This window comes from Microchirus variegatus, assembly GCF_963457635.1.
Source record: "Microchirus variegatus genome assembly, chromosome: 14".
Lineage (NCBI taxonomy): Eukaryota > Metazoa > Chordata > Actinopteri > Pleuronectiformes > Soleidae > Microchirus > Microchirus variegatus.
In genome coordinates this window covers 10538917-10648939 of record NC_139815.1, presented here as the reverse complement: position 1 = coordinate 10648939, position 110023 = coordinate 10538917, and the positions used below count along the sequence as shown (strand labels likewise).

Genomic DNA, 110023 nt, shown 5'->3' with positions numbered 1-110023 from the left:
GCACTCCATAATTGATTAATTAAATCAAACATTGTCAAGCAGTTCACTTCATAAACGATGCCAGTTTTTCACATTAACGTCTGTCCAACAAGCCTCCAAATCTAATTACACTTAGTAAATAATGAATCCCAGAGAGTGGCTGTTATTAGAATGGTTGTAATGACTCACATTTGTCACTTTGTCTCTTGCTTGGTGGACGAATTTAACGTCTTTCTATTTGACAACCACACTAATGTCTCCTTTAGGGAAATGACTTCAGGCCCAAAGGTCAGTAGTGACCGGCTTTAATCGTCAGTTGCTCACCGATAAACAATCATTCATGCCAGGCCGTTTTACTCCGGAAAAACACAAGAGCTTCATGAGAGAAAAATAAAAATCAAAGGAGCATTTTATTATTCAGACGGCAGGGAGTGCAGATCAATGCCACTGTAAGAAACACTTAACTTAAAATGTCAACGTAGTGAGAGTCAGTGGTGATCAAAAGCAGTCTTGTTGCTTAGCTGTCGTCATGCTTTACCACTTACCGGCACATCCTGTGACATTAACAAGAGGTCTCACTTTGGCTTTTATTTATCAAACAAAATTATACATTACAATGTGACAAGTTTATTTAGTTTCCTATTCAAAATGCCACTGTTGGTAATGTCCTTCTCTTGAAATGATTCAAAGTGACCTGAAACAGCAGCTGAAATGCGGCGGACAGAGTACACCGCTTCATTACTTGAGTAAAAGTACAGATACCCCTTGCTAAATTTTACTCAAGTACAAGTAATAGTACGACAGTCAGATCTCTACTTAAGTAAAAGTACTGAAGTACTTGTTTTTAAAGGTACTTGAGTTTGAAGAGTACAAGAGTACATTTTCTAAATATTGCATTACTACTGCCACAGTGCTTACATTTACGTATAGAAACGTCCTACATGGAGTTATGAAAAATGTTAATGTTAATACCTTGAAGAATGTAAAAGGAATTGAAAGTAAAATTTTCAAGTCATTTTCATCTTTTTACCGTGTTTATTTAACATGTCTCACCTGTACACGAATATAGCACAATGACAACGCTCTGACAAACCTCTGTTTTGGAGTTTTAATGTCTTTTTTCATCCACGTTTGAACCTGATGGTGTTAAACACACAGTATACTCAAGAACATAACAACACATGCTCAGCTTACATAAATGTGTAATATCACTGGCGGTGATAAAGTGGTGATTTTGTTTTGGTAAATACAACAAACACTTGAAGCAAACACTGTCATTAACTTGTTCAGAAAATTGAAATAGTCTAGCGAGGTGGGGCCACGGCTTGGTACATTCTCAGGATGGACTCAACTAAATCTTACCATGGACGGGTACTCATGGTTATGGATAGAAATGTAGTGGAGTAAAGAGTACAATATTTGCCTCTCAAATGTACTCCTCAAAATTGTACTTAAGTAAATGTACTCCGTTACTGTCCGGCTCTGCTGAAATTAACAGGTTCAGCCACTGTTCTGGAAATGTTAATCTTAACCCGAAATACAGGGGGGTCTGGGGGGGAGGGTGGCTGCAACATTTGAAGACATAATTAGCAATTACACAAGTTTCATGTTACAGTGTAATTGGAAAACATGTTTTTTTCCCTAAATATTTTTGTAATTTCAGTTTTACATTATGATCTACATACATAATACACTTTGCATGCTTTCTTATCCTTTATAACTAGAAAAAATGTTGTAATGTTTTAATGTATTGCTTTCCAAATGGCGCTGTGGAAAAGGCCCACACATGCCCACATCTGACAGGGAAGATAGCCAATACTGCAGGGTGGCACCTGGGGTGGGACCTCCGAATATTAATGGGTATTTTGCACACTGCCTAAATTAAACTAGTTCTGCAGAAATTAGGACCAGGTTTTGGTCTCCATGAAGACTACTGCTCCTGGCAGATAGAAAGCACACACACACATTGTGTTTATTAGTTGAGAGCTGGCGTAAGGCAGGAGATGGGTTACATCACAGAGCCACATAAAGACAAACAACCACTCACAGCTATGGTCAATTTAGAGCGTCTTATTAAGCTCTGCATGTTTTTGGACTGTGGGAAGAAACTGGAGAAAACCCTTCCCACACACACACACACGTAGGGAGAAAAAGCAACTCTGGAGTTTATCCACCAAATTAGTGCACTGGAGGCGAAATGTGCATCATCAAATTGAGATTATAGAGACAAGTCATAAGTGCAACCGGTGAAGCACAAAGTGATGAGAACACCACAGTGTTTGATTCCACGAGAGAGGAAGAACTAATCAGTGAAATCACCAACTGAGCTGAAGTGTGAGACTGAAGTGCTAAACCTTCTGCTACACGGTGGTTCCAGACACTTGTCACACCAGACTCCTGCTGCACTGTTTCAGCTTCATCTGTGCTGCAGGTGGTGGTCTCCCACTGATGGAGGTGATTAAAAGGCAACAAACACACTGCAAGATCCAGCATGGGTTGATATAGTGACTATTTGTGAAGAAATAGCGCCATCTTCTGGAGGAAGCCACCATGGCAAATGCAGGGTTATCCAAAAATCTGTCCTACACTACCGTTCAAAAGTTTGCCGTCACCTATACAATTTTTTTGTGTTTTCCATTAAAAGTCACACTTTTATTCATCAAAAGAGTTGCAAAATGAATAGAAAATATAGTCAAGACATTGACAAGATTAGAAATAGTGATTTTTATTCAAAAAAACAATATTGCCCTTTCGTCAAAGAACCAGCAAAACTGTTTTCAGCTGTGCTAACATCATTGCACAAGGGTTTTCAAGGATTTTCCAATCATTCAATAGCCTTTTAATGCAATTAGCAAACACAATGTACCATTAGAACACTGATAATGAGCCTGTACATATTCCATTAAAAACCAGACGTTTGCAGCTAGAACAGTCGTTTACCACATTAACAATGTATAGAGCGTATTTCTGATTCATTTAATGTTATATTCATTGAAAACAAAAGTGCTTTCCCTTCAAAAATAAGGACGTTTCTAAGTGAGACAAAACTTTTGACTGGTAGTGTATTTTCAAAATGAGGAGCTACAGAGCACATCATCATCATCACAGCTGTTTCACATTGACCAGCTACAGGAAGCCGTACTGTGACGACCTTCTTAACCTGCTTTGTTTACAGAAGATTCTACTGTTTCGATAAACCAAGTGTTATCGAAACTGCTCCTGATTAAGTGGGAAATACAGTATCTGTCTCTGTGAAGTGATCATTTAAAGATTATCTGTTCACCTCACCACCGTCTGTGTCTGTGTCCAGACGGCCATTTGTCTTCTGTCTGTAGAATCTCATTAACATCTGGCCTCTATCTTAATGCTGCTGGCACAAAGAGATACTGTTTCTCTCCGCCTGCTGGTTATTGGCATCTACATAAAAATATTTGCAATCCGAGCAGTGCACTTGGGGAGTAATTGCATCTCCGTTCTTGTTCGTAGCTCTGATGTGGTTGCGCATCCATCCAGAAACGGGCACAACCAAAATGTTCTCAGCAAGATCTGAAAATGAAAATGAGGTTCAGATGCCCCGAGTTACTTTTGAATTACCTCTCAGTCTAATGGATTTTCATTAATGCCACTGTGTGAGCTCAATACTTAGTCCATTCACACTGAAAATCCCAACCCAATTACATATTTTGCCCAGAGACACACATGACGGATCCTTTTCATAAACGCACAGAATTGAATATGGAATATGAATTACAGTAATACAGAATCGTTGTAAGCGTTTTCATTGTTTTATGGACCTTCATGTGAGTTTACCTGACTCTGAATCTCTAAAGTGACTGATATTTTATTAGAACATGTATAAGTAATAATAGAGACTCTCAGTGGAAACACATTAGAGCCTTATAGAGCATCATCCATCACTCAGCTTTTCAGTTCTTCATCTTTTACTCTATTGCACTTACTCCAGTGTCACTATAGTAGCCTAACCATCATAAACACCATATATTGTTATTTAAATGTTTTATTGTTGCTTTAATGCTACATCAACTCTCATTAATGTCATATAAATAATAATAATAATAATTCATTTATTGAAGTTAAAATATGCGGTTCTAAAAACCTGCAACAATAAAACTATGATTGAAATATCCAGTACTTTATTAAATGGCTGACACGTGTCACCTTAAAACCCTAAAGATGATTGAAAACAATCAATCAGCTAGTGTGTCAATAAAAGCTATAACAATAACGTGTTGTTCATGCATTAATCATTTATTATCTTCTACCCATATGACGCTTAACTTAACTGTATACCTCTGTACCATGAAAGAAGGACCATAGCTGTGTTTACAAGAGCTAAATCTTGTACACTCTTAGAAATAAGGGTTCCAAAAGGGTCCTTCTACAAGGGCTGAGGTTCTACCTGGAACCATTTGCTTCTGAAAAACCCGAAGGGGTTCTTGGTAACACTAATGGTTCCAGTAAGAACCATTTTGATCCAGAGAACCCTTTAAAACCCTTTCCTGAATAAAGGGTTTTTTATATGTATATGTATATGTATATGTATATGTATATGTATATGTATATGTATATGTATATGTATATGTATATGTATATGTATACGTATACATTATTTGTATTGTCTTTACTGTAATAAGAGCAGGGCAGCATCAGTCCTACAGGTCAATTTCATCATAGGTTAAAGGTTAACAGTTGACCATTCATCCAAACATTACCTCTGGGGAGGAGGTCACTGTGTCTCTGCTGTGTCTCTGCTGGCCTTCACATTAAAGAGGTTATAAATTCTGCAGCGTACCAGTAATTGCTCCATACATCTCTGTATCCCCTGGGAAACAGAAATGTGCTGTCTGTCTGGAAAATGTGGCAGCGGAAAAATCAATACCCACCTTAAACAGAATCGCCTTATCGCCAAAAACTCAATATTCTAACTTTCAGTCAATCAGACTTGTTTTAGGCCAAGCTAACAACATGAGATGACGCTTTTGTTCGATTTGACACGTTACAAAGAAAATACAAGCGGAAACACGACATAAACGATCAAGTGGCAAAACAAGAAAAAACTGAAAATAACAAATAGACACCTCGAGTCAGACCATGCTTGGTTAAGGCTGTAACTTTGACTGTTTTTCCATCTTGCATTGTGCAATTGCCTTTTCATTTGTATGTGGATTTTTTGACACATTTTTCTGATATTGCAGATGCAGTAGATGTTTTCACCACTGCTACTTACAGGCTGGATTTAAAAACCTGGTGTCTTTGAGTGAACCGTAACTCTCCTGCCGATGTTCTTGGACTTCCACACAGTACAGTACTTTGACAGTGAGCTGACTTTCTTCTCAAAAACAAAAAGTATCTCAGAATGACTTGAAATTTACCATCATAATAGTCGGCATCACCCTGAACAAGGATCCGTTGAAGATATTTGTACACCTTTTAAGGAATAACTTTAATTAATTTCTGAAATTCAGGAAATGATCCATTTGCCCTGATGCACTTTGACAGTGAGCTGACTTTCTTCACAAAAATTTACCATCATAATAGTAAAAATTCTAACAGTGTCGGTGACTGATTGGACTCGGCGAGGGGAATTTTCACTGTTCCATTTCGAGCCTCTGTATTCTGTATAATTACGTCATGAACACGGTGAGCGCAGTCTTATGTTTAAGGATTTCACACGTGTTCAGATTCATGGAGTCATGTTAGGCTGACTTTGTCACTTTGTGGGAAGTTAAGTTAAACACACTCATACTAAACAGTGAACAGTCACAAAATAAGAGTAAAATAAGAGTAAAATAAGTGTTAAACATTGTCGAAGAATTTAAAAAAACAACCCTCCGCATCATAATGCTCTGCAGGTTGTGTTTTTTACTTTACTGTTTTGTGCTGAGTCAGTGATGATCTTGGTGTGAGTGATATGGAGGACCAGACCTGACATATTAATAAATAAACAAATAAATACAGGAATAAATTAATGAATAGATAAATAAATGTAGGTGAACAGAAATGTAGAAATAAATTTAAAGCAATTACCTATTTATTTTTTTATTTTTTGATCGGTTGATATGTCAGGTCTGGTCCTCCATAGTGTGAGAGTGGGAGTGAAGTATTGTCTCTGTTTGTGTTTCCACACTTGCCAATATGACCAACAGAGGCCGCCAGTGGCTTTGTTGTGTGAATGGGGTTTACAATCTCTGATTTCCTTGTTTGAAAAAGTAAGCTGTTATTGTAACTTTGAATCTTAAGCTACTTCTGTTTATCTCAGACAAAGAGTTCCCATACTCTTTTAAAGTAAATCACAACAAGGACAATAACAGGAAAAAATGTTTTTTTTTTGTTTTTTTAGCACAACAACATCAAAACTGTTAAAATGCTGTATAGCTGGATATTTTGGGCTTTTGAGGACAGCAGCAGCTGAACTGACAATATAGTTAGAAATGTGCAGAGGTGGAGATTAAGGATTAGATGTCGCTATACTGACGTTTCCAACTGAGCACTGAAATACAGATGAGTCACTAAATAAAGGGGGAAAAAACACTGAAAAAGACACAAAGACTTGAGAGATGCTCCAGTTTTAGTTTAGTCTTATAAGTATTTTTACAGACTGAAAAATCCATAATGACCAAGTGAAAACATTTTGAAAATTATAACGTTATAATAATCAACAGCTTTTTAAATGTGAGTTTTAACACTTTTCTTCATTCCAGCGATATCAATATCACCCCTATGTGAACAGACCGCAAGGTTTTTACTTGGTGGAATGTTCTCTGTAATGTGTTCTTTATCTTATATATAAAATAAAGCTTTTTTGAAATCTTATCTTGTCAACACACTTCTGCTGATGCAGCCTTGCTCTGTGGTGACTAATGTTACTTCACACTGACATTGTGTAACTGTGCAACGGAAATTACAGGCTCAGACTTCCTGACTTCACCATTTCTTACCGCTTTCTCTTCGATTCAATCTTTAAGATTTGATATTTATTATAATGCGGATATTATCATTTTAGTGGAGCTAAATACTCTTTCATATGTTATAGACATCCTTGAATCTGCATGAAATATTACTTATCAATGGTTCTGCATTTCCCATATTTCTGGAGGAAGAGCTGACGGAAGTGTTGGGATGGGCAGTGAACGTTTATATTAAAAGTTTATGTGAACAATCATCCGTGTGGACATAACTCACAGACCTACCACACTATGTTAATTAACTCCTGATAAACACATTACATTACTTGTCATTTTCATTGCCCCAACACTATCAAACAAAATATGACACATCCATCAAGCTCATCAGTGCATGAGATCTAATCCTATACTGAATGTGTTACCACGCTGCCATCTTTTCTGCAACAGGCAAAAAAAAAAAGCTTTAGCCAAGCAGAAATAAACAGTGGAAGCACTTTTCATTTACTATTGACTTCCTTTTTTTTATTACAGCCTAAATTGCTTCAGGCATTGGACAAGGGAAACACCACCATGCTGTTTGTCTCCTATCTTTTCCCCCAAAGCCAAACGCAGCCAAGGGACCTTAAAATGAGCTCCTCAGTCTTTTATGGTCCTAGGGATTAAGACTCTCAGGGAAAAATGAAAGGCACATAATCTGTTGGCTGCAGGCCACACGTCTGAGTGAGCCTGATCTGCTCTGCAATTCAGCATTTTTTAATTTATTTTTTGTCCCTTTATTATGATTATTATTATTATTTTTGGTTTGGATTGAACATGACTTGTGTCACAGCCGGGTGCCTTCCTTTCATTTGTCACAGTGTGCGGTGAATGTCCCACATCCATCCCATGCTGTGAATAAAGACGTAAGAAAGAAACTTCAAGGGAGATTAGTTTCCAGAAATGTAACAAGCTCAATGTACGGAAGTGTGCACCCTGTTTGATTGTTTGTATGTAAATAGGCATTTTTCACTTGACTCAGATCTGTAAGATAAATTATGACATCAAACTAATTTGTGTGTAAAATGTAGATATCTTTATTTGCAGCCTTTTGCACCTTAATATTCTCTTTAAGCTAATTGTTTCAACACATTTCTTTGTTTCAGTGTCTCAGCCCAGTGTGCACTATACACTCTTAGAAATAAAAGTGCTAAGTACAACCATATAAGGTTTTTTGGCTTGTCCTCATAGGAACCCTTTTATTATTATTCAGGAAAGGGGTTTTAAAGGCTTCTTTAGATCAAAATGGTTTTTACTGGAACCATTAGTGTTACCAAGAACCCTTGAAAATACCTTTTTTAGGAAAGGGTTTTTCAGAAGCAAATGGTTCCAGGTAGAACCTCAGCCCTTGTAGAATAACCCTTTTGGAACCCTTATTTCTAAGAGTTTATCTGCACAGACACAGGTAGAGACCAAGGTTATTATAGTTTTGAAATATTCATTTGTTTTTATTTTTTATTTTTTCAGTTTGCTTTTTTTATTTCAGTTTAGTTTGAGTTCATTCAACAAATGATTTAGTAGTTTCAGTTTAATTTTTATTTAGTTTTGTCTTAGTTTTTTCCAGGTATTAAGAGAAAGCCTCAACTTGTAGACGCTGAAAAGGATGAAAGAATGTGTGACACCAAATGGATTTTCAAATCCTTTCATTTCATTCTTTAACCTTTAACACCTACAGGTAAATCAAAAGTAAAATTTCAAATTGTCAGTATTCCAGAATGAAGTCGTGGAGAAACAAAGACAAAGCTGAATTTATCGACAATTCAGTTTAGTTTTAGTTAGTTTTGCTTTGTAGTTTTTATTTTTATTCAGTTAACTAAATATATTTTTCACAGCTAGTTTGAGACTTAATTTCCTTAATTTTAACTATAATAACCCTGGTAGAGACCAAGTGGTAGATCATTTAGTATCAGGGGTTAGAGATATCATAAGGAGACATGCGTTAAATGCATTAAATACAGAGTGGTGTACACTGGTGTATGTGTGAGGTGCAGGTGAGGGCAGATTCAGAGTGAAGAAGAAATTAGATACAAGAGAGGAACAACAGAGTGGGGGATAGATCAATAGACCAAGCTACCACTACAGCCACAAATCCCAAGGAAATGTGGGCATATTTCCAAACCTTGCAGTTCACAAGGAGAACTACTCTTTTATTTGTGAACTCAATGTCCAGAGATTGTTCCCAGCAGCTCCAAAAAAGAGATTTATTAAAACTAAAAATGTCTCTTTCAAACTGCATTTAGAAGAATAAGAGCCTTCTGTTTTCACAGAGATGATGAGTACCTTAAGTGTCCATATTGCAGACTACATGTAGTATGGTTTGTGTGTTCTCTTTAAGCGCGCACAAACAGAACAGAGGACATTCACAGACCTGTAGAATGAAGTGACTGAGGCCTGAAAACCCCCGCTGCTGGTTTTGTTTGAAGAACAAAAACAATGAACGCTGTTTGACAGACGTGTGCCAAGAGGACTGTCAGACTCTGCCTGTCCGCGCCCACGCTGTGCTTCCAGCTGAGCACACTTCCTGTACAGTGTCGTGGGAGTTAGACAAACAAACACACAATAACTGGTGTGATAATACAGTCCAAAGCTCACAGCACTTGAATGTGAAAGAGGCTGTAAAATTGTAAAATGCAGCATTGTTTATTTAGCTTGAAAGTATTACTGATAGTAAAAAAAAAATTAGGATATGAAGAACACGCTGATCATGATTTTAAGTGTTTTAAGTAAATCCTTGATGTAATATCACCTTTACCTGATAGTGCTATATGGCCAAGATAGATAGAAGAGAGGATCTGCTCCCATAGTTCAGTGTGCAGTTGAATATTTGACAGTATTATTCCACTTTAATCCTGAGTAAATGCTCAGTAAATAAAAGAACAACAAAGATGTGTCAACAAATCTGTTTATTTAACACGAAACACATACATGCTACAGCAGAACACATAGGGAATCGTCAGCGATACAAAAAAAAAAGAATCCATGCATGTCCTACAGTTGTCTCAATCATCAGCAGTGCTTCAGAGAAATGATGAGATCAGACACAGACAGTGAGGAAGATGACAGTCAGGGTTTGTGTGCAGCCGGCTAAAGAATGGACTTTTGGGCTCCTGCAAAATCTAACGCTAAATGCTGGCATAAGAAATAAAAAATCAAAAATATGGATCCTCCGTGGTTTCAGATGCACTTGAGCAGGTACGAGTTGCAGTTCGCCGCTCTTCCACAGTCGCAGAGCTTCCCGATGCGAGGCCCATACTTCATGGCACAACGTTCACCCATTCCACACTGAGGAGAGGAGGAGGAGGAGGAGGACGGTGACAGAGAGAAAGAAGGATGTTATTCATTATAATGTTGAAATGCCTTTTACTGGGGAGGAACTTATTTCCCCCTGGATGGTGTAAACACAAGCTATGGCGTTGACTGATTTACACTTCTTATTATTGTGATTTGTTTTTACAGAAAAGAATAGATGAATAATCCAATCATGTTCATTCATATTTAGCCCAATGTTCTTCTTCTTTTCCTGTGTTTTATTTCCATTCAGCTAATTGTAGTTGGGCAGCAAGCAGTCTTGATTAGTCTGTAATTGCACAGAGAGAAAGACTGTGTGTGTGTTGTCTGCATTTTCTTCTTATCTTTTAATTAGCACCTGTTTTAATTAAACTGTAATGAAGAGGTGTGAGGAAATATAGGGGTTGGTGCCTGAGCTCTGTCACGACACAAATTACACTCTGCTATATAAGGTGTGTTTAGATGCATGTATACAGTCAATAAAGTGCAGTTACCAGCGGAATACTCCCTCTTTTCTCGGTGGAGGAAATCCGATTGTGCATCCTGCCCAGCAGAGCCTCCAGCGCTTCTAACTGTTCACCAAAGACGTTCATTCACAAAACAATTATAGGTCAGTAGATGAATTGTATTTATTCTCTATCTTTTTCATTTGAGATGCACAATACAAGAGTGATGGTTGAACCAAAAAAACTATTTTCAGTAACCAAACCCTCCAAAACTAAAAAGGCAAAACTGTTACATCTGTAAGTATTTTCATCTCTACTAAAGGTTAAAGTCCTGCACTTGAATATGGATTGTCACTGCATGAGTGGCAAGTTTGACACAAAGAAATTCAGATTTAAGGATCATTTAAAGACAGATAAAGCCCAAATTAGTTTGTTTCTCTTATCAAATGCAATACGTAAATTTCTGTATATGCAAAACAAACTTTGTAAAAAACATTTCCTGACCTCTAATACTTTAGATACTGGCTGTTATCTACATGCAGCAAAGCTGCACGCGTTATTTACTATGCAAAAGAGAACCTGTCAGGTGGTTGTTGTTGTTTTTTTGACCTGATCCACAAACTAACAAATATGAAGCTTATTTGTTTCCTCGGATACTGACCAGGTCTCTGTCTGCGGCTGGTTCGGGTTTCTCCACAGTAAAGTCCTCCGCGGACACTTCCTGAGACGCTTGGCCGTGACACAGCGCGGACAGCAGGCCGACGAACAGCAGCCCGCGGAGCATCCCGGAGCTGTCCATGGTGCTGGTCCCGGTGGAGGAGGAGGAGGAGGAGAAGGAGGAAGAGGATTCTGGGGGCAGCAGCTCAGGACTGGAGGAGCAGTCTGGGTCGCAGCAGGTCCACAGAAGATTCTCACTCCACCCAGTGGACTTTCTGCTCTCTTATATTGAGTCATAGCCCCGCCCGGGCGGCCACTGCAGGAGTGACATGCGGGAGAGTTTGTGGCACGGATGGATGGATGGATGATGGATTGATGATGGATGGATGCTAAACGCACAAGCCCAGAGCAAAACCATTTAAAGTCGCAACTAATCCTAATTTTGTTCAGAAATGTCAAATCTGACTCGGGAATCTTTACACATCTGAGATGACTGCGTGGTCACGTGATTCCAGCCAGGTAAATTGACAGATTTAATTCGTCAGGTAAAGTAAAAGTAAAATAAGATTTAGGAATGTCAGTTTTGGATGCATAAACAGTAGAACTCATTGGAACCAAAAGCGAGGGCCTGTGAAGTTTATATGTTCTCCCCATGTGCGCGTGAGTTCTCTCTCTCTCTCTCTCTCTCTCTCGCGCGCGCGCTTACTCCCACAGTATTATGTCCGCGAGATTGGCACCAGCGCCCCCGCAAGGATAATGGGGTAGGAAATTAATAAATTCATTAATTAATTAATGGGTTTTTTGGATTAGAGATTTCGTTTAGGCTTACCAAATATAATGGAAGCCATGCAAAGAGTCCTAACAAGATTAGGGTTAGGATTAGGGTTAAAGAGACATTGTGGAGAGGAGACGATATGATTTTCCAGTCATGACATGAATAGTCCAGTGTTCAGGCAGAGAAGTGAAGGACAAAGTCACTTGCATGTGTATTCTGAGAGAAATTAAGTTCAAAAAAGAAATCACAAACTCACTTTTAATTATGTCCAACATAATTAAACTGACTTTGTGATTTCTTCACACGTTGGGTGGTTGTTAATTTTCCCTGCTTTCATTTTGTAGCCGCCTTCATTTGACAGCTAATTGCTTTGTAAATTTTCTCTGTTCTTTTGAACTCATTTGAACCTTAATTGGGTTTTTTCCCCTCTGCTTTTATTTGTTCAGTATCATCCAGTGCCAGGTTCTAGGCTCTACCGGAGCCCAAAAGGGTTCTCCTATGAGGACAAGCTGAAGAGTGTAAGCTTATATCGTGGCCTAACAACATCTGCCATGGAAACTGGAAGAAAAAAAACAGAAAGAAAAAAAGAGAAAGTTATTTTTTAAAAAAACTTTTTGATTTGGATTACAACATTTTCTTTTCACTATTAGTGTTTTTCCTTTTCATTCATGACCATGCAGAACATTATTTGTAAGTGTTTGTTTATTTGCATTAAGGACCATTCAACATCAACATACATCACAGCCTGGTTTGGTTCTATAGATGGGAAAATACAACCCATCCATCTTCTACCACTTTATCCTCCACATGAGGGTTGTGTTGGGAGCTATCACCCTTATATCTCAGCTGATCTAGGGCGATAGGCAGGGCACACCCTGGACAGATTGTCAGTCCATCACAGGGCAACAACCATTCGCTCTCACACCTATGGTCAATTTAGAGTGTCAAATGTATCCCATATTGCATGTTTTTGGACTGTGGGAGGATACCAGAAAACATACAAACTCCATGCAGAAAGGCCCTTGTTCTGACTGGGTCTTCTTGCTGCAAAGGCAAGAGTGTTAACCACTACACCAACCGTGTGGCCCAGCTACATCACAACCCATTGAACCAAATCATAAAAACTGAGTGGCAAAGTAATTGGACTGGAGCTGGACCCATGAATCAGTATCAGTCACAGAAGAGCAACAACAAAAGGAATGCAATGATAGTCTCAGAAACCACACACACACACACACACACACACCCCCCCCCACACACACACACACAAATACACGCACACACACACACACACACACACACACACACACACACACACACACACACACACACACACACACACACACACACACACACACACACACACACACACACACACACACAGCCGATACACTCACTTACCCTCAGGTCTGAGCTACAGATAACTCACTTTCAGGCCTTTAAGCAACACAACCTTTGAGAGTCGTGTCAAGCTTTGTGCCAACACCATCAGACTCAGTCATTCATTTGGAACAGTATATCCTTACTTCTTTTTATTCCTTCTTCTTTTTGTTCTTACTTATCTTACTTCAGTACTTTAAGGGAATATTTATTGTTGTTCACGTGTGCGCTGACCATTTTGACCTAGATATCCATGAATTAATGCATTTTGTTTCATCAGAATGTCTTTCTTAAGGACTTTAGCCACTTATACTTTATACTATCAACTGGACCTTTAAGGGCGTCGATAGAGTTTACAGACTCTCTTAAAGGGCCAGTGTGTAAAAATTAGTGACATCTAATGGTGAGACAACAGATTTTTTTAAATGAAACTTTCACTCTTTTACCTCTCCCTTTCACCCATGCTCGTAGGGGAACAACAGCGGCCTTCACATACCAGAAAGGATGCTGTTTTAGTTCAAAATGCAAAATGCACTCTCTGGCAGTTCAGAATGCTGTACAAACACGGTGGTGTAAGATGGAGGGCTTTGTAAAGCAAGTACATATAACAAAGATTATTCTAAGAGTTTTAGAATAGTTTTTATTTTATTTTAAAGTGATTATGCACTGATACAAACGTACTTATGGATCGTATTTTCAATTTCTGCCTACCATAAACTGACCAAAATGCTTCAAACGGCACCTTTTTGCTTGAAAGGACAGGCATTAATGTGAAATTTGAATATACTATTATTGTTGTTTAATACATTTAACATTAGTTATTATTATTTACGTATAGTATGTGATACGTTGTTGTTATGAAAGGTTGTAGGTCATATTTTGACGTGACTGTATGAAATATCTTGATGTGTATAAAGCAAACTGATGCCTTTACACAAATGATGACGAATTAAGTTATTTGGATAGAACGGAAAACATAAAACAATCTTTAAAGGTACAGTGTGTAGAATTTAGCAACATTTATTGGTGATGTTGCATGTTGATGATGTAGCCTTTACTTAGCACCAAAACCAATTTATCTATTGTGGGTTTCGATAGATAGATAGATAGATAGATAGATAGATAGATAGATAGATAGATAGATAGATAGATAGATAGATAGATAGATAGATAGATAGATAGATAGATAGATGTACTTTATTGATCTTTATTGATTTTAAAAAAAATAAATAACCCATGACATCCTCATGATATGAATATAAAAAGCTCATTCTGGGGTGAAAAGTTTTGGCTCACATAAAATGTCCTTATTTTTTGAAGAAAAATCACTTTTTTTCAATGAATACAACATTAAATAAATTGGAAACACACTCTATACATTGTTAACCCTAGAACACTATTGCTCAAATTCACCATCACTAACGCCGGGTGATTTTTTTTTAACCTGAGATAATAAATACACCCAATAAAAAGTATTTGTCATCAAAATATATCAAAACATGACAATACATGACAAATTTGAGTAGTGTTCTTTTATTTTAAACTGTGTCATGTCTAACAAAATGAAAGAAAAGCATCACGAGGGGACCATATAAAAATGCTCCAAAAATACTGGAAAATTAGGAATTTGGGAACAAAAAAAATAAATAATAATAATAATAATGAAGATGAAAACTTGGTTTCATGAAAATCACATTTATTTGCTCGGGTGAAAACCACCCGGCAATGTTTTTTTAGGGTTAATGTGGTAAAACGAATATTCTAGCTGTAAAATGGCGTTAGAAGGCTATTGGGTGATTAGAAAACCCTTGTGCAATGATGTTAGCACAGCTGAAAACAGTTTTGCTGGTTCTTTGATGAAAGCAAAGTTATTATTTGGAATAAAAATCATTGTCCTGACTATATTTTCTGTTCACTTTGCAGCTCTTTTGGTCAATAAAAGTGTGACTTCTAATGGAAAACACAACAAAAAATTGTATAGGTGACCGCAAACTTTTGACCGGTAGTGTCGTCAATTTTAACCCAGTGAAAATAATTTTCACATGTTGGGTCTTCAGTCAGTGGCCAGCAGGGGGCGCAGCGCCTGCACTTTGAGCCCTCGGAGGCTGCTGCACAGCTCCGTTTCCTTAAATGCATACTTCAGGATTAGGAAGAACACACCCAGTGACATCAGTGAGGTTTGAAGAAGAAAAAAAAAAAGAAGTCTCAACTCAAACTGTGCAGAGGAGGAACAGGAGGCTGAGAGACAGACAGAGAGAGTCCTGCTCGGGTTTCTGTCGGTTTTCAGCGGGGCAGCTTCGGGGAAGTTTGGGGGCGCAGAACCGTGCGCTTCTGCTGCGTAAAGAAGTTTGTCAGTGAAGCGGAGCGAGGAGCGACAGGCGAGCATGTCAACTTCAGACGAGGCGGACGGACTGCGGCCGAGATATGGCTGTAAGTTCACACTTCTTTTTCTGCTCACTTTTCACTCACACACACCTCTCTCTAACACGCACACACACACATACATACACACACTCTTACCAGCTGCTCGACAGCTGAACTCAGCTTGTGATCATGCAAACTCCAACACCAGCTCAGAAACAACAGAGGTTTTTTTTATTTCTGACAGCATGGTTACAGCCTAATTATGACTTCCGCGTTTTATAGTAATGCTTAGCAGAGGAGAGGAGAGGGAGGAGGCCTTTGCTTTTACAGATCACACAACTTTTATTCACACACACACACACACACACACACTGTGAAAGATTCAGAATGCAAATAAATGACTGTTTTATTGGAGTTCTACAGAAACTCAGAGGTGTGTACTGTGTGTGCTAAACAGTACATGGGAAAAACAAACTGGAGGAGCAGGAGGAAGGAAAATAAAAATAATAAAATAATCATAAAAACAAACAAGCAAACATGAACATGTGACAGAAAACAAAATAACAAATGATTGTCCTAGAAATCTAACTTTTAAATACTTTTTAAAAAGTATTATGTGAAGAGTGGTTTCATTGACACTCAGATCCCAGTGTTTCACTGTAAGTGTGGGTGTGTTTATTCTCTCACAAACTCACCATCTCGAGTCCCCACTCTCAGTTTTTTTTGTTTAAAATCAGGATTTACCTGCTCGTCGTCATCGCCGTCTGCTCCCTGTGATCTCAGGTCTCCCACCAAAGTTGTGACAGAAGTCTAAATAGGGGCCTCATTGTTTTGCACGCCCTCATCCTGTCCCCCATCCCCCCTCTCCCCTCTGCCATGATTTTAAGGGGAAACTTCCAGTATTGCTCTGCTGCAGGCAGAATCATGGCTCCAATCTGGGAAATCTCATGCGAAATGACCCCCGCAGCCTCCGCTGCATTGTTTTTGTTTTTTGTTGTGTTCATATATGTGCCGTTCATGGGCCAGAAAAACATGCCACAATACACAGTGTGACTGTCCTGAGCTTTGTGCTAAGTGGCTGCACACATTATGAACAAATGAGGCTGTCATCTTCAGGAGTTAGACGTGGGCAAAGGGACTTTTCATGCAACACCTCAGTATTTGGAAAGTTGGAACTACTGGAAACTTCTCCTCCCTGCGTAATTAGAACGAATACACAGCTATTTGTGGAAAATAGGGAAGTCATGAAGCATCCATTAATGATCCTTTCCGTTCATCTTGATGTCATTTTTTCTGCCATTTTAACCCTGTAAAGCCCAAACCATTAAATAGTTCACAGAAAATTGAAATTCTTTGAAACTGGAGCCTTTATTGGTCCTTCTGACCACATTTTTTTCATATATCAATTTCCATATAGGAGTTTTAAAGGTGCATTATGTAATAAATCTAAAGCAACTGGCCATAAAATCCTCCTAATATGTCACAGAGATTCAGGAATAATGTTCATATAACAAACTGAACTCACCAACAACAACAGTACAGCCAAAATATTTGCATTAAAAAAAAATATTTTGCAGACTGCAAATCATGTCTATGTTTTGAAATCATGCTTTGGCATGTGGCGCCACCTACCGCCGTCTACCAATCATTGCAGTCAGTAGAGTCTCAGCTGCCGAGCAACCACGGGTTGCCAGTTACGTCAGAAAACGAAACCTAAAAGACCTTGGTAATTTGAATTTGAATGTAGTAACCATTTTTAACCACATTCTTACATATGGCACCTTTAATTTGTATCATATTTGATACAGCAGGTCACAGTGCTCAAAGATTCTTTTTTTTTCTTGAACAAAATATACACAAACAAATCCAACAAATCGAACTATTCCAACAAAAACAATGCAGCAATGGAACTGGCAGGGTGGAAGTCTGGAAGACATAACATTTCAGTTATTTTCTACTCATTTTGTGGTTCACAACCTTTTTATTTTGAGTGATGAACAGTTGTTCAGACAAAGATGCATTTCTCACAGTACACATGAGCAAAGTGGGCTACGCAGTGCTTGCATCTCTGTCGGGTTTCCCATAATTTTATACATCGGGTTTTTCAGGGAAAAAATCGTCACACTGCTCATGTGGAGGGCTCAGAAACTCATGCATCACATAATATGTGATACATATATGATATGTTTGGCTTTATAGGGTTAAGCTCACTGTCCATTTTTAAAACTCATCTTAAAACACATTTTTATTTTTCTGCGTTCAACTCAGCATGAGACTCTGCTCTTGTTTTAGTGTTTTATTGTTTAAACATTTTTATTGTTTTATAGTTTTATTGTTTTTTAGTATTTAAACATTGTTACTGTTTTATAGTTTTATTGTTTTTATTTTGTCTCCTATGTTTTATGTGCCATGTTTTATTTATTGTACTGTTAAGCACTTTGTACCAGCTATAGCTGCCTAAAGCGCTCTATAAATAAAGTTGAGTTGAGTTGAGTTGAGTAAGCTGCTCTGTAAACGTTTCTCTGGGCCGTGTGTTTTTTTGTTCCGCAGCGGTCCTGGATGGCGTGGAGCGGCTCACGGCCGAGGAGATGGACGAGCAGCGGCAGCAGAACATGGCCTACGAGTACCTGTGTCACCTTGAGGAGGCAAAAAGGTAAGATGCTGGAAGACTCCCAGTCTGTGATGATTCATTGTGGCTGTGATTCATGCTTCATGGTTGTCTGAGTCTATTGTGTGGTGTAAAAAGGCAATATGAAGTTACCATTAGAGCTTCAAAATACGCCAGCAAGATGCCAGAAATTAGTGCTGGAAGGTGGATCATTGGCAAGCCTTTTTGCCTCACAGCACAAAGGTGCCGAGGGCTTTTCTGTGGGGAGTTTGCGTGTTGTCACCAGTTCAAAAACATGTCGTTTAGGTTAATTTGCCACTCTAAATTGACTGTAGGTGTGAATGGTTGTTTGTCTTGACATTTTGGTTCTGTGATGGACTGCTGACCTGTCCACGGTGTACCCTGCCTTTCACCTCATGTCAGCTGCGCCTGTGATCCGCATGTGGTAACTAATGGAAAACAGAAACAGTTCAAAGACCAAGAGGTTTTATTATCACAGCAGATAAAAAAGAGAAGCATATTTCATGTTAGTCAGCTGTATTTGAAAATCTATCGATTCATCAACTGAAACTCAAATCTCCTACAGTTTACATCCAGGTTTGGAAATCCTTTTCTGACCTGTTTTTATGGTCCGGTTCACTTTGGAAACGCATTTGGTTTCAATTGTTCTCATTCACTCGCCCTGGTTGTTTCCATGTTTTAGCTCCTGCTGATGTTTTGAACATCACTGCTTTGTTTCTTTTCCAGTTGAAGAATGTAAAACAGAGCAGCAAATGAAATCTCTTCTCAGATCAGTGATGCCATTTTAGTTACTTTTATTATTCTTTGATTTCATTAATCCTAATTGAAATGTTGTCCATTGTCCAGTGTAGCACATATCAGGAGTCAGCCATGACACAACCAATCCCTTTTAAAGCTCTACTGTATTCAAATATGGACAAAGAGTTGGTCTGTGGCTGAAAACAGTAAGAACGTGCCCAAGAACGGTTTTAGAAGTGGATTCTACTACTAAAATTAAGCCTGGTCACTCAGTCGGGCTTCACAATTGTATTTTAATCACAATCACAACTGAACGTGAAGCAAATCGAGTGCTCTACTGCCTGCATATTCAATCAGAGTTGCTGCTGTTCCTCCCCCACGCAGCTCCAAGTTCTGTGGGTACAGTCTGGCTGAGTAACGACACGCTAAATGATAGCGATACATGTATAAGAAGAATAGTATGTGGGAAAATACTGTGATTTCATCAGGATTCATAGAGTTAAAATAATAAATTAGTTTTAGTCACTGTTAGAATATATATATAGAATATATACTATATTCTATATATATGGAATAGAAGATTTTTAACTGATCGTGGAGTTCAGATCAAAGAGCAAATCAAATTTCACAAAGTGATTTCAATAAGTTAATATTTAACTATGTAGATTAGTTTCTTGAGATTTTTCTTGGAGCTTGCACAGTCGTGTGTGTGTGTGTGTGTTTGCGTTTAGCACCTCTGGAGTCGACCCTGCCACGGGCCGACTGATTCAAAAGAGGAAGGATTGTGCGAAACAGGAAGTGACTCAGTCCCTGTTGATTTTAGTATCCCCTGCTGTTGCCACAGAAACCTGCGGTTGTCATAGCAACCGGTTTCAGTGTGCGTGGCGGTCTTGAGGTCTTGCATATAGAAAGATAGCGTGAGTGGTTGTGTGAGGCCGTGGCGTGTGTGTGTGAGTGTTGCCCCACATCCCCTCACCTGCTCTGTTATTATCACCCATCTGGGATGTTCAGGAAATTCCTGGAGTGATTTATGTTCCATCTGCACCCATACGTCCTCTGCCTGACGCTTCTACTTCAGTCTGTGCTGAGCAAAATGAATTCTTTCCAGCCAACAAAAAGCAAAATCACTTACTCTACATGTCTGGTTACTGCTGGTATTATCATATCAGAATACACCAAACTATTTTAATATATCCTCAGGTTTCATGTCACCAGGGTGAGGAAATATTTGTTCCTGTCAAGGGGAAGAGTTTACTCTGCAGTTTTTTATGTTGTTACTGAGCAAACAGTTTTTTTTTTTACGGCTCAGTGAGATAATGTCTTTCATGAAGGAAGTTAATAGAGTTAGGATTCTGGATAGAGTTGAGGTGCTGCTGCTCTTAAAGCTGCAATATGCTTGTTTTAGTGATTATTTAAAATGATTGATAGAAAACATGCTGCACATGGATGCACTCTATGAAAGTGAGTGAATGGGTGTGAATGGCAAAAACTGTGGTGTAGATCACCTATACAATTTTTTTTTCCATTAAAAGTCACACTTTCATTCATCAAGAGTTGCAAAATGAATTGAAAATATAGTCAAGACATTGACAAGATTAGAAATAATGATTTTTATTCAAAATAATAATTTTGCCCTTTCGTCAAAGAACCAGCAAAACTGTTTTCAGTTGTGCTAACATCATTGAGCAAGGTTTTTTTTTTTACTAGTGCTGGGCACTAGGTTAATGCACGATGCGTTTCCATGACGACTGACCGGAAAAAGACGCTTGTGACGTTATGTTTACGTGCCGCGACACGGGAGTCCAGGCACTGTTTACCAGTTAGCTCCGTTAGCTGCATTAGCTCCTTTTAGCGCCGGTTAGCTTACCTACAGTCAAACTGGAGCGGCCTATTTATTAAACGAAAAGAGCAGCGCTACAAATAACCAGCGTACTGCGTATGTGCACCTCTGTTTTTAAAGTTTAGCGTTACTTTAGAGACTAATTTTAACAATCCGGAGTCACGTAAACATGACATCATGCTTTTTCCGGTCTGTCGTCATGGAAACGAGTCACCCAGCACTAGCTTTTAAGAGTTTTCTAATCATCCAATAGCCTTCTAACGCTATTATCAAACACAATGTACCATTAGAACACTGGTAATGGGCCTCTATACACCTATGTACATATTCCATTAAGAACCATACGTTTGCAGCTAGAATAGTCGTTTACCACATTAACAATGTATAGAGTGTATTTCTGATTCATTTAATGTTATATTCGTTGAAAAAAATAGTTTTTCCCAAACCCCAAAACTATTGAACGGTAGTGTAAATACAGGCCATTTATCTGGAAACAGGCTCTGTCAAGCAATACTATCAGACCTGACTGAGGGAGTGTTTGTGTGTATACACCAGTATTGCATGGTCGGCGGTTCCAAGAAGCATTTATTCCTTCAAACTCCTGAACGACCAGGGCTTTTGAGCAGTGGGCACTTCTTTGTGTTTTCAGTCATGCTCCAAACCTGTTTGCAGCCCTCTCACTTTAATAGCTCAATGCTGCTGTTGCCTCCATCTATCTTGACATGAACTGAGTCACTTCCTGTGTGCAGCGCTATAGTGAAATATCAGAGAGTCGTGTGGAGCTGATAGGCTTGATCAGCATAGTGTGAACTCATTTGACAGTGGTTTGCATCTAGTGTACTTGTTTGTTTTTAAAAGTTATACATATAGCTCTAAGAAAAGCAAACTAGCATTTGTTGATTATTAAGTATTTGACTTTACCTTCTGACAATTGCTCTTTATCTTATGAAATTATATTTGACAAACAATGTCACCTGACTGGAGCCTTTCTGCTCAGTTTTGATGCCTTTCATCACATAAAATAAAACTAAATGCATCACTTGATGTTGTTCAAACAGCTTCACTGAAGTCATGTGATTAAAGAGCAATGGTTTAAAACCTCAAACTGGAGACTCTTTTATGAAGAGAAGACTACAGTTCAATGTTTGCACCGACACTGATGGGATTAATCTTGTTCTTTAGACCTACTGCAGTTTTCTATTGTTGATAGCCGGACTGGTCTTTCATACATGTCGGCGTTGGATTCACATTCAGCATTAATCCTTCCAGCTTTAACCCTTTCAATGTCGAATGAGAAAGAGAGAAAAAATGGCATCTGGAGAAAGGGGAGCCACTGTCATCATACTTAAATGATGTTATCATCATAAAATCAGCTTAAATCGCTCGAGTAGGACATTTTATCTTCCTAAAATGGTTTAATTCGAACTCACAGAACTGATTAACTCTTTACTTCATCGTGAATCTGTTATGGTTATGGGAAGACAATAAATAAAAAAATGAAAACAATGGTTTTACTGCAGATCTTAATCCCTTGAACGGCTGCATGTCCTCGCTGCAGCTTCCTGACGATCTGCTGCGTTCCCATGTTTCCTGTGGAGCTTTCAGGTCGGCTGAGCACCATGTGGGAGAGCTCTTGAGTGGAGGAATGCTGGGAGTCACTGTTGATGCAGAGTGGTATGATAGGAATGGCGCTGACAGGTGTGAAGCAGGGTGTGAGACTCTACCTATTGCGCCTTGTGGGGCTTCTTGCAAGAATGCATGTTTGGCTCGGTCACCGTTGACAACACTCTTGCTGTCAGATGAGATGCGTGTTTGAGCAGTGAAGACCATTGTAGACTCTGGTATGAGTTTGATTGTCAGTCGTTATTTCAGGCACAGAGATGCAACCCTTTGTTATCGTTCTTATTTTCATATTCCGAGGCTCAGGCACTGCATTATCACGACATATTTTAATGTGCACTGACACTTTTTATGTTGGCTTTTGAGACACGGAATCCTCGTTGGTCGTTGTTAAACGTTTTGTTGGTTAAGCGATTATGTGGTGGAAGATTCATTTCTTAATTTTGACGACTCAAATCTAAAAAGAAATGTGTGTCTTTGCTTGATTTTGCTTTAGCAAGTCTTCAAGTCAGTTTTATTGATGTAGCCCAACATCGCAGACACAGTTTGCCTCAAAGGGCTTTACAGTCTGTACAGCAGTGACACCCTTTTTTCCTTAGACCCTCAAATCGAAGTTCTGCAGATTACAAACAAAACAGCACATTTACAAAGAGTGAAAACATAGAACGACACAAACAAACCCACACTAAAAAAAGCATTAACACAACACAGTTTCCCAGTTTCAGTGCACGCCCTTATTTTCCTATGCATTGTTAACAATTATAGTGAAAACGATCCTGAACCTGGATCTGTATCCACTATATCCAAACTATATCCCCACACATCTGTTTCCAAATCTATCCGTCAAATAAATGAAAATGACATCTCAAAATCAACATCTCTCTCTCTGTATTTTTAACTTTCTTTCCTTCGTGCGTTCACTCTTCTGGTCGTTCCTTCAGTCTCCCAGGGAATGCTGTTGGACATGTTTTGTCTCTTTATTGATCACATTGCAAACTTCACTGTTGTGGAATCAAGCAAAGCAAAGTATTTTTTTTTTGATGGGGATTGAACTGGGGATGACGTAACTGCCTGTGTAGCTCCTAGACACATCGTTCACGTTCACCTTTGTCGCTTCCTGCTTGTAAATCACTCACTCTCACATTTTCAGCGAGTGACATAGTTATTTCTGGGCGTAGGTGAAAGGTTTCCATAACAGAGAGGAATCAGATTCCTCTCTCTTCTCATTTTTTTTAGTTACATTTTTCTTTTTTGGAAATGAAATAATCCAAAAAATTTGACTTCATCTGTTTGGTGCAAAAGTCCATTACCCTGTGCAGAGACATTTGAAAGCTTTCTCCTGTGTCACTCTGTGCTGTGGCTGATTGTATCTGACATTACAGATGCATTCACTTTCACGTTTTAGGTGCTATTATTATATTGACAGTCGGACATTTATTTCCACCTCATATCGGTGCCCTGCTGGACCTACTAATTTCAGGTGATCCCTCGATATTTCCAGAATCTCTGCAGATTACTTCGTAATAAACTTCAGAAAAACCCAGACCGATTTGGACATTTTCTTTCATATCAGGTGATCACTCTGCTTTAAAGAATGTAAAGAATGCATTGTGTGGTCACTTAATCCTCATAAAATGAAAGGACTCATATTCCACCCTATTTCTCCAAGTGAACCTAGTCCCCTGGTGTCCTGATGAACATGTCTGTGACATGCTTTGGTCAAAATACCTTAAGGATGAAGCACCACAGCAGTTCAATCACTCTGCCAAAACAGCCCTTTTCAGAACGCGCGCTTTTGAGTGCCTGTCTCTTTAAATGCAAATGAGACACAGGAAACTAGGTCAGCGTCACTGAGGCTCCGGCAGCTAACAGCAGTTAGCATCAAGCCATCATTTGCTGAATCTAGCTGGCACGTTGCCGTCATATATAAAATGTATCCACTGGACACGTAAATCCTGTGAGGCTGGAAGTTTGTGTAGAACTCTGTGCTGCACTGTGCAGACAAGAATAGAACACTTTGCGGACTTCCGCTCTTCTGGATACTATTGCCCTCGTCTGCACTCTCGCGTTTTTTAGGGACAAAGTGGAGCTCCATGAGACAATTCCAGGAATGTCTCATTGTGACGTAGCAATGAGTGCGGAAGTCGTGTGTTTTATCTCCTGTACTTAGACTGAGGAGGACCACAAAGACATGTGTGAGTCATCTTTTTTCACACTTTGCCTACTCATAGGACCTCCAGAGTCCCAAATATAAGTATTAAAATGATTGAAAAGTTTGCTCCCTATTTCACTCATATGTCCCCTTTAAATATGAGTGAAATAGGGAGCGTTGGTGCGGTGCGGAATTTGAAATGAAGGATTCTGAAAGAGGCTGAAACAACAGAACCAGAACAGACGACCTGCAGCTGGAGCTGTTCTAGGATAGAATGGATGAGAATAGAATAAATAATTAATATACAAAAAAAAAAACGAGTTAAGGTTGTGTGTTTAAATGTCTTCTCCTTGTCCTGTGTCCTCCAGCAGCAGTCACTCTGCAGGACTTGTTTTGATAGGGCTAAACAAAGTTAAGTCCTGTACTAACTGCTCTACAATGAGCTCTCAATGATAAACTAACAGGATTTGCCATCGCAGTGCGTCGGCCTGCTGCAGATGTGATTGCACGTGTTCGTGCTGCAGGATCCTCCGTCCTCCCCCCAACTCCTCTCCTGATGGTCTTCGTCAAGCGGCTCTCTGTAATATATATTCCTCACTCCTCCTTCACTGTGGTGAGAAGCAGCACAGGCAGAGCAGAGTCTTTTATTTGCTGACAGGGTGGTTTACGTTCAGGCTTATTTACTGCACCCAGAGATTAGTTGGAGACAGTAGAAGGTCTAATCAGTGTGTAAATTGCGCAAATGACAGGGTTCCCTGAAGGGTTTGAGAATTGTTTTTTTATTTCTCAAAACCTTGTAGGCTACCGATGACGTTCTTTTTTTAAAAATAGATCCTTTTTGATTTGAAAAGATTGTGACCAACAGATGTCCCGCAGGGAGACAGGATCCGGAACACAATGAAAACAGATTTTTCATCACAGAGGACTCATTCAAGTAAAAACAAACTAGGTTCCAGCTTTTTTTCTCATGGAAGCAATACCTCATTTTGGAAATGCGCTAATTTGTTTTCTTGCAACTACTGCAGTGCCCGTAGGAAGTATGTATTCCTACGAGTACTGCACAGCCCTGTTCAGAACGCTCTGTTAGTAGCATCTCTTTAGGTCCAACTTAAAAAAAAAAAAGTAAAACGAAAGTTAAGGGACAGGAAATGACATAGGCTAATGGCGGCTAACAGCAGTTAGCATTTGGAAAAGTGATAATTTGCAGGCTCTAGCATTGTCATATATAACATGTTTCCACTGGACAGATACATCCTCTGAGGCTGGAAGTTTGTGTAGAACTCTGTGCTGCACTGTGGAGCCAAGAATAGAACTTGATGATTCGCAGACTTCCGGTGTTCGGATTGATAGTGCTAGTGTGTTCTGACGGCGCCTCTGCCTGGTGTAGCGTGATAAATCAGCTTAATTAAAATTACTCCAAAAAACATCAAAATCGAGGATGCACACCATCGGGCCATGCTCAACCCATATCCAAAATCGTAGGGCGATCTGACTGACGGTCAGCGAGATATGCCTGTCACAGACACACACAGACACAACTTGATTTATAGATAGTCTGTTTGCTAAATACTTTATTAAGCCCTAGAATCCACCAACTCATCTTACCAAACGGGTTTGTAAGAAGGTAGCTGATTTTACTTTGAAGTGTCACTCCCCATATTTAGGGTAAGTAGGTATTTATTCAGGTATTTCTTATGCACTTTATGCCACATTAAGTCATTACCTTTTAATTAACATTTCTTCCCATACTAAAAAAAAAGGGTATTTTATCATTTTACACTAAATAATAAAGCTATAGTAAGAGTTTTTATTTGCATTCTCATTTGCATGTGAGAGAACTTCCTGGAAAAACTCCATTGATTTAATTAGATTTTTTTTATTGGTGGTATATTATGTGGGTTTATACACTTGTGCCAATTTCTTTGGGAAGGCTGTGCTGTGCTGTGCTGCGATATATTTACACCCGTCAATTAAGACAGGTTAAGCCTGCGTGTTTCTGCATGAGTTGAAAAATACTGCACATACCAGAGTTGTAGTGTAGATCACACCTCAACGAGATGTGCCATTTTACTCCTTTGTTCTTTTTATCATTTCAGATGGCATTCAAGTGTGTGTCCGTATAAAACGTAATAGTTTAATATCTAACCGTCGAAGTGGTAATTTTCATTTGGCACAGTCGAAACAACAGGCAAAGTTATTTTTGTGTTACTGTCTGAACAGTTATGGTGAAGTAACTGTGCTGCTGTTTATATATTACCAGGGTTTATCTGGTTGGTACAGTCCAGGTAAACACACAGATGGTTGCTGTGGTGACGGCAGAGTTTTCCTGTGATTGACCTGGTATCCTCCTCACTCACTACCTCTGACAACACACTGCTGTGTTACTCACTCTCTCTGCTTAAGGCTTCAACAGAAGGGTTTTCTTTCTTCTCCCTCTTGCATCGATGTATCAGCATGTCCAACCTCTTTGCGTCATCGCTCCACTGACTGCGTTTGAGTGCAGATCAGGCAGCAAACCTATGTTGCCGTAACACACACACACACACACACACACACACACACACACACACACACAGAAGTGAAGGACAAAGAGACAAAGTGTGTCTCTTACCTCTGTGTCAGAGAATGTGACTCTAAAGAATGATGAGAATTTACCTTGCGAAGAGGTTGTTGTTGTTGTTGTTGTTGTTGTTGTTGGAGCAAATGTTACACATAGCTACATAACTGGTGTAGTTATGAGGTTGTGTCATTGACAGGTGATGTTGAGGTGATTTATAAATGCTTCTACCTGAGCGTTTATTAAATACCAGTGAGTTGGACTGTATTTTTTTCCCTTGGAAAATGTCTGCAGAGACACATTGTTATATGTAAATGTATATGTTATCAAAAGTGTGTTTGTGTTTGTTAGATTATTGTACATCAACATTAACTAGTGCAGTGCCCGTAGGAAGTAAATATTCCTATAGTGGGAGCTGAAGAAGACTTTTCAGTCATGGTAATGCATGATAAGGAAGTAAAGGCTAACATAATACAAACACTGTGCAACATCATTAGCCAGAATGCAAATGTTTTTATTTTCCAATAGCATTAGCGTAAGGCTAACATAATACAAACACTGTGCAACATCATTAGCCAGAACGCAAATGTTTTCATTTTTCATTCGCGTAGCTAGCTGGCTCACATCATCTAGCTACACTAATGCTAATCGAAAATTAAAACATTTGCGTTGTGTCAAATGAGGTTGCATGGTGTTTGTATTATGTAAGCCCTATGCTAATGCGTAGAACTGTGTGAAAATGTCTCACCCACCGTGAGGACAGCCTCTTCACTCCCACCTCCATGCTCCAGGCAGCGCAGCTGATGCTCATGAGCCGCTGCCTGCCTGGTATAGCGTGATAAATCAGCGAAAATTAAAAAATTAAAATTCCTCCAAATAAAATTTGAAAATCAAATCACACCATCGGGCCATGCTCAACCCATATCCAAAGTCTTAGGGCGATCTGACGAACAGTCAGTGAGATATGCCCGTCACAGACAGACAGACACATACACATACGCAACTGCTGTTGTCATAGATTCTGTGGTACTGTGACTGACCTCTTTTATGGCGGTCGACACATTTGGCTTGTTGTCTTTCTTTTTTTGTTCCAGTTATTCTTTCTAAAGACAGGTGTGACATGTGTGAACCAAAGCGTCTTAAATATTCCATTTATTTGATCCTGATGACGTCACGATTGACAACTGAGTGTCATGATAGGTGCACCGGTGTATTGGGGATCTCAAATACAGCTCCCACTTCCTGTCTCTGACTCTGCCTCCAAATGACATCACAACACATAATGTGATGTCACATAATGCAGGGGCTGTGCAACATTTTCATAATTTTTTTATCTTTCCTCAGAAGATTAAAAGAGAATTTAGACAGGGGAGATAATCCATCACAATAAATAGACGGATGATCTTTGCTTTAACTTAAATCTGTCGTGCATGGACGACTCTTGTTATGTCTCTGCCACAGTAGATAACATTCTCTTGCTTCCTGTCTGTCATCTGACACCCATAAAAATGAAATAATGTTTCTAAGAAACATTGCCTGACTCTGAACAGACTTCACCTTCACGCCCCTTATGCTGCACTACAGTTACTTACTATCAGTTCAAAGCCCCATCTTTGTACTGCTCTCACCCTTCACCGAAAAAAACAAACCCCGCTTACCCCCCCAGAAACAGCTTTGGCCATTTGCCTGTAATTTCCTGTTTTTCAACTGTTTCTAAACGTTGTGTACAGCTGCTGCTGCTGCTGCTGCTGCAATGGGGATTACGTAATGTCAGCCCTGTGTTGCTACAAGGAGAAGAATGGCACAAGTGTGATGTGTTTCAAACTTGGTAGTGATTTGATCTGATGGCTGCACTGACCTACTGACTTCCTGTAAATAGATTTCTGCCAGTTTCACCCAAATTAAAAACACAACTTGTATTGTCCTTTGTGATCATAAACTCACTGTTTTTGTAGAAATGTTGTTTTAATGCTAGATGGCTGAAATGATCAATACTTGCAACCAATTTTCTAAACGAGCAGGAGAAGAAGAGAAACGGAGCTGTTTGGACATGTGGTGTTCACCATGACTCAACAGAAGAAGAAAAGCACCCACAAAAGCCGACAGCTGCATCTTTAGAAAATACTGAGAGAGAAACTAAAGTTTCCTGAAAACAGGGAAGTCCTGTATTATCTATCACAGAGAGCAGGTCACACTGACAGAGAACAACCCAGAGGTTAGTTCCAAGTCTACACTGTCCGTTGTATTTTCCTGCTTAGTCATTTGCGGGAAGCATCGACGGCTCTCTTGTGAACCAGCTGTGAGTCACAGGAAAAAAAGAGGGAAAGAAAGGGAGAGGGATCAGTGCTCACCATAAAAGCCCTGCAGGTCCCGCCCTGGCCTCACCCTTCCTCCACCTCCTCCTCTCACCTGGGCGTCTGTGAAACCTGAGAATCCAAGTTACTTTTCCAGTTTGGGTCTGTGTCACAGCTCAGGAGAAGTGGAGCAGGGAATGTCGAGAGCTGACGGATGAGTTGTTCTCGTGAAGGTGGCCTCCTTTAACGTGCTGGGACAAAGGTCACGGCCTTTATTTGTAGGAAGCTTGAACAAAACCTTCAGGAAAATTAAGTTAAAATAAGGAAACAATTTAAGCAGCAGTTGATGTTACAATTAGAGGAGCATTTTTTGAAATCAGTTCAAATCAATGAAGTCGAGATGAGCCAGATGAGGTTGTTCGGGTATCTGCTGAGGATGCCTCCGAGACGCCTCCCTGGGGAGGTGTTTCTGGCATGTCCTTTCGGGAGGAGCCCACGGGGGGAAGGAGGATATCTCTCAGCTGGCCTGGGAACGCCTTGGGATTCCCTGGAGGAGCTGGTGGAAGTGGCTGGGGAGAGAGTGGTCTGGACTTCCCTGCAGAAGACGATGATGATGATTATCCATTATTTTACGTACGTTAGATTAGTCTTTATTCTCACTGTACAAAGACAGTAAGGGGTGCTCCCACAGAGCCACCATGCACCATAAAAGACAAAAACAATGACAAAAACACACAAGGGACAACATTAATAATAACAGTACGGCAGATTTTAAAATGAGGTATTCTCTGTGGAAACTAGTGCAATTAAAAAATAATGTGTATATATATGTATATATAAATACAATATGAAAGGTACACACAGTAGCAGAAAGAAACAGATAAATAAATAAAAATCCAAGGTGGCCGTGGGTGTGTGCGTGTGTGTGTATGTTGAACTCGAAAAATTAGCCAGTGCCACAGTAATGTAACTTTAAAGCTGTCGTGTGTCACTTTCAAATACAAACAAATATTCCATTCCATATCTGTTCCATTCAAACCATTGTCAAATGATATGCCGATGAAGTCCGTCAGCACCACGCGACTCTCTGTGCTTCTCTGTGTAACAGTTGTGCACTGTAGCTTTCAATCATGAAATAATGAATACATTGAAATGAAAGGTACTGTAAACAGAGATAAACGTTAAGATGGAACAATGTTTATATGTGTTTTCCCTCTTTAACAAATCAAAATAGATAAATAATGTAATAATGCACGGAATTTAGCATTTCAAGTTGAAAATGGAGCCAATGTGATCACATTGTAGTTTTGAGCTTTATGTGTTGGCTTAAATGGGACACACACAAGTACAGGAGATGAAACACACAAGGTTGACTTCCGCGCTCACTTGGACGTCACAAGGCGCTAAATTCCTGGAATTGTTGTCTCGTGGAGCTCGGTTTTGTCCGTAAAACACGCAAGAGTGCATGCGAGGGCAGCGGTGTCCGAAGACCGGAAGTCCTCGCAAAGTTCTATTCTTGTCTGCACAGTGCAGCACAGAGTTCTACACAAACTTCCAGCCTCAGAGGATTTATCTGTCCAGTGGATACATGTTATATATGACGGCAATGTGCCTGCTAGAGCCTGCAAATGATCACTTTTCCAAATGCTAACTGCTGTTAGCTCCCAGTAGCCTCTGTGGCTCATTTCATGTCCCTTAAAGGTGAAGTAAGTAGTTTATAGTGACATCTAGAGGAGAGGCTGAAATTTACAACAAAGAACTGCTCCTCTGCTCACCCCCTCCCTTCCCTGAGCGCTACGATATCCTCAGCCGGTCAAATGTCGTCCTCATTGTCTTTCTCCGTGTCAGAAGCCGAGAGAGTGGAGGCGGGACTTCCGCTACAAGTAAAGCGACGCTTGATTTGTTATCTCGTGTTTGTCCTTACAGGCTCCGGTAGAAACATGGCGTCTCGCTGCTAACAGTGGCAATGCAACAGCGGCCCGCGACCATGTTATTTTATATGACTTTTTGAAACACTACGAAAATGAAACAAAAACTATTAAATATAAACCCATGAATGCTAGTGTCCCTTTAAGTTTCGTTTTACTTTTTTAAGGTGGACCTAAAGAGAGACTACTAAACCGAGCGTTGTGAACAGGGCTGTTTTGGCAGAGTAATAGGGTATAATATGTCCCCTTTAAGTAGCAGTGCATACCTCATGTTGTGAAGCTTGGTTTCTCAACTTGAATGCACCTGCGTCTAAGACATACATCTGTGGCAGAGATGTTGACGGGTGTCTGTGTTCTGAGGTCAGGCTCTTTCGACTGTGAGAAGTAGTGGCGGTGATGGTTCTTGGTCAGTTGGTGCACAGATTCCTGTGTTGCAGCAAAGCATGTAATGGGAAACTTGGCCCTCACTCATTTTTTTTTCCCTGTGTTCCCTGCTGTCACTTTTCTTTCCCTTTTTCCTTTCGTTCATCCCTTTTGTCCCTTTCCCTGTGTCCTTTTGAGACAACCACTGTGTTCATGAAATGTTTGCTTGCACTGAGATTGTAAGCCAATGCTGCATTGTTGATTTGTGAATCTGAGCCCTAATATCACCTGCATGATTTTCCTCTGTAAACACAAAGCACCGCCATCTCTTTCATACATGAATGCACGGCTACATTCATTAGCAGTGACAATACAGGACAGTACAGTATATCGGTCAAATAAAGTGATGCTTTGTGTGTTGGCACATGTAGCCGTCCATCAGTTTGACAACACTTCATGGTTCCCATTATACTCAAGTCCTTCTGTTTTCTAAAGTAACATTACATTAACCCTTCAGACTTGCTGTAGTGTGTATATATGTTGTTTTTTATTGGCTTGTGATCGAATTCAATGACCGGTTTGCTTTAGCTGTAAAACATGATGTCATTAGGGTTCGAGCACGACTGTGCAAGAACCCTATTGTTATTGAAGGAGTTATTATTAGGGTTCGAGCACGACTGTGCAAGAACCCTATTGTAATTGAAAGAGTTATTATTATTATTATTATTATTATTCTTCACACGAGGAATGTGCCTTTTTGAAGGCCTAAACGGATCCCAAACCTCGCGAATTTTTAGGACAACATCAGACCTAACTTAAATCGCCGAACCAAAGTGGTTCGGTGAATGTGCGTCAAAAAATGGAAGTGGGCGGGGCTTCAGAATGACGCAAAAATGTGCTACTAGGTCAACTCCTGTCGGGAATAACGTACATGAACGAAACTTGGTACACACGTTCATTAGGTTGTGCCATGGGCAAAAGTCAATCACAAGTTTTCTGTGAAACCTACAGGAAGGCCGCCATCTTGGATTGAAGGCGAAAACGGAGGCGTTTTTGGCGAATTTACAGCATAACTTGCCGTAGATACCAAAATCTACAGTTTTTGAGCAATCACCCTCAAACTTGGCGAGGTTGATGTGGACCAGTTGAGGTACGATCTAATCTGAAAAGTTTTTTGAAATCTTGCATGGCGCACGAGATAGGGGGCGCCAAAGTTGGCGAAAATTCCAAATTTTCCCAACACGCAACGAAACGCTTATAACTTTGCGATAGAAGGTCAAGTCGGAGCCAAACTTGCCATGATTGATGATGGGTAGTTGCTGAAGACACCTATGCAAAAATGATCACGTTTGAAACCATCGCCTCCTGGTGGTGGAAGAGAATATACAAAAAAAAAGTTTATTTACGATTTCGGTAATAACTTTTACAGAGTTTGTAAAAGTGTCACTCAAAATGACACTGAAACATTGAAAACACATGGTAGATGATGCGTGTTGAATATGATAGCGCATTCTTTAACGGTGTAGCAGCGTGGGCGGAGCAAAGTCGGATTTTTGCGACAAAAAAACAAACTCTTATAACTTTGCGAGTCCTGGTCCAAACTGAACCAAACTTCCTTGGATTGATGTTCCTCCAGCCCTGACGACGTCTACATGAAAATATTCAATTTCGAAAACAGCGCCTCCTGGTGGCAACAGAAATAATTTTCTTTGCTATTAAATCTATCTTGTCCTAGAGCTTTTGTGCTATCACCTTCAAACTTGGCGAGGTTAATGTGGACGAGTTGAGGATCAAAAGTTAGTGAAAGCTTTCTAAAATGTCGCACGGCGTACAAGATAGGGGGCGCTAAAGTTGGCGATCATTCTGATGTTGACCAAATCTCTTATAACTTTGCATTGGAAGGTCAGATATGAACCAAACTTGCCGTGGTTCATGATCGATAGTTCTTAAAGACGAATATGAAAAAACGGTCACGTTCGGAAACAGCGCCTCTAGTGGTGAGAGGATTATTACCCAAAAAAAGTACATTTATGATGATAACTTTGTGAATCCTGTTCCGATTTGAACCAAACTTCCTTGGATCGATGACAGTCCGACCCTGAACAAGTCTACATGAAAATATTTAATTTCGAAAACAGCGCCCCCTGGTGGAAACAGAAAGAATTTTATTTGCTATAAAATCTATCTTGTCCTAGAGCTTTTATGCTATCACCTTCAAACTTGGCGAGGTCAATGTGGACGAGTTGAGGATCAAATGTTATTGAAAGCTTTCTAAAATGTCGCACGGCGTACGAGATAGGGGGCGCTAAAGTTGGCAAACATTCTGATTTGTAAAGACAGACAACGAAACACTTATAACTTTGCGATGGAGGATCCAATGTCCTTCCCTGGATTGATGCCTTGGAGTAGTCTATATGACAATATTCAATGTCTTAACGACGCCCCCTGGTGGCAGCAGACTATGCCATCTACTGTGCAACACAAAAGAAACTGGTATAACTTTGTAAATCCTGTTCCAATCTGAACCAAACTTCCTTGGATTGATGACAGTCTGACCCTGAAAAAGTCTGTATGAAAATCTTCAATTTAAAAAACAGCGCCCCCTGGTTTCTGGATATAACATTACATATCACACTTTTTTATGCTGCTATAACAGGGATTGTTGTATCATCCTCATACGTGATATGTGGGACCACAAAACCGCTCCGACCATGTCAGCAACAGATGACTTCCTGACAGGAAGTGGATCCGCCGCAACAGGAAGTAGAATGTAACTTTGCCATACATTGCCCGATCGCCACGAAACATGATATGTGAGTCAATAGAACTTCCCTGAACATGTTAATGGACACGCCTTTGACCAAACAGGAAGTCAGCCATTTTAATTATTATTATTATTCTTCACACGAGGAATGTGCCTTTTTGAAGGCCTAAACGGATCCCAAACCTCACGAAATTTCGGGACAACATCAGACCTGGCTTAAATCGCCGAACGAAAGTGGTTCGGTGAATGTGCGTCAAAAAATGGAAGTGGGCGGGGCTAAAGACTGACGCAAAACACTTCTACTAGGTCAACTCCTGTCAGGTATAACGTACATGAACGAAACTTGGGACACACGTTCATTAGGTTGAGCTTTAAATAAAAGTCGTGGACAAGTTTTCTGTGAAACCTACAGGAAGGCCGCCATTTTGGATGGAAGGCGAAAACGGAGGCGTTTTTGGCGAATTTACAGCATAACTTGCCGTAGATACCAAAATCTACAGTTTTTGAGCAATCACCTTCAAACTTGGCGAGGTCGATGTGGACCAGTTGAGGTACGATCTAATCTGAAAAGTTTTTTGAAATATTGCATGGCGCACGAGATAGGGGGCGCCAAAGTTGGCGAAAATTCAAAATTTTCCCAACACTCAACGAAACGCTTATAACTTTGCGATGGAAGGTCACGTCGGTGCCAAACTTGCCATGATTGATGATGGGTAGTTGCTGAAGACACCTATGCAAAAATGATCACGTTTGAAACCATCGCCTCCTGGTGGTGGAAGAGAATATACAAAAAAAAAGTTTATTTACGATTTCGGTAATAACTTTTACAGAGTTTGTAAAAGTGTCACTCAAAATGACACTGAAACATTGAAAACACATGGTAGATGATGCGTGTTGAATATGATAGCGCATTCTTTAACGGTGTAGCAGCGTGGGCGGAGCAAAGTCGGATTTTTGCGACAAAAAAACAAACTCTTATAACTTTGCGAGTCCTGGTCCAAACTGAACCAAACTTCCTTGGATTGATGTTCCTCCAGCCCTGACGACGTCTACATGAAAATATTCAATTTCGAAAACAGCGCCTCCTGGTGGCAACAGAAATAATTTTCTTTGCTATTAAATCTATCTTGTCCTAGAGCTTTTGTGCTATCACCTTCAAACTTGGCGAGGTTAATGTGGACGAGTTGAGGATCAAAAGTTAGTGAAAGCTTTCTAAAATGTCGCACGGCGTACAAGATAGGGGGCGCTAAAGTTGGCGATCATTCTGATGTTGACCAAATCTCTTATAACTTTGCATTGGAAGGTCAGATATGAACCAAACTTGCCGTGGTTCATGATCGATAGTTCTTAAAGATGAATATAAAAAAACGGTCACGTTCGGAAACAGCGCCTCTAGTGGTGAGAGGATTATTACCCAAAAAAAGTACATTTATGATGATAACTTTGTGAATCCTGTTCCGATTTGAACCAAACTTCCTTGGATCGATGACAGTCCGACCCTGAACAAGTCTACATGAAAATATTTAATTTCGAAAACAGCGCCCCCTGGTGGAAACAGAAAGAATTTTATTTGCTATAAAATCTATCTTGTCCTAGAGCTTTTCTGCTATCACGTTCAAACTTGGCGAGGTCAATGTGGACAAGTTGAGGATCAAATGTTATTGAAAGCTTTCTAAAATGTTGCACGGCGTACGAGATAGGGGGCGCTAAAGTTGGCAAACATTCTGATTTGTAAAGACAGACAACGAAACACTTATAACTTTGCGATGGAGGATCCAATGTCCTTCCCTGGTTTGATGCCTTGAAGTAGTCTATATGACAATATTCAATGTCTTAACGACGCCCCCTGGTGGCAGCAGACTATGCCATCTACTGTGCAACACAAAAGAAACTGGTATAACTTTGTAAATCCTGTTCCAATCTGAACCAAACTTCCCTGGATTGATGACCGTCTGACCCTGAAAAAGTCTATATGAAAATCTTCAATTTAAAAAACAGCGCCCCCTGGTTGCTGGATATAACATTACATATCACACTATTTTATGCTGCTATAACAGGGATAAATGTATCCTCCTCATACGTGATATGTGGGACCACAAAACCGCTCCGACCATGTCAGCAACAGATGACTTCCTGACAGGAAGTGGATCCGCCGCAACAGGAAGTAGAATGTAACTTTGCCATACATTGCCCGATTGCCACGAAACATGATATGTGAGTCAATAGAACTTCCCTGAACATGTTAATGGACACGCCTTTGACCAAACAGGAAGTCAGCCATTTTAAACAGGAAGTCCCCTGTAACTTTACCGTACATTGATCAATCTGCACGGAACTTGACACGTGAGACCAGGAACCTATCCTGGACATGTCTGCAAAAGCTAAACTCCAAACAGGAAGTGGAACGCCAAAACAGGAAGTAGAATGTAACTTTGCCGTACGTTGCCCTATCTCCACGAAACATTATATGTGTGTCAAGGGAACTTCCCTGAACATGTTAATAGACACGCTCTGACCCAACAGGAAGTCAGCCATTTTAACAGGAAGTGCCCTCTAACTTTACTGTACATTGACCGCTCTGCACGGAACTTGGTATGTGAGGCCAGGGACCTATCCTGAACACGCAAACAATGTCCTCCCGACAGAAAGTGTAACGCACTTAACAGGAAATAATATATGACTTTACTCCACAGCCCAACATCCGCACGGACGGCGCCAATTAGAACTACGACAGCAAGCAGCGAATGAACGAGAGACGAGATCAGGGCGCAAGCGACGAGGTGGGCGCGGGTCGCGACGAAGCGTCAAGCTCGAACCCGTTACCACCGCTTGCGGTGCTAGTTAGGGTTCGAGCACGACTGTGCAAGAACCCTATTGTAATCGTAAGAGTTATTAGGGTTCGAGCACGACTGTGCAAGAACCCTATTGTAATTGAAAGAGTTATTATTATTATTATTATTATTATTCTTCACACGAGGAATGTGCCTTTTTGAAGGCCTAAACGGATCCCAAACCACGCGAATTTTTGGGACAACATCAGACCTAACTTAAATCGCCGAACCAAAGTGGTTCGGTGAATGTGCGTCAAAAAATGGAAGTGGGCGGGGCTTCAGACTGACGCAAAAATGTGCTACTAGGTCAACTCCTGTCGGGAATAACGTACATGAACGAAACTTGGTACACACGTTCATTCGGTTGTGCCATGGGCAAAAGTCAATCACAAGTTTTCTGTGAAACCTACAGGAAGGCCGCCATCTTGGATTGAAGGCGAAAACGGAGGCGTTTTTGGCGAATTTACAGCATAACTTGCCGTAGATACCAAAATCTACAGTTTTTGAGCAATCACCCTCAAACTTGGCGAGGTTGATGTGGACCAGTTGAGGTACGATCTAATCTGAAAAGTTTTTTGAAATATTGCATGGCGCACGAGATAGGTGGCGCCAAAGTTGGCGAAAATTCCAAATTTTCCCAACACGCAACGAAACGCTTATAACTTTGCGATGGAAGATCAAGTCGGAGCCAAACTTGCCATGATTGATGATGGGTAGTTGCTGAAGACACCTATGCAAAAATGATCACGTTTAAAACCATCGCCTCCTGGTGGTGGAAGAGAATATACAAAAAAAAAGTTTATTTACGATTTCGGTAATAACTTTTACAGAGATTGTCGTATCCGACTCAAAATGACACTGAAACATTGAAAACACATGGTAGATGATGCGTGTTGAATATGATAGCGCATTCTTTAACGGTGTAGCGAGGTGCGAGGTGCAAAGTCGGATTATTGCGACAAAAAAACAAACTCTTATAACTTTGCGAGTCCTGGTCCAAACTGAACCAAACTTCCTTGGATTGATGTTCCTCCAGCCCTGACAATGTCTATATGAAAATATTTAATTTCGAAAACAGCGCCCCCTGGTGGCAACAGAAAGAATTTTATTTGCTATAAAATCTATCTTGTCCTAGAGCTTTTGTGCTATCACCTTCAAACTTGGCGAGGTCAATGTGGACAGGTAGAGGATCAAAAGTTGGTGAAAGCTTTCTAAAATGTCGCACGGCGTACGAGATAGGGGGCGCTAAAGTTGGCGATCATTCTGATGTTGACCAAATCTCTTATAACTTTGCATTGGAAGGTCAGATATGAACCAAACTTGCCGTGGTTCATGATCGATAGGTCTTAAAGACGAATATGAAAAAACGGTCACGTTCGGAAACAGCGCCTCTAGTGGTGAGAGTATTATTACCCAAAAAAAGTACATTTATGATGATAACTTTGTGGAACATGTTCTGATTTGAACCAAACTTCCTTGGATCGATGACAGTCCGACCCTGAACAAGTCTACATGAAAATATTCAATTTCGAAAACAGCGCCCCCTGGTGGAAACAGAAAGAATTTTATTTGCTATAAAATCTATCTTGTCCTAGAGCTTTTGTGCTATCACCTTCAAACTTGGCGAGGTCAATGTGGACAGGTAGAGGATCAAAAGTTGGTGAAAGCTTTCTAAAATGTCGCACGGCGTACGAGATAGGGGGCGCTAAAGTTGGCGATCATTCTGATGTTGACCAAATCTCTTATAACTTTGCATTGGAAGGTCAGATATGAACCAAACTTGCCGTGGTTCATGATCGATAGGTCTTAAAGACGAATATGAAAAAACGGTCACGTTCAGAAACAGCGCCTCTAGTGGTGAGAGTATTATTACCCAAAAAAAGTACATTTATGATGATAACTTTGTGGAACATGTTCCGATTTGAACCAAACCTCCTTGGATCGATGACAGTATGGCCCTGAAAAAGTCCGTATGAAAATCTTCAATTTAAAAAACAGCGCCCCCTGGTTGCTGGATATAACATTACATATCAAACTTTTTTATGCTGCTATAACAAGGATTGTTGTATCCTCCTCATACCTGATATGTGGGACCACAAAACCGCTCCGACCATGTCAGCAACAGACGACTTCCTGACAGGAAGTGGATCTGCCGCAACAGGAAGTAGAATGTAACTTTGCCATACATTGCCCGATTGCCACGAAACATGATATGTGAGTCAATAAAACTTCCCTGAACATGTTAATGGACACACCTTTGACCCAACAGGAAGTCAGCCATTTTAAACAGGAAGTGCCCTGTAACTTTACCGTACATTGATCAATCTGCACGGAACTTGACACGTGAGACCAGGAACCTATCCTGGACATGTCTGCAAAAGCTAAACTCCAAACAGGAAGTGGAACGCCAAAACAGGAAGTAGAATGTAACTTTGCCGTACGTTGCCCTATCTCCACGAAACATTATATGTGAGTCAAGGGAACTTCTTTGAACATGTTAATAGACACGCTCTGACCCAACAGGAAGTCAGCCATTTTAAACAGGAAGTGCTCTCTAACTTTACCGTACATTGACCGCTCTGCACGGAACTCGGTATGTGAGGCCAGGGACCTATCCTGAACACGCAAACAATGTCCTCCCGACAGAAAGTGTAACGCACTTAACAGGAAATAATATATTACTTTACTCCACAGCCCAACATCCGCACGAACGGCACCAATTAGAACTACGACAACAAGCAGCGAATGAACGAGAGACGAGATCAGGGCGCAAGCGACGAGGTGGGCGCGGATCGCGACGTAGCGTCAAGCTCGAACCCGTTACCACCGCTTGCGGTGCTAGTTATTATTATTCTTCTTCACCAAAAAAAAGTGCCTTTTTGAAGGCCTAAACGGATCCCAAACCTCGCGAATTTTCGGGACAACATCAGACCTCGCTGAAAATTTTGTAAAATAGTGGTTCGGTGAATGTGCGTCAAAAAATGGAAGTGGGCGGGGCTTCAGACTGACGCAAAAAAGTGCTACTAGGTCAACTCCTGTCGGGAATAACGTACATGGACGAAACTTGGTACACACGTTCATTAGGTTGTGCCATGGGCAAAAGTCAATCACAAGTTTTCTGTGAAACCTACAGGAAGGCCGCCATCTTGGATTGAAGGCGAAAACGGAGGCGTTTTTGGCGAATTTACAGCATAACTTGCCGTAGATACCAAAATCTACAGTTTTTGAGCAATCACCTTCAAACTTGGCGAGGTCGATGTGGACCAGTTGAGGTACGATCTAATCTGAAAAGTTTTTTGAAATCTTGCATGGCGCACGAGATAGGTGGCGCCAAAGTTGGCGAAAATTCCAAATTTTCCCAACACGCAACGAAACGCTTATAACTTTACGATGGAAGGTCAAGTCGGAGCCAAACTTGCCATGATTGATGGTGGGTAGTTGCTGAAGACACCTATGCAAAAATGATCACATTTGAAACCATCGCCTCCTGGTGGTGGAAGAGAATATACAAAAAAAAAGTTAATTTACGATTTCGGTAATAACTTTTACAGAGATTGTCGTATCCGACTCAAAATGACACTGAAACATTGAAAACACATGGTAGATGATGCGTGTTGAATATGATAGCACATTCTTTAACGGTGTAGCGAGGTGCGAGGTGCAAAGTCGGATTTTTGCGACAAAAAAACAAACTCTTATAACTTTGCGAGTCCTGGTCCAAACTGAACCAAACTTCCTTGGATTGATGTTCCTCCAGCCCTGACAATGTCTACATTAAAATATTCAATTTCGAAAACAGCGCCCCCTGGTGGCAACAGAAAGAATTTTATTTGCTATAAAATCTATCTAGTCCTAGAGCTTTTGTGCTATCACCTTCAAACTTGGCGAGGTCAATGTGGACGAGTTTTGGATCAAATGTTATTGAAACTGTTTTAAAATGTCGCACGGCGTACGAGATAGGGGGCGCTAAAGTTGGCGATCATTATGATGTTGACCAAATCTCTTATATCTTTGCGATGGAAGGTCAGATATGAACCAAACTTACCGTGGTTCATGATCGATAGTTCTTAAAGACGAATATGAAAAAACGGTCACGTTCGGAAACAGCGCCTCTAGTGGTGAGAGGATTATTACCCAAAAAAAGTACATTTATGATGATAACTTTGTGAATCCTGTTCCGATTTGAACCAAACTTCCTTGGATCGATGACAGTCCGACCCTGAACAAGTCTACATGAAAATATTTAATTTCGAAAACAGCGCCCCCTGGTGGAAACAGAAAGAATTTTATTTGCTATAAAATCTATCTTGTCCTAGAGCTTTTCTGCTATCACCTTCAAACTTGGCGAGGTCAATGTGGACGAGTTGAGGATCAAATGTTATTGAAAGCTTTCTAAAATGTTGCACGGCGTACGAGATAGGGGGCGCTAAAGTTGGCAAACATTCTGATTTGTAAAGACAGACAACGAAACACTTATAACTTTGCGATGGAGGATCCAATGTCCTTCCCTGGATTGATGCCTTGGAGTAGTCTATATGACAATATTCAATGTCTTAACGACGCCCCCTGGTGGCAGCAGACTATGCCATCTACTGTGCAACACAAAAGAAACTGGTATAACTTTGTAAATCCTGTTCCAATCTGAACCAAACTTCCTTGGATAGATGACAGTCTTACCCTGAAAAAGTCTATATGAAAATCTTCAATTTAAAAAACAGCGCCCCCTGGTTGCTGGATATAACATTACATATCACACTTTTTTATGCTGCTATAACAGGGATTGTTGTATCATCCTCATACGTGATATGTGGGACCACAAAACCGCTCCGACCATGTCAGCAACAGATGACTTCCTGACAGGAAGTGGATCCGCCGCAACAGGAAGTAGAATGTAACTTTGCCATACATTGCCCGATCGCCACGAAACATGATATGTGAGTCAATAGAACTTCCCTGAACATGTTAATGGACACGCCTTTGACCAAACAGGAAGTCAGCCATTTTAAACAGGAAGTCCCCTGTAACTTTACCGTACATTGATCAATCTGCACGGAACTTGACACGTGAGACCAGGAACCTATCCTGGACATGTCTGCAAAAGCTAAACTCCAAACAGGAAGTGGAACGCCAAAACAGGAAGTAGAATTTAACTTTGCCCTACGTTGCCCTATCTCCACGAAACATTATATGTGTGTCAAGGGAACTTCCCTGAACATGTTAATAGACACGCTCTGACCCAACAGGAAGTCAGCCATTTTAACAGGAAGTGCCCTCTAACTTTACTGTACATTGACCGCTCTGCATGGAACTTGGTATGTGAGGCCAGGGACCTATCCTGAACACGCAAACAATGTCCTCCCGACAGAAAGTGTAACGCACTTAACAGGAAATAATATATGACTTTACTCCACAGCCCAACATCCGCACGGACGGCGCCAATTAGAACTACGACAGCAAGCAGCGAATGAACGAGAGACGAGATCAGGGCGCAAGCGAGGAGGTGGGCGCGGGTCGCGACGAAGCGTCAAGCTCGAACCCGTTACCACCGCTTGTTATTATTAGGGTTCGAGCACGACTGTGCAAGAAACCTATTGAAACTGAAAGAGTTATTATTATTCTTATTCTTCCGCCAAATGAATCGCCTTTTTGAGGCCTTTCCCATGCCCAAAAACTCACAGATTTTTGCGACCACGTCAGGCCTGGTGAAAATTTACGTATTTCAAAGGTTCGGGGAAAAAGCGTGGAAAATTGGAAGTGGGAGGGGCTAAAGAGTGACGCAAAAAAGTGCTAGTAGGTCATCTCCTGTCGGGTTTAACGAAAATGAACGAAACTCGGTACACATGTTCATTAGGTTGAGCTTTAAATAAAAGTCGATGACAAGCGTCCTGGGAATCCGACGTGAAGGCCGCCATCTTGGATTGAAGGCGAAAACGGCGGCGTTTTTGGCGAATTTACACCATCGCTACAAAATCTATCTCCTCCTACAGTTTTTGAGCGATCACCTTCAAACTTGGGGAGGTCACTGTGGACCAGTTGAGGAACAGAAACAATTGGAAGGATTTTTTAAATATCGTATGGCGCACGAGATAGGGGGCGCTAAAGTTGGCGAAAATTCAGGTTTTTCGCCGCAGAGAACGAAACTCTTATAACTTTACAACGAAAGGTCCGATCGGAACCACACTTGCTGTGAGTGATGATGGGTGGTTTCTGAAGAAGACTATGAAGAAATGGTCCATTTTGAAAACAGCGCCTCCTGGTGGTGGCCATTTTGGATTGACATCGAAAACGGCGGCGTTTTTGGCGAATTTACACCAGCGCTACAAAATCTATCTCCTCCTACAGTTTTTGAGCGATCACCTTCAAACTTGGGGAGGTCATTGTGGACCAGTTGAGGAACAGAAACAATTGGAAGGATTTTTTAAATATCGCATGGCGCACAAGATAGGGGGCGCTAAAGTGAGTGAAGAACGAAACTCTTATAACTTTACAACGAAAGGTCCGATCGGAACCAAACTTGTTGTGAGTGATGATGGGTGGTGTCTGAAGAAGACTATGAAGAAATGGTCCATTTTGAAAAGAGCGCCTCCTGGTGGTGGCAGAAAACATACGAAAATTACACCAGCGCTACAAAATCTATCTCCTCCTACAGTTTTTGAGCGATCACCTTCAAACTTGGGGAGGTCACTTTGGACCAGTTGAGGAACAGAAACAATTGGAAGGATTTTTTAAATATCGTATGGCGCACGAGATAGGGGGCGCTAAAGTGAGTGAAGAACGAAACTCTTATAACTTTACAACGAAAGGTCCGATCGGAACCAAACTTGATGTGAGTGATGATGGGTGGTGTCTGAAGAAGACTATGAAGAAATGGTCCATTTTGAAAACAGCGCCTCCTGGTGGTGGCAGAAAACATACGAAAATTACACCAGCGCTACAAAATCTATCTCCTCCTACAGTTTTTGAGCGATCACCTTCAAACTTGGGGAGGTCACTGTGGACCAGTTGAGGAACAGAAACAATTGGAAGGATTTTTTAAATATCGTATGGCGCACGAGATAGGGGGCGCTAAAGTGAGTGAAGAACGAAACTCTTATAACTTTACAACGAAAGGTCCGATCTGAATCAAACTTGCTGTGAGTGATAACAGGCCAGGCCTGAAGACATTTATATGAAAATATTCAACTTTCAGCGCCCCCTGGTGGCTAAAGGCCAACATTGTCCGATCTGCAAGAAAATTGAAATGTGAGGCAAGTGAACTTCCCTGAACACTTTTACGGACACGACTTTCACCCACAGGAAGTCGGCCATTTTAAACAGGAAGTGCCCTCTAACTTTGCTGTACATTTACCGATAAGCACAGAACTTAATATGTGAGACCAGGGACCTGTCCTGAACATGTCTATATAAAAATATTCAACTTTCAGCACCCCCTGGTGGCAGCAGATAGTATTACATGCACACGTCGCGATGGCTCCTCAGACCGACATGCGTGGGGACGCCGCTGAAAATAACTAGCCCCGCGAGCGGTGAATGAACGGGTTCGTGGGCGAGGCGAGCGAGGAGGCGTGGCACACGCCGACGAGCGCGCATCGGCTCGAACCCGTTCAGATCCGCTCGCGGGGCTAGTTATTTTCATTATTATTATTATTATTCTTCCGCCAAATGAATCGCCTTTTTGAGGCCTTTCCCATGCCCAAAAACTCACAGATTTTTGCGACCACGTCAGGCCTGGTGAAAATTTACGTATTTAAAAGGTTCGGTGAAAAAGCGTGGAAAATTGGAAGTGGGAGGGGCTTCAGAGTGACGCAAAAAAGTGCTAGTAGGTCATCTCCTGTCGGGTTTAACGAAAATGAACGAAACTCGGTACACATGTTCATTAGGTTGAGCTTTAAATAAAAGTCGATGACAAGCGTCCTGGGAATCCTACGTGAAGGCCGCCATCTTGGATTGAAGGCGAAAACGGCGGCGTTTTTGGCGAATTTACACCATCGCTACAAAATCTATCTCCTCCTACAGTTTTTGAGCGATCACCTTCAAACTTGGGGAGGTCACTGTGGACAAGTTGAGGAACAGAAACAATTGGAAGGATTTTTTAAATATCGTATGGCGCACGAGATAGGGGGCGCTAAAGTTGGCGAAAATTCAGGTTTTTCGCCGCAGAGAACGAAACTCTTATAACTTTACAACGAAAGGTCCGATCGGAACCAAACTTGCCGTGAGTGATGATGGGTGGTTTCTGAAGAAGACTATGAAGAAATGGTCAATTTTGAAAAGAGCGCCTCCTGGTGGTGGCAGAAAACATACGAAAATTACACCAGCGCTACAAAATCTATCTCCTCCTACAGTTTTTGAGCGATCACCTTCAAACTTGGGGAGGTCACTGTGGACCAGTTGAGGAACAGAAACAATTGGAAGGATTTTTTAAATATCGTATGGCGCACGAGATAGGGGGCGCTAAAGTGAGTGAAGAACGAAACTCTTATAACTTTACAACGAAAGGTCCGATCGGAACCAAACTTGATGTGAGTGATGATGGGTGGTGTCTGAAGAAGACTATGAAGAAATGGTCCATTTTGAAAACAGCGCCTCCTGGTGGTGGCAGAAAACATACGAAAATTACACCAGCGCTACAAAATCTATCTCCTCCTACAGTTTTTGAGCGATCACCTTCAAACTTGGGGAGGTCACTGTGGACCAGTTGAGGAACAGAAACAATTGGAAGGATTTTTTAAATATCGTATGGCGCACGAGATAGGGGGCGCTAAAGTGAGTGAAGAACGAAACTCTTATAACTTTACAACGAAAGGTCCGATCTGAATCAAACTTGATGTGAGTGATAACAGGCCAGGCCTGAAGACATTTATATGAAAATATTCAACTTTCAGCGCCCCCTAGTGACAGCAGATAAGCAAACTGTTATTACTTTGCCAATTCTGGTCCGATCTGAATCAAACTTGCTCACATTAATAACAGGCCAGGCCTGAAGACATTTATATGAAAATATTCAACTTTCAGCACCCCCTAGTGACAGCAGATAGTATTACATTTACAGTTTTTAATGCTGCTCTAACAGGGATTTCTGTATCGACCTGAAAATTAATATATAAGACTACAGATCCATCCTGAACACGTCTATATGAAAATATTCAACTTTCAGCGCCCCCTAGTGACAGCAGATAGTATTACATGCACAGGTCGCGATGGCTCCTCAGACCGACATGCGTGGGGACGCCGCTGAAAATAACTAGCCCCGCGAGCGGTGAATGAACGGGTTCGTGGGCGAGGCGAGCGAGGAGGCGTGGCACACGCCGACGAGCGCGCATCGGCTCGAACCCGTTCAGATCCGCTCGCGGGGCTAGTTATTATTATTATTATTAGGGTTCGAGCACGACTGTGCAAGAACCCTATTGTTATTGAAGGAGTTATTATTATTAGGGTTCGAGCACGACTGTGCAAGAACCCTATTGTTATTGAAGGAGTTATTATTATTATTATTATTAGGGTTCGAGCACGACTGTGCAAGAACCCTATTGAAACTGTAAGAGTTATTATTATTATTATTATTATTCCGGCAAATGAATCGCCTTTTTGAGGCCTTTCCCATGCTCAAAAACTCACAGATTTTTGCGACCACGTCAGGCCTGGTGAAAATTTACGTATTTAAAAGGTTCGGTGAAAAAGCGTGGAAAATTGGAAGTGGGAGGGGCAAATAACTGCTCCGCCCCACAAAAGCGTTTGTCCAGAACATCAGCTTTAACGTACATGCACGAAACTTGGTACACATGTTCCTTAGGTCAGGACGGTCAAAAAATCCAGTGTAGACCTATGCTCTAAAACGAACAGGGAAGCCGCCATCTTGGATTGAACGTTCACTAATTGGCGATTTTGGCGAATTTACACCATCGCTACAAAATCTATCTCCTCCTACAGTTTTTGAGCGATCACCTTCAAACTTGGGGAGATCACTGTGGACAAGTTGAGGAACAGAAACAATTGGAAGGATTTTTTAAATATCGTATGGCGCACGAGATAGGGGGCGCTAAAGTTGGCGAAAATTCAGGTTTTTCGCCGCTGAGAACGAAACTCTTATAACTTTACAACGAAAGGTCCGATCGGAACCAAACTTGATGTGAGTGATGATGGGTGGTGTCTGAAGAAGACTATGAAGAAATGGTCCATTTTGAAAACAGCGCCTCCTGGTGGTGGCAGAAAACATACGAAAATTACACCAGCGCTACAAAATCTATCTCCTCCTACAGTTTTTGAGCGATCACCTTCAAACTTGGGGAGGTCACTGTGGACCAGTTGAGGAACAGAAACAATTGGAAGGATTTTTTAAATATCGTATGGCGCACGAGATAGGGGGCGCTAAAGTTGGCGAAAATTCAGGTTTTTCGCCGCAGAGAACGAAACTCTTATAACTTTACAACGAAAGGTCCGATCGGAACCAAACTTGCCGTGAGTGATGATGGGTGGTTTCTGAAGAAGACTATGAAGAAATGGTCAATTTTGAAAACAGCGCCTCCTGGTGGTGGCAGAAAACATACGAAAATTACACCAGCGCTACAAAATCTATCTCCTCCTACAGTTTTTGAGCGATCACCTTCAAACTTGGGGAGGTCACTGTGGACCAGTTGAGGAACAGAAACAATTGGAAGGATTTTTTAAATATCGTATGGCGCACGAGATAGGGGGCGCTAAAGTGAGTGAAGAACGAAACTCTTATAACTTTACAACGAAAGGTCCGATCGGAACCAAACTTGGTCAGATTAATAACAGGCCAGGCCTGAAGACATTTATATGAAAATATTCAACTTTCAGCGCCCCCTGGTGGCTAAAGGCCAACATTGTCCGATCTGCAAGAAAATTGAAATGTGAGGCAAGTGAACTTCCCTGAACACTTTTACGGACACGACTTTCACCCACAGGAAGTCGGCCATTTTAAACAGGAAGTGCCCTCTAACTTTGCTGTACATTTACCGATAAGCACAGAACTTAATATGTGAGACCAAGGACATGTCCTGAACATGTCTATATAAAAATATTCAACTTTCAGCACCCCCTGGTGGCAGCAGATAGTATTACATGCACACGTCGCGATGGCTCCTCAGACCGACATGCGTGGGGACGCCGCTGAAAATAACTAGCCCCGCGAGCGGTGAATGAACGGGTTCGTGGGCGAGGCGAGCGAGGAGGCGTGGCACACGCCGACGAGCGCGCATCGGCTCGAACCCGTTCAGATCCGCTCGCGGGGCTAGTTATTATTATTATTCTTCACACAAAAAAAGTGCCTTTTTGAAGGCCTAAACGTATCCCAAACCTCGCGAATTTTCGGGACAACATCAGACCTCGCTGAAAATTTTGTAAAACAGTGGTTCGGTGAATGTGCGTCAAAAAATGGAAGTGGGCGGGGCTTCAGACTGACGCAAAAAAGTGCTACTAGGTCAACTCCTGTCGGGAATAACGTACATGAACGAAACTTGGTACACACGTTCATTAGGTTGTGCCATGGGCAAAAGTCAATCACAAGTTTTCTGTGAAACCTACAGGAAGGCCGCCATTTTGGATTGAAGGAGAAAACGGAGGCGTTTTTGGCGAATTTACAGCATAACTTGCCGTAGATACCAAAATCTACAGTTTTTGAGCAATCACCTTCAAACTTGGCGAGGTCGATGTGGACCAGTTGAGGTACGATCTAATCTGAAAAGTTTTTTGAAATCTTGCATGGCGCACGAGATAGGTGGCGCCAAAGTTGGCGAAAATTCCAAATTTTCCCAACACGCAACGAAACGCTTATAACTTTGCGATGGAAGGTCAAGTCGGAGCCAAACTTGCCATGATTGATGATGGGTAGTTGCTGAAGACACCTATGCAAAAATGATCACGTTTGAAACCATCGCCTCCTGGTGGTGGAAGAGAATATACAAAAAAAAAGTTTATTTACGATTTCGGTAATAACTTTTACAGCGATTGTAAAAGTGTCACTCAAAATGACACTGAAACATTGAAAACACATGGTAGATGATGCGTGTTGAATATGACAGCACATTCTTTAACGGTGTAGCAGCGTGGGCGGTGCAAAGTCGGATTTTTGCGACAAAAAAACAAACTCTTATAACTTTGCGAGTCCTGGTCCAAACTGAACCAAACTTCCTTGGATTGATGTTCCTCCAGCCCTGACAACGTCTACATGAAAATATTCAATTTCGAAAACAGCGCCCCCTGGTGGCAACAGAAAGAATTTTATTTGCTATTAAATCTATCTTGTCCTAGAGCTTTTGTGCTATCATCTTCAAACTTGGCGAGGTTAATGTGGACGAGTTGAGGATCAAAAGTTAGTGAAAGCTTTCTAAAATGTCGCACGGCGTACGAGATAGGGGGCGCTAAAGTTGGCGATCATTCTGATGTTGACCAAATCTCTTATAACTTTGCATTGGAAGGTCAGATATGAACCAAACTTGCCGTGGTTCATGATCGATAGTTCTTAAAGATGAATATAAAAAAACGGTCACGTTCGGAAACAGCGCCTCTAGTGGTGAGAGGATTATTACCCAAAAAAAGTACATTTATGGTGATAACTTTGTGAAACCTGTTCCGATTTGAACCAAACTTCCTTGGATCGATGACAGTCCGACCCTGAACAAGTCTACATGAAAATATTTAATTTCGAAAACAGCGCCCCCTGGTGGAAACAGAAAGAATTTTATTTGCTATAAAATCTATCTTGTCCTAGAGCTTTTGTGCTATCACCTTCAAACTTGGCGAGGTCAATGTGGACAAGTTGAGGATCAAATGTTATTGAAAGCTTTCTAAAATGTCGCACGGCGTACGAGATAGGGGGCGCTAAAGTTGGCAAACATTCTGATTTGTTAAGACAGACAACAAAACACTTATAACTTTGCAATGGAGGATCCAATGTCCTTCCCTGGATTGATGCCTTGGAGTAGTCTATATGACAATATTCAATGTCTTAACGACGCCCCCTGGTGGCAGCAGACTATGCCATCTACTGTGCAACACAAAAGAAACTGGTATAACTTTGTAAATCCTGTTCCAATCTGAACCAAACTTCCTTGGATTGATGACAGTCTGACCCTGAAAAAGTCTATATGAAAATCTTCAATTTAAAAAACAGCGCCCCCTGGTTGCTGGATATAACATTACATATCACACTTTTTTATGCTGCTATAACAGGGATTGTTGTATCATCCTCATACGTGATATGTGGGACCACAAAACCGCTCCGACCATGTCAGCAACAGACGACTTCCTGACAGGAAGTGGATCCGCCGCAACAGGAAGTAGAATGTTACTTTGCCATACATTGCTTGATCACCACGAAACATGATATGTGAGTCAATAGAGCTTCCCTGAACATGTTAATGGACACGCCTTTGACCCAACAGGAAGTTAACCATTTTAAACAGGAAGTGCCCTGTAACTTTACCATGCATTGATCAATCTGAACAGAACTTGACACGTGAGACCAGGAACCTATCCTGGACATGTCTGCAAAAGCTAAACTCCAAACAGGAAGTGGAACGCCAAAACAGGAAGTAGAATGTAACTTTGCCGTACGTTGCCCTATCTCCACGAAACATTATATGTGAGTCAAGGGAACTTCCCTGAACATGTTAATAGACACGCTCTGACCCAACAGGAAGTCAGCCATTTTAAACAGGAAGTGCCCTGTAACTTTACCGTACATTGATCAATCTGCACAGAACTTGACACGTGAGACCAGGGACATATCCTGGACATGTCTGCAAAAGCTAAACTCCAAACAGGAAGTGGAACGCCAAAACAGGAAGTAGAATGTAACTTTGCCGTACATTGCCAGATCTCCACGCAACATGATAAGTGAGTCAAGGGAACTTTCCTGAACATGTTAATGGACATGCTCTGACCCAACAGGAAGTCAGCCATTTTAAACAGGAAGTGCCCTCTAACTTTACCGTTCATTGATTGATATCCATGGAACTTGACATGTGAGACCAGAAACCTATCCTGGACATGTTGGTAAAAAGTATCTCCAAACAGGAAGTGGAACACCAAAACAGGAAGTATAACTTAACTTTGCTGTACATTACTCAATCTCCACGCAACATGATAATAGAGTCAAGGGATCTTCCCTGAACATGTTATTGAACACGCTCTGACCCAACAGGAAGTCAACCATTTTAAACAGGAAGTGCTGTGTAACTTTAAGGTCACTGATTAATCTGCACAGAACTTGATATGTGATATGAGAATGTGCGTATAAAAATGGAAGTGGGCGTAGCTCAAGACTAATGCAAAAAAGTGCTAGCAGGTCATCTTTTGTCGTGAATAAATCTTGGTACATGGTGTTTATTAGGACAGGCTGTAAATAAAAGTTGATGACAAGTGGCCTGTGAATCTTACAGGAAAGTGGCCACTGTGGCTTGAACGTGAAAATGGAGGTGTTTTTGGTGATATCACACCAATGCTAAAAAATGTGTCTAGTTCTACAGTTTGTGAGGTATCACCTTCAAACTTGGTAAAGTCTATGTGGACCAGATGAGGATCAAAAGTGATTGAACGTTTCCTAAATGTTTCATGGCATATGAGATAAGGGGTGTCACTGTTGGAAAAAATTTGGATTTGGAATAACAGAAAACGAAAGTCTTATAATTTTGTGATAGACGTGTAATGTCCTTCCTTGGATAGATGCCCTGGAGATGTCTATATAAAAATATAAAATTTGTAAAACAGCACATTTTGGTGCGGCAGACTATTGTAATTACTGTGCAACAGAAAAAGTAACTGCTATAACTTTTCAATTACTGTTTCAATATATACATTTTATGTGATATGAAAGACCACATCTTGCTTTGAACATGTCAACAAAAGATGACCTCTTATAGGAAGTGGAATCATTGAAAACAATTTTTGTACATTGCCAGATCTTAAGTATATCAAGTTTCAGTCATATGTATTCTTGGTCACACTCCAATGGATATTGCAATCATTATGTATGTTTAATATGTATTCAAATATATACATGACCCACAAAATGACTACATTATGTAGAACCAAATGTAATACATTTTTTCCTGTATAATGCTAAATCATGTTCATAGATCCACCTGCTAATAACATTGAGCAAATAAATTATAGCTGACTTATATTTAATGTTACATACAACTTCAACATATCTATCAAAGTTTGAAGTTTCCTAATTCTGCAAAACTTATGTAAAATGCCCTTTCTTTTATGATATACTCAACTAATGTACATTTACTTTATATGTTAATACAAAAATTACAATAATGATCAATACACTATAGAGAACTAAATCAAATCATAGTTTATTTGTGAATTTCTACTAGAACGTTAGACTTCAGTACATTAATTTATGAAATGCCGATTGTAAAACTCATTAATATTATACATATTTACACTGTATGAAATACTGAAAATAAATCAGTTTTGAAACAAAAACTCCATATAGATTATACAAAACGTGCAAAAACATTTATAGTTATCATGAAGTGCAATTCATTAGGACAAGCTTAAAAATGCAGTCTTGAATGACATTTACAAACAAAAACACAGGAAACTGAATTACAATATGACAAACTTTTATTGGAATTACAGAATAAAAACAGGCATGATTTCAACGGGGTACATAAAACACAATTAGTTTATTTAAAATAACAATATTCATACAACACAGAAAGAACACATCATACAACTACAACAGCAATTTTTTATGATCAACAACACATTTCACACAAGTACAAAAGCAATTTTATATTGAGCCATAACAACACATCTCATTTATTGAATACAGCAGCAATATCATATGGAACAATAGCATTTCATACAACAACATTAATTTCCTATTCAGCATTAACACATTTTACACAATAAATAAAAAAGCAATTTCATATGAAGTAATAACAATACATCTATTACAATAATACACAGTTATTTTTTATGGAACAATTACACATTCAAGCTCAAATTCATTTTCATAACAAGATCAACGATATTTGTCAAATTACATTTTTCCCATTTTGAATCACACAGATGGATTCTTCAACCAAAATCATGACAGACTCTAATAAAACAATTCACAAATGTGATTGTTACAGTTGTTTTATTAAACCAAATACCCAAACTCATCAGTTAAATAAACATAACACTGCCTCATGATCACTAAAGTATGTAGGCAGCACGTGTGATTCTGCTTTAATACCTGCTGTTTTTATGTAGATGTGGTCAATTAAAGTGCCCCTTTCTGTTGTTGCTTCAGTTACAATCTGAACATAGCCTTTTTCTATTAAAAGTTTACATGTTGTTGATGATTTCAATATATCATCATTAAAGTCTCCCATGACTGCAATTGTTCCATTTGCTGAATCAATCCAATCAAGAAATTTACCCAAATTCTCTTTAAATAATGTCATGGGATAAGACGGTGGTCGATATATCACTGCAATTACAATGTTGTCTGTAGTAAATTTGGATACTGTGCATTCCAAATTAAAAGAAGGGACTTTTACCATCTCAAATTTTGTACTTTGTGCAATGTACAAGCCAACACCACCATGTTGTTTATCTCCTAATGCAATCAATCTGGGGTCACAACTAGTGTAGGATGAACTGCGTGAACAACCATGAAAAGTATAACCTTCAATGTTTTCTAAATCTACTGATGACTGTTCTAACCAAGTCTCAGTAACAGCAATACAGTTTATCTGCAACTGCTGTGTACATAAAACCAAATCTTGCAAATGTCGAGTCAAACCTTGCACATTCATCAAAAAAACACTAAACCTACTTGTCTTCAATTGCTGTTCTGCTAATTTATCCACTAAGAAGGGAGACATTTTCTGAACTGCATCTTTAATATCACCCCTACAATAAATTCTCTTCTCATCAAACTCTTCAATGATCAAACCTGACAATCTCCTGACTCGACTTAGAGCAACATATGCCTGTCCAGCTGCAAATATCTTGTCAAAACAAACAACAACATTATCTACTGTAATACCTTGAACTTTGTGTATTGTACACGCCCAAGCTAACTTAAGTGGATATTGACGACGAAGTCCCCCTTTTTTGCATGCCCGCTCTTCTTCTGGAGCAATAGCTGTAGAACCAACTAAATTGGGTGCAACACTTGGTGTCTGTCTCCTCCTCTCTGAACCTACATTGTCATTATCAAATTTAACATAAACCTTTTCTGGAAACCTAACACCCTCTGATTGTACTATACATGTTACAACACCACATGCTCCATTCACTAGACCATCGCTTACATCAATATTGTGACACAACATGACACGTGCCCCGACACCCAATAACAACTGTTCAGTCAAAGAAGTATTTTTTGTTTGAGTGTGATGGCCTTCAATTAACTCTAACTTTCCTGTTTTCCTATTGTTTTGATAATCCTGTGCCTCAATTGTTACATAGTCAGGACACACATTATACAACTGCAGAATATTACGCTCATTTACCTGTTGATTTGTTGCATAAATGTGTAAAGCTGAGCTGACTTCACCAGTTTCACAATGTTTCAAAATATCAACATCATTTTTTAACATTGGTGTGTCTTTCCTGTGAATCCTAACCCTGTTCAACAACTCTGCAAACACACTGTCTGACTGCCTGACTACCTTTGTCAACTGCACAACTGAGAACAAAGACCAGAAGTCAATATTCAAATCATCAACATACAAAGGTTTGCCTCTTACTGGGGATAACTGGTAAAAATCTCCAACAGCAATGACACAAATGTTACCAAATGGGCGGTCCCCACTTTGTTTCATTTGTCGTAATCTACCATGAATGTACGCCAATAGATTGTGATTTACCATTGAAATTTCATCTATAATCAAAATTCGCAAGTCACTGTATTTCGAACGAAGAGAATTGATTTTTTCCTCACCTAGTGGAATGTATGGTAAGCGCACATCTATTCCAATACTAAATGTGTGATGAATTGTCGCTGCATTCAAATTAAATGCAGCAATGCCTGTTGGTGCAGTTATTAAAACACTGACATTATCAGGTTGACTGCATAATGGTGACAACAACCGAATTGACTCGTACTGAATAGCTTTGATTAAATGAGTTTTACCAGTTCCAGCCCCACCAGTAATGAAAACATGTAGAGGAGGTGGATTTTTTCCTGAGACCTTGTTTAAACACCACTGCCTAACCTGATAAAAAATCTGCATCTGTGTATCATTCAAAGACCTAACCAATGACAAACCATCACTCCTACACAAAACATTTTTTCTTTTTTCCAAATGTTGTACCATTTCATGATTAACAGCTAAATCTGGAATATGATCCTGATGATCATCCACTACTTCCTGTCTTTGTGCCATGTCCTCCACTGCCTGTAAACGTTCCAACTCCTGTTCTGGACACAACTGACACCACGCATCTTCTTCAACACCATCTACATTAATCCTATCACGGATATTTTCCAACACATCTGCGTTTACTTCAAATTTGCTCCTATTTGTGTCAACCACTGCCTTTACCAGATGGACAGATCCATCACAAAACACAACTTTACCAATTTCATAAAACTCCTGAAATGTTGCAAAACCCTCTGGTTTTAACTGCTCATCAACACGATATGACATGAACAATTGCAATCTACTTTGATGAAACAATTCAGGATGTTTTGTTTCTGAAAATCGAGCATAACGAACTACAGCCGGTTGTGTTCGTACTCTCTTTGCGACAAAACCACAATTATTTCTCAACTTAATCTTATTTTTATTGTTTTCAGTTTTACTTAACACCCGATATTCAGATGCAAACACAGCAATACACATGTCATTAAACGTGTCATCATACGGCCTATTCTTATACCTATCAACAAAACTTGTCATCCACATCTCATCTGTGCTAATATCCTCTGAAGTTGATCTTTGTTTTAACACATTTAGAGGCAAACTCATCTTAACTATATTGTTTCCTGTTGGCACAAACACAACCTTTCTAGAACACTCCTTTAAATGCATATTGGTCAACCTGTACACTGCTTCCTGAGCACACACATCCCTATTATGTAAATACACAGCACCTAATTTCTTTAAAGCCTCTTTAGCACTAACATTACAATCCTTGGCCGCCGCCTCCTTTTGTGCATTTGCCAACAGCAAACCCATTTCCCTTTCTGCCTTGGATATGTATGATATAATATACACCACACACGCATAAGCATCCACCACGTACTGGATGTCCAAGTTTGCATTCCAACATTTTAAAAGTTGTTTATTATACTGATTCACCCAAACCTCTTTTACCTGCCTCTTTAACACAACTTTTGTGCTTTTATTTGTCCTACAGTATGCATCTTCGAATGCTTCCTGAGTTATGCCTAAACTTTCAAACAACTGCTCCACTGTGTCAAAGCTTGAATTTTCATCTGAAAGTGCTTCCTTAATGTTTTCTAAAATCTCCAGAGATCTTACTTTACGTGCCCTCCTTTCATCAAAATCATTGTTTTTACAGGTAACACATAAAATCTCTGTTGAATCAGTTTTTTCACAATCACAGGAAACTATTGCCTCATCTTCTTTAAAACGACTTACAAATGTTTTTGCAGATGCTGGTCTGGGAAAATTAAATCGACAAACTGTATTTTTCTTTTTACATGTTTTAGAATGTCGCTTTGAATGCATCTGCACAGATGACACAATGTCCAATAATGTGTCATCATCAGAAGGTAATTCACATGTAGAATATTTATCAATAAATGTAACTACCTCTTCATCTGTGTTTTTGTCAATTAAGGGGGCACCTTCAATCCAAAACAGACAATGAACATGTGGAGACCCGCGCTGCTGAAACTCAACACGATAAAAATAATCCTTTATTTTACCAATAGGGTTTGACGGAGACATAAGAATCTCCTTCAAAAAACAATGCCACCGAAAATCAAACATTCTTGCTGCAGTGACTGGATTACGACGCAACAAATCACACCTGTCTGCCCACTCTAACTCCTCCGCTGTTTGAACTCGCCCTTCCTGTTTCAAAATAGTATCAAGTAAATTTGTCCAACGCAAGTCAGCTGCAGAAAATGAACAAAACCAAGTTGGAACACCAAGCTGCTGCACACAAGCAAGTAGATCACGCTGTGCTGCCTGCCAAAATGCAGGGGTGCCTCTGATAGGTTTAAGAAAACGATAACCATCATCAAACTCTAACAATTTCCTTAAAGACTCCTCATCATTTACTACATCCCTAAGTCTCTTAGGAACTTGACTTCCTTTCCCTTTTCTCAAAGCTATGGACACATTTGACACAACTTGCTCCAAGTCTAACATGAACTGTGCTAAAAAGATATACTCTATATTCTTTGCAAACCTGCCATCAGCATGAAAAATTCGATTATTAAAATAACGAAACAATGTCAAATGATACTTTCTGTTGTCATGATACACATAAAATCCATGTGGAAACAACCCTGGAAAACATTTAGCTTCAATTTCACAATTAGAAAGTAACCTTACTGGGCTGTTACCTTCTGCTGGAGCCAAATTCAAAATATTTGTATCCAAGTATTGATCCAAAGCTTCTTGACCAATATCAACAGGCATTAGACAAGTATCTTGAAACATACAATGTTGCTGCCTGTCATGCAACAGCTCATCCTCATTTTCATCAACTTCAGCAGGTGTTTCATCATTTTCTACATTATCATCATTCCTAGTCTCTTGTTCTTTACAAAACGCATTCAACCACTCTTCATTAAAATCTACATCTTTATAGTACTTATTATTTTGTTTTAAATACAACAAAGCTTGCCTTATGTGCATTGTATCAACAAACTGATACTCATAATGACCTTTATATGTCAGCTTGCGCTTCAGTTTAACAGCCAACAAAGACCCTTCCATGTTTGAACGAGGAAGCAAATTATTGGTGTCAACAATATTTGCTGGTACACAGGTCACCGGTCCGTGTACGCCATTCTGTCCTCCTTTAGGCAATGCCATCACTTTCATAAATGGTATATTCATCGCAATCAAATGCTGCTCTAAACTATTTAAACAAGCCAATTCAGGAGGAATAGGATGGACACCTAAATTATTGAGAGCACTCTGAGGAGGAAACTCCTCTCTTTTTATCTGAGAATGACATGCATGACAAATCCACAGCTGCCCTCTAGGTGACTCCAACAATTGACATGGCTTGCCACAACGCTCATTGCACGTATGCAAATATTTCTCTAAAATACATGCATTTGCAATGTCTGCCATCTTTGCAGTGTTATTATAGTTACTTTTTTTACATCTCAGGACCTGATGTTTAAACAACAACTTTTCACACACAGAACATGCAAAATATGGTCCATCATTAACTTTAGCATCAAACTTTTGCCTATCTAAATCAAAATCTGCTGCCTTGTTTTTTAATTGTTGCCTTTTTATTTTGTTATCAGCTTTAACATGCTCTTGAAATGTTGCATTACTGTGATACTTGTCAATACTAGCTGCCTTTACATTTTGTCTGTGCAAATCATCTACACAATATTTCAATTTACTCATGTCTTTTACTCTATCTCTATGCGCAGTATCTGTACTATATTTTCTTTTACTCATGTCTTTCACTGTGTCTCTATGCACAGTATCTGTACTATATTTTCTTTTACTCATGTCTTTCACTGTGTCTCTATGCACAGGATCTGTCCTATATTTACTTTTACTCATGTCTTTCACTGTGTCTCTATGCACAGGATCTGTCCTATATTTACTTTTACTCATGTCTTTCACTGTGTCTCTATGCGCAGTATCTGTCCAATATTTTCTTTTACTCATGTCTTTCACTGTGTCTCTATGCGCAGTATCTGTCCTATATTTTCTTTTACTCATGTCTTTCACTGTATCTCTATGCACAATATTTGTTAAATATTTTTTTTTACTCATGTCTTTTATTTCCTCTCTATGTTTTAGATCTTGCTGGTACTTTGTTATACTCCTCTGCTTGAAATTGCATCTATTCACTGTATCTTCATGATATCTAATTTTAGCCCATTCTTGACGTTTGGCCTTTTCCAAAATGTCTTCTCCATATTTTACTTTGCTTTGCAAGACTCGTTTCCTTTTAGAAAATGTGGACGAGTAATCATTTACTGTAATTTCTGTTTGAGTTTTTACCTTAATGTGTTGTCTCAAATTGTAGCCTTTTATATTTTCACTCATTTTGCAATAGCCATAACAAGACTGTGTCTTCGCCTGATAAACACAAACAACAGTCTCATAGTGGTTACCATTGACATTTTCAACATAGATTGCCTGACTAGTTGACTTACTATTAGAATTATATTCAAGCCAGCTATTATTAATATAAGTAAAAATGGAAACACCTAAACAATCTGCAGCTGCCTGAATCTCAACCTCTGTGGCCCAAATATCAAGTTCATTCATCCTTGACTTACTGATATATTCTGTCACAGAAGAAAATCCACTTCTCAGAATACTCTCATAAACTGCGACATTATCTAATATTTGCTTAACTACAGCTAATCTAAATATTTTATGATTCTCTTGTGAACCAGACACTGTTTGACTGACTGCTCTAAAAAAACAATTGCCATCAGCAACTATGTTTTCCTTTTTACATGGAGCCCCCAACACACCTGTTTTAGAAGACACCAAATCAACTTTCTTGAATACAACATTTAACTTTTCGCATATAGATTGAGCTACATCATTACAAAGAGGGTCAAAAACTAACTCATTTACTTGAACCGTACCAACAAATGACACATCTGAATCAACTTGTTCACTTTTTTTAAATCTCTTTGAAGAACGAGTACACATTAGTACCTTGCCATTTGTATCAACTTGAGTGTCTTTAACATTAACATGTACACCAACAATCTCAAACAGCTTCATTGACTTTTTCAATCCTGCAGCCAAACAACTCAAATGCTGAATCAAGTGTTCAAGACTACTAAAAAACACAACAACACTCTTCCCTTTGGGATCCACCATCCCAAATGCACTGCGTGCATGTGAATCAACAATAGCAAATCGTTCACCTTCCCTAATAATCCCACAAGTACTGGAAGACAATGTGAAAAAACATGTATCATATTCCCTACACATCTTTTCCAAACCATCCCTCAAAGTTGTGAGCACACATGCATCAATAAGCTCTCCCTCAACTACATCCACATTTCCACTCACTATGTCACCATAATCAAACTCATAACTATGGCCATCTCTATCTAACTGCTTTGGCAAATCTGGAACACACAACATAGAGTACCCGCCACTAATTGCTTTATTGTCACGCAAAGATGTGTAGATCTTGTCACCAGAAATTACAGCGTTGTCCAGATCATGCGTTTGCCAAGAAAACACACTCTTGGTCTTATGCTTTGCCATGGCAGCTAAACTTACTGCCATACACTGCAAACCTCCATATTTAAAACGACGGTGCCCCTGATGAAAGGATCCCCTCACACAACCCACACCAAAAGTTAACGGCAATGTCTCAGAGGAACCAAAGGAAATGGCAACCTCACTGTCTGTGTCAGAAACAACTGTGACCTGCTCTACACCTGAACTAAAAGTGTCAGTAACATCAGTTAGTGACAAAAAGTCAGAACAGTTTAAAGCAACAGACTTACTTTGACTTGAATCTGAAGAGCTGTTCAGAGAAGAGAATGGAAGATCTTTAGTAGTCACAGGACTGGCAGATGAGGGTCCAGGTATCACCTCCACAACATCAGAATTTGTCACCTCCTACAGAAACAAAATAATTGATTTACCAAAAACTACTTCAAATAAACTTAATCATTGTGTTAAAACTCCTTGATTTTAAAAATATAACAAAAGTGTTCACAAACCTGCTGATGAATAGTTCTCTTCACAAAACCAACACACCTGCGTGGACGCTCCACAAGGACCATCTCCTGAAAGAAAAAAACAGATAAAGTTGTTACACATATAAACACAGCTGTAATTATACATTTAGAACAAGTTGTACTTGTCATAATTGAACAACTACAAACTCATCAATGAACAAAAAAAATGTTTATCAATAAGAAACCAAAAACTTTACATGACATTTACAATAAGATTAAATAAAGTCTTAAAATATTCCATTCATATATAACTGCACTTACCCCTGCAGGCTTGGGGAGTTCAGGCCACTCTTCTACCTCCTCCACCTCCACCTTAGACTGATATAAAAAACAGATAAGAAAACATTGATATAAAACTCTTACAATTTAGTACCAAACACCACAAATATAAATATAATAACTTGTCATACCTTCTGTTTTCTACAACTCTTCCTTGGAGAAGGGCTCCTCGGACGCTTCACTCTCTAACAAAAGAAAAGAATGTTTTAAAGGAAATACAGTTAGATAATTTCAACTGTCTTGACAGTTTATTTTTACATATTTAATCAACACACTTTGCATGCACATTACCATTGGTCTCTTGACAAAAGTACTGGACTCCTCCTGATCAAGATTGCTTGGACAGACGCTGTCCATCAACTCCAATATAGGTGGGCTGAACCAGATACGAGTCAAAGGAACGGAGCATTCCTTAAAACACAAAAACAACAACTTTTAATGAAAAATTATTTTCAAAACCAAAGGCATGAATCAAAAACAAATTCAAAACATACCCTGATCTGAAATTTCCTTTTTAAAGGTGGCGAGTTCCTCCCCTGTAGTAAAAAAATCATTTTTAAACATATACATTTAAAATGTATGCAGTAAATTGCTTAGAAAACATTGTAATTCACCAAACACAAAATGTCCAAGTCATTTACCGTCCTACGTGGTTTAACCACCTGCCAATCCAATGGGTTGGGCTGTGGACGTGGAGAGCGGACCTTTCCCCTCACAACCACCCTCTGAGCCAGACGAGGAACAGGAACCACTGGTAACGGTATACACTCAATCTCAACTGGATCAGACACCACTATCTCATTACAGGAAATCTCACATAGCAATGTCACCAGCTTACTCATCCCAGATCTGTCACTAAGGTGCACCTGCAAAAATATAGAAAATCAAACAAGAATTAATACAATATTGTTACTATGCATTTTCTGGAACACCAAATTTGCACATGAACTTACACCATCATGACACCACAAGTCTCGCTGGCTAAGAGGAAACTCCTGTGCAACATGGTAGTACTTCACACCTAAACAAAAATAAACATGATTAGATAATATCTAATTACATCATACTCAATTTAAACACACTGAAAGAGATACAAATTTTAACTGATTTAGCTAGACTCCAATAAATGAAACATGCAAAAACTATTAAAGTTAATTTTTATAACAAACCCATGCATGCAGCAACACGATGAAACTCCTGACGAAACAACTCCTGTTGGTTCTGCTCCACAGTCCGGCGTGTAGGGAAGTCCAGAACACACACCTATAAATATATATACAATTAAAAACTAACACATTACATATGACATTTTACACATCCATTGAAAACAAAACATCATCTGCAACAGCCTATAAAGCCACACCCATTACATCATTGTGATTAAACAAACAGAGAATATTAAAATGACTTGCCTTTGGAAAACGAGACAATGCACTGATAAGAAGATCCTTGAAATCCTCTGAAGACTGAGCAAAGGTCCTACTGCCAGTCAGATTGTTACTGGGGGCAAGAACACAGACAAGATTAGGTGTCCTAGAAATATCTGCATTTACCAACTCAGTCCTCAGGTCCTTGGCATCAGCTCCTGGTGTTGACATGTAACCAAAGTAAAGTTCCTCATGGGAAACTTTCACATGGCCATCCACAATGGCACGCAGGTGGGAATCCCCGATGAAAAGAACAAACTACAACAATAAAAAACATTATTTCAGAACATGTCTAATCATAATAATGACATAATCATGATACACATCAATCATTATGTTTGTAAATACAACAACATTACCTTCTTATCAGGCAACTCCGGAGGGATGATGAGCTTGTGAGCTTTCCCTGTCCAGGATGATCTTGGCCAACTACTCACACGATGGCGATAACCCGTACCTCCACCTTGTTTAAATAACACAAAACATTAATATAGAAGTACACATATTTCTAATACATTGTTCACATGCAATATATAGCACATTCTTCAAACAATCTCAGAAACCAATTCATGAGAACAAATGAATACATACGTGACAGAGCAGGGGCTGGTGGTGGAAAGTGGGTGGTTGGAACCTGGGGTGCAGACGCAACCACAGCTGCCAGACGTTCATCCACAGCTGCCAATCGCTCCGCCATCTTCCTCTTAGCAGCAACCCTACGATTCTGATTCTTCAAACGCGGCATAGCAACTACCTTATAGACTACAAAACTCAAACAAAATCAGTGCAGTTTATAACATAAACACTTGTATTAAATGTTAAAAAATTGTTTAAAATGTTTTTACTTAAACCAATTCCTGTTCCTCTGTGATGTTAGCACTGATTCAATCAACTGCAAAATAAACAAATGCAATAGTAAAAACTACAATTATAGCAACCACAAAATATCTGACAAACATTACTACTCAATATACACACAACTAAATTAATCGCAAATCTTAAATTAATAAAATACAATCAAAAACACAACCAATTTAACATACAAAATTAATTGACTGACACAATTGTCATTATTATTTATTTTGAAATAATCCTAATAAAACATATTTTCAAGTAATACATAAAATTAAATAATTGTTTGAATAATTACACTTACATACACTCTAGATAAAAATAAACACTAAATATTCTCCTTTGCTTGTAATAAAATTACTTGACAATACAAAATAAATCAATTCTTCCTCTTGATACAAAAGTTGCTTAACATCTAATAGGATTTACATGAACCTAACAAAATTACAAAATAAACATGATCGCTAACAATAACCCTATCTCACACTTATAATTCCGTGGCCACAATTTTATAACCTAGCCATACCTATTGTTATTTTAAAATACAACTTCTACACACATCACACCTTATGAGACTTGCCCCACTTCAGCAGGTTACCATCTGATGCTAATATGCATAACAAACAAACATGATATGCTTGCATAATAGATGAATAGCACAGCTTTTGTGTAGAACATACTACCTATCATGCTAATGATTTAACAACTACCTTGTCACATCATGTCATTCAACTCATTGAGTAACTTGATCATCCACACCAACATAACCACTTAAATGTATTGCAACTCTAAATCAAACACACAGTCCCACACTACTGCCTTAGCATAATAATGCTTCACCTAAACTCGTTCTACAACTAGAACATTACGCAACACTTCCATATAAACTTCCATAAAGAAAATGCTACTTGAGTTGTATTTCTCACATTAATACTAAGTTTAGGTGACCACAATTGAAACATTCAGAGTTAAGGTACATATAATAGAAAAAATTCAAACAACTACTAAATACAAATAAACTTATGCCACAAACAGCACACCATAAATAAACATTGTGATTCAAGCAATATACACAACCACTCCAATACTGTAATTATGATAAAAGTATACATCTTATAAAATTATCTGACTTTAATGCTATACAACACAGTAAGTGTAGCTAGCAAACTAGCCACGTGTAGCTAACATGCTAACACATGCCTGAAACAAAAGAACAAGTCAAAATAGCAAAAAATACCTTACATAAAACTACACACATCCACATATTACTAAATCACAGTGTCCACACAAGTTAAAGCAACATTGTTTGACACAATATTCAATTTCAATTACAGCATTTACTATATGTGAAACAATTCCATTAACCAACTACAATCACAGCATGAAATTAACAAACTGCAAACGCCATAATACAACAAAAAAAACTTTTGTTGTGATAACATTACTTGACTTTACAAGAGAAATCAATTATTCCTCTTGATACAAAAGATGCTTAAAATCTAATTGGTTTAACATGAAACTAACAAAAATACAAAATAAACATGATCGCTAACCATAACCCTATCACATAATTTCATAGCCAAGATTTTATGACCTAACCTTACCTATTGTTATTTTAAAAAACAACATCTACACACATCACACCTTATGAGACTTGCCCCACTTCAGCAGGTAACCATCTGATGCTAATATGCATAACAAACAGACATGATATGCTTGCATAATAGATGAATAGCACAGCTTTTGTGTAGAACATACTACCTATCATGCTAATGATTTAACAACTACCTTTCCACATCATGTCATTCAACTCATTCAGTAACTTGATCATCCACACCAACATAACCACTTAAATGTATTGCAACTCACAATCACCCACACAGTCCCACACTACTGCCTTAGCATAATAATGCTTCACCTAAACTCGTTCTACAACTGGAAACATTACGAAACACTTCCATACAAACTTCCATACAGAAAATGCTATTTGATTTATATTTGTCACATTAATGCTAAGTTTAGGTGCCCACAATTGAAAAGTTCCAAAGTTAAGGTACATATAATAAAAAAAATTCAAACAACTAGTAGATACAAATAAACCTATGCCACAAGCAGCACACCATAAATAAATGTTGTGATTCAACCAATATACACAACCACTCCAATACTGTAATTATGATAAAAGTATAAGGCTTATAAAATTATCTGACTTTAATGCTATACAACACAGTAAATGCAGCTAGCAAACTAGCCACGTGTACCTAACATGCTAACACATGCCTGAAACAAAAGAACAAGTCAAAATAACAAAAAATACCTTACCTAAAACTACACACATTCACGTATTACTTAATCACAGTGTCTACACAAGTTATAGCAACATTGTTTGAAACAATATTCAATTTAAATTACAGCATTTACTATATGTGAAACACTTCAGTTAACCAACTACAATCACAGCATTAAAATTAACAAACTGCAAAAGCCAGAATACAACGACAAAAGACTTACCTTGGAAAAACAGAAAACTGCTACTGAAGTCCAGTACACCAGTGAAAATAGTCTTTACAACTGTTAAAGACTATATGGAAGAAATACAATGATAAAATTAGCTGCTCAAAGTCCAGTAGCCAGAAGGCAAACTCCAAGTACAACCTACTCCCTGTGCTTTAAACACAAGAGTGAGGAACACACGTCCCACCGTTACCTGATCACTTAACATATACACCAATCACAAACAGTCATCATTCCCGCCCACTCCTCAACAAAGACACACGCTATTGGTTGACATAGAAACTGTAATAATTTGCATATTAGCCATTACTACTAACATAACATAACATTTGTGTATACATGCATTCACATGACAAACTCCAAACACAACAAAACTCACAGAATAAAAAAACATAAAATAACAAAAACAACAAGACTAACCACATCTCAGCCCACCACAAAACATATAAACAAAGAAAATATATTGCATTGTCTGAACTTTCAGGTTTTTCAAAAAATATGACGTAGAGTTAGATAATCGCTTCTCCTATATTGTTTGCTCAACCAGCTGCTCAACGCAGAAGCAAACATTCAGTTACTTGATACACAACTGACCAAACTGATGCTGTGCATAGAAAAGCACAGTTTAACTGTTGAAGGTAAACGTTCAAGCAAAACGCTTTTACTGTTCCAGTGCAAATGCTTCACTGTCCTTAAAGAAAAAAAACTTTACAACCCAGTTCTCACTACTACTGTGAAAACAACTGTATGCTAACATGTTAGCTTTTGCAGAGGGTCGTACTTATAATCCCAGGGTCCTAAGTTCCCCCAACTTGTATGTATACATGAAACAAAGGAGCCAAGGAGCATAGATACAGTCCCCTTTTACAAATTGACGTGATAAACACAAATTTTCCAACCTTACATTCAAAAACTAATGAAATATTTGAGAACCAAAACACAGCAGTACAACACAATCCATGAACACATTAAACAGACTACTTCTGAAAAAAAAGCGCTGTTTAAGTAAATTTAATAAAACGGAAATACTATTTCAACATTTCAAAATAAAACCATTTTGCTCAAAGTAAATTATATATATTAATAAAATAAAAAATACAATAATAATTAAAGAGAAAAAGTGAACATGTTTCCTCAAACACAAATAGTATACTTGATGTCTTACCTTCACTTCTGTAACAAACTCACACTTATGTCATACCAATAAAATCATACAATCAAAAATAGAACTGGTATAACTTTGTAAAACCTGTTACAATCTGAACCAAACTACCTTGAAATGATGACAGTCCCACCCTGAAGAAGTCTATATGAAAATCTTCAATTTATAAAACAGCGCCCCCTGGTTGCTGGATATAACATTACATATCAAACTTTTTTATGCTGCTATAACAGGGATTGTTGTATCCTCCTCATACGTGATATGTGGGACCACAAAACCGCTCCGACCATCTCAGCAACAGACGACTTCCTGACAGGAAGTGGATCCGCCACAACAGGAAGTAGAATGTAACATTGCCATACATTGCCCGATCGCCACGAAACACGATATGTGAGTCAATTGAACTTCCCTGAACATGTTAATGGACACGCCTTTGACCCAACAGGAAGTCAGCCATTTTAAACAGGAAGTCCCCTGTAACTTTACCGTACATTGATCAATCTGCACGGAACTTGACACGTGAGACCAGGAACCTATCCTGGACATGTCTGCAAAAGCTAAACTCCAAACAGGAAGTGGAACGCCAAAACAGGAAGTAGAATTTAACTTTGCCGTACGTTGCCCTATCTCCACGAAACATTATATGTGTGTCAAGGGAACTTCCCTGAACATGTTGATAGACACGCTCTGACCCAACAGGAAGTCAGCCATTTTAACAGGAAGTGCCCTCTAACTTTACTGTACATTGACCGCTCTGCACGGAACTTGGTATGTGAGGCCAGGGACCTATCCTGAACACGCAAACAATGTCCTCCCGACAGAAAGTGTAACGCACTTAACAGGAAATAATATATGACTTTACTCCACAGCCCAACATCCGCACGGACGGCGCCAATTAGAACTACGACAGCAAGCAGCGAATGAACGAGAGACGAGATCAGGGCGCAAGCGACGAGGTGGGCGCGGGTCGCGACGTAGCGTCAAGCTCGAACCCGTTACCACCGCTTGCGGTGCTAGTTATTATTATTATTATTATTATTCTTCACACAAAAAAAGTGCATTTTTGAAGGCCTAAACGTATCCCAAACCTCACGAATTTTCGGGACAACATCAGACCTCGCTGAAAATTTTGAAAAAAAGTGGTTCGGTGAATGTGCGTCAAAAAATGGAAGTGGGCGGGGCTTCAGACTGACGCAAAAAAGTGCTACTAGGTCAATTCCTGTCGGGAATAACGTACATGAACGAAACTTGGTACACACGTTCATTAGGTTGTGCCATGGGCAAAAGTCAATCACAAGTTTTCTGTGAAACCTACAGGAAGGCCGCCATCTTGGATTGAAGGCGAAAACGGAGGCGTTTTTGGCGAATTTACAGCATAACTTGCCGTAGATACCAAAATCTACAGTTTTTGAGCAATCACCTTCAAACTTGGCGAGGTCGATGTGGACCAGTTGAGGTACGATCTAATCTGAAAAGTTTTTTGAAATCTTGCATGGCGCACGAGATAGGTGGCGCCAAAGTTGGCGAAAATTCCAAATTTTCCCAACACGCAACGAAACGCTTATAACTTTGCGATGGAAGGTCAAGTCGGAGCCAAACTTGCCATGATTGATGATGGGTAGTTGCTGAAGACACCTATGCAAAAATGATCACGTTTGAAACCATCGCCTCCTGGTGGTGGAAGAGAATATACAAAAAAAAAGTTTATTTACGATTTCGGTAATAACTTTTACAGCGATTGTAAAAGTGTCACTCAAAATGACACTGAAACATTGAAAACACATGGTAGATGATGCGTGTTGAATATGACAGCACATTCTTTAACGGTGTAGCAGCGTGGGCGGTGCAAAGTCGGATTTTTGCGACAAAAAAACAAACTCTTATAACTTTGCGAGTCCTGGTCCAAACTGAACCAAACTTCATTGGATTGATGTTCCTCCAGCCCTGACAACGTCTACATGAAAATATTCAATTTCGAAAACAGCGCCCCCTGGTGGCAACAGAAAGAATTTTATTTGCTATTAAATCTATCTTGTCCTAGAGCTTTTGTGCTATCATCTTCAAACTTGGCGAGGTTAATGTGGACGAGTTGAGGATCAAAAGTTAGTGAAAGCTTTCTAAAATGTCGCACGGCGTACGAGATAGGGGGCGCTAAAGTTGGCGATCATTCTGATGTTGACCAAATCTCTTATAACTTTGCATTGGAAGGTCAGATATGAACCAAACTTGCCGTGGTTCATGATCGATAGTTCTTAAAGATGAATATAAAAAAACGGTCACGTTCGGAAACAGCGCCTCTAGTGGTGAGAGGATTATTACCCAAAAAAAGTACATTTATGGTGATAACTTTGTGAAACCTGTTCCGATTTGAACCAAACTTCCTTGGATCGATGACAGTCCGACCCTGAACAAGTCTACATGAAAATATTTAATTTCGAAAACAGCGCCCCCTGGTGGAAACAGAAAGAATTTTATTTGCTATAAAATCTATCTTGTCCTAGAGCTTTTGTGCTATCACCTTCAAACTTGGCGAGGTCAATGTGGACGAGTTGAGGATCAAATGTTATTGAAAGCTTTCTAAAATGTCGCACGGCGTACGAGATAGGGGGCGCTAAAGTTGGCAAACATTCTGATTTGTTAAGACAGACAACAAAACACTTATAACTTTGCAATGGAGGATCCAATGTCCTTCCCTGGATTGATGCCTTGGAGTAGTCTATATGACAATATTCAATGTCTTAACGACGCCCCCTGGTGGCAGCAGACTATGCCATCTACTGTGCAACACAAAAGAAACTGGTATAACTTTGTAAATCCTGTTCCAATCTGAACCAAACTTCCTTGGATTGATGACAGTCTGACCCTGAAAAAGTCTATATGAAAATCTTCAATTTAAAAAACAGCGCCCCCTGGTTGCTGGATATAACATTACATATCACACTTTTTTATGCTGCTATAACAGGGATTGTTGTATCATCCTCATACGTGATATGTGGGACCACAAAACCGCTCCGACCATGTCAGCAACAGACGACTTCCTGACAGGAAGTGGATCCGCCGCAACAGGAAGTAGAATGTAACTTTGCCATACATTGCCCGATCGCCACGAAACACGATATGTGAGTCAATAGAACTTCCCTGAACATGTTAATGGACACGCCTTTGACCAAACAGGAAGTCAGCCATTTTAAACAGGAAGTCCCCTGTAACTTTACCGTACATTGATCAATCTGCACGGAACTTGACACGTGAGACCAGGAACCTATCCTGGACATGTCTGCAAAAGCTAAACTCCAAACAGGAAGTGGAACGCCAAAACAGGAAGTAGAATTTAACTTTGCCGTACGTTGCCCTATCTCCACGAAACATTATATGTGTGTCAAGGGAACTTCCCTGAACATGTTAATAGACACGCTCTGACCCAACAGGAAGTCAGCCATTTTAACAGGAAGTGCCCTCTAACTTTACTGTACATTGACCGCTCTGCACGGAACTTTGTATGTGAGGCCAGGGACCTATCCTGAACACGCAAACAATGTCCTCCCGACAGAAAGTGTAACGCACTTAACAGGAAATAATATATGACTTTACTCCACAGCCCAACATCCGCACGGACGGCGCCAATTAGAACTACGACAGCAAGCAGCGAATGAACGAGAGACGAGATCAGGGCGCAAGCGACGAGGTGGGCGCGGGTCGCGACGTAGCGTCAAGCTCGAACCCGTTACCACCGCTTGCGGTGCTAGTTATTATTATTATTATTATTATTATTCTTCACACAAAAAAAGTGCATTTTTGAAGGCCTAAACGTATCCCAAACCTCACGAATTTTCGGGACAACATCAGACCTCGCTGAAAATTTTGTAAAAAAGTGGTTCGGTGAATGTGCGTCAAAAAATGGAAGTGGGCGGGGCTTCAGACTGACGCAAAAAAGTGCTACTAGGTCAATTCCTGTCGGGAATAACGTACATGAACGAAACTTGGTACACACGTTCATTAGGTTGTGCCATGGGCAAAAGTCAATCACAAGTTTTCTGTGAAACCTACAGGAAGGCCGCCATCTTGGATTGAAGGCGAAAACGGAGGCGTTTTTGGCGAATTTACAGCATAACTTGCCGTAGATACCAAAATCTACAGTTTTTGAGCAATCACCTTCAAACTTGGCGAGGTCGATGTGGACCAGTTGAGGTACGATCTAATCTGAAAAGTTTTTTGAAATCTTGCATGGCGCACGAGATAGGTGGCGCCAAAGTTGGCGAAAATTCCAAATTTTCCCAACACGCAACGAAACGCTTATAACTTTGCGATGGAAGGTCAAGTCGGAGCCAAACTTGCCATGATTGATTATGGGTAGTTGCTGAAGACACCTATGCAAAAATGATCACGTTTGAAACCATCGCCTCCTGGTGGTGGAAGAGAATATACAAAAAAAAAGTTTATTTACGATTTCGGTAATAACTTTTACAGCGATTGTAAAAGTGTCACTCAAAATGACACTGAAACATTGAAAACACATGGTAGATGATGCGTGTTGAATATGACAGCACATTCTTTAACGGTGTAGCAGCGTGGGCGGTGCAAAGTCGGATTTTTGCGACAAAAAAACAAACTCTTATAACTTTGCGAGTCCTGGTCCAAACTGAACCAAACTTCCTTGGATTGATGTTCCTCCAGCCCTGACAACGTCTACATGAAAATATTCAATTTCGAAAACAGCGCCCCCTGGTGGCAACAGAAAGAATTTTATTTGCTATTAAATCTATCTTGTCCTAGAGCTTTTGTGCTATCATCTTCAAACTTGGCGAGGTTAATGTGGACGAGTTGAGGATCAAAAGTTAGTGAAAGCTTTCTAAAATGTCGCACGGCGTACGAGATAGGGGGCGCTAAAGTTGGCGATCATTCTGATGTTGACCAAATCTCTTATAACTTTGCATTGGAAGGTCAGATATGAACCAAACTTGCCGTGGTTCATGATCGATAGTTCTTAAAGATGAATATAAAAAAACGGTCACGTTCGGAAACAGCGCCTCTGGTGGTGAGAGGATTATTACCCAAAAAAAGTACATTTATGATGATAACTTTGTGAATCCTGTTCCGATTTGAACCAAACTTCCTTGGATCGATGACAGTCCAACCCTGAACAAGTCTAGATGAAAATATTTAATTTCGAAAACAGCGCCCCCTGGTGGAAACAGAAATAATTTTATTTGCTATAAAATCTATCTTGTCCTAGAGCTTTTCTGCTATCACCTTCAAACTTGGCGAGGTCAATGTGGACGAGTTGAGGATCAAATGTTATTGAAAGCTTTCTAAAATGTTGCACGGCGTACGAGATAGGGGGCGCTAAAGTTGGCAAACATTCTGATTTGTAAAGACAGACAACGAAACACTTATAACTTTGCGATGGAGGATCCAATGTCCTTCCCTGGATTGATGCCTTGAAGTAGTCTATAAGACAATATTCAATGTCTTAACGACGCCCCCTGGTGGCAGCAGACTATGCCATCTACTGTGCAACACTAAAGAAACTGGTATAACTTTGTAAATCCTGTTCCAATCTGAACCAAACTTCCTTGGATTGATGACAGTCTGACCCTGAAGCAGTCTATATGGAAATCTTCAATTTATAAAACAGCGCCCCCTGGTTGCTGGATATAACATTACATTTCACACTTCTTCATGCTGCTATAACAGGGATTGTTGTATCATCCTCATACGTGATATGTGGGACCACAAAACCGCTCCGACCATGTCAGCAACAGACGACTTCCTGACAGGAAGTGGATCCGCCGCAACAGGAAGTAGAATGTAACTTTGCCATACATTGCCCGATCGCCACGAAACATGATATGTGAGTCAATAGAACTTCCCTGAACATGTTAATGGACACGCCTTTGGCCAAACAGGAAGTCAGCCATTTTAAACAGGAAGTCCCCTGTAACTTTACCGTACATTGATCAATCTGCACGGAACTTGACACGTGAGACCAGGAACCTATCCTGGACATGTCTGCAAAAGCTAAACTCCAAACAGGAAGTGGAACGCCAAAACAGGAAGTAGAATTTAACTTTGCCGTACGTTGCCCTATCTCCACGAAACATTATATGTGTGTCAAGGGAACTTCCCTGAACATGTTAATTATTTATGTTTACAGTGATATACACAGTGTTTTCAATACAGAAATATTTTTTATGGCTAAACAGTAACAAATAAATGTATTTGTTATAATAATTTATAATGATCATGATGTAATTGTCATATCAAATTTCTTTACTATGTATTGGTATATGAAATGTTTCACCTCCTATTTTAGGTGTCAGCGTATGACCCAGAAGACCTTGTCATGCTGTGTCTGAACAACCTAACAACCTAAAATACCTAAAATACAGCAGAACCTGCAACATTCTTGTTTTTGAAGCTGCTGTAAACAGTATGACCAAGAAATGGAGGGTCAATAAATTTCACGCTGCAGGACTTCAAGATTCGCCCAAATTAGCCCAATCACGCTGCTGTTAATGAAATATCTTGCATCTTAATTTAAATTGACAAGCAGGTAAAACTAGAGCCCGGAATTAAACTCAAACTGCGTTAATAGCCAACATGCTGCAAGACATCCAGACATGTAAATCCAATTATTTAGTTACTTTGACTAAAATGCTGACAACACAATTTCCATATTCAAAGCATAGTTTCCAGTGAACATGTTAGTGACTGTGTCTTATGCTAGTATTCCGTTAATTCAGTCATTTTAAATACTGGATCATCCTAATTTAACAACGTGCACTAAGGATTACAAACTTGTTGATCATCATGTGCATGAGTTAACAGTACAATACAATATTTTCTTATATTTTTTTTTCCATGAATGAACGAAACGATCCCCATGAAGGAAGAGGATATGGCATATTTTTTAGTAATACAAAAACAAGTTCTGCTTTCCTATAGTATATAACCTCGTATTATGTCGCTGCTATCAAACATTAACTGTGGAACACAGGCTGATACCTGGAAAAGGAGAAGCATGTGAATTGAGGTAACAGAGCTGCTGCTGCCAGAAGTTCTGTGTCATACTGTGAAGCGGTGACGCACTCGCAGAGGTGTCGTAGGTGGATGTGAATCGTGCAATAGAGTGAGAGAGGATGTCGGAGTCTGTGTGTCTTCCTGCAGAGACGCTGCTCAGTAGCAGACATCTTCCTATTAGATAGACCTCTGACCTCAGCTCTGACTTCACCTTCCTGCCATCGTTAACAGTCGGGAGAATGAATGAGATAATGATTCCTGGTGTTTTCCGTGTATAGTGTTTGTACTTGTACCTGTACTAAGTTTGATTTCTGAACCAAATGCACTGTCACTGTTTATCCATCGATTAATTTATGGTCCTGTTAATACAAGCTATGCTAGTGGTTCCAAGTTTTTATTGGTCCTATTATATATATACATATATGTGAGTTATGGAGGTCTACATACATACTTTAACTTGTGTTTTATGGTCAAAAACCTCCCAGTCGCCAATCGAAAGCCCTCCTCACTGAAGCTCCCGTCCACCGAAATTTCACCCCCAGAAGACTGACGTGAAGACAGAAGTCTTGTGATTGGCCAGCCAACGAGAGCTTTCTTAACTGTCTTGTGATTGGCCAGGTACCTGGAAGTGACGTCATTAGCACACCAGCTCCTGGAGGGCAGCTCCCCCTCTGGAACGGTGGATGCACTGCTACTCATTATCAAAACATTGTTTTAACAATGCAGAGCTCGAGAATACAATAAAACACAGCGTTCTCAGCAGTGTCTGAACTGTGTTAATTAGAACTTCCTGTCTATGGGAGCTTTAACTGAATGTCTCCACTATGTGACTTTATATTTACTGTAATAGTGTTTGATTAGGTATTAGGTTAGTTACCATTTCAGCTCGTCTAGTACATATTTATTTTCTGCCTTATTCATGTGGGCTAACAAATGAAATTGCCAAGATTTCATTTATATAATACATATTAAGTTATTGCCTCTGCCAAAGAGGTTATGCTTTTTTTGCCATTTGTTTGTCTGCGTGCAACATGACTGAGTAAGTAAGAACAGGTTTTGATTACATTTAATGGGCATGTAGTTGATGGCGTAAGTGGTGATTTGAGTGGTGAAATGTGTTTTGACATTGTGGGAATAATAGCAGCCTTTCTGTATACTTTCTCTAGTTTACATTTATAATTGTCAGGGGCCTTTAAATCTTTGCTAGACATGGCTGTGTTACTTCAAAGGTGTTCTTGACAATTGGGATTTTTTAACTATACATTTACCGTATTATGTCTTAAAGATGGAGTAAATGGCAACCACTTGGTTGGTGTTTGGTCTGAACTCGGTCTGAACTCTTTTTCTTAAATATGTAGTTACCTCATCTTAGTCTGACTATTTAAATGTGTTTGTGATTATGATCTTTAATTATCACAAACTGTGAGGATGATTTGTACATTGTTCTCATACATTCTATGACATGAATGTAGTGTGTTACTAATGCCGCAGATTCCTGACAGTCTTGTCATATTTGTGGCTTTTTTTTCTCTTTAATTGATAGACACGCTTGTAATTGTCACAATCGTAACTTATCGTTTCTCTCGGCTGTTCTCCAATTACTTTGGAATCTAGTTGTCACCCTTTTAAAGTCCCATTCATAGTTGCTGTCCTCAGTGCTAAAGTGGAGGGTGTGTCTGTGTTTGTGCTGGTGAGGGAAGGGTGTGTCGCCCTGATAAAAGAGCCATTAGCTCGCAGCCTTTATGGAGCCTTTCACTGCTTCAGTGTAGAGCAAAGTGAAAGCAGGGCCTTGTTTCAAGCCGTCACCTTGGCCTAAATAGCAGGCCTGTCTGGAGAGTGGAGACCCCATGTCACGACTTCCTGGGAGGGAAGTTGTTTCAGCTGGTGGTGCGGTGACCTGTGCACTGCTCAGCGTGGCTGTGAATGTACTTTTATTTACTTTTATGGAGACTAAAATGTCTTGGTGGATGAAACCCTTGCAAATGAGAATCTATTTCACTCTTGGCTCAGATTTGCCATTAGTTGGATTAATCTGGAAATCAGTAAAGTCAGCTAAGCTCCTTAAATCCGTGGTTTACAAATGGTGGGCGTGTTCTTGGATGTGTGGCTTTGTGAGTACCAATAATCATATAAACTAGTGTTTCCTAACCCTGGTCCTGGGGGAACACCGTCCTACATCTAAAACATGAACGATGTCCAGGGCCGGGGTTTGGAAACACTGGTATAAACCATATAGTATGAGGTAACTTTGGCTGGTTCTCACTTTGGGGGTTAATACCTTGTTTTAGGGTGAGTATTGTGTTTAAAGGCAACATTATACTTCTCCGACTGCGCAATGCGTTTTCCGACTGCGTCACCACGGAGACACCTCGAGCCTTTATACTTCTGTGTGTCGTGGTGACGGATACGCGCTGCAATTTCCCGCCCGATCAGTAGGGGTCGCTGCGCAAGGTTGTTGTGCTTCTGGCTACAGTGAGCAATGGTGTCCGAGAGCGAAAGAGAGAGAAAGACTGTTGTTGTTGAAACAGTGCCCGTTCCTCACTTTTCTGTGTCACAGAACGCAGTTTTAAGATAATTTGAGGCGAGAAATTGGCCATTTAGAGTCTAAACATGTGCTGTGTGTGTTAAGATATGACGTATTTATAGTTTGGCAGCGACGTTAATGGCGGTGAACAGCTCCACCTCTGTGGGCACTCGGGTGCGCACTGTGAGCCGGCACAGTTCGGCCTGTCCTGAGGACCAATCACAGCTCTTGCCGACTCGGTTGCCTACGCAGAGCACTTAACTCAGAAGTATAAATTGGGCTTGTGTTAGGCATTTAGTTGAGATGGTTAAGGTCAGGATAAGGGGTTAGGGAATGCATTGGGTTAGGGTTAGGTTTTATGGTTAGGTTTACAATTGTTAGGTTAGGGTTACAATCGGTGGGTTAGGGTTAGGGTTGTGTGGACCAGTTGTCACTCACACCTATCTTTGTGAGGACATTTGGTCCACACAAATTTAACTGGCCTTTTGAGGATTAAGTACTGGGTTTTAGGGTTAGGGTTAGAATCGTGTTTAATTTAGGGTTAGGCATTGAGTTGTGATAGTTAGGTGCAAAACCAGCATGTGTGTGTGTGTGTGTTTTTAAAGGGGGTCTGTGTAGGAGGAAAGTAATCTTTTAATCTTTCTTTGGATGTAGTTAACCTTGTTGCTGCTTGACAAAGACGGAAGAATGGGAATGTTTTCTTGGCAAATGAAAAAGATTGGCCGTTTGCCTTTTTCAAAAGACAGTGTTTGACCTCACCGTCTGCCCTCACGCTGTGAAATTCCTCATGGCCAATGATAAACTCAAGGTTTGCATGATAAGAGGAAGTATTTGAATTGCATTTGAAGATATTCAGTTTTTGATCTTTTCACAGTGAGAAGAAGGAAACTGAATGGTGTATATATGGGTATTAGGGTTGGGACATATTTTTTTTGGTTTAGATTTATTTGTAATATGATTCTCATTTATTGTGATTCTACAAGTATAGTGACTCAGTGGAACAGTAGATTTTTATGTTCCTTGTAAAACAAGTAGCGAACTGGTATAACATATTGGTTATAACTTCTCTTGTGAAATGAACTTGCACCTCATATCAGTATCTATAAAAGAGATAAGTCTTTTTAGGGATAGAAATGGACTCCCCTTGTGCACAGTTACTCGGCAGGGATCATATAAGGGGCTGGAATCCAGTCCACCAGGTTTGTCTCAGTATGAGATCTCAGCGTGTGTTTCGTCTGTGGCCCAGCGCTGACATGGACACACAGCAGGAATGTGACACCATAATTTGACTGAAAATAAATTAAATGTTAAACACGAGGAGTTCAGAGGTTACAAAAATGCCTGGTTATGCATTTGTTAAATTCGTCTATATCATAGGTGTGGATATATTATATCCACACCTATGATATAGTTCCATGTGAACCATATGACTAGATTATGTTGACATATTTGCTGTTTGCAGCATCATGGAAATTAACAACCACGTGCTTTACTTCAATCAATAACCAGTTAACTTGATCAAGAAACATTCATTTAAACAGCTCTTCACACAGGATATCATTACACTGAAGAAAAAACACTTCCATAGACTAAATCACTTTGTTATTAAGTAAACCTTGACTCATTTTAACCATTAAATGTGCAATAAGAGTTGTAGAATGTTATTGACTATGGCATTTCTTTTAATTAATCTTTGTACAGGGTTAGGGCCAAAACTGGGATTTTAGTTGAGTGTTTTTCAGTAAACAACAGTAGCACAGTACAGTGAGGAAACCTGAACAAATGACAAGTTACTGCAGGTGTACCTGGCTGACTGTATGTGGGACATAAATCATCAGCTTAATGTTCTGTGTAACAAGATCCCTTATTATGGAAATTCAGTGTTAATGCTTGTTGCCACCTGACAAAACTGTAAATATAATTCCCATGGTTACATCTAAACAATGACCAAGGACCTGAGAACTCTTTGCCTCCACCCACAACACAGCAACAACTTAAGTCATTAGTGTGGGAGCATTTTGGATACTGCAGTGTTAAAAATAATGCTTTAGAATCTTAACTTCCCAAGGTAAACCTACAGAGCTACTTTCAAACTATAAGTACTTGGGTTTTCCTATCGATTGTAAGCTCTCCTTTAAAGCACATGTTGCCAAATTGGTAACTAAGCTCAGGGTAAAGCTTGGCCTCTCGTACAGAAATAAATCCTGCTCTTGCTCAAAGACAGAAAACCTTTAGTATCTCACTCATCACGGTGAACTTTATATTAAATCTGAATGACCTTCTCTGAGTGGCTGTTATTAATCTATGACTCCTCTTGGCTTAGTTCCTCCATATCCTAAGAACAGAAATTACCTGAACTTAATTTCACTTGGGGCCTTTTATTCTATCTTATAAGACAGATACAGAGGAACCAGTAAACAGTGCCTGTGTTTTTAATGTGTTACTCTGACCTCAACTCCTGCACTTTAAATGTCAAGCAAACTTTGTACACTGTGTCTTAAATCTCTACTATTTACTATGACGTGTGCTGATGACCTCTTGGCCAGGTCACTCTTGGAAAATAGACGGCTCTCAATGAGTTCTGCCTGTTTAATTATAGGTTTAAATCAAATTTTAAATTAAAACAGACAATGAGTTGTTTCACCTCTCCATATGTTTTTTCCAGGTTTCTGGTTTCCTCCCACAGTCCAAAAACATGCAGATTTGGGGATGAGGCAAATTGGACACTCTAAATTGACCATAGGTGTGTGTGTGTGTGTGAGAGTGAATAGTTGTTTGTCTCTATTGGGGCTTCCACACTGGCAGAGCTCCATGCCGGTTCCGGTTCCGGTTCCCAAACCCAAATTTCAGAACCAGAAAAGTTGTTTCTCAAGGGATCCAAGAAATACCTAGTTCTTCCCTGCGAAACGTGACATCACCAGTGGGCGTGTCATATTCTATTTTGTGAAGACGAGTGTAAAGTAGAGGAAGTGTGGAGATTTCACGGGTGTTGGTGTGTTTATGTCCGCCTGAGTAATGCGGAGTAACGTCCTCCTACTTTGGTTCCTCTTAAACTGGTGTGATCGTGGGCTGGTTTTGCCAGAAAACACCAAGGTTCACAGACTCCAGAACGGAACCAGAACTGTGTCCATCTGAAAGCCCTATATGTGGCTCTGTGACGGACTGGCGAACTGTCCACGGTGTACCCCGTCTTTCGCACTATGTCGGCTGTAGATGGTGGAGTTGTTTCACACATAAAGTGTACAAACTGGTGGAAATTGTCAATCACTGTTTCCCACACTTCAAAATCATGACGTCCCATGACAATGTTTTGTTTTATCCAGAAACCAAGACACTATATTTACTGTAATAGATGAGGAAAGAAAAAACATTAGCACTTTAACATTTGAAAAGCTGAAATCACAGAACTTGCTTTTTATTTTATAAGACATAACCCGCTCGACTATCAAAACTGCTGGAGGTTAGTTGCAGCCCTATCAGTGTAATGCATGTCTGTTCTCCTTCTCCTGTCCTTGCAGATGGATGGAGGCCTGTCTGGACGAGGAGTTACCTCCTACCACGGAGTTAGAGGAGGGACTGAGGAACGGTGTCTATCTGGCCAAACTGGGAAACTTCTTCGCACCGAAGACCGTCTCCCTCAAGAAGATCTACGACCGCGAGCAAACGCGTTACAAGGTGAAGACGCGAGTCATATTCATTCGGTTTCATGATTAAGATGAGGCATATGGGTGCATTTGAAAGGGGAAAGTTCGACTTGTTTTTAAGCATGTCCGCTCTGCTGCTAGTTCAACCCTCTTCCTGACTGGGTGTATTACCAGAGCCACAATTTATAGTCGTTACAAAAGCAGGAAGTGTCACTCAAATGCTCCCAAAGTGTACACACAAAATACCAGTGTGCTCTGTCGCCAAACTGTGACTGAGCCCTGGAAACAGAGTCCCATTATTTAATCACGGAAAACTGTTCTGCCTTTTATGGAGCCACAGAATGATTAAAAAAATGTTTTCTTCATTTTGGTCAGTAATACAACATAGATAAACTTGGATAAAATTAAAGTCCATGTGTAAGTCTTGAATTCCAGTGTGGGACAGCAGGTCTGTATCCATGTTGTGAAACATTTGGCTGAATGGAGCCTTGTTTTACAGTCTCTGTTGTCTGAGGCTGAATTGGAGCCTTTAATGTGGGAGTTAACAACATGTCTGCTGGGTCCTCACATTTGCTTTCTCTCTTACAGGCAACAGGTCTCCATTTCAGACACACAGATAATGTCATCCAGTGGCTCAACGCCATGGCAGAGAAGGGCCTGCCAAAGGTGAGAGCGAGTCGCATTTCCACTCACAAACTTTAATAATGTTGCTAACATGCAAATGAGACGTCACATCCACATAACTCTTGTTTTATTCGATAACGAATACCTGCAGTTCACATTACCTGGACATTTTCTCGCCCGCTCCAAAAACAGACACAGCAGCATTTTTAAACTTTGTATGAAAACTCTGGGGAAGCATTTACTCAGTTACACACATTCAGTTCATGATTGGTTCTTATTGGGCACAAGCTCTGTAAACACCTAATTTCAGTTTCATTTTCACCTTGTCATCAGTTTCATTATAGGAATCCTCTCTCTTCCTTTGCACTTTAAGCAAACGGCTGCAGATAAGAGAGTCTGCTTTTCCGTTTACTCCAGTTTACCAGTTTTTCTTGTTTAGCTGAATCCCATTATATATGTTGATTTGCATGTAAGCATACATTAGTTCTGATATAGAGCTGATTCTGCAAATGTAGCCTCAGTCATATTGATACTCATTTTAGTAATCTCATCTCAACGCTCAATAAAATCTTAACACGAGTATATAAAAATGATTGATTTTATGACATCATTTTAAATGATAACATTCAAGTTTGTTATGTTGGTGTTGAATTTACAAACGTACAACACCCAAAGCCACTTGCAGAGACCTGTTTTTTTTCGATTAACATAAGTAAAGCGGCAGTGAACTTGTCCCATTGATGTGGTTCAGTGAAATTTGAAGGTACGCACCAAGAAAAAAGCAAAGGAAAAAGAAATTACTTTTTATTATTTTATTATATTTACTTTTGGTAACCATAATGACAATATACATATATTATAAAAAAAAAAAAAAAATTATTAGACCCTACAGTATTTCAGATATAGGCCTCTACCAAACGGTTGAGATGTCTGTTCATAATAAACCTTGTTTGCATAATTCATAAAGTACAACATTCACAAGTTTTTAAGTGTTAATGAGATATAGTGACTTAACGTGTGGTCGATCAAATGTACCTTAAAGTACCTTAAAGGGATACTTTTTTTTTGTTTAAAAATAAGTGACAAACAAGCAACCTGGAAACAAGTTTTCCATTCATTTCAAGTTGATTTCCATCGTGAAAACCATTGGCTGTAAATGAAACGTCCATTTCACACACCATATGTTTCAACATATGCATAGACTTCCTGCTTGTCTCCCCTGAGGAAACTCTACATACTTGTGACTATGAAAAGAAACTTGCTGTTTCAACAGAAAACACCCCAGTGGCTGACCTGAAATCTCTAATTTAATGTGTGCCACAAAGACAATACCAGGGCGTGTGAACGCACATTTTCATTGCATCATCCCCAATTTCAGCTACTACCCTCAAACACTCCTACACTCATGCTGCGACATGCTGTCATAGGTCTGTGCTGCTCTGATTCACCGTTTTTTCCCCCCTGACTGTTTCAGATATTCTACCCGGAAACCACAGACATATATGACAGAAAGAACATGCCACGCTGCATCTACTGCATACATGCACTCAGGTACTCTGTCTGTTTGCGTCTCTCTCTCTGTTATTTTAGTGTGTCTGATTATTTAATTAATTAATTTAAGAGTCAGCGTCACCTGTGAATCACATGAATTCTTCAGGATATTCACCTCAAAAGGGTGTTTACGTGACAAGCTGTGTACTCTGTGTGCACATCTTTGGTATTTTTATGAGGTGAAAGGTGCCGTTCCTGAGCAGAAAGGAATTCAGTGGCACATGAAATGAAGCACTGTGTTTTCATACGGTATCCCACCTCTGGTGAAATGGATACAGGAACCAACTGAGTCAGAAGTTGCATGGTGCTGGTATTTGTATGACGGCTGCAAACCAAAAAGCTGTTATAGGCTTTTGATTTGAAATTAAATTGAGGGAAATTAAAATGTGGGGGGAGACGGTGACCAAAAAAAGGTATGAAAAACGAGATATTGTGAAGAAAGTAGGTAAACAATAGTTGGGAATTGGAACTAAGTACCTTAAATCTAAGTACCTTAGATTTAAATAAGATATAACTTATATCAACCTTTGTTCTGAGTAGGCAGCACAGTTGAACTAGTTTGCCTCACTATGTACCAGGACATGAACAAGAAAAATGACAACTCATAATTCCACTTCGCTATAAAACTCAAGAACAAACTTCCACAGTTTGCTTAAAGGTCCCGTATTGTGCAAAATCAACTTTTTAATCATTTAAATACTTATATGTGGGACTCTTGAGGCCCTATCAGTGGGCAAAGTGTGAAAAAAGATGACTCACTCATGTTTTTTTGGTCCTCCTCAGTCTAAGTACAGGAGATAAAACACACGATGTTGACATCCGCACTCATTGTGACGCCACGATGCGCTAAATTCCTGGAATTGTTGTCTCACAGAGCTCCGCTTTGACTGTTAAACACGTGTGCTGGCGAGGTCAACTGTACCTGAAAACGTGAAGTCCGTGAAAAGTTCTATTCTTGGCTCCACAGTGCAGCACAGAGTTCTACACAAACTTCCAGCCTCAGAGGATTTATCTGTCCAGTGGATACATGTTATATGATGGCAATGTGCCTGCTAGAGCCTGCAAATGATCACTTTTCCAAACGCTAATTGCTGTTAGCTCCCAGTAGCCTCTGTGGCTGATGTCATTTCCTGTCCCTTAAGTTTCGTTTTTCTGACCTGTCACCTCTCACCCTAACCGATTCTATCGCTGTGGTAATCAGGTTGTACTGAAACTATCTAATGTGTTGTGCATTCATTTCACCCATGTTTGCTAATGGTGTTGTTTATATGTGTGTATTTTAACAGCCTGTACCTGTTTAAGCTGGGCCTGGCTCCACAGATCCAGGATCTGTATGGAAAAGTCGATTTCACTGGTAAGAGGTTTTGAACTCATTCATGAATCGGTGCTCATCTGTTTTCCTCATCCTGCCCCTCTTAACTCAAATATGTGGTCTTAAATTCAGCAGCAGTGTTAATTGCCAAGAGTGAAGATCACTGACGGCACAGAGGAGCGTCTGCAAATGCAAAAGTCATTAGTAATTGCAGGAGTTTTTTTTCCCCCCATCAGTTGATTTCCTGCTCAGCTCCCTGTCCCAGAATGCAGAGGCAGAAATCTAATTATCACACATGAGCCAGGAACAGTCTGTTTCCACAGTCACGTCCACTCACTTTTTCAACCCAGCCCCCACGTCTTCTTTTTTTTCCCTTCTTTTTTTTTCACTGTGGATCTGTTCCTTTTCCTCTTGTCTTCTCTCCCCCAGAGGAGGAGATCAACAACATGAAGAGTGAGCTGGAAAAGTATGGAATCCAGATGCCCGCCTTCAGCAAGATTGGCGGGATCCTCGCAAATGAGCTCTCAGTGGATGAAGCTGCATGTAAGAGGGACTCGTACCTTAAATATATGTGTATACGTATATGTATATGTATATGTATATGTATATGTATATGTATATGTATATGTATATGTATATATATATATATGTATATGTGTTTATATATATATATGTATATGTATATGTATATGTATATGTGTATATATATATACATGTATATGTATATATATATATGTATACATATATGTATGTGTGTATATACATATGTATATGTATAAGTGACTAAAAGTGATATATAAATAAATATAAATAAAATACACACACATATATATATATATATACATATACATTTAAGCACAGTTGTAACTGTGACTAGTCGATGTTTACCCAGTATTTATTGTAAAATAACGGTAGCTTGACTTTACAACTTTACAAATTCTGTTATCACTGACATTTAAAGAGGATTGACGTGACTAAAAGTGATATATTAGTAAACTGTCAATGGGTTTGTCTCGTAAAAAAATGTGCGCGTGATACTCAATCATGTCTTCAATAAACCTGACATGATAGACCAGCAGATATTTGTTAGCACTAGGTCAAACAGGTTTTACCAGTAACATTAATTAGGGTTGCACTCCAGACTCTGCAGAGCCAGGGTCGTGCCATTGTTCAAGTGTAAGGGTATTTGATACTTTAACAAGAAGAAGCTGTTTTTCTTTCTGAAAACTGCACGCACGTTGCTGTATTTTCTGGATTAGTTCCAGTACAGTGATTGAGCGATACAGTAATTATAATGTAGGGTCATTATAGCTTTTGTAAAACAACAAATCTAATTATAATCCAAATCTGAGACTTTAGCACAGTGCTGTACCTAATTACTAATCGTGATTTTTACACCTCACTGTAAAAGATTAAACATGAGATTAAACCGATTAAACATGACTTACTCTATAATTAGTTTTGCAGCCGGTTGTGAAGTAAACTCCTGAACGTCCTTCTCTTCTCACCTCAGTGCATGCTGCTGTGATCGCCATCAACGACGCCATCGACCACGGCATTCCAGAGGGAACGCTGGCTGCCATGCACAACCCAAATGCCATGCTGGTCAATCTAGACTCTGATTCCGCCCGTGTGTACCATGACACTCTGTACCAGGCCAAAGGGGAGAAGGTGGCCAGCTCACGCAAAAGGGTAAATAGTGAATTTATCCACCACGGGATAGTTTTGACGGATGTATAATTATTCATTGCTTACGTCTACTTTGCCAATAGGTAAATTATATCAATTACTTAAGTTATTTTAGTGAAATAACTGTGGATAATATGTTCAGTCGTGCTTATATGGAATGGTCTAATGTTTTGCTCGGTGCTTTGACAGCAAATGGAGAATGCTGAAGCAGAGAGGGACATCTATGACGAGCTTCTCACCCAGGCTGAAATCCAGGGCAACGTCAACAAGGTCAATGGTAAGTCATGAATGTCACAGACACGCATATTTATTTGACCGATTTGGGTCATTTGTCTCGGTTTCCAGCTGAACGGCCGTAAAATATTGACCTTTCTCCAACAGTGAGTAATGCCTTGAGGGCAGCTGAGGAGGCTTTGCTGAGTGGCAACGAGGAGAAGTTGTACGAGGCCCTCAAAGCCATGGGCGTTCAGAACCTGCGGCCGGAGAACAAAGGCTGGTACCTCAAACAGCTACAGGCTGACCGGGAGAATAAAGAGCAGGTTAGGGATCACTGTGGAATTGAATGTGAATGAAATCTCTGTTTTCTTTATACTAACCACACCTGGATTTCTTCTTGATTAGGCGTCTCCGGGAGAGGCTCTGACAAGGGATGAGTTGCAGAGTGGTGTGGATGTGGCCAATGACATTGCAGAGGGCTACCTGAAGAGTATGTGTTCTTTCTCCTTACCATTTTCAGTATATTTATTATTAATAATAATAATAATTCAACCACTATTGTTAATTTGTTATGCGTGTGTCTAGTGTTTAAGGCAGTGGAACGCATCAACGCTGCCATCAGAGCAGGTGTGCCAGACAGAACAGTGGAGGAGTTGATGAACCCTGACGCTCAGCTACCCGAGGTTTACCCCAACGCGGCAGACCTTTACCAGAGAGAGTTAGCCAGCCTACAGCAGCAGAGTGCCGAGGTACCAATGAGCAAAGACGCACTGAGAAAATAAAAAGCATAATTCATATCAGTCAATTTTATATATCTGGTGAGACTGTGAGAAAAGATATACGATTCTTGGATACGATAAAACCTGGAACCATATGTCGTTTTTTCCAAATAACAATTTTTTTAGATGTAGGGCTACTCATTTTGAATAATGCAGCAAACTCTACAACATTCTGGAACTCTCTCTTCTGATACACCTCTAAAAATATTAATGTTTACATTAAAAATCTACTCAAAGTAATTAAACTAATGCACCTTTATTTAATATGACCACACAGTGCAACTCAACAAAACCCCCGTAGGCGATGATTCAAACTCAAACCTTAAAAATGTGATAAAAAAAAAAAAAAAACAGCCCAAGAGCACATAAGTCAGTCATAAGACGGACTGTCAACCCTGCGGTGATGAGCCAAACTCCCTTTCCACTTTTCCATGGGCCGCCAGAAAGATCCATCTAAGGATTTTATGGATTGATGGGTAATTGAAAATGGATACGAGTTGGAGAATCAACTTTTCAACCCAGCCCTTCTTATTTATGTAGATATGTAGTGCACTCAATTTTAGGAATCAATAAATTATGGGGGAAAAATTCATGCTAAAAAGTCTGTTTTGTGTGTCAGACCAAAGGAATGCATCGTTGGTCACTTTACTCCCTTAGAGGACAGTGTAAAGTGTGATTTTCCACCATTATTATGTTTGAACAGTCATCGTCTACTGCTTTATCCTCCACATGATGGTTGTTTTTGGATGGAATGTAAACTTCACACAGAAAGGTCTGGATAAGGATGTGAACCAGCAACCTTTTTGCTGTGAGGCTTTAATAAAATTAGTTATAGCCACTTTAAAATACCAAATGTACATTTTTCCACCAACGATAAAGCAATAAAACATAAGATTAAGACAAGATGGAAAAGGATGGATAGAAGTAGTAATGGGTGATGAAATCCAGACAAAGGATCTAAGGTTGCAAGCATTCAAAAACATGCAGGAAGTGGAGAGAAGACAGGCTTGTGATACTGTCTGTTAAAACTAGTAAGAAGTGAACTTGCATGAACTCTGAACTATCTGGAGGAGAGAGAGAGTGGTTTATCTTGTTATCTTGGTTTTGATATACTAGGTAAATTTGCGCTCTCTGTGCCGCAGGGCTCGCTGTCCCACCCTGAGCTGCTCGTTGCCGTGGAGATGCTGTCAGCGGTGGTGCTGATGAACGAGGCGATGGATGTCGGGGACCGAGCTGCCCTCTGGAAACAGCTGTCCAGCTCTGTCGCCGGGCTCAGCAACGTTGAGGATGAATATGCACAGAGGTGAGCACCCCGTGCATACAAACACTGTGATGCACTTGATTTCTGAACAGACTAAATGTTGATTTGAATGTGGGCCTGTGTGTTCCTCAGGTATATGGATGAGCTGATGCGTCTCAAGGCAGCAGCAAGGGAGCAAGGCAGTGAATATCTGACCTGGAACGACATCCAGGCCTGCATCGACCAGGTCAACCTGGCTGTGCAGGAAGAGCATGAACGTAAGAGATGGACACACTCACACCATTTACATAAACAACTAAAGGGGATATTATGCAAAATCAACTTTTTAATCATTTTAATACTTATATTTGGGACTCTGGAGGTCCTATGAGTAGGCAAAGTGTGAAAAAAATGACTCTTTGACGTTTTTGTGTTCCGCCTCAATCTAAGTACAGGAGATAAAACACGTAACGTTGACTTCCGCACACATTGTGACGAGAGAGCGCAGACGAGGGCAATAGTATCCGGAGCGGAAATCCGCTAAGTGTGCTATTCCTGTCTGCACAGTGGAGCACAGAGTTCTACACAAACTTCCAGCCTCAGGATTTACGTGTCCAGTGGATACATTTTATATATGTCGGCAATGTGCCGACTAGAGTCGGCAAATGATGGCTTTTCCAAATGCTAACTGCTGTTAGCTGCGGGAGCCTCAGTGACGCTGACGTAGTTTCCTGTGTCTCATTTGCATTTAAAGAGACAGACACTCAAAACTGAGCGTTCTGAACAGGGCTGTTTTGGCAGAGTGATTGAACTGCTGTGGTGCTTCATCCTTAAGGTATTTTGACCAAAGCATGTCACAGACATGTTCATGAGGACACCAGGGTTAACTAATAGAAATAGGGTATAATATGTGTCCTTCAAACACATAATATGTCATTTCTGCCTCTAGGGCTCACTCAGTTGAAACAATGGGTCAAAATGGGAACTGTTCTGTTGTGTCTGCTGTAAAAGGCAATAAGTAGTCGTGAGCCAGTAGTGAAAAATACACACAATAAGATGAAAAAGACAACACACTGACTGTAAATAGTCATACCAAATATTACCTTTCCTCACTCACTGACATGTGATCCAGAATTGTCCTGAAAGTTATAGCAGAGACGACCAAAATGAAGGTATGGGTTTCTATGGATGTCAAAATAATGTTATAAATAGTTTTTGTAAAAGTGATAATGTTTTTTTGTTTTTTTTTAATGCAGAGATGTTACATATTCTATCTTTAATCTCTGTCAAACTCTATGCCTCCAAACCACATATTTATTAAAATAATAGTTAATATTGTTTTCTCACCAGTAATGTATCAAATGACGGTGTGAGAATAATATAACAGTGTGGACACAGAGCACAACCTAACTCTTTTGCGGCAATAGTTGGGGAACAGTGCAGTATTTAGCAGCTGTTCACAGAGGTCGAGTTGTAGCTGGTGTCTCACACATCTGTCTGAATATCTGCAGGCATCGCAGCCATCGGTCTGATCAATGAGGCCTTGGATGAAGGGGATCCCATGAAGACCCTGGCCATGCTGCAGAATCCCTCGGCTAAGCTCACAGATGTGGACCCGTCTGTGGCTCAGCACTATCACGATAAGCTGCTGGAGGCCCGCAGAGAGAAGGCCCACGTAAGACACACCCACAGTTAACAGTACACCAGTTGAGAAAACAGACTGCTGTGAGGATGAGAATTTAGACGTGTTCTGGTCACTGTGTTCTTCTCCTGCTCCCTCACATTATGCAAACACTTCATGCAAACAGTGTGTCCCTACAGTTACCTGCCTCTAATCTTCTGACTGAGATGTTTTATTGCACCTCATACAGTTGGAACTTATCAGTTCTTTACACAATATGACTGGACTTATGAACCACGACAGTAATGGAAGATGTAGTTATAGCAAGTATAAATATGAACCTAAACAAGCAGCAGTTGTGAGATTTTGTATTACTAGTGCAGTGCCCATAGGAAGTATGTATTCCTATAGTCGGAGCTGAAGAAGATTTTTTTTTTGATAAGGAACGTAAAAGCTAGCATAATACAAACACTGTGCAACCTCATTAGGCACAATGCAAATGTTTTCATTAGTGGCTGATAGTCACGACAGCTAGCTACGCTAATGCTAATGGAAAAAGAAAACATTTGCCTTGTGCCTAATGAGGTTGCACAGTGTTTGTATTATGTTAGCCCTACGCTAACGCTAATCGTAGCCTCGCTAGCTTACCTTCGGAAACGGGTTCGCCAAGTTAGCCGCAAAGTGATAGCATGCTAATGCAAAATAAATATGTGCTTGCGGTGAATGGACACCGACTTTGTCGTTTAACAGTATAACACCATGTTCTGCGTTGAACCGTGTGAAAGTGTCTCACCCACCATGAGGACAGCCTCTTCACTCCCACCTCCCTGCTCCAGACAGCGCAGCTGCTGCTGATGAGCCGCTGCCTGCCTGGTGTAGCGTGATAAATCAGTGAAAATTTGAAAATCAAGGATGCACACCATCGGGCCATGCTCGACCCAAATTCAAAGTGTTAGGGCGCTCTGACTAACAGTCAGCAAGATATACCTGTCACAGACACACACACACACACACACACACACACACACACACAGATGCAACTTGTTTTATAGATAGAAGACAGATAAATTAGTAATTCATACACATACATCTATATCTAATTGTTCATTATTTGCTATTTTTTGATTATGTATTACAATACAGTTGAAGATCCGAGTTGGAAAATGCTCCAAATGGAGCCCTCATGTACTAGTTTTACTAAAATTTCATACAAATTAGGGTATTTATATCCATGCTAACTTAAAGATCAATTATGCAATAAAGTAAAACAAAAAGATAATGTATTTATAAAGAAAAATTGAATAATTCTTCATAGCATGAGGCTGATTCAAACCATATGCCAAGGCGAAAATAACCATGATCTAAGCACAGGATTGATCATTCGTGGCTGCGGCTGCTGGAGATAAAGTCAGACGTCCTTCTAATGGGAAGGTTGCCGGCCAAATTCCTGCAGCACATATGTCAAAGTGTCTGTGGACAAGATAATGATGCTAAATTCACCCTGATGCCTGTTTGATTTAAATGTGTGGGTGACAGTGAAGGACTGCATCGATTTAAGTGTGGCCGAGTGAATAGGATTTGCAGAGAAAGTGCTTTTAAGGGTTTTAAGATGAGTCAAATGCTGTTTTTTTCTCATTCACCATTTATTTTAGCAGAGGAATTGTCAGATATGATCTTTTTAATCATTAATGATTCAGCCAAGGAGGGGTTTCTGATGTCACCTGCAAGCCTCAAAGTTTAAAAAAATATATATTTGTTTTTCACATGCTCAGTTATTATTTGAATGAATGGTGGAAAGACACAGAATCATGCTTGACATGCTAAAAACAAGCTGATGTTGTTTTGCTCTGTGATGTAATAGGTCAACCAGAAACTGCCTCATACTAATGAGCTGAAAGAGGGTTATTATTATCTTAGGGGGGTTTTTGGACATACTTTATTGAATAAACGGATTCATTGTTAGTGCTTGTACACAAGGACAAAGACAATAGTCCAGTTAAACGTTGTAGTTTAGCTGGAAATGGAAATGTACTGACTGAATGTGTGGTCACTGCTCACAATGATCTCAGATTCTGATTCACACAGCTCATGTGCCTCAGGCCTCTGAGCCACGTGTGACTCGACCAAACTACCGATGACTTGTGTGATCATCGTTTCACCCACTCACTTCCTGCCTGTGTGTCTGTATGGGTCATTTACTGTATATTTGCTTTCATGCGTTTCATCATTTCATGGAACCGTTGGCACAGGTGCTCTATCCTTGTTGAAAAGGGATCATCAGGTCAGGTCCCTGCTCTTTCTCGCTCATTTGCTTCGGCATCACAGGCTGACGAGTGTGGTTTTTGGTATGCGCGCGCGCGTGTCTGTGCTGAGCATTTGCATAGAATACCACAAGCGCCATATTTGGGTTGGTTTTGCTGTCGTAGAGAAAGCAAAGGTCGACAGGGCTGCAGGTGAGGTCTCGCTGCAGAAGCTTTGCATGACTCTGTCACGGTGCACAGAGGTTCAGAGGAAGTGGAAATCACTAAGCATTTATGTTAGAGGTTCTTTTGACTTAAATTAGTTCTCAGTGCATCTATTTTTGTGACTTGTAAACAAGAGTTTCACTAGCTTGGTCGCTGCCCAGGCCGTTTTAAATGTCAGCATCATCTAAATCCTGTAACACGTCATTGAGAGGCTTGTCTCACTTTCAAAACAGGACGAAAATGGCTTGGAAAAGAAAGCAAACTATTTTTTCCTGCAGATTTAACAGGCGTAGGAAATGACAAGCTGGGCTCCAAGTCCTCTACTTCCATAAAAGGGCAGAAAGCTGACCATTATATTAAATAAGTGAGACCCATGGGCACACACACCAGCCCTCTGGTTGTTGTTCTGCTGAACATCGTGCTGCTTTGAGTGGATGAGCTAAAGATAGAGGAAGTGGTTAACGCAGCAGGAGGATCATCCGGAAGTGAGGGTCTTCCCCAGCTGAGATTGAAGGATCAAAGTTCCTTCCAATAGCTCAGCGGTGATGGAAACAACTGGTGATAATAATCCAGGCTGTAAGAGAGTCACAGGCACGTAGTGACAGACTTGTTTGGTGCTACCTCATTATCAACAGTTAGTCAGTGAGACAGTCTGACAGATGTTGGCTTTGACTGTGGGCTGAGGGCTGTGCTTAGATAAACAGCAGGAAGTCCTGCCCAGACTCCACTGACTAACAGGCTGAATATAGTCTACGTCAGGGGTCACCAACGTGGTGCCCGCGGGCGCCTGGTAGCCCGCGGGCAGCCAATACGGTGCCCGCGGGCTCACTTCACTTCACCTCACTTGCATGTATCCGTATGATCGCTCAGTAAAATATCTTTGATATTGTTTATAAACACTGGTAATCGTTAGGAGTAAGCACTGGAATGAACGTGTATGCAGCTGAATGCATAATATTAATCATTTAAATGGTAAACAAAAAAAATAAAATGTTAATGTGGTAGCCCTCCATATTATTCTTAACCCTTCAGGTAGCCCTCTGTCTCAAAAAGGTTGGTGACCCCTGGTCTACGTTCTGTGCCCCTTCAGATGGTTATCGCTCGACTTTGCTTCAACAATTGCAGCTGGGACTGTTCTTCTCTGTGTGTGTTTCCAGGCCTCACATGCTTAAGAGTCTAAAAACAGTTTCATGGTTTCTTAGAAAGAAAAAAAATTCTTTCTTTCACTTTTTTTAACTGAGGAAGAGTAGAGCCAAATGTCGAAATCCCGTCAGCTTTCACTTCCTCTATTTCCACGACGTGCTTTGTGACCTGTGAGGAACTAGAGCAAGTTAACACCCGATTCTTCCTCCTCCACCAGTCGCTTGCTCGCTCACTCGCTCTGGCACCACACCCTGTCTTACACCTCCAGCCAGCAGCAGCAGTGACTCATTACCCCAAAACACCAATTAAAATGCCAAGCACAAACATACAAACACCAATCACTGGGTACACTTTTATTTACTATAAAGATTGAGCCCCCCCACCCCCTCCAACCCTTGTATAAGAAACTTCCATGATCAGGTTAGGGTTATATTATCCGCCCACCTCTTTCTCTCTCTCACTCTTTCTCACACACACACACACCCCTCATCTACACTGCAACACTGCAAGAAGGGGCGTGGCATAGGGGAGGGAGGGTTGCCTGTTGCAGGTTTTACTGAGCTGTGGAAAGCGGCAGCAGTAATAGTAGAACAGACACTTGCATACAGAGGCGGAGTGCGCCATCTGGTTGCAGTGCTGCACAACTACAGTATGATACTCACTGCTGAAATCAGTGTTTCCTCATTTCCTCATTTTTTTCCGCTACATTGTGATATATTTAAAGTTTATTTGTTGGTAGGGATGGGGCGATGTGGTGGTTGCGTCTTTATTTGGTTTGTGTGGTAAACAAACGTGTTTAAAAACAAACCTCTGTTATATTATAATTTGTCTTTTCAGCTACAGGGCAGTTAATTATTTAAAAGGTGTCCACAGCAAAAAGCAAAGAGTGTTTCATTCACAAAAGGACAGATAAGACACACTAATGCTCTCAATAAAAGTCTAAGATATAAATAGTCTACGGAACAGTACAGCTATAAGAGATTAAAATCCTGGGTGTGGTCAAGATCACACAATAGATCATTGATAAAAATCTGGTGCTTCTACCTCCTACTATTGTTGAATTTTGTTGTAGTGTTATAATGAATTTGAGACACAAGATGGCAACAGGAGAAGTTTTTTTGTTATTGTGTATATACAACGCACAAAAATACTGATCATTAACCACACATTTTTTATTTTAGTCATACAGTTATATATATATACACTCAGTTGCATGTAATTAGCTATTTTTTAAAGGAACAAAAATATACAATTATAACATTCGTGTAGATGGAATTCATTTCTGGGTTGACTACTGACAAAACGTTCACAGGCCAATAAAACAAAATGAGTTTTCACTATAAAGCAGTTTTATATTTCATAAACAAAGCATGTCATTTCTAGTTTTTAAGTTTTTGTCTGTTTAAAACATTATGCAGATAAAATATTTGCAATATTATAAAACTTAATAATTCAGGCCTGAGGTCAAAATAACTTTCAGTCATGAACTGAAATGCATGGTGTGTGTGTGTATTCAAGTAAACATCCTTTCTGTCCATCCTTCCAGGAGACCCAGGATCCCTCTGCTGTGCTGTGGCTGGATGAGATTCAGGATGCTATTCTGAAGGCTAACCAGGACACAAAGGAAGCCATACAGTGTAAGAACTCCCACTCACATCACACTGTATATTTGTACACTGTCTTCTTCTTCTTCTCTTTGAATCCATACTGACATATAGTGTTCACATTCACAGTCGCGCAGTCCATTCAGGCCATTAATGAGGCGGTGGACACCGGCGATGCGACTCAGACCCTGGCTGCTCTGCGTAACCCTGGGGCAGGACTGTACGGTGTCACAGCGGAGTGTGCACGGACCTACCAGGACGACCTGGCCAAGATTAAAGACGAGAAGAAGAATGAAGGTGAGGAGATGCATAAAGACATGGACACTCAGTGTGTGTCAATGAAATCCAACAGGTTTTAAAGTGAGTAAGTGCTTTTTGAGTAGAATTTTCAGATCTTATATTATTGTCTCTTTCCAGGTGACAATGGCAGTGACTGGGTGAAGCACTGGGTGAAGGGAGGACACAACTACTACTACAACCTGAAGACCAAAGAGGGCACCTGGGTGGAACCAGAAAACTTCCTGCAGAACAACATGCAGCTCAACAAAGAGGACATTCAGGTCTGTCCCACTGTCCCAGTCAAGCCTGGCAAGGTTGTGTCTTTTTTTTTAAATTGTATTAATGTATTATTTTCCCCATCAGTCTGTGGTTTCTGGAGTCACCACGGCCTACAACAGAGAGCAGCTGTGGTTGGCCAATGAGACTCTCATTACGAAGCTGCAGGCTCGCTGTCGCGGCTACTTGGTTAGGAAATCCCTAAAGGAGCGAATGGACTTCCTGAAATCTCAAGAACCAGCTGTTGCATGCATACAGGTAACATTGACTGAGTGTTCAGTCATCATCCAGAGGTCAAACAAAGAAACATCTGTCTGCTCTCAGATTCTTTTTATATTGTTTGTTACTGATTCTGGATCTGTTTTTTTTCCCATAAGGCTCACTGGAAAGGCTACAAACAGAAGAAGAAGTTCAAAGACCGCAAACATTATCTGAAAGACCATTCTGAAGATGCTGTCAAGGTAATTCACAGAAATGTATAGATCCAGTTGAGATTAATTAACCCTTAGTGCGTACCGCATGAGCACCCACTGTAAATTGCAGTGGGAATAATACACAACTCCTTATATGGACATCCTGCGAGTCAAGGTTATGATTAATTTTGTATTGCATTTTTAGCAGTGATTTAGATGAGCAATAATTGTGCAGAAGTCCAAAAATTAGACTATTTTTATTTTCATTTTGTTCATAAAAATGAGCCAAGTGAAATTTGATCTGTGACAAATTTCACAAATTGAATACAATTTTAAATATTTTGAGTACTTTTAGCTCAAATGTGTTTATATAGTTGGTGAAAAATATTATTTTAATTTTATAATCACATTATCTTGGTTTTGCTAAAAAAAAAAAAAGGATATAAGACACTCACTACATTGCACATTCTTATTGCATCTGTCAATCAATTATCACTGTTTGTTTGTGTTACTCAGATCCAGTCCATGGTTCGGATGCAGCAAGCTCGTAAAAAATACAAGGATCGGCTCAAGTACTTCGAAGATCATGTCAGTATAAGTATCCTAAAACCTTGTTACATGAAATTGACATAATGTGAACACAGTAAATTTGCTGTTCAAGTGAACAACGTGCTTGTTACTTGAATGAATGCTATAAATCATGTTGCATTGACATTTACCCTGGCTCCTGAGGGGCTTTCTGACATGTGTGAAGTCATTTCCACGGTGGATGTCCGCCGTGTCCTGTGGTTCTTTGAATAATGAGAACAATTGATCACTTGTGGAATTGCTGTTTTGTTCTGTAGGAGAGTGATGTGGTAAAGATCCAGGCTTTCATTAGAGCCAACAAAGCAAGGGATGACTACAAAACACTGAGTAAGTAGGATGATGATCACACACACTTTCTTTTCCTTTTTTTTTCTATGATTTAGTCTGTCACTTTCGTAGTGTCTTGACTTTCCTCTCTTGCTGATTTTTTCTTCTACACTCAGCCAGCGCCGAGGATCCTCCGATGGCAGTGGTGAGGAAGTTCGTCCACCTGCTGGACCACAGTGACCAGGACTTTCAGGAGGAGCTGGAGCTGATGAGGCTACGCGAGGAGGTGGTCACCAATATCCGCTCCAACCAGCAGCTGGAGAACGACCTGAACATGATGGACATCAAAATCGGACTGCTGGTGAAGAACAAGATCACCCTGCAGGACGTGGTGTCGCACAGCAAGAAGCTGACGAAGAAGAATAAGGGCCAGTTGTGTGACATGATGATGATGAACAAGCAGAAAGGAGGCCTGAAGGCTCTCAGCAAGGAGAAGAGGGTCAAACTTGAAGCCTACCAGTACCTGTTTTACCTGTTACAGGTAACAGTGAAGTTCTCCTCTGTTCTTTTGATTGTTTTTCATCTGGATCCTTCGATTACATTGCTAGAATGCACCTTAATTACAGAATCTTTACGTTTTAGATCCTTATAGCTTCAAATGTCTAATGATATTTATCAATTTTTCTACTTTCTAATAGACCAACCCCACATATCTCGCCAAGCTGATCTTCCAGATGCCGCAAAATAAGTCCACAAAGTTCATGGACTCTGTAATCTTCACCCTGTACAACTACGCCTCTAACCAGAGAGAGGAGTACCTGCTCCTCAAACTCTTCAAAACGGCTTTGCAGGAGGAGATCAAGTGAGAATCGATACAAATGATTTACAAGATCGTTTATTTCCTCTTTTATTTTTTATTACATGGGTTGAAGTGTTAACTGTTGCTTTTAACGCCTGCAGGTCAAAAGTGGACCAGATGAAGGAGATTGTAACAGGAAACCCTACAGTTATCAAGATGGTGGTGAGCTTCCACCGTGGAGCGCGGGGGCAGAACGCTCTGAGGCAGATCCTGGCACCGGTTGTTAAAGACATCCTGGAAGACAAAACGTTAAACATTAAAACCGACCCAGTGGACATCTATAAGAGCTGGGTCAACCAAATGGAGACGCAGACTGGGGAAGCCAGGTGAGCGGAGGATGAGGTCGTTGAAATCAAGCTGCTGCTGCTGCTCCTGCATATATTCAGCAAGGTTTACTGTGTGAATTCATTAAAAACACAACATCATTATAGATGCAGCAAGCCAGAAGAGTTACTATAATTTGCTTAAGCCCATTAGTGCTCTGCAGAGGCTCCACCCCCTCCTTTGTGCGTAGACACATATTACTACCTTGATTATGTGCCGTTTTGCTGGTTACATATTATGCAAAATCAACTTTTTAATCATTTTAATACTTATATTTGGGACTCTGGAGGCCCTATGAGCGTGAGCATGTTTTTGTGGTCCACCTCAGTCTAAGTACGGGAGATACAATGAGTTTGACTTCCACACTCATTGCTACGTCCGTAAAAAAAACGCCAGAGTGCAGGCGAGGACAATAGTACCCGGAAGAGTGGAAGTCCGCAAAGTGTTCTATTCTTGTCTGCACAGTGCAGCACAGAGTTCTACACAAACTTCCAGCCTCAGAGGATTTACGCGTCCAGTGGATACATTTTATATATGACGGCAGTGTGCCAGCCAGAGTCGGCAAATGATGGCTTTTCCTAATGCTAACTGCTGTTAGCTGCCGGAGCCTCAGTGACGCTGACGTAATTTCCTGTGTCTCGTTGTAATATTTAAAGAGACAGACACTCAAAACAGAGCGTTCTGAACAGGGCTGTTTTGGCAGGGTGATTGAACTGCTGTGGTGCTTCGTCCTTGAGGTATTTTGACCAAAGCATGTCACAGACATGTTCATTAGGACACCAGGGAACAAGGTTCACTTTGAGAAATAGGGTATAATATGTCTCCTTTAATACTAGAACATTTTTCCAATTAACGCAATACATCCACTCTCAAAGAGGGTCTTCTTGCAGCTACAGTATTGGTGAAGCAGAAGTCTACAGAGGTTATGATCAACATTAACATTTCCTTCTTTTTTTCCACGCCTCTGTCCTCTTTCTGCCTCTGCCAATGTCCTCCACAGTAAGCTGCCTTACGATGTGACACCAGAGCAGGCTATGGCTCATGAGGAGGTGAGGACAAGACTGGAAGCCTCCATCAAGAACATGAAAACCATCACTGACAAATTCTTGTCTGCTATATTTGTCTCGGTGGACAAAATCCCGTAAGTTCCTCAAATAACCGCATCACTTGTCTGTGTGGATCGTGTTATTTTAAGCCACCAAACTTAACGTGTGTGTGTGTGGGGGGTTTGTCTGTCAGATATGGAATGCGGTTCATCTCCAAGGTGCTGAAGGACACCCTCCATGAGAAGTTCCCAGATGCTACAGAGGATGAACTGCTCAAGGTCTGAAGGTTTCATTTGTAGACCACAACTCCATCATAGGAGCACCTTGACCCTGTGTTCACAACATTACACACAATTTTGGCAGTCACATTATTTTGCCAAAACTGGGTAAACTGACCCTTGGAAAAGCTCAACTTCGTTTCTTTGCATCTCTCAGTGAACTGCTTTGTAGCTTTCCTTCTCACCTGGCCGTCTCTTCAGTTTTCTTTCCTTTTTTCCTTCGTTTTTCCTGCTGAAGCTCTCTTTTTTTCCACACTGCTAACCAGCTCAGGCTTCTCTCTCTGGGTTTGGCGTGTCCTTCTCCTCCTTCTCATTGTCTGCTGACAGTAAGGTGAGGCTTGTCACTCTTATGGCTATGGCTTCAACTATCCCTTTATCTAGCATCTCCAAAATATAAGTGATTTTTTGCATTTTAACATCTTTTACAGATATCCCATGTTCCTGATTCTGATCATTTCTTAACTAACTGAGTGGTTCCTTTGTTGACTTCTCAGATTGTGGGGAACCTCTTGTATTACCGCTACATGAACCCGGCCATCGTGGCGCCCGATGCCTTTGACATCATCGAGGTGTCGGCAGGTGGACAGCTGACCACGGAGCAGCGGAGAAACCTGGGCTCTGTGGCCAAGATGCTGCAGCATGCTGCCTCCAATAAGATGTTCCTGGGTGACAACGCCCACCTCAATCCCATCAACGAATATCTCAGCGCCTCATATCAGAAATTCAGGTCTGATGTTATTTGATGTAGAAATATAAAGCGCATGTAGAATTACTGGATATTGAGGTTTATTAGGCAACTTTTTGTTGTTGTTTTAAAGGGGACATATTATGCAAAATCTACTTTTTAATCATTTTAATCCTTATATTTGGGACTCTGGAGGCCCTATGAGTAGGCAACGTGTGAAAAAAGATGACTCACTCATGTGTTTGTGGTCCTCCTCAGTCTAAGTACAGGAGATAAAACACGCGATTTTGACTTCCGCACTCATTGCTACATCACACCGAGACATTTCTGGAATTGTTGTCTCATGGAGCTCCGCTTTGTCCTTAAAAAACTCAAAAGTGCCGGTGAGGGCAATAGTATCTGGAAGAGCAGAAGTCTGCAAAGTGTTATTTTCTTGGCTGCACAGTACATTACAAAGTTCCAGTGTCCAGTGGATACATTTTATATATGACAGCAATGTGCCGGCTAGAGTCGGCAAATGATGGCTTTTCCAAATGCTAACAGCTGTTCCTTATGGTATTTTGACCGAAGCATGTCACAGACATGTTCATTAGGACACCAGGGCACTAGGTTAAATTGGAGAAATAGGGTATAATATATCTCCTTTATCTTGTCTTATTTGACTTTTTATCTGTTCCATCACAGGCGTTTCTTCCTGGCAGCTTGTGACGTTCCCTCACTGGAAGATAAGTTCAATGTGGATCAGTACTCCGACTTGGTCACCGTTTCCAAACCTGTCATCTACATCTCCATCGGAGAGATCATCAACACTCACACAGTGAGTCCGATCTCCCTGCCCTGCTCGTCACCTCACGTTTACACCGCTCGAGCACTCTTTTCAGAAGCGTTTAGATGTTTTGCTATCGTTGACAAAGATGGCGACTTACATCTTCTTCTGTTCTTTTAGCTGCTGCTGGACCATCAGGATGCCATCACTCCAGAACACAATGACCCGATCCATGAGCTGCTGGAGGACCTGGGCGAGGTTCCCACTATAGAGTCCCTTATTGGTGAGTGACATTAGGCAAAAAATGCCTTCATTATTATGCTTCAACTAACTGTTGAATAATCTGTTTCTTGATGAATCTATTATTTATTTGGTCCATAAAATGTCTGAAAATAATTGATCATGTTTCCCAAACCTCAAAACTATTGTGTTTACATTTATAGAGGGAGGAAAAAAACACCAAAGATATTCAAATGAAAGAAGCTGAAATCAGTTTTTGTTTTTTGTTTTTCAAAACCTTTTTAGTTAATTATTTCAGTTAGTTGGTTTTATTTGGATATAAGTCAATTAGTTTCGGTTCTCAGTCCTGACTTAATAGAACAGAGAACAGAAACATCAATGATCTGACTCAAACACTCAAACTCTCTTGGTTAATATTTTCACAAATCAAAAAATTCATACCCGTTCACCATTGACCTTTTGACCATTTTGAGTGCAACCCCTGAAGTTGCAGGTTACCACGCTTGTCAGTGTCACTTCTGCATTAAAACTGTATGAATGACTCAGCATAACTTCTTCTGGTGTCTCTGGGACTTATGTGTGGTGTTTTTTGCCTTTGAGTTCATGTGTTATCTCGGCTGAGGTGCTCTTTATATTTCTCAGGTGAAAATCCTCTTCCTGCCGGTGACCCCAGCAAGGACCTGATGGGGAAAACGGAGGTTTCACTCACACTCACCAACAAGTTTGATGTGCCTGGTGAGGCCAATACTGAGGTTGACGCAAAGACGCTGTTGCTCAAGTAAGTTCGTTAAATCACAGCTGTCAATGTGTGGATACATGGTTGTTATTGTTGTTGTTGTTGTTGTTGTTGTTGTTTGGGTTCTTACTCTCTGTGTTTATTTGCTCTTTCTCCAGCACCAAGAGGCTCATTGTGGATGTGATCAGGTTCCAGTGTGGGGACACTCTCACAGAGGTGCTGGACTCAATGGCGAGCCCAGAACAGGTTTGGAAAAAAAAAAAGAAGTGGCGTTTAAATGTGCTGAACATCTCTGAACTGAAGCAACAGTTTATGTAAACAGACCATATTTTATACAGAGGAGAGCCCCAGCTTTTAGCTATTGCCACACTGCATTTTAGATCTGAATGGAAAATGGAAAACTACTGGATTGACTAATGTCATAAAAGAGGAACTTTGTTTTGAAGGTGCTGAACTGCTCATGGAATTGCCCTGAATCACTTCTGTGGCAACATCCTCTGTTCAACATAAGGAGCAGGGTTAATAAGTAATGAAAAACATATATATATATATATATATATATATATGTGTATGTATATATATATATATATGTGTGTGTGTATGTATGTATATGTATATATATATATATATGTGTATGTATATATATATATATGTGTGTATGTATGTATGTATATGTATATGTATATATATATATATGTGTGTATGTATGTATGTATATGTATATGTATATATATATATATATATATATATATATATATATATATATATATATGTATGTATGTATGTATGTATATGTATGCGTGTATGTATATATATATATATATATGTGTGTGTGTAATTATATATATATATATATGTATGTATGTATGTATGTATGTATATATATATATAGATATATATATATCTATATATATATATATATATATATATATATATATATATATACATACACACATGTATATACTGTATGTTCATTTACACCAAATTATTATAATGGATGTAATCTGTATGTTTTTGGAGGTGCTATTACTTTAATTGAAGCAGACATTAGATCTCAAAGATGTATATATTTTTAAACAGTATTAAAGCTCTCCCTCAAGAAATACAATGTAATAAATACCATGACACTCTATTTTCCTGGTTGATGGTTGACAGGAAGCAGAGTACCAGCGCGCCATGCAGAGAAGGGCCGTCCGTGATGCCAAGACTCCAGAGAAGATGAAGCAGGTCAAACCGGTGGTGGACGACAGCCTGACGCTGCAGGGGAAGAAGGACAAGATCAAGAGCAACCTGTCCAGGCTGGCAGAGCTGGGGAAGGTTCACCCCGATAACCGCTACCAGGACCTCATCAATGACATCGCCAAGGTAGAGAAGGCGCTGCTTACCTGCGAACACGGATAAAACAACAGTATTTGTTTATTTTGCTGTGTGTTTGTTTACTTCAGGACATCAGAAATCAGAGACGGTATCGTCAGCGCAGGAAAGCTGAGCTGGTGAAACTTCAGCAGACAAACCTCGCTCTGAATACCAAGACTGATTTTTTTAATAAGCAGATTGATCAATACAATCAGTATATCACGACATGTATGGACAACCTGGCCTTTAAGAGCAAGTGAGTGGCCTCCGATCTTCTAACTCTTCACATTTAGTAGATCACAGCACAACAACTATGAACATATACACACACTATAATGTCATTTATGACCACATTTTAATTGTTTTATGCCTGTTTACATCCTTTCTAAATGTGAGGCGTCCTGGGTGTGTGTGCTCTTGTAGTTGTACACACAAATTTAGTCTATAACACAGTCAGTGTTCAATGTGGCTGACTTACAGTAGCATTTCCTAGTCAGTGGTTAAGAGTCTGGTAGTACAAGTTGAGTTCCACCACAAGAAAACAAAGAAAAACCCCAGACAGTAACCACAGGATCCTGGAATATTTAACCTACATACAGTTTTACATACAGTATATGTAGGATTTGTATCCACACATACAATATGGACAGATCTTAAAATACCACATTCTGGGTCTTTTTTTCCCCCCCATGTTCAACGAACATGTCTAAACTGTGCCACACGTGTCCAAAAATCAGAACTGGGTCACTTGAAACAGGCAATGACTCAGTGTTTATCATCAGACACCTGCTGGTTTTAATTTTTGGACGTCCACCAGCAGGAAATGAAATTCAGCTGTAGCCTGGTTGGAGAGAAAAACCATTACTGCTGAGCCAGGATCTCAACCACCAGAGGAGTGGATTTCCCCCTTAATCATAGACGAGCAGTTTATTTCTCAGATTTAAATTGTACAGTGCTCTGTTATATCGTAGACGTATGAAACAAATATATTCAATATTGTCAGTGAGAGAACCTTCACACTACAGAATTACAGAACTTTGTAGTAGACACCACGATTAAATACCAGAAGAATGAAAATTACGATTCTCCAAGATGTTTTTGTCAAATTTTGGACCAAAAATTTTTTTTTTTTTTTTTTAAATGTTAGACTAAAAAATATTTCCTAAAAATGTTGGACAACATAGTATAGTATGACGTTTTTGTCAAATTTTGGAATAAAAAATCTTTTTCAAAATATTTTGGACAGATATCCATACATTGGACATTATGTGGTAAATTTGAAAACATTCAAGCTACACAGACACATTTTTATTCGAAATGGTAAATGATGTTCCTCAGGTTTGAAATGGTGAGCCTCGAAAGAACCGGTGAAGCTTCATGTGTTGTTGTGCTGTACGCTCTCTGCAGGTTGTCAAAGAAATCAGGCGACAACAAGTCCAAGAAGAGTAAACAGGTCTCGCAGAAGTACACAGCCTCTCGCCTCCATGAGAAGGGCATACTGATCTCCATAGAGGATCTGCAGCGCAACCAGTGAGTTCAAAATGTCACCTTTGTCCACACACCAGGGTTCAGTATACCAAGCTGCAGCAATCTTGTTTGTTTCATTGTAGTGGTGCATAAAGCCAAAAAGAAGAGTGTCAAATACTTATGGACCTGACTGTATTTTGTTGAATTCAAGTCTACTCAGTAAAAGCAGTGAGCTTTAGTTGATCATTTTCTTGTTTGTTGTTTCCTACTTTCTCGGCATTAAAGACATGTTTTTACTCCTTTCTACTTGTAGGTTCAAGAATGTTATTTTTGAGATTTCACCATCAGAGGCTGTCGGAGTGTTTGATGTGAACGCCAAGTTCATGGGTGTGCACTTGGAAACGTTACAGTTAAAATATCAGGTATGTCAGCGAATCGGAATTGTGTTTTTTGTTTTTTTTGCCAAGTACATTTCCACGTACAAGGGATTAGACTTGGTGTTTTGGTGCATTTAACTAGAATTTAAAAAAAGACAGGAAATGTATGCAGTAACACAAACACAACATATTTATATTTACAGTGGGTTAAATGACAGTGGATTTGTCTTTTGTGTCTCAGGATCTCCTCCAGCTGCAGTATGAAGGGGTGGCGGTGATGAAGCTCTTCGACAGGGCCACCATCAACGTCAACCTGCTCATTTTCCTGCTCAACAAGAAATTTTATGGAAAATAGAGAGTCGGGGAAGGGGGGGGGGAAGGAAACAGACACTGATTAAACCACAAAGCCCTCTTTAAGGGGTTGCTGAGAGCGCTGACCTGCACCATCCTGGCTTTCCTACACATTTTCTACTGCACTTCTCTTATGTGCCTATGCAAATTTATGTGCATTATTTTTATTATGTGGATCACCATTTGTGCTTTATTCTCAACGGAACACTCTATTGTCCATCTCGAGCAAGCCAGCCACAAAAGCTGGCCTGAGAGTCTCCTTACTGTCTTTGTAACTTCATCTACGTCAGAGGTTGAAGATTTGTAATTTTTTTTTTTTTTGCTTTAAATGTTATGAATATCTTGTGCATGAGCTTTGATTTATTATAAAAAATTGTATGTTTTATGTAAAGAGATTGTGTTTTATGTCTTTCTTAGCTGTTGATTCATCTGAACGATAAAGGCTTAAACAACAGGGATGTAGTACACAAGATGGCGTTTTTGAAAGTCTGGTCCTGGTCTTGGACTCAACGACTGCTTAAGACACATTAGAAAAAAACAAATGAGTTGGATGAGATGAAATGATTATTTTTTTGAGTAAGATTCAACTCTGCGCTCTCTTGATTTGAACAAATGCTGAATTTGAAGCGAACGGTTGCAGAAACAAAATTACCATGCTCATATTGAGCATTTGACAACCTTTTTTATATATACATATATATGTGTGTGTGTGTGTATATATATATATATATATATATATGTATGTATATAAATGTATATATGCAAATATATGTATGTATACATATATGTGTATATATGTATATAAATGTATATATGAAAATATATGTTTGTATACATATATGCATATATATATACATATATATATATACATGTATGTATGTATATATATGTGTGTGTGTATACAGATACACATGTATATACATATATATGCATATATACATATATATACATATAAGGTATAATGAGAATAATAAATATAATAAAATTCTATATTTTTTTCATAAGTACGACAAATTTACACCACAACAATCCGTACTCTACTGGAAGTAACAGACTCTGTCATCTTTCTAATCGTACCTGACAGGTGAGGGTGTTGATGTCTTGGACTTGACTAAACTCTCCATAATCACAGAGTTCATGATCAGAACTGAAATGATGCGTTGAAATAAACTTCTATCCAACAGTGTAGATGTCTCTGGTTTTGGCTCGTGACATTTATCAGCACGATAAACCTGTCGCTCCTCGCAGTGACACTCGAGTCTGGCTTTCTCAGATGACAGGACAATTTTACATGTTTACTAATACATCAGCTGATACATGTATTAGTTGGCAGTAGTGCCTCAGATGTTATTAAACCCATATGACAAAGAAATATGGGTTAGAAATCATTTTTTTTAAAAAGGAAACAAATGCAAACATTGTAATCCCAGGAAAAAAATAAAAATGACACATAGCCAGTGCTTTTTTTCTTTAATCTTGACGGCAAAGATTTCCATGTCAACAGAAATAAACGGCAACAAGAATATGTTATTATTATTATTATTATGGGTTGCTCATCTTCTTATATGTTGTAGACATTCATTTGCAGGTTTTCCATCTCATGGAAATGAGAGAAGACCAAACTCTCTGGACATAATTTGTTCTCACTCCCTCTCCATCAAGTGTATTTGACCTGTTGGAATAAAGGGCTGCAGACATTTGATGGTTGTTTTACAGATGAAAAGGAGAGTGAGTGAAAATAAAGGCTGCATCGATGTGAATTACCCTATAACATAGTGGCTAAATCAGCTACATTAGAACACTATTGCATCATAGCAATCATATACGCATCTCAGAGGAGCCATAAATCTGCATAATGAATGCGTTTAGATCAATGCAGTGTTACAGTTTATCTGACAGTTGGTTGCATCAGAATCTGAAACATACGGCCTCTATAATAAATATTTTTGATGCATGTGTGTATTAAGTAAATCATGACATTTTGACTTGATTTCCTCCACACTAGCTGTTCTATTATAGTCCCAAAAGCCAGAAAAGTGTAATGAGCTCACCAATTTGTCTGGGTCAAGGAGACAAAGTTAAAGCGTTCCTCTTCCCACGGGAACAAGACGTGTCCATTTACATCTTGTTTGTTCTTTGATGTTTTACAGCAGTTTGCATCTGTGCCGTTGAATTACTGTCCTCTTTTTTTCCTTTGCCTCTTTAGCAACTGTGTTAGCAAACCTTTCAAGGCATTTTGCATCTCTGCGGGACAGTGTTGTCTGGCTTGATAAGCATGTCACTGTGCTTTTAAATAAGAGACGTTTATTCCATACAGATGAACAGACCCCACAGGCCTGCTGTGACTACTCTATCTAGATCTGTATGCCCTGTGGGCCAATGGCAGTAATCCACACATAGGTCTAGGTCTCACACCGACTGACTAAGTGCGTTATTAGGACAATATTGCTTTATACAGCTGTGAATAACTGGCATAATAAATGTGATGCAAATGTCAAGAGATTAATGCACTTAATAAAAAAGGGAAGCTTTGTTGTATTGAATTAGACTGAACTCTTGAGTATGTTTTTGTTGGATATAAAATGAAGAATAATCTGAGCTAGATGCCAGTAGCACAAATGCTGTCCCCTGCTGATTTTCACTGAAAATCCTTCATGAATACAAAACAATATTTTAGTGCAGTTTATGTTATTCCGTAGGTAGCCTACATTCCAAGTAATGTGTATTTAACTGCGGAACAGTAGTCTTATGTTCTCGTTATTTACTGTAGTTCACCTTTACTGCTATCAGTGAAGTACAAATACTTTGTTACTGTACTTAAGTACAACATGGGGTTAAGTGTCTTGCTCAAGGACACTTAATAGACTAGCAGAGACAGGAATTGAACCCACAACCATCAGTTGAAAGACAACTCAACCAACCACTGAGCTACCATGGCTCAATCCATGACTCCTCACTTTTTCAGTATTTTTACTTGTAAAATTTAACATCAAAAATTCACTATGTAATAAATCTAAAGCAACTGGCCATAAAATCCTCTTAATATGTCACAGAGACTCAGGAATAATGTTCATATAACAAACAACAACAGTACTGCCAAAATATTTGCATTAAAAAAAATCTTTTGCAGACTGCAAATCATGTTTTGGCATGTGGCGCCACCTACCGCCGTCTACCAATCATTGCAGTCAGTAGAGTCTCAGTTGCCGAGCAACCATGGGTTGCCAGTTCCGTCAGAAAACGAAGCCTAAAAGACCTCTGTATTTTGAATTTGAATGTAGTAACCATTTTTGGGCACATTCTTACATATGGCACGTTTAAGTACAGTAAATGTCATATATTTTATTAAATATATTTTACTTATTTTAAAAAAGTGACTTCAATTTCTAACAAAGTCATTTTCTATTTTTTTCTTTATATATATATATATATATATATATATATATATATATATATATATATATATATATATTTGGTATTCTGATTCCGTATTCCGATGTCAAAATATTTATGGGCCTAACTGTATATACAGTTAGGCCCATAAATATTTGGACATCGACACAGTTCTCTTTATTTTGGCTCTATGCACCACTACAATGGATTTGAAATGGAATGAACAATACGTGCTTTAACTGCACACTTTCAGCTTTAATTTGAGGGCATTTACATCCAAATCAAGTGAACGGTGTAGGAATTACAACACTTTCTATATGTGCCTCCCACTTTTTAGGGGACCAAAAGTAATTGGACAATTGACTGGAAAGCTATTTCATGGACAATTGTGGGCAACATATTATGTAAGAATGTGGCCAAAAATGTTTACTACATTCAAATTAAAAATACTGAGGTCTTTTAGGTTTTGTTTTCTGATGCAACTGGCAACCCGTGGTTGCTCGGCAGCAGAGACTCTATTGACTGCAATGATTGGTAGACGGTGGTAGGTGGCACCACATGCCAAAACATGATTTCAAAACATAAACATGATTTACAGTCTGCAAAATATTTTTTTTAATGCAAATACCTGGCTGTACTGTTGTTGTTGGTGAGTTCAGTTTGTTATATGAACATTATTCCTGAGTCTCTGTGAAATATTAGGAGGATTTTATGGCCAGTTGCTTTAGATTTATGACTTAATGCACCTTTAAAATAAGTTATAGGATATTAGTATTATCATATAACCTTTCTAAAGATTTTCTATCGTTAAATCAATTGATTTTATTGTATTGATTTATTTTAGTCACCTCATCCTGAAAACAGGAGTGCACTAATATCTGAGTCAAGAGGATGCAATGACTTTGTCGCCGCCTGATGGACATTGCGAGTATTGACGCTGGTGATGAACGAGCTAATGTTTTTCTCGCTCCAGAGTGAGGATAACGAACCAGCCGATCCGTGTTGCAGCCACTAGCCTCGTCAAGAGACGGTGAGAAAGACGACAACAACAAAAACAACAGCAGCAACAGTTCCCCCGGGGAATCCATTCCAAATCAGCGACGAAGAAATCGTTTTTGGTTTTTGTTCCGTTTATCTCCGCAGTGCTGGTTCATCTCGACGGAGCCGTTGGGCTGGAGTTTGTTTGCGGTCTCTGTCTCCTCTGTTAGTGGATT

At 39.8% G+C, this 110023-nt stretch overlaps 2 protein-coding genes across 2 annotated transcripts; one reads left to right on the top strand and one right to left on the bottom strand.

Annotated features, from left to right (window-relative positions):
- Window positions 1-10115: 10115 nt before the first annotated feature.
- On the bottom strand, window positions 10116-11474 carry cartl (cocaine- and amphetamine-regulated transcript-like; the record flags this gene model as incomplete). The annotated part of the gene is made up of 3 exons (XM_083901080.1): window positions 10116-10223; window positions 10724-10801; window positions 11337-11474. The coding sequence occupies 3 exons, from the start codon at window positions 11472-11474 to the stop codon at window positions 10116-10118; spliced, it is 324 nt and encodes a 107-aa protein (XP_083757206.1).
- A 4284-nt stretch (window positions 11475-15758) lies between these two features.
- iqgap1 (IQ motif containing GTPase activating protein 1) lies at window positions 15759-106004 on the top strand. The gene is made up of 37 exons (XM_083901125.1): window positions 15759-15917; window positions 18402-18504; window positions 80739-80895; window positions 81453-81530; window positions 82963-83039; window positions 84326-84393; window positions 84781-84894; window positions 85865-86043; window positions 86230-86317; window positions 86422-86579; window positions 86662-86746; window positions 86842-87005; window positions 88178-88338; window positions 88429-88553; window positions 89787-89950; window positions 95051-95141; window positions 95238-95405; window positions 95526-95668; window positions 95751-95921; window positions 96041-96124; window positions 96593-96664; window positions 96922-96991; window positions 97108-97472; window positions 97630-97793; window positions 97892-98116; window positions 99115-99255; window positions 99354-99438; window positions 99933-100165; window positions 100808-100940; window positions 101070-101172; window positions 101772-101907; window positions 102024-102111; window positions 103021-103230; window positions 103311-103477; window positions 104629-104751; window positions 105002-105110; window positions 105307-106004. Exons 1-37 carry the CDS (start codon window positions 15872-15874, stop codon window positions 105418-105420), a joined length of 4962 nt encoding a protein of 1653 aa, XP_083757251.1. The 5' UTR covers window positions 15759-15871; the 3' UTR covers window positions 105421-106004.
- Window positions 106005-110023: the final 4019 nt, after the last annotated feature.

Coding starts and splice junctions, on each gene's coding strand:
- iqgap1 (XM_083901125.1), top strand. CDS start 15,872: ATGTCAACTTCAGACGAGGCGGACGGACTGCGGCCGAGATATGGCT. Junction 88,554..89,786: donor TGTGCAGGAAGAGCATGAAC/GTAAGAGATGGA, acceptor GAATATCTGCAG/GCATCGCAGCCATCGGTCTG. Junction 96,665..96,921: donor TCAAGTACTTCGAAGATCAT/GTCAGTATAAGT, acceptor TTTGTTCTGTAG/GAGAGTGATGTGGTAAAGAT.